General features: G+C 45.5%; 1 protein-coding gene across 1 annotated transcript; it reads right to left on the reverse strand.

Moving 5' to 3' along the window:
* Positions 1–10,561: 10,561 nt before the first annotated feature.
* On the reverse strand, positions 10,562–118,113 carry LOC145342364 (phosphatidylinositol 3,4,5-trisphosphate 5-phosphatase 2-like). Its single transcript, XM_080187885.1, has 28 exons — positions 117,940–118,113; positions 91,119–91,182; positions 70,660–70,804; positions 67,723–67,846; positions 64,586–64,717; positions 63,166–63,250; positions 61,133–61,225; positions 59,436–59,555; positions 58,081–58,195; positions 56,810–56,916; positions 53,855–53,957; positions 52,371–52,567; positions 50,796–50,913; positions 48,495–48,591; positions 47,259–47,397; positions 43,719–43,818; positions 40,656–40,744; positions 37,644–37,725; positions 36,146–36,235; positions 31,084–31,197; positions 28,281–28,369; positions 26,053–26,140; positions 23,255–23,410; positions 22,059–22,140; positions 19,241–19,387; positions 15,508–16,255; positions 14,422–14,537; positions 10,562–11,140 (listed from the first exon to the last, which is right to left on the reverse strand). Exons 1-28 carry the CDS (start codon positions 118,080–118,082, stop codon positions 11,047–11,049), a joined length of 3,777 nt encoding a protein of 1,258 aa, XP_080044011.1. The 5' UTR covers positions 118,083–118,113; the 3' UTR covers positions 10,562–11,046.
* Positions 118,114–144,179: the final 26,066 nt, after the last annotated feature.

The following is a 144,179-nucleotide window of genomic DNA, read 5'->3' on the forward strand; positions in this document are numbered from 1 at the left end:
CGTTTTCCTGATCTCATCATTACATGGTGCTGGGAGTAATCCTGAGATTATTACCTTTGAGGCCCTGCTTTTTAATTTATTTCCTTGGTCTCTATACTCTGCTTGCAGGTCCTCATTCCTTTTTCTTTCACTTATTTCATTGATGCCGATATGGATCATGACCTCTGGCTGTTCACCCTCCCCATTCTGCATGTCCTGTGATGTCAGAATGTCAGTGATATCCTTGATCACAGCACTGGGAAGGGAACATACCATCCTGGTGTCATGTCTGCACTGTAGAAATGTCTGTTCTCCTCACAATAGAATCACCCATCATTATGTTCTTCCATTCTTACTTCTCACTACCCCCCACCCCCAAAATACCTCCAGGCAGCTGATGGTGCCACTCATGGTGCCACAGATCTGGCTCTTGCTGCAGTCCCTTGAGAAACTATCTCCCTCAAAAGTATCCAAAATGGAAAATCTGTCAGAGAAGGGAGATGCACCCAGGGGACTCCTGCACTACATGCTAGTGCTTTTGCTCTGTCTGGTACTCACCTATTCCCTTTGCTCCTGTGCATATTACCCGCGGTGTAATTACCTCACTGTACATGTTGACCATAAGACATAGGAGCAGATCTAGGCAACTCGGCCCATCGAGTCTGCTCTGCCATTCAATCATGGCTGATATTTTTCTCATCCCCATTCTCCTGCCTTTTCCCCATAACCCCTGATCCCCTTATTAATCAAGAACCTATCTATGTGCTGTAGTGTTCTATGTTCTATCTCTGTCTTAAAGATACTCAGTGACCTCCCTCCACAGCCTTCTGTGGCAAAGAATTCCACAGATTCTGGCTGAAGAAATTCCTGCTCATCTTTGTCTTGGAGGATTGTCCTTTTAGCCTAAGGTTGTTCCCTCTGATGTTAGTTTTGCCTACTAGTGGAAACATCTTCTCCACGGTTTACTTTGTCTGGGCCTCGCAGCATACTGTAAGTTTCAACAAAATCCCCCACTCATCTTTTTAAACCCCAACGAGTACAGACCCAGAGTCTTCAATTGTTCCTCATACGACAAGCTCTTCACTCCAGGGATCATTCTTGTGAACCCCCACACTCTCCACCACCCTCTGAAACGACCTAGCAAGCCACTCAGTTCAAGGTAAATCAGGGATAGGCAAAAATTGGTAGCCTTGCCAGCAATGTTCATACCCTAAAACTAGATGAGAATCCACAGTCGAACAATTGTGAGAATCTTATTTTGCATCAGAGGGCCCTCTTGTGGTCCAACAATATTATTTCCTGTTTTTTATCATTGTCAGAACTTGTACTGACAGTGAACTGGATTGCCCTTGTTGGATTAACTTCAATTGAAATTTGCACGGCAAATTTTGAGTGAGGAATGGTATTTATTTTACAATTAGCTGGTCAGAAATGTTGCCTCATATACAATGTGAAATGGAGGCCTGACACTCTTCGAGGCAATTACTGTTTTAAATTTCCATTCTGTAGCTGATGGTGATGCTTGGTCCAAGATGTAAGTGTAGGCCTCAGCCCTGGTTCAGACAAGTGGAGCACACAGGAACATCTGCTGTTTATAATATATAAATGATTTGGAAGAAAACGTAGCTGGTCTAATTAACAAGTTTGCGGATGATACTGTGATTGGCGGAATTACGGATAGTGATGAAAATTGTCAAAGAATACAGCAGGATGTAGATAGACTGGAAAATTGGGTGGAGAAATTGCAGATGGAATTTAATCTGGACAAATGCAAGGTGATGCATTTTGTTAGATCCAATTCGGATGGGAACTATAAACAGAGTTGAGGAGGAACTTCTTCACTCAAAGAGTTGTGAATCTCTGGAATTCTCTGCCCGTTGAAGTGGTGGAGGCTACCTCGCTAAATATATTTAAGTCACGGGTAGATAGGTTTTTGGTAGGCAAGGGGATTAAGGGTTATGGGGAGAAAGCGGGAAAGTGGAACTGATCCACTTCAGATCAGCCATGATCTTGTTGAATGGCGGGGCAGGCTCGAAGGGCTAGATGGCCTACTCCTGCTCCTATTTCTTATGTTCTTATGTTCTTATAAATCAAATGGCAGAACCATCAGGAGCGTAGACACACACAGGGAGCTCTGGGAGTACAGGTCCACAGATCCTTAAAAGTGGCAGCACAGATGGAAAAGAGTACGTGGCATGCTTGCCTTCATCGGATGGGGCATTGAGTAAAAAAGTTGGCAAATTATGTTACACTTGTACAAAACATCGGTTAGGCCACATTTGGAACTGTGTCCAATTCTGCTCACCACCCTACCAGAAGGATGTGGAGGCTTTGGAGAGAGTGCAGAAAAAGTTTACCAGGATGTTGCCTGGTATGGCGGGTATTAGCTGAGAGGAGAGATTGAATAAACTGGGATTGTTCTCCCTGGAAAGCCAGAGGCTGAGGGAGCAAGCTGATAGAAGTTTATAAAATTATGGAGGCATTGAAAGGGTGAACAATTGGAAGCTTTCTCCCAGGGCAGAAATGACAATTATAAGAGGACACAAGTTCAAGATAAGGGGGAAAAGGTTCAGCGGAGATGTGCGAGGGTTGTTTTTTAACACAGTTGGTGGTGGGGGCCTGGAATGCACTACCAAGTGAGATGGCTGAGGCAGATATGTTAACTACATTTAAGATTTATCTTGATAGGCATGTGAGCAAACGGGGAATAGAGGAATATAAGCAGTTGGTTAGATAGTTAAACATGATCGGAGCATGTTTGGAGGGCCGAAGGGCCTGTCCCTGTGCTATACTGTTCTTTGTTTTTTTGTTCTTTGTACAGGAACATAGGAATTAGGATCAGAAGTAGGTAAATTCAGCCCATAGATTCAATCAGATCATGGCTGATTTCTCCCTGGTCTCAAATCCACCTCCCTACCTGTTCCCCATGTCTCCTTAACCCATTCTTATTAGAAATATATCTAACTCCATCTTGAAACCATTCAATGATTCAGACTCCACCGCCTTATGGGGCAGCGAGTTCCACAAATTCACCCCCCTCTGTGAGAAGTAGTTCCTCCTCATCTCAGTTTTAAATCTACCGCCTCGCAACCTCTACCTGTGACCTCTTGTTCTAGATTGCCCCACAAGGGGAAACATTTGGGCCCTGGTTTTACCGGCGTGCCCTCCCCGGAATTGGGGCAAGCGAGGCACGCAGAACGGCACTCTCTGTTGGCCTCGGGCACGATCTTACGAGCCTCAGGCGGACATGCGGTAAAATTTCAGCCTATGTTTACTTCATCAATCTCTTTTAGTATTTGATATAAGTCGATCTGATCCCCTCTCATCCTTCTAAACTCCGGCAAGTACAAGCCCAAACTGTTTAATCTCTCTTCATGCGTCAGCCCCTTCATCCCTGGAATCAACCTGGTGAACCTCCTCTGAACTGCCTCCAAATCCTTCCTCAAATAAGAAGCACAACTTAAAACTCTTTACGTTGGGTTCTATGTATTCGGTTGCTGACCAGATTCATTATGCAGTAGTTCTGAGTGGAGTTTATCACCCTGACTGTGGAAAATAGGCAGTGAAGAATAAAGATGAAAGTTGCTGAGTTGCAGTTTATTAGTGTGAGCCAATTCTCCGTGAGGTTCTCTGCAATGTGATGGCCATTTAACCACTGCAGGACCCAAATGTCCTCGGGATCCAGGACACATGGTCGTCATATTTGGGATGAGCTGAGAAAACTGAAGGTAAAATTCCCTGTGGGGAAAGGGATCAGCGATAGCTGCATTGACCTTGTAGCTTGATCTAGCTGAAGGGAGTGCCGTCAATGAAATTGAGTCATCAACTGGATTTGCCACTTATTTCACCTTGTGTACCCAATGTTGAGAAATTTGCAGCCTCACAGTACATTAGTATGGAGGATGCAGGATCCAAGAGGATGCTCTTGACCGAGTTCATGACCTGTCATGCATTAAAACTGAACTGTTGACTCCAGTGAAATTTACTTTCTGAGAAAGAGACCAATTTCAAATCTTTGGGGCTTTTGTGCGTGGCCTCACACTTAATATTGTGCTTATGTGCCCTCCCCTTGACCATCCACCCGTTCTGCTCAGATCCAGGCCAGTATTGATACCAAAGGACACATAAATTGCCCAAAATCAGCTTGCAAAGTCATGATAGGTTGGGACTGTCCAGTCCATTGTTATAGCAGGACAGCCAGGATTATCAGAGGCACTGTTTTGACTGAACTAGCATTTGGGGTCTAATTTTCCATTGCTGATACTGGGATATTGATATCAAAAACTTCCATCTCAGTTTCATATCCTCTTAACCCAGTTTAATTTTCCATCTGTAAAAGGTTGGACTTCCATAAATTGCCAACAACAGGGACTTCCAACTAAAGTAGTGTGTTCCTGAGCTCAACAGTTACATGCAACACTTATATTCTGCCTGTGCTCCCAGGGATAGCTCCTGCATACCCGCCACATGGCCTCAATTGTAGCCGCTTTTTTAAAATTCAATTGTGGGGCATGGGCATCGCTGCCTGGACAGCATTTATTGCCCATCCCTAGTTGCCCTTGAGAAGGTGGCTTCTTGAATCGCTGCAGTCCACGTGCTGTGGGTTGACCCACAGTGCCATTGGGAGGGAATTCCAAGATTTTGACCTCGTAACTGTGAAAGAATGGTGATATATTTCCAAATCAGGATGGTGAGTGGCTTGGAGGGGAACTTGCAGGTGGTGGTATTCCCATGTATCTGTCTTTCTAGATAGGAATAGTCATAGGTTTAGTCAAGGTGCTGTCTAAGATTCTTTGTTGGATTGCTGCAGTGCACCTTGTAGATAGTATACACTCCTACTACTGAGCATCGGTGGCAGAGGGAGTGGATGTTTGTAGGTGTGGTGACAATCGAGCGAGCTGTTTTGTCCTGGATGTGTCAAGCTTCTTGAAACTGCACCCATCCAGGCACATGGGGAGTATTCCATCACACTTCTGCCTTGTGTGTTGCAGATGGTGGACAGGCTTTGGAGAGTCAAGAGGTGAGTTACTCGCCACAGTATCCTCTGACCTACTCTTGTAGCTATTGTGTTTATGTGGCGACTCCAGTTGCACTTCTGGTCAATGGTAACTCCAAGGATGTTCACGCTTGACCACTCGGTCTACACTATCTAAGTACTCGCAATTCCTCATAATGACCTCAGCTGAACAGGAGCACCAGCTAAGAGGATTTGTAACAAGTAGAAATGAGGATTTACTTTCAAAATAGCCACACTTACCCTCTGACTGATGAATGATGTGACCATTTCTAATGCATCAACTGTAGGTGATGGGAGAATTCCTTACAGGAAAGCCCTTCAAATGCATTGTCATCAGCCAGCGAGAGATGGGGAAAATCTCAGAACAAGACCTCACCGCCAAGATTCTCATTCCTGTGGTCTCGCAACATTTTCCACTAGAGTCTCCATTTTCAACTGAAGGTCGGCAGAGGTAACACTTTCACGAATAACAATATACGTCAAATCTAACAGACAGCTTTCCACAAACATTGGTACACAGGTAAGGTATGGCCCAAGAAAGAATTGATTAGTTCTTGGCCAAAATATGGCAGTGCCGGTGGGGGTGGGGGAGATGTGGAGAGGCAGGGAGCACTCCAGTGTACTGCCCATGCATGACCCTTTCTTCTCCCTGGGGGCTGTGCTTAGCTGTGTGCCCGGTGGGTTCTGTTTGCCGGGCACATGTCATGGGGAACCTGTCATGATTAACGTTGGTGTGGTCTTGTGCAAATGAACAAGCCAAAGTCGGGGGGGAGAATCAGGCTTAAACACCTGATCGGCATTATAACTTAGATGTAAATGGAGATCGCAACTTTAAAATCTGGGATTTGCATTACCTCATTGATGGGAGCGGGGATATTCAGGGGATATTCATATGGGGAAATCTGCCCCCCCACCCCCCACCACCACCACCCCCGCACTCCCCCCCACCCCACCACTCCATTATCAAAACTTTTTTGGGTCGCTCCCTGCCTCCTGTTGTGATATGTGGTAATTGTTCCTTTAAGGACAACACAGCACTGTAAGGGTCTCCTGGTTTGGAAGACCACTTGGGACTCAGAGTGGGTAATTACCCTATGAGGCAGCTGTTATCTGGTTAATAAATCCTTTTTGTGTTCACAGATTAAATTTAAAGTTTATTTATTAGTCACAAGTAGGCTTACATTAACATTGCAACAAAGCTACTGTGAAAATACCCCAGTTGCTACACTCTGGCACCTGTCTGGGTACACAGAGGGAGAATTTAACATGGACAATGCATCTCACCAGTATGTCTTTTGGACTGTGGGAGAAAACTGGAGCACCCGGAGGAAACCCACGCAGGCACAGGGAGAACATGCAAACTCCACACAGACTGTAAACAAGGCCAGGAATTGAACCCAGATATCGGGTGCTGTGAGGCAACAGTGCTAACCCCCGTGCCAACTTATCTGTGAAAGTGCATCACTACATCCCTGAAAACAGTGTCTAAAAGCTCCTCACAGTCAGACAAATTCCAATTGTGTCATTAAGAGGATGCTTGTGGTGAAAGAGTATCAGTTTAGTTCCAATGGATTTCAAATTTGATTTTATTGCTGTATTCAACCAGACAAACATAAGAAACATTTTCTCAAAAAATATTTTTTTTTAATTCTGAATATATTTATGTGCACTTCAGAACTCCAAGCAACACATTAATCAAAAAGCTTTAGAAATTACAAGGTTGAACTTAACAGTGGACTGCTTTTAATAACAATTCTTTAGAAAGCTTTCGATATTTATAATACATATATATCAAAATCAACATTCAACCAAACCCATGCAATATGCAACAATCTGCAATAGGCTTCTTTTACATTGGACTATTACCCTGATTTAAAAGGAATCAACATTGAAGTACATTATGTGCACAATGGCATTGTATTAAATACCAAAGAAAATTCACAATTTGTACCATGGAGTTGCCATCTCTAAAGGTTCGTGCCAAGTGCCCATTCCTCCATCTGATTCATTGCCTTCTGATTCATTGTTCAGTGTAGGTCTTACAGGACAAAGGGGGTTTGGGACAAAGGGAGCCTGACTACCATCATGTATTTTGATTTCCCTAATGCATAGAACCTGGGTGTAACTTCTGTTCATTCTCAGATCAGAATGTGTGTTCATGGCAACAATGTCAATCATTGGGATTCCTATCGCAGATGCCGGTACAATTGTGCAAATGCCTCACAGGCCCATCTTCTCAGAAATTCAATAATCAACGTTGTTTTGCTCAAATGAAGTATCAGTAGAGACTAAGTTCAAGATTTTAAGTGTGTCAGGGCAGCAATGTCATTCTGTTCTGGAACATAGCAGAATTTTACTCTATTGATTTCAGGGCAGGATCTATAGGGGAGTGTGAAACTCACTCTCCCAGGCTACGGCACAGGTGAGAAAGATGAAATCTATCACAACTGTTCATGATCCTGACAGTGTTTTTGAGGAATTGGCCAGCTTTAAACCAACCATGTCCATGTTCAGAGAGGACAGATCACTGGACAGGATCACTTGGTAGTCCTGGCAGAGACCTCGGAGCAGTCTGTTTGCCTGATCTATTAATCACAGAAATGTTGGGAAAGCTAGAGGATAGTCAGGAAAAACAAAATGAATCCTGAGAATTAAAAAAATGGGTGTGTATTAAATTGAGCATGGACAGATAGGGCTAAGGCCGAGATTTATGCCAATCTCACGTTGAGTAGTAGATTCCTGTAAATCACAATTAGGGTAAAACATAAAAACAGGTGTTACACGAGAAACGGGAGCAGGTTTAGGCCATACAGTCTCTAGAACCTAATCTACCATTCAGTAGATAATGGCTGATCATCTCCCACCCCTCTCCCTTAATGTCCCGAAGTCTATCAATCTCAGCCTTGAATATACTTAAGTACTAAGAATCCAGAGTGCTTTGCGGTAGAAAGTTCCAAACTCTCACGACCAACTAAGTGGAGAAATTTCACCTCATCTCAGTCCTAATAGGTGAAGTCCTTAGCCAAAGTCATGGGCCAGAACTCTCTGGCCATTCACGCCAACAGGATTCTCTGATACCACTGGCAGTGCACTTCTACCCATGGGGTGACGGCAATGGGAATTCCCCTTGATAGCAGCGGGACCTGAGAATCCCTGGTGTTCCTAGGTGTCTACTACCCTTGTCCTTCAAGATGGTCGTGGGTTTGAGAGCTGCTGCCTAAAGAGCCTTGATGAATTCCTGCAGTGCCTCTTGTGGAGGGTACACACTGCTGCTACTGGTTGTCGGTGATGGAGAGAATGAACCTTTGTGGAAGGTGCTTTGTGCTTTGTCCTGGATGGTGTTGAGCTTCTACAGTGTCGTTGGAGCTGCACACATCCAGGCAAGTGGAGAGTATTCCATCTGACTCCTGACTTGTGCCTTGCAGATGATGGATACGCTTTGGGGAGTCAGGAGATGAGTTATTTGATGCAAGATTTGTTGGGTGGAATTTTCCTGTCCCGCCCACTATGATTCCTGTGGGATGCAAAAGCCTGTTGATCTCGAGCAGGATTTCCCAGTTTTGGGGTGACCATGGCCTGAAAATTCTGCTTTCAGCCTCTGAGCTGCCCAATGTAGCCACAATAATCATATGACTAACCAAGCCTATATGTTTCATTGAAAGCAATTAACTCTTTCAGAGAATGTAGGCCTATTCTATTCAATTATTCCTCACCGGACAACCCTCTCATCTCAGGAAGTCATCTCATGAACCTTGTTCCACCTTCTCTCAGTCAAGAATATCCTTCCTTCAGTAAGATGATGAAAACTTTACAATTTCTTTGAGTGTAGTCTGACTTAAACACTCAAGGGGATGCCATATTCCTTCAGATGGTCCTTTGTATGGATAAAACTTAATATTTGAAGCTACTAAAATAATCTTTGATGCACATTCAAGACAACACGTTCAGGAAAATGCAATCACAGAAGCTTTCCAAGTGTTCTACAACTCAAATACCTCAATCTGATGCTATCAAAATACTTTCAAAGATAAACATGCAGGTCTTTATGAGGAGAATTTTTTTCTTAAATCTTTATAAAATGCCAGAAATTTGCTTCCTGCTGTGCCTAAATTTTCAGGCATAAAGACAGGATGTGGAATACAGGAAAATCACCTGAGCTTCTCTTTTACATGTGGGGTTGTGAAAAGTTCATAAGTAACAGAGTACGTTGGTGGAGTTGTTGTGAAATTGGCACAGAAGATCAAGAACATTTGGACATATCACAATGAAATGATTTTCCGATGCTATAGTTAGGAAAGCCCATCAATGTCTCTACTTCTTAAGGAGGCTAAGGAAATTTGGCATGTCCACAAAGACTCCCACCAACTTTTACTGATGCACCATAGAAAGCATCCTTTCCAGATGTATCACAGCTTGGTACGGCTTCTACTCTGACCAAGACCGCAAGAAACTATGAAGGGCTGTGAACGAAGCCCAGTCCATCGCGCAAACCGACCCCCCATCCATTACTCCATCTACACTTCCTACTGCCTTGAGAAAGCAGCCAGCACAATCATGGACCCTACGCAATCAGAACACACTCTCTTTCACCTTCTTCTGTCAGGCAAAAGATACAAAAGTCTGAGGTCATGTACCAACTGACAAGGGGTAACAGTGGTTAGCACTGCTGCTTCTCAGCGCCAGGGACCTGGGTTCGATTCCCAGCTTGGGTCACTGTCTATGTGGAATTTGCACATTCTCCTCGTGGGTTTCCTCCAGATGCTCAGGTTTCCTCCCACAGTCTAAAGGTATGCGGGTTAGGTTGATTGGCTGTGCTAAAATTGCCCCTTAGTGTCCTGAGATGTGTAGGTTAGACGGATTAGTGGGTAAATATGTAGGGATATGGGGTAGGACCTGGGTGAGATTGTGGTCAGTGCAGACAAATGGCACTGTACTGTAGGGTTTCTATGGTTCTATGACTCAAGAGCAGCTTCTTTCCGACTGCCACCAAACTTTTGAATGACTCTATTAAGTTGATCTTTCTCTCCACCCTAGCTATGACAATAACGTTACATTCTGCACTCTCTTCTTTCCTCTGCAAGTGCTATATAAACAGTATGTTTTTGTCTGTATAGCACAAGAAATAATACTTCTCACTGTATCCCAAAACATCTGACGATAATAAATCAAATCGAAAATGTGTGATTTTTCTCACTCCTGCACATCCTGGTTTGACATTCAGAGAGTGCATTTTAAAACCTTCTCTCTTGGAAAGCAGTCCACAGATGTTTCTTTTCAGTCCTGCTGGTCCGGCTGTGTGGAAAAACTGATTTTCTGGAACCCGGGCAGGTACAAAACAGAAAAATGTTGGGAATTTTCAGCAGGTCTGAGGGCACCTGTGGAGAGAGAGTAGAGCCAACGTTTCGCGTCTACATGACCCTTCGTCAGAGCTGTGTTCAGGGTAACCCACCTTTCCACAGGAAGACTCAATAGGTAGTAAACTTCTCATTTTCTTACACAAGAGGCCTGTTTCAGATCTGGGCCCTTGGCTCCCATTTTCATACGCCTTTGCCAATATGAGTGCCAACCCTTGATGCCAAAGCATCTATCTTGAGCTGGAGAAATGCGTGCAGATCCAGGCCATGAAGTCCGCCACCATGACCAAACTGGGTCCCCTTCCAGGCTCAGGATCATTGACTCCCGGCTTAGGGAACTCCTGTCCCTGGGTCTGGCCCCCTAGCTATCATTTCTCTTGTAAAGAGTGAACAGATCTGATGGAAAGGATAGCTTTGGACACATAGGAGTCCAACGGCGGGGCCTCTGCTCTTTTCCCCAAGACTGGTCTTGTCCCAGGGCTATGCTGGATCCTCCATCGAATTTTATCCCCACAGTTTCTTCCAAACGTGTCAGAGGACTGTCAAGGTATGTTCTGATTAGACGCTTCACACAATGCTCTATTGTTTAGTCCAGAATTGTTTTCAAAATGAAATTAGAAAAAAGGCTGGTGTTACGTTAGCCTGTGGTCCTTTTGCCATTGACGGGAGGGGTGGAGGGGAGGGCAGGGTGGTTCGTCAAGGTTTACTTGAAGTCCTTATTTCCAGAAGCAACTTCCTGTGAGTGGGATCGTTGACACCAGCTTCCTTCAAGTCCTCTTCTGTGATGTCACTGAAACAGAGGGGGAGAAAGAGACATTGTCAGAATCTACTGGAAGCTACTTCCTGCACAATTGCTATCATTCTATCAACCATGGGTGGAATTCTCTAGCCGCGTGATCTAAAATCCGGAAATTCCTGCCCGACCATCAATGGCGCTTCACATTCTCCGTAACCCGCTCGCTAAATTCTACTGCCGGGTGGGATGGGAGAATTCCGGCCCGTTATTGTGACCTAGTGGCCCTGTTAGCCTCGGGTGTAGACCCTGTAACGGCCACTAAATCACCTGGGCAGCCAAAAACAGGTTGGCAAGATTGAAATCTTTCCCGCAGCCCCCACTCACTGCCAGTGACACGATCAGGTTCATGTCCTTTCTGATTTCGGGGGGAGGCAATGGTCTTGTGGTATTATCGCAAGGCTATTAATCCAGAAAGCTCAGCCCATGTTTCGGGGTCCCGGGTTCAAATCCCATCATGGCACGGTGAATTTGAATTCAATAAAAATATCTGGAATTAAGGATCTAATGATGACCATGAAACCATTGTCGATTGTCGGAAAAACCTATCTGGTTCACTAATGTCCTTTAGGGAAGGAAATCTGCCGTCCCTTACTTGGTCTGACCTACATGTGACTCCAGAGCCACAGCAATGTGGTTGACTCTTCACTGTTGTCCAAGGGCAACTAGGGATGGGCAATAAATGCTGGGCAGCCAGCGATGCCCAGCTCTCACAAATGAATAAACAACTTTCCAGACATGACAATGCATTGACATATCATTAAGGGTTGGGTGCCATGAAATATCCTACCCCCCACCCCACTATCAGAGAAAACAACTCATGATGGCCATGCCAGGGTGCAGAGATGCCATCAGGCTCCCAGGCTTTGAGGGACATGGCTGGGAATTGCAGGAAGCACACGCAGGGGGAGTTACTCTCCACCAAGGCGGGGCAGGGGGAGGATTTACGTTTTTCCAGGTAGGGCTGGGGTGTTCCCCTTGTCTGCCAGAGGTCTCGATCTCCATGGGAAGGGGGAGTCCCAACTATCTCTGCAATGGATGAATCCTAATCTCCGTGGAGGGTCCCAATTTCCAAGGGCTTGGGGGAGGGAGTCTCGATGCCCGTTATAGGAGGGGATGGGGACTTAAACTAAACTCTGAGGTCGAGGGGCTGGCTGTGTGACCCTCGGCAGCACTCTGACATTGCACAGAGCACTGTTAAATCAGGTGAGAGACGGCCGCAGTGAAGCAAGCGAGTTTCACACAGCTTTTCCTCACTTGCTTCAACAAACAATCTGCGCAAGTTTGGGAAAATTGAGCCCCATGTTCCTTAGCCAAATGAATCAAATCAACCTGTGCAAAAGCCATGACTTATCACACAGCATTTTGCAGACCTCGTGCTGATTGTGTCTGCATTATCAACCTTTGACAAGCCCAAGCGAGGCACAGCTTTACTGTGTAAAAGCATTATACTTGACTAGATGACTGGTCTGCATATAGATGTAAAATAATGATTTAATGTGCCTGACTCAGTGCAGTTTATAATTTTGTGGAGGAACGGTGGAAGTTTAAAAAAGGTATGACCACAGAGGCAGGAACGCTGGACTTGTTTAAGGTTTACTTAGATAGAGCGAAATAGGGATGGAGGGTTATAGGAGACGGTTTTAAATAAGGGTCAGAGCCTCGGGACGTTCCTGGAAATCTAATGTTACGTGTTGATGTTTTTCTCTTTTACTCCGCAAGTGCATCAGTCCACCTTGTTGTCTAACGAGGGGTATACACGTGGTGGGTCGTGCGTGGGTTGCTCTCGGATGTTTCGAGAGTAGCCTAGTACTTTGCGTCGTTTGTGTACGCTTAAACTGGACCAGCAGATGGGCACCACAACAGCTCAGTGACTATCACTGTTAGCTGTGCAGATACATGGATTCGGGCCACTGTCTGTGGGAGTTTGCACATTCTCCCTGTGGCTGTGTGGGTTTCCTCCGGGTGCCCCGGTTTCCTCCCACACCCCAAAGATGTGCTGTTAGGCTGATTGGTGTAGCAAATTGTCCCTAAATTACTCTCCCCTTAATCTGGTTTCCAATGGGGGTACCATAAGCATAGACATGGGTCAAGGGTGGAGGAGGGAAAACACATTGTTAAGATGGCAGCGCTGGCTCGTTGGGCCGAAGGGCCTGTTTCCCATGCTGTGTTGTTCTTTGTTCTTTGACCCACTGCCATGTTGATCACTTAGAGCAGAATTCCCTACTCCGATGAGCTGTGAGTGGAGGACAGCGTGGGATGCTACTGGGTTTGTCAGAGGGAAAAGAGAGGGATATGATCCCTGGAAGGATAGGGGCAGCATGGTTGGTGCAGGATTGGAGGGCCGAAAGGCCTGTTCCTGTGCTGTAATATCCTTTGCTCTTTAGAGAACTCTGGCCTGATTGGGTTGAACATGACCTGCCAGAAACTTCTGATCAACAGTAGGAAGATATTTGCCCAGACGCCCCTTAAAAAAAGAACAAAGAACATATTTGGCCTTTTCGAAGATCTACACCTTTAGGTCTATGTTGGGCCCAAACTGAGATCCTTTGCTCTCAGTGGGTGTGGAAGCTGTTGGGAATATAGGAGCTGTATTATGGTAGCTTGGGAATGCCCAGGAACTGTGGCAGTCATTGGGGTAAGCACACACAGGACAGGGGACCCAGAGGGAGGGTTGGAGACAAGTCGATAAGGTGCCTGCATTTCTGGTGGGAGAGCTAAGGCTGGAGTGGATTTGAACTCATTGGTGAAAGGAAAGTAAGTTAACCATTTTTCTAATTCAGCGCTAACTTCTGTTACATTATCTGCAGCTTGGATGCCCACTGAGCTAGTTCCAATGGCTTCACGTCACAGATCAAAGAGAGTTTTAGACCACCAATCTCTATTGGTATGTTACATAGCTTACATAGAAACATAGAAGGTTGTAGTAGGAGGAGGCCATTCGGCCCTTTGGTTGCTGAATTACAGGGCAGCAACAGTCTGAATAAGACACAAGCTAAGCTTCATCCACCATCTCCCGCACTCCATCACACACCCTCCCTTCTTCAGCTTGACAACGCTCACCAAGATAATAAACAATTGGCTTCGTGTGTGTAAATACTGATAAAGAAATAGCCGGAATTCTCCCACCCTGCCCGCCACTGCAATTGTAGCGGGCAGGTTGTGGACAACATGAAGACCCTTTGATAGTCGGGTGGGAACTGCTGGTTTTTGGACCAGCGCTGCCGGAGAATTCCGTCCAGCTGTCAGCATCAATTGAGCGCTTTCGCTGCCGTTACCTCCAATATTCCAAGTTATCCCATCCGTTCTCGATCAAACCCGCTTCGTACTTATCCAGGCCAAAGTGCTTCAGAAACTCGGAGAGAATGCCAGTGCTGCTGCGATTGTCAAAGGTCTGAGGAGACAGAGAAGAACATTTTAATCATTCGGAGACGAAGGAGAATTTCCATTTTCACTTGCATGTATTGCTTTGCTTTTTTGTTTTGTATTTATGAATAACTGGGACAGCTTTTGGTGTATACTCACAGCAGTTAGGCTGAGGCTGTCTAATGCAGTGCCAGTTTTTGGTTGGTGCATTTCACATAAATTCTGAAGGGGAGAAGGCAACACGAACGTTGTCCAATCCACGGTGAGTGAGTTTTAGTGGGAGGTCAGGGAAGCTTACTATTTTTATTCAGGAGCGAACATTCACCATCATCTATAGAATCATTGGGTGGGATTCTCCTCCCCACCCACCCCCCCCCAACAGCATGTGCTGCGGTGGTGGAGATGGCCTGCCATCGGTTGGCAGTGGGATCTTCCAGTCCCTCCGGAGTTTCCCATTGTTAGCACCCTCTGCTGCCGGGGAATCCGCGGTGGGGGTGATGCCATTGGCGGTACCGAGAGGTCCCACAGGCAGGATTGGCCAGAAAACCTCACTCACAGAAAACGACTTACATTTTTAAAGTATCTTTTATGAGATTAACAAACGAAAAAGATGCGCAGATTAGGTTAACTGGCCATGCTAAAGTTGTCCCTTAGTATCCTGAGATGTGTAAGTTAGAGGGATTAGCGCATTAAATATGTAGGGATAAGAGGGTAGGGCCTGGGTGGGATTGTGGTCAGTGCCAACTGGATGGGCCAAATGGCCTCTTTCTGCACTGCAGGGTTTCTATGATTAACTAACTCATCATAAATTAGGAATTTAGATTATTTCGTCTGTTTATCTCAATACCAGACTGTCCAACACATTTGTCCAATAAGGTGTTTGGGAAGCTGGTTTATGTTGGCATTATAGAAATAAATTCTTAACACCGAGTGAAAATAAGAATTGCTTATTCCCTGGATTACATCAAAATGATCTGTTTTATTTTTTATTTCCATACCCCAGCCTCGATGGTCCTGCTCTTGACTGGTAATGGTGGAGGTACATCCATCCGTGTTGGTCGTGGCTGAACGTCTGGGCCTTTGTTTCTAGCTGGCAACCGGGGACTCACCGTTGGCCGTTCTCGAACAGGAAGGGGGAGCTCAGACCGGTTGGACTGGCGGTCCTTACCGCTCAAAGACTTTGCCATGTGGGGATCATCTGGCTTTCTTTCGGAGATTTTGTCTTTGACCTCGTTGATCAGTGAAGCCTGGGGCCCACCTTTGCCCGCCACCTGGGGCCTGGGGAAGCGACTGGGCGCTGCAACGGGGGCTTTGAATTCTTGGGAGTCTCTGGGTGACGTGGCACTCTTGTGCCGCTCTTGGTTGCCTTTGGCTGCTGCGGCCTGGTGACCTTTGCCCCATACGTCTGCGGAACTGGCATAAAGCGGGTTGTTCTGCATTTCAACTTCCATCACTTTGGAGAAGTTGTGCTGGGACTGATCATAAGAACTGCGTGGACTTTCGTGCTCTGAAGAACCGCCTTCACTGTTTAAGTGGCGGAAGGATGGGTCCCTTGGTTTCTCCATCAACGTCGGAGGCAGAGGTTGTGGCCTGTTCCTGGGGATAGTTTTTGACGCTGGAATTCCTGCATTTTCCTGACCGCCTGCCCCAGACTGGGGGTATGGGAGTCCTTCCAATACAAAGTAGGCTGGGTTGTTGTAACTGTTCAAATGGCTGTCATCTTCTGCTGCATTGCTTTGTTTCATCCTGAAAACAAAATAATAAAGGTCAGATTGAGATTGAACGTGCCGTCAACTACCCTCAGTTCGAGACAGTTTAAAGTGAAAGAGGATGTATGTCTACTAAAGTTCTCTGAAAAGGGATTCTTGCCAACAAAACCCGTTTCCAATACACGGAAATGTTCAATTCATAGCAATCCAAAAATACCAGCCCTGAGTAACCCTTCCTGTGCCCCATAACCAGTGTGTCATTGTGCCACCCCAGGAAATTCAAGACAACAGCATTCACTTCATGCCTCTGTAGATTCTGAACGCCTTCTCAATCTATCTTACATCCATAGCCACTTTTGGAGCTAGTGCCACATTCTGGGCATAGTTTCACAGCATTTTCAGGCAATCTGGATAACACATGGAAAAACAGCTCTTGCTCATGTAACGAGGCTACATGCTGAGGGCACACGTACTTACAGTGCGAATGGCCTAGTGGTATTATCACTAGATCTTTAATCCAGAAAATCAGCTAATGTTCTGGGGACCTGGGTTCGAATCCATGGTGGAATTTGAATTCAATTAAAAAAACATTCTGTAATTAACAATCTATTGATGATCATGAAACCATTGTCAAAAAAACCCATTCGGTCCACTAATGTCCTTTAGCGAAGGAAATCTGCCTTTCTTACCTGGTCTGGCCTACATGTGATTCCAGAGCCACTGCAATGTGGTTGACTCTCAACTGCCCTTCAGAGGCAATTAGTGATGGGCAATAAATGCTGGCCAACCAGGGATGCCCATGTCCACAAATGAATGCACAATATGGATAAAGATTTGCAGTTGTACCTATTGCCACATCTCAACTTCTCCCCAAAAGACCAAGGATGGTGCGGGCACTGCCCCAAGCCTTGGAGGCAAGTGCAGTGTGCATTTATTCATCATGAAACCAGTTCTGGACACGGTGAAATCTCTTTGCTCATGGAGAAAATAAAGCTTTTTTTGTTGCTGGCACAATTGTCAAATTGCTCTGTTTGATTTGGCGGCACAGTGGTTAGCACAGCTGCCCCACAACGCCAGGAACCTGGGTTCAATTCCCGGCTTGGGTCACTGGCTGTGTGGCGCCTACATGTTCTCTCTGTGTCTGTGTGGCTTTCCTCCAAGTACTCTGATTTCCTCCCAGAGTCTGAAAGACATGCTGATTAGGGTGAATTGACCATGTTAAATTCTCCCTCAGTGTCCCCAGACAGGCACCGGGGTGTGGCGACTAGGGGATTTTCACAGTAACTTCATTGCAGTATTAATATAAGCCTACTTATGACACTGATAAATAAACAATACATTTGAGGAACTTTTCACAGCCTGACCTTAGTCTCTGTTGGGTTAACCCAACATGGCCAGTTACCTGTCACCTTTCTTGATGACTGTGTTCACCCTGGGCTCGGAGGGGGAAATAACATCGGCCGGACTTTCCATCTTTGATTGACAGGCAGCTGGTGTGAATGCCATGAGCGTGTGACATGGTCGGACAGCCTGCTAACTGGGCTAGGCTGCTTCATGAGGAATGGGTGCTGAATGGCACCAACGTACATCAAAGCTGCACGTGTGCACAACCATGAAGGTACCGTTCAGGGCTTTCACGAGCTGAACCCTCTGGACACTGCGGCTACACAAGGTAAATCAGACAGGTGCTATGCATCGAACTAAATTACAAAGAAAAGTTAAAGGGATAATTAAATGGCACTATGTCCAGTATGACTCAGTGCCTTGAGAGAAGAAGGAAGAAAAATGAACGGATTAATAGAAGTCATTTGTAAAGCTTTGTTAAAATAAGTGATTTATGGATCTGGAACGGGCTTGGTGTACTGGCCCCAGAACGGATGAATATTTCTAATCGCTGTGTATAGCAAAAGGATATGCCAATGCAGCAAAGCCTCCTGTGGTTTTGTTTTAATGAAACTGTAATTACTTTCAGAGGCCTGTTTGTCTAGGTCACGGGTGTTCCATGTAATGATCTTTCAGCCACTACTGGTTCTGTGGTTCAATAATCAGTACAATAAAAGATGAGGACACTGAGCTCTCCTGGCTACAGTCTGAGCAGTTTATTACACAGGACAAGCCGAAAACAGAAACAGCTCCAGGATTGTTAGACGTTTGCAGAATGCCTTTGCCACATCCCTCCCACCCCGCAACTATTCTCCCCGTTACATCCATTCTGCTCCCTCCATCAATCAGCACAGGGCTCATTGGAAGAATGCTAAAACCAATACCTAAGCAGTCATTTTAGATCATTGTGCCACCTTTTAACCTTTTTTTTAAATTACAGTTTTATTCTCACTGAATTGTACGGTGGTGGTATTGGATAATGAAAGGCTTCTCACTTCAAACACCAAGCAAGCACTCTCAAATCAGACAGAGCAAAGTAGAGGTCACTTCCAACTGTGTACCTTAATCCTGATCTCATAAACATAATCATATTTCCAGTTCCCCATCGCTAGTCAGGAGAATGAAAGTACATAGAACATAGAACATTACAGCGCAGAACAGGCCCTTCAGCCCTCGATGTTGCACCGACCAATTAAGAAAAAAGCCAAGACCCTCTAACCTAAAACAATCCCTTTCCATCCGTAAACCTATCCACGGACCTCTTAAACACCCCCAAACTTGGCGCATCTACACCTGCAGCAGGCAGGGCATTCCATTCCCTCACCACCCTCTGGGTAAAGAACCTACATCTGACATCCGTCCTATAATACGGTTAATTTTATTGCCAAATATTCTCCAGCATGTCCCTATGAATTCAAGATGGCGAGGAACTGAGCTGGGACAGCCCAAAAACATTCGCAAAGAGTGCCACAGAGAAGGTAATGATTCCTTATTTGATGTTGGATTTGGTCTCGGCCGACAAACAAGGCGTGAATCCCCCGCACCATCCATTCCACCAGGGCCCCAGCTGACAATGTGCAAGGAAAGAGGTGAGGGCTCCCTTTCAACCCAATCTCCAATCTGATGGTGATCGACGTACCTTGACGGAATGGCCTCTTCGCTTGCCTTCCCTTTCATTCCCGTGGCGGCACTCCCAGGATAAGTGCCATCATCAGGCCAATTGGAAAACATCGAGCTGAGGACTTCGGACAAAGTAGAACTCTGGCCAAATTTTTTTCCGCTGCCTCTGTGAAATAACAGACCAATGTTCAAACGCCACGAAAATACCTCAACAGTTTCAGACATGGTCAGATTGTCAGCCACTCCCTGGCTGTCCCTCACGTGGGCTCAAATCACAAGTGCCATCCCAGTTTCCTACTGACTTGTCTGTAATTCTTTACAGTCAAAAAACAAAATTACTTTCCAGAGCATTCTTTTTCCCATGCAAACTATTTTAACTTTGAGCCAAAACCTTCTCACAAGATCTCCCAGGATTCTCTCATACGCTCTTATATTCTTCAGTGTGACAAAATAAGAGAGCTCAATTTAATTCCTGGCTTCTACAAAGCCGTTTGATGTTGGCAGAGCAGGATAAACCCTACTGCAAATAGCCTGGATGCCTCTGTGGTGGGGAAGGGACTGAGACATGACGGTTGGGGTTCCTACGCCTAACCCCTACTGGAGAGCGCCCACGTGGGAATATTGTAGTATTTTCAACCCTCCAGGATTTGCCAGGAGTCTGCAGGAATTGAAGAGCAATGTGTGTGCAACCCTCAATAAAAACCATTAAAAATAATCCTTTTGTCATTTTCTTCGAATCATATATATTGAAAATTTTGGAGCGGGGGGGGCGGGGTGGTGGAAAAGTCCTTTTGGCCCAATCCATCATGCAAACCAGCTTCCCATCCATTGACTCTGTCTACACTTCCCCTGCCTCAGCAAAGCAGGTAGCATAATTAAGGACCGCACGCACCCTGGACATTCTTTCTTCTTCCTTCGGAAAAAAGATACAAAAGTCTGAGGTCATGTACTAACCGACTCAAGAACCACTTCTTCCCTGCTGCTGTCAGGATTTTGAGTGGACTTACCTTGCATTAAGTTGATCTTTCTCTACACCCTCGCTATGACCGTTACACTACATTCTGCACTCTCTTGTTTCCCTCTGTCTGAACAGTATGCTTTGTCTGCATTGCGGTCAAGTAACAATACTTTTGCTGTATGTTAATACATGTGACAAGAATAAATCAAATCAAATCAAAATCAAGTCAACCATCACCCAGTTGGCTCATGGGTCCTTTTACTTTCCTATTGATGTAGGAGGGCAGCATGTCACAAGGATGGATGTGTTAGCAGGAACCTGAGAGTGACTCATGGGATGAAACAGGGTGGTACAGTGGCGCAGTGGTTAGCGCTGCTGCCTCACAGCACCAGGGACCCGGGTTCGATTCCTGGCTTGGGTCACTGTCTATGTGAAGTTTGCACATTCTCCCCATGTCTGCATGGGTTTCCTCCAGGTGCTCTGGTTTCCTCCCACAGTTCAAAGATGTGTGAGTTAGGTTGATTGGCTGTGCTAAATTGACCCTTTGTGACAGGGGACCTAGCTAGGGTAAATACAGGGGGTTGTGGGGATAGGGCCTGGGTGGGATTGTGGTTGGTGCAGAATGGCTTCCTTCTGCACTGTGGGGATTCTATGAAACTTCCAGGAATACATTTAATCACAGTTGGCAACTTTAGAATACTGGGTAAGGACAGAATTGGGCTTTGCTGATGTTGGCGCTGTCACCAAGTAGCCTGCAGATGCTCAGCACCTGGGCGTTACATAAGCAATAGCTGTTTTCCCATGTGTTGTCCAGATGGCACAAAAATGGTCTGAAACTATGCCCAGAATGAGGCACCAGCTGCAAAACTGGCTATGGATATATAAGATAGACTGAGAAGGCTTTCAGCATCTAGAGGGGCATGAAGAAGATGAAGTGGATGCTCACGTCTTGAATTTCCCGGGACGGCATGGTGGCACAGTGGTTAGCACTGCTGCCCACAACGTCAGGGCCTTGGGTTCGATTCCTGCCTTGGATCACTGTCTGTGTGAAATTTGCACGTTCTCCCTGTGTCTGCATGGGTTTTTCCTCTGGTCGCTCTGGTTTCCTCCCACATTCTGAAAGATGTGCTGTTCAGGTGCATTAACCCGAATGGGCGCCGGGCTGTGGTGACTAGGGGCATTTCACAGTAACTTCATTGCAGTGTTAATGTAAGCCTTACTTTTGACTAATAAATCAACTTTAATTTTTAATTTACTCCCCATGCCTGTGTGGGTTTCCTCCGCATGCTCCGGTTTCCTCTCACAATCCAAAGATATGCGGGTTAGGTGGGTTAGGTAGGGTAAGTGCATGGGGTTATGGGAATAGGGCCTGGCTGGGATTATGGTCAGTACAGACTCGATGAGCCAAATGGCCTCCTTCTGCATGGCAGGATTCTATGATTCTTGGTCACCACCCTGAAGCCAGAGAATACAATTTGAGGGGTAGGGGAGGGTGGGGGTGCTACTTCACATCAAGATTGGCTGATCGGGAGATTCTCCCACTCTTACTGACCATCGTGGGTACATTGGAAGGATTTATAGCTTGATAGTCAACCTACATGGCCACATTATGAACATACCTTCCTTGGCCATCAGGACCTGCAGTGATGTCCAAACCTGATACTCTGGTTGAGGCAGGGTCATGACCCAATGTGCCACATGAACTCCATTAAAAGAAGAGAAAAAAATCATATTTTCCTTCAAAATTTGCAGTATTTCGCAAATCGCGTGGCCCTTATCCATACCAGGCCCCTGCCACGTTTAGTTTTGAACTGAAAAGAACATGCAAGTCACTATAAATTTCTCTTCCAAGACTGACCCCGCAAAGCAAGCAGCTTACCCAGCATTCTCCTGCATTGGTTTGGAAGATACGGATTTATCCTTTTGGAATCGGTTTCCATCTCTTTCTGAACTGATCCATTCTATTACAAATTATGAGAAAAAGTATCAATAGGTTGTGAAGACAGTACTAAGTCTTCTGTCAAGCAGTGGAAAAACTGTTGGAATAACCTATCCCTGTTCTCAATCTATGAAAATTTACAGAAACAAACCTTTGCCGATGTTTTGTGGCTGGATGTTATGTGGGCAGCATGGTGGTACAGTGGTTAGCATTGCTGCCTCTCAGTGCCAGGGACCTGGTTTAATTCCAGCCGTGATGTAGAAATGTCGGTGTTGGACTGTAAGAAGTCTCACAACACCAGGTTTAAGTCCAACCAGTTTATTTGATAGTAAACCCACAAGCTTTCTGAAACGGTGTCTCTTCGTCAGGTGTGTGGAAGGTTCAACCTTCCAACGGGACACCATCTCCGAAAGCTTGTGGGATTGCTATCAAATAAACTGGTTGGACTCTAACCTGGTGTTGTGAGACTTCTTACTGTACCTACTTTAATTCCAGCCTCAGGTGACTGTGTGGAGTTTTGCACGTTCTCTCGTTGTCTGTGTGGGTTTTCTCTGGGTGCTCCGGTTTCCTCCCACTTTCCAATGATGTATGGATTAGGTGGATTGGCCATTATAAATTGCTCCTTAGTGTCAGGGGATTTAGTAGGGTAAAGGCATGGGATTACGAGGAAAGGGCCTGGGTGAGATTGTTGTTGGTGCAGGCTTGATGGGCTGAATGGCCTCCTTCTGCACTGTAGGGATTCTTTGATTATCTGTCTGCTCAAATCCAAATTGGGAACAAGAGGATCCAAGATGACTATGTTGGAAGGAAGGATTTGAGGATGACATTACTGGGATAACGACTAGCAGCATTACTGTGTTCACACTTGTAATTGTCCACCATGGGCTGATAGGCCATTCTTAGCATGAATATAAGGGGGCAGAGATAATTCGGAACATCACCTCCAGGGCAAATTGGTGGATCTTTTTTTAAAACAAAATTGCAAACAGGTCAGCTATCTAATTATTGTTCACTGTGTAGATGATTCATTGGATTTTGAGACATTAACAGAAAGAAATGAATGTATGGATGACAATTGCTATCATTTCACTGAAATAGTCCAAAATCTCAGTGATGGAATATACTGAGGAACTCACCGTAAAGACGTTCCCGAGTTCGCTTACGTTCAGCAGGAACAACAACCCTCATCGTTACACGGATAGATCCAGACTCATCACCCAGGTGGGACAGACCCGTCTCAAATCTTTGTGGTGTGTTACCAATCAGGGGCTTCAGAGCAACACAGCACTCTCCTGCAAATAAGGAACAGGAATGCACAGAGGTCAGATTGTAAGCCTCCTGAAAAGTATGAGCTGTTGGATTCTCCCGAGGAGGTTCACAAGAATGATCCCTGGAATGAAGAGTATGTCGTACAAGGAACGGTTGAGGACTTTGGGTATATACTCATTGGAGTTTAGAAGGATGAGGGGGGATCTTATTGAAATTTACAGGATCCTGCGAGGTCTGGGTAGAGTGGATGTGGAGAGGGTGTTTCCACTAGTAGGAAAAACTAGAACCAGAGGGCACAACCTCAGGCTAAAGGGACAATCCTTTAAAACAGAGATGAGATATTTCTTCAGCCAGAGAGTGGTGAATCTGTGTAACTCTTTGTCTCAGAAAGCTGTGGATGCTAGGTCATTAAGTGTCTTTAAGACAGAGATAGATAGGTTCTTGATTAATAAGGGGATCAGGGGTTATGGGGAAAAGCTGAAGGATGGGGATGAGAAAAATATCAGCCATGATTGAATGGCAGAGCAGACTCAATGGTCCGAGTGGCCAAATTCTGCTCCTTTGTCTTATGGAATAATACATGCTCTTACGTAGCATTATAAGAGATTTATGTACAGTTATCAGATCTTTCGTTGAGTCAATGTTTTGATTGAGACCTACTGGTTAGAGGTATCTCTGCAGCAGGTACTTTGGCCTGGATTTTAAAGTGGAGGCATAGATTTCATAAGATGTATCTGAAATGGTCAATGTGCAGAATGTGGACCCTAATTCCCGCTTGTACAGCTCGGGCCAACTGAATTTCCCACGCGACTCCAAGGACAGAGTCTAGGCTCCTTATCAGTCTTTACAAGGAGCCCAATGCTTGTTTTAGATGCCTGAAGAATGCCACAATTCAATATTGAGTCAGATGTCTTTCAAGCTGCTGTGATATGCATAACTTCGGTCCTTGGGATGCACCTCTGTTTTATCCATCTTACCCCCACAAGAGGGAGCAACAGAGCTCAGTTTCTACTCCGAGGACCTTTGTTGAGCAGAGCTCCCCGTGAGCAATGCAGATTTGTAAAATTGCTCTGAAGAACCAAGACATATACAGAGACCAAGAGGTAGAGAGCGGCTGGGTCACAGGACTGGAAGCTCTTCTTGCAGGATAGAATGTCACAGCGAGAGTGGGGCTGGAGGTGACAGTGTGGAATATCTTTTCTCTAGGACAGCATGAGGGCACAGTGGTGATAGAAACAGAACGTTCACAGAGCACGTAGAAACCACAGTGCTCCAATTTCCTCCCACAGTCTAAAGATGTGCAGGTTAGGTTGACTGGCCATGCTAAATTGACTCTAACGTCAGGGGGATTAACAGGGTGAAAGTGTGGGGTTACGAGAATAGGGCCTGGGTGAGGTTGTGGTCAGTATAGGCTCAATGGACCAAATGGCCTTCTGCACTGTAGGCATTCTATTCATCACCGACAAAATATCAGTTGAATCTCAAGTGTAACTTCAATATAGTAGAGCATGGGACATAATGTTGGTGTTGTTGTTGCTGCTTTCACTTTAAGGAGAAAGGACACTAGTGGATGAATAATGTAGCAACAAGCTCCCAATTTCTATTGATTATTGTGCCTGAACCCAGTTAGATATATGGCCCCTAATGCAAACAGATGAGAAATTCATGACAATTAGAGTCCAATGGGTCAATTAAGAATTTAGTTTAAGGTTTCTGGATGAGTATATGGGATCTAATGGGATTGGGAGTTACAGATAGTTCGATGGCTTGATAGGTATAGATGTGATCGGCGCAACTTGTGGGCCAAAGGGCCTGTTTGTGCTGTAGTGTTCTATGTTCTATGTTATTTATTTATTAGCACCACAAGAAGGCTTACATTAACACTTCAGTGAAGTCATTGTGAAAATCCCCTAGCCACCACACTCTAGAGCCTGTCCGTGTATGCTGAGGGAGAATTTATCATGGCCCAATGAACCTAACTGGCACATCTTCCAGACTTTCTGGTCAAGGGCACTTTCCACCTCATTTTACCTGAAAGTTACTGCCTGTCCATGATTGGCCCCTTGTTGTGTTGCCTGACCTGCCACTGTCTCCTGCCCCACCTTCTCCACCACCACAACCACTAGAGCTGTTGCTGACCACAAATTGAAAACCTTGCAATGGGTGAGCGAGGTACAATAGCAGTTCAGTCAGTTATTACAATAGTGCCTAAGGCCTCATTTCAGGCAAGCCTCGGGCCTACCAGTTCCACTGTTTGTGCGCCTTACTGCCCCTGCAAACAGACCGTAAACAATTTCATCCTGTGAAAACTCACATGATCTGCATGGGGAATCATTAATTGACCTCCCAGTTGACCTTACTGAATATGAATTCCCTGGGGATTGGTAATGAGTCAATCAAATGGAGCTTGTATTCTAAACCCTAAATAAAGCAAGACTCTGAGAGGGCCCATTAACCTTTTAGTCCCAGCTGGGACCTGTTGAGTTGAATGCAGGCTCCTGGTTATTCATTTGTGCAATAAAAACATGGTTCCTTCACAGCCAACTCTTGGAGTTATTAAACACACTTTTATGATTTGCTACCTTTCCATTTTTTGTGTTTTCCCAAATATCTTTGTGATATTTAACTTTTCTGCTTTTGGAAAGATAACTTGTCTTTAACTTACCATAGGATTCATATCCATCTGTGGATTTGATGGTTAGCAGGAGGTGTTGGTCTTGCAAGTATTCAATATCAGACAGAATTGGAGAGAGCTATTAAAAATATCAACACTGAACAGTAAGACATGGCAAAGAGTTCAATAAGGTTAAAATAGTCATGACAGATTATCTGGGAATTAGACTGGCTTTGCTTTGAGTCAGTGTCTAAATCCCTGTCTCTATCAGCCTTTCATTATAAGTCGAAAAGTGGAATCAGAATTTAAATAACATCCGTGGTTTTGCATTCTATAATTTCTAAAGGGCTCTGATGAATTGGAAAGATTTTGAATTCTATTGATGTTAAGTTAACAGAAATAGACTTGTCCCAATAAAGGGAATTCTATTCTGTATCTAACCCACATCTCATCCATATGTATCTGACAGAACAATTTTACTCTGCATCAAGTATGTGCTATACTTAATTTGAGTTGTCCTCAATGAAATACCTTACCATATACTCCAGCACAAATTTATCTTACGTTTAATCAAACCTGTCCATCCCCTAATCCCTGAGTCTTTGACTGACCGCTGCTGTAGACATTTTGGTCGCATTAGCCAGAAAATTATCATTCAGCAAGACCTCCTGGCCAAAAAAAATAGCTTCGGTAGCTGGTTTCAAAAAGACTAATAACAATGGAATTTTCCCACGCCCTGCTTTAACCCACCCCCCTCCTCCTCTGGCCATGCACCCCCAACCCCTCCCAAACCCCCCACCCCCACAATTCCATGTCTGTCCACCAAATAGTGGGACTTAGCTAAATTGCCAGGTAATTTAAGGCAATTGGAGCCATAATGCGTTTCAAACACAATGAAAGGCTTCCTTGAATCTCCTGTGCACCAGCAGGATCAAGTGCAAAGTGTGCGCTGGTCATTCTATGTGCCTGACATTTCATTGCCCCATCTCGTCGGCTGCGCATTGTCAGCCCCCATGTTGTAAGAAATGACCACCAGTCGATGACTAAATCCATTAAGCCGCAAAGTGCAGCAACTGTGATACAACGTGACAATTCTAGGTTCACTCCAATCAAGCCAATATTCTGCTTACCTCAGGTTCTGACACGCCTCCCAGGTCACAATTAAATGGAGTGAACTATTCTTAAAAAGGTTAATGCACGGCTGGGCAAAGTTAAATCCGAGATCAGTTTGTGCTGGAGTATATGAATGCAAAGTATGTTCGCTTTTGCACGAGCCCAGCTTATTATTAAACATAGCAGTCTCCCCAGTCTCGCTTTTGCAAATTAAAATTCCCAGGTGACCAGCCCGAAACTGGGCTAAGTCGGGTCAGAAAATGGAAGAGTGGTTTTCCTATCTTAATTCTTCTGGTCGAAGCCGCTGTTGATGAATCAGGAGAAACAGTCAGGTTGATTTTCTCCAGATTACAACAGAAAGCCATGTGTGGTTCCTCTAGCAAGCTCTGGCTCTGGTCAGTAAACTCCACACAGACCAAGGAATTGAAACTTGTCCAAGTGACTCAGCGGCAATCTATTGCATTCACCGCACCACATTCACAGCTTCCACGTGTGGTCTCCCCTGTGCTGAAGAGAGCTACATGCAGACTGGGTGACTGCTTTGCTGGACACCTTCACTCCGTCCACAAACATGACCCCCGACCTTCCTGTTGCTTGCCATTCCAACTCAGCACCTCGCTCCCATGCCCATGTGTCCGTCCTTGGCCTGCTGTAATGCTCCAGTGAAGCCCAACGCAAACTGGAGAAGTAGCACCTCATCTTCCGATTAGCATTTTACAGCCCTCAGCATTCATACTGAGTTCAGCAACTTTAGACCGTGACCTTTCTTCTCCACCTAATCTTGTTTTTATATATCCCAAACGTTTTTGTTGTAACCCTCCCCCACTGGGCCATCTGTCACTTGTCCTTAAGTTTTGCTCCCTCTTTATCACTAGTTCCCATTAATCATTGACCTTCTACTCTGTTTCAGCTAACCCCCAATACTCCCCTAACCCCACCTCTTACACAGCATATTATCCACAATATTTTTCCCACACTTCAGCTCTAAACACGAGTCACGCAGACTCGAAACATTAACTCTGTTTTCTCTCTCTATAGGTGCTGCCAGCCCTGCAGAGTTTTTCGAACATTCTCTGCTCTCAAACCCTGTCGAGTTTACCATAACTGACTGTTTTGTTGCATTTCCGGTTCATTATAATTTCAGTGAGACAAATGCCATCACCTACCATTGGCAACTGATGCGCAGCCCATTCAACTCGCAGGAATCCATGTTTAATGCAGTACTGGGTACCATTATCCAAACTTTTCTTAAATTCTGCAGAGACAAAGTCACATTTTGGAAAAGTGCACATTACTAAAAGACTTTGCATGTTCTTTCTGTTAGGCTAATTGGCTGTGTAAGAGCTTTGTCATGAAGCTGCAAAAAGGGATTTTGCACATGCACATAATACGCTAATTACTCATGTGTGCATCTCTTTGCTGCATTCACTTCAGGTGCATTTAAACGGCAGAGTCAGGTTTTTAAAGATCTTGGGACAAGATTTTGCCCAATGAGAACTGTCACTGTTACAAAGGAATAAACGCACTGAGACAAACAGACACAGTGCAGAAGAGGCCCTTCGGCCCATCGAGCCTGCACCGACGAATGAAATGCCCTGATCTGCCCACCTAATCCCATTTGCCAGCACTTGACCCTTGACCTTGAACGCTATGATGTGCCAAGTACTCATCCAGGCACTTCTTAAAGGATGTGAGGCATCCCGCCTCCTCCCAGGCAGCGCATTCCAGACTGTCAACACTCTCTGAATAAAAAAACTTTGCCACTATAATGATTCTAAACCTGATACAGAACAAATTCCTCTTTCATATGACTGTATGGATTCTTTTCTGGTTGCCTCAATTTGTGTTAAATCCAGAACTCAATGATGCTGTTACAACACCCAAAGATGTGTGGGTTAGGTTGATTGGCCACGCTAAAAAATTGCCCCTTAGTGTCCTGAGATACATAGGTTAGAGGGATTAATGGATAGATATGTAGGGATAAAGGGGTAGGGCCTGGGTGGGATTGTGGTCGGTGCAGACTCGATGGGCCAAATGGCCTCTTTCTGCACTGTAGGGATTCTATTTCTATGATTCTAACAACACAAGAGATGGACAGAAACGTGCTAACACCTACTGTATGGAAAGGGTTAACCAAACTACCCCCTGATCTTACACTGCCATTGATTTTTTTATATAAGTCAATTTAGATGCAGTTGTCCACTGAACAGTTGAATTGAGACTGACTTTAAAGCAAGAATCAATTTAGACAAGAGGCTTAATTAAAAGACATTCTAATTTGTTATGCAGGGAACTTTAATTAATTGGTAACGAGTCGTGCACAACATGCAGCAGCACTCATTACATGTTCCTTGTGGTCTACACTAATCTTTCCTGCGGCCTACTCACTAACCCCTCCTGCCACACCTCCCCTATGCCCGCTTCTTCTCCCCCCCTCACCCCCACCCACCTCTTCCCCCTTCACTTTCTCTCTTGCTCACCAAGGGCAGCATTTAATTGAGACCTTGGAGTTCTGGAAAACTAGCAAGCAGCCTACAGGGTCTCTTTCCGGGAAGGCACTTAACTGGACAGCAGTTGGCCTTCCCCAGATGAATGACCCTGGGAGTTGGGTGAGGGGAGGGGGGTACATATCCCACCCAATGAGCGCTACTAGCCAGAGGACTATATCTTTATTGAGTGTCACCAGCGAGGCTGTAGCTTCTGCAGTTTGACGCCCATCCAAAGCCTATCATCATTGCTGGATTCCCTGTCAAAGGTAAGTGATGGCAGGTGGGAATGGAGTCTCATGGTAGTTGTTGTGGAGAAGGGATGAGGGGGTGCCATTTGTAAGGGGAGGGGATGGCTCTGAGCAGCTTCCCAGTCCCTCGATCAGGCACTGGATGTCTTTCAGTGAGAAACCCATCCATGACTCTTCTTCAAACCCTGCTCCCTGGCACCCTCTCCTTTGCAAAGAGCAAAGAAAATTACAGCAAAGGAACAGGCCCTTCAACCACCACCCCCCCCAACTCAATCCCTTTCCTCTCCGCAAAGCCTGCACTGTAAAACCCCCTAACATTCCAGGGACCATATCCTTCTATTCCCATCCTATTCATGTAACTATCAAGATGCTCCTTAAAACTCACTATTATATCTGCTTCCACTACCTCCCCCGGCAGAGAGTTCCAGGCACCCACCACTCTCTGTGTAAAAAACTTGCCTCGTACATTTCCTTTAATCCTTACCCCTCGCACCTTATACCTGTGCCCCCGGCGATTGATTCTTCCACCCTAGGGAAAAGCTTCTGACTATCCACTCTTTCCCACCTTTCACTTTGTTACACCTTTCACCAACACACTTCATTGGGTAGCAAACAGTGGTGAAAAGTGATCAACTGGGGAAAAAAAACTGATAGAAAATTTTCCCTCTGCCCAGAGGCATTGAGGCCAATTGTAGTGACTCTGGACGCAGATAGTTTACCATAAACGAAGCATGAATCATATGTCTTTGAGGACAGCGCAGTGTCACGGTGAGGACAGCATGATGACACAGTGGTTAAAACTGCTGCTTCACAGCACCAGGGACCCAGGTTTGATTCCCGGCTTGGGTCACTGTCTGTGTGGAGTTTGCATGTTCTCCCTGTGTCTGCATGGGTTTCCTCCAGGCGCTCCAGTTTTCTCCCACAGTCCAAAGACGTGCAGGTTAGATGGATTGGCCATGTTAAATTGACCCTTAGTGTCAGGGGGCTAGCTAAGGTAAATGCATGGGGTTATGGAGATAGGGGACAGGGGATGGGATGGGATTGTGGTCAGTGCAGACTCGATGGGCTGAACGGCCTCCTTCTGCACTATAGGCATTCTATGATCTATGATTCTGTGCGTGGGGGGTTCTGTATCAGAGTGGTTGCTGAAGTCACTGAGCCACTAGGGACGCTTAAATGGATAACATTGTCCTGTAAATTGGCTGAAATGTAAGTATTAAATGCATGCAAACCTTCCAAACAGCTGGAATGAAATTCAATGAAAAACTTGGTTTTGCATGTTGTCTTCACGATGGCTTCGATCATTTCAAACTCAATGCATGCCTGTCCATAGCTGTTACAGGGGCCTGCACACAAAAAGAATATATAAAATTCACTAAACATGAAAAAATCTCAGTAGCAGCAATTACTTGCTCTAACTCATCAGTACACAAGCTTATACCATTTCATATACATACTAGCCTTAAAAAATAGGCATCATGGAGTGTGTGTGTGTGTGTGTGTGTGTGTGTGTGTGTGTGTGTGTGTGTGTGTGTGTGTGTGTGTGTGTGTGTGTGTGTGTGTAATATGCCCACCAAGTCGATGCATGTCATTACTGGAAAATGCTGGAAAATGAAACAATGGGTGGGATTTTCTGCACAGTCCTGCAGTGTGTCTTACAGGGGGCAGAGGTGATCCGCTGTTTGCCAGTGGTGGAATCTTCCAGTCCCGCCGCTGTCAATGGGTTTTCCCAGTGATCACACCCTATGCAGCTGGGATCAGTGGGATTGGAAATACCAGCCAGTGGAAAAATCTTGGCCAATACCAGCATTATGTAATTCTGGACCAAGATTACGATGGTCAGATATAGAATTAAAAAGTAAGTGAGAGGTTTCAGCAACATTAACTTTTCTCATGGATCGTTAATGGCCGTATACTCTTCATATTACTCATTTCTCTGTTTCTGCAGAACCAAATCTAATAGTCACTTCATCATTTTTGTCTTGAGTAATTCTCAGTAATTCGAGACCTCTCTGATTTCCATTATAATTTCCTAATTTTAACTAGTGCTTCTTTAAAATCATTCCTATCTTCGTAAATTCCATTGCAATCTTGAAAGTAATCAATTATGGGGCCAAGGAAGACAAACCTAATATCCTTTAATACTTTCTCATTACTTGATGTCTAATACCTGCAACCACCCTTGTTGCTCACCTCTGTATTGTTGGGGATCAGGTCAGAAACTCCCAAGCTATACTATGAAATTAGCCTAATGTTTTCTTAATTTTGGCATTATGATGAACATGCAATACTTCACTCCAGGTATGATTTGATTGACCCACTTGGAAGCTTTTATCGAAACAAACATTATTTAAGAACACAGTTGAATAGAACAAAAAGAATTAACATTTCTTAGCAATTAAAATATTTAAACATGACAAAATATAATTCTTAACAGCTATCCAACTATTCTAATGTAAACAGTACTCTCATAGACATACATTCCTCTTGAGAATCAGCACAAAACAGATATAAGAACATAAGAACATAAGAAATAGGAGCAGGAGTAGGCCATCTAGCCCTTCGAGCCTGCCCCGCCATTCAATAAGATCATGGCTGATCTGTCGTGGCTCAGTTCCAGAATGCTGCCAGGATAGTTTCCTGGAACAGTGTGTGTTGGAGCCGACGAGGGAGCGAGCTATCTTGGATCTGGTGCTATGTAATGAGGCGGGTAGAATTAGGAACCTTGCGGCGAAGGAACCTCTTGGGGAGAGTGATCATTGTATGGTGGAGTTTCTGGTGCAGATGGAGGAGGAGAAAGTGGGTTCCCGGACGCGCATCCTTTGTTTGAACAGAGGGGAGTACGGTAGGATGAGAGAAGAATTGGCGAATGTGGACTGGGGGAGCGCGTTGGAAGGTAGGTCTGCTGAGGAGCAGTGGAGGATCTTTAAGGAGATCTTTCTTGGTGCTCAGCAGAAATTTATTCCGATGGTCAAAAAGGACCGTAGGAGGAGAGGTAATAAGCCGTGGATAACGAAGGAGGTGAAGGAAAGTGTTAAATTAAAAGCGGAGGCATTTAGAGTAGCTAAGAGTAGTGGGCGAGAAGAGGATTGGGAGAGGTTTAAATGTCAACAAAGATTGACAAAGAAGATGATAAAGAAGGGTAGGAGAAACTATGAAGCTGGGCTAGCGCTTAATATAAAAAAGGATAGCAAGAGTTTTTATAAATATATAAAAAGGAAGAGGCTGGCTAGGGTGAACATTGGTCCCTTAGAGGATGAGAAGGGGGACTTAGTGGTAGGGGATGGGGATATGGCTGAGGTCCTGAATAACTTTTTTGTTTCTGTCTTCACGGAGGAGGACGTGAATAATTTGCCGGGTGTTAGAGATGGAAAGGTGGTAGGACTGGAGGGTCTTAATGACATTACTGTTACTAGAGAGGAGGTGCTCGACAGACTGGAGGGATTGATTGTGGACAAGTCGCCAGGACCGGATGGAATGCATCCGAGGGTTCTGAAAGAAATGGCGGAGGTAATAGTGGATGCCTTGGTGGTTATTTTCCAGACGTCGCTGGATTCCGGGGAAGTGCCGGAAGATTGGAAAGCAGTTAATGTTACGCCGTTGTTTAAGAAGGGTGCCAGGCAAAAGGCAGGGAATTATAGGCCGGTTAGTTTAACGTCTGTTGTAGGTAAAATGTTAGAATCCATCATCAAGGAGGAAATAGCGAGGCATCTTGAGAGGAATTGCTTGATAGAGCAGACGCAGCAGTAGTTATCTCTGGGCTACTGCCTGAACCGAGTGCAGACGGGCGTAGGGTAGATAGGATTAAGGAAGTGAATGGGTGGCTCAGGGATTGGTGTGGGAGGAATGGGTTTGAATTTATGGGGCATTGGCATCAGTATTGGGGTAGGTGGGACCTGTTCGGGCGGGATGGGGTGGGCCTGAACCGTGCTGGGACCAGAGTGCTGGCGAATAAAGAGGACTGTAGACAGGGCTTTAAACTAATTGGGGGGGGAGGGTGCGAGGGTAGGTGACATTACGGGGTCTAAAGTTGAGGAGAGGGTACAGGTAAGGGAAGAGGCCGAGGATGTCCCAATAATAGAGGGAGTAGGGGGCATGAGTATGGTTGGTGGCGTTACGGCAAATAGGGTCCAGGTGAAGGCTGGGAAGAAGGCACTTTACCTGAATGCACGAAGCATTCGGAATAAAGTGGATGAGCTGGTGGCGCAGATCAGCACAAATGGATATGATCTGGTGGCCATTACAGAGACATGGCTGCAAGGTGACAGGGACTGGGAGCTGAATGTCCAGGGGTATCAAGTGTTTAGGAAGGATAGGCGGGAGGGAAAAGGGGGGGGGTGTAGCTCTGCTGATTAAGGATAGCATCAGGGTGGTAGCAAGGGATGATATTGGAGCCAAGGAGCAGAAAGCGGAATCGTTGTGGGTAGAGATTAGGAACAGCAAAGGGAGGAAGACGCTGGTGGGTGTCGTCTATAGGCCCCCGCATAATGATCTGGAGGTGGGGCGGGCTGTTAACGTGCAAATAAGTGCAGCGTGCAGGAATGGGACAGCCGTAGTTATGGGGGATTTCAATCTACATATAGATTGGTCGACCCATATGCTCACATAGGCGCTACATTTCCAGATTTTTAACCCCTCTGGACAAATACAGAGAGACACCTGTTTTCTGACTCTCATACAGCAGTCTCCTGAGAAAGAACCACCCCCAAACAGCAGAATTTCAAAAGAGACTCATTTCCTGGTAGATCCCAGTCTCAAAATCCAAAGCAAGATAAAAGTCAGTGGTCAGTAGCCCACCATCTCACTTGCCATGGAATCGGCATGGGCAGAGGCCCAATAGCGGAAATCTCCTTTGACCTAGGGCAAGAATTTCTGGTCTTGCCTCAGCGAGCCTATAAAATCCCGCCCAATGACTCTCGAAAGATCCTAAGAAGCAAACTGAGTTTGATTTCTCTGCGTAAGCTAGCTTCTCCAGTCACATGATTTTACAGTCACTCAATCTAATCAAGTTCCAGTCTGCAAAACCCCAGGAGAAAACACTAATATAAAAGAGTAGCATTTGTCTCGATTAAAACAAACACTCGAGCAATTAAGGCCAATTACACTGCTGCAGTAACAACAGAGGCTGTGGGTTACAGACTAAAAGGCAACGATGTGAGAACAAACTGTTAAAAAAATCCTGCACAGAAACATGACTCAAATACATTTCATAAAGGCACTGTATCATCACAGTATTGTCCAAGCATGATAATACCTTCCCTCAATTTCATACTAACTGCACAGAGTATTCAGTAATATAATCTCTCCTGACCTGTGCTCAATGGGAGGCCATGGAGGAGGATCCTGTTAAAAAATGATGAAAGGACAGGATGGAGTGTGAGCCACCTTCCTGTCATCATTTTACCAGCAGTATGGAAGGTGGAGAACAGCCCTTCCCCCTCCCCACTGCCCACCACTCCCCGCACCCCACCATTGCACCGCAATAAAACTGAATCATTTATGTGATAAGCTAAGGGCTGCTTCCCACTGCCAAGCATATTTTACCAGAGTCACTGAGCCATCAGTCACACTCCAGTTTGGGAGGGGCAGAAAGGGCCTAACAATGAGAATGGCTGCTCTTGTGGCAACAACCCCACTTGGCACTTCACGACAACACCCCCCCCCCTCCTCCCAGGGTCTGGCTGACTGGCTGCAGTGATCCCATACCCCACTTAATACTAATCGGACAAGGGTGATATATATAGTGGTTTTATAATGAATGAAGGCACCAAATCATCCGAAGGGATTAGGTAAACGTGTGTGTTCATTTAAATGAAAGCAAAATACTGTGGATGCTGGAAACCTGAAATACACACATAAAATACTGGAAAATCTCAGTACGTCTGGCAGCATCTGTGGAGATAATTGTCTCCAGCAGTTTCTGCTTTTGTTTCGGGGGAGATTCATCAGCCCCATTTGCCACTGGAGGGAATCACGATCACCCGCTGAATGGGACATCGGGCAGTTGAGGCTACCTCAACTGGCTACCTTGTTTTTAAGGCAAGGATAGATAGATGAACGGGCAGATAAGTGGAGCTGAGTTCATGGACTTGTGCTAAGCTACCTCAGGCTGAAGAATCTTTCATCCCATTACTCTGATTTCAATTTGTATCCAGATGAAAGACCAAAGTATAACCCACAACAATGTGACCCAGACGCCCCCCCCACAACTAATTCTGTCATACTCCACTTGTAGAGGTATTCAGGAAGCCCCCACTGGTGAACATGTTCTCTGTATCACTTGGCACTTTTTACCTTTTTTAGACACAAACTGGGAAGTTACCCCAATTTCAAATGTGGAAAAGATGGGTGAGTGGTCACTTGTCATGATATCATCCGTGCAACCTGCAGAAAAGTAAAAGAGAATCAAGATGTGGAAATGAATTATTAAGTCATTTGGTAGTACAGAAACTTGAGTAATCCTGAAAAAAAAATTCTGTCAAAGTTTTGCATCTTGCACTCATCAGGACATTTGCAAGAATACAAAGTAAGGGAAATCAATAAGTTTACACTGTATGAAAAGGGAATGTTGTTTGGTTGGCAAGTGGACTCTGATTGGGGAGGCATTGCCATGAAGAATGCACTAGTTGACTGACAGTTAGCTGCCAAGCATTGTTGGAATTTAAACCAAGCAGCTTGACTCTGATTGGTCAAGGAATTGCTCTGAGGAATGAACCAGTGAATAGCTGTCCCTTATTTTGTTTCACTGAAACAGGTGCAATGTGTATACTTGTTCTTTCTGTCTGCAAAGAACAGGGCCCTATGTATTATTGTATGTAGTTTCCAATAAATGCAAATGCACCAAATTGCAAATGCGATTGACAATATTAAATTGGTTATCAGCATAATTTTTAACGCATTAAGGATTATTTAGAAAACATTATCCAATTTTGGAGTCACATCAAATGTCAGATACAGGGCGGTAATGTGATGCAACAGTTATGACCAGGAAATCGGTCATCCTTACATGGTCTGGTCCACGTGTGATTCCAGACCCACAGCAATGTGGTTGACTTTTAACTGCCTTCAGGGATAAGCAATAAATGTTTAAAGTTTATTCATTAGTGTCACAAGTAGGCTTACATTAACACTGCAATGATGTTACTGTGAAAATCCCCTGTGAAAACACTGGCCCAGCCAGTGAAGCCTACCTCCTGTGAATGAATAAAAAACAAAATTTTAACAGTGTTCACTTCTCAGTCGGCCCTAGTTCCCACTCAAAGCTGGATGGAAATCCACAATTATTTAAACAACTCACCTCATAATTGACCTCAGCGCCCACTGTAAAAGTTCTGACAAGCTGCAACCACATTCAATGAGTAGGTTTATTTGTAATAAAAAATGGATGGAGGGAAGCTTGTGGACTATTTTCTCAGTGTCAGCTGATTTGGGAGAGAGAAGCAGCACTATTCAAATTTGGAACACCAACGTAATACATTTTCCAAATGAGATGAATTTTCTGCCTTATCCCGCCTGCGAGGTCTTCCAGTTCCATCTGAGGTGACCCCCCTGCAGGTTGGCAAAGCAAGTAAAACGCTGTGGACAGTGGCAGGGCTGGAAGGTCCCACCACCTCTGCTGTCAGAAAACACAGTGACGGTGGGAATGGATGCTGGAAAATCCTCCCCAACAGATGACGCAACTTTGTTCACCAATACCTGACCAGGATAGGAATTACCTTCTAGCTTTGCTTTGTTGCCCTAAGCTGCAAAGGCACCATTTGTATCATTGATAAAAAAAAATGGATATACCCACCATATGAAGTACACCGATTATAGGTTGCCGGGTAAGATTTCCACAGGACCCTATCACACCAAGAAGGAACATTTATTCTTACCTATAATAAACGACAAAGAACAAAGGTATGAATAATAATAAACCTGATGATCTCGTCAACTGATGTTAAACTGATGGGTCGTTAGTTATTTGGCTCTCCCACCCTCCCTTCTTCATTTACAAAGTGATGCTTGCAAGCTTCTAATTAAAAAGCACAATTCCTGAATATAGTGAGATTTGTAATAATTAAGATTGCAGCTGTGTTTCTCTTAACCTATTCTAAAATTCTGGATGCAAACCATCAGGTGCTCAAGTTTTTCTCGTCTTAAGTCCCATTATTTTCTCCATTGTCGCCTGTTTTACTCATATTATTGTGTGCAGTTCTGGTCACCTCACTATAAGAAGGATGTGGAAGCATTGGAGAGGGTGCAGAGGAGATTTACCAGAATGCTGCCTGGTTTGGAGGGTAGGTCTTATGAGAAAAGGTTGAGGGAGCTAGGGCTTTTCTCTTTAGAGTGGAGGAGGATGACAGGTGACTTAATAGAGGTTTATAAGATGATGAGGGGGATAGATAGAGCGGACATGCAGAGATTATTTCCTCGGGTGGATGTAGCTGTTACTAGGGGGCATAAGTACAAAGTTCATGGTGGGAGATATAGAAGGGATATCCGAGGTAGATTTTTTACTCAGAGTGTGGTTGGGGTGTGGAATACACTGCCTGCTGTGATAGTGGAGTCAGAAACTTTAGGAACTTTCAAGCTGTTATTGGATAGGCACGTGGAACACACCAGAATGTTAGGGAGTGGGATAGCTTGATCTTGGCTTTGGACATAGCTCGGCACCACATTGAGGGCCAAAGGGCCTGTACTGTGCTGTACTATTCTATGTTCTATGTTAATTATACATCACCCCTCCCTTTGAATTTTCTTTTGGTTCCCTTCTATTTCTGGTGGTTTTCCCAATTCTAGCACTGTGAGAGCAAAACCCAGACATTCCTGTTAACAGGTCTGACATTTCCTATTCCTTTTAAATAACATTGCTGTCAGCTTTGATATCCTACGCAAGATGATTTTCACCCATCATTTCAATTCTTAGGTAATTTTTTTTCTCTGTAAGTATCACAGTTTGCTGGATATGTTTTTTCTTGAGTTTGTATAAACCTTTTATCTTTATACTCTTCCAGTTTTTGTTTATTGACCGTAGTAGCTCAACCACACAAGTGGAGCCTTTGACCAGGATTTTCCAGCCTCATCACAGACAGACCCATTATGGGAGATTTGGCAGCCCAACCAACAGCCCATTAACATTTGGCAGGACTGGATGATCCTCGTGGCAGGCGGGACTGGAAAATCCCATGTTTTGCCTTTTAGGGGTACATACTGCTTGTCTGCAGGTTTGTCCACTGTCAACCTACTGTGGATAAATCATTCCTTATTCTGCCAAATTTTGCCTTCCTTCATATTTAAAACCTGTTTGTGACTTTCTACCTTCCCTTTGAAACTAGTACAAATTTTAATTATATTATGGGCACTAAATGCAAGATGTTTCCCTCCTAACAGACTGTAACTAATTCTGATTTATTGCTTATCATTGAATCTAATAACATTTCTTCTGTTTTCAGTTCAGAAACAATATTGATTCGAATGCAAAGTAAAATCAGATTGGGTGGAAGTGTCAATTGTGAACCTGTGCCCGTCAGGTTCCTAACAGTTTGGCAGGAGGGGGAGCGAGGGGCATGAGGAAACTGCCCCAAATGCATGTTCAGGAATCCATTGCCCTCGCTAATTGAGTGATCGTAACACAACGGTCAAGGTGAAAGCTACAATCCCATTAGCTGCACATGATGACCTTCACATGCTTATCAGATCTCCACCAGTACACATTCCCCACTGCATCATTACAGTCAAGAGGTGTGTGGACAACCACTAGAGCTCTTCACCTTCGCAGTTCCTTCACTCTAACCAATTGTGATCACCACTGCATGAATCACTTCCTATTACTGCTGTCATTAAGCGCTTTATCAATACTGCTACTTCCCATTCTCATGTCCCTTCTAATCTCTCTGCGCTTTCCAAGGATTTGATAGCCCATAATGTTTAGCATTCACCACATAAACACAGTGGCTATGAGAGCAGGTCAGAGGCTCAGAATACTGTGGCAAGTAACCTACCTCCTGACTTCCCAAATCCTGTCCACCATCTACAAGGTACATGTCAGGAGTGTGATGCAATACTCTTCACTCCTCTGGATGTGTGCAGCTCCCAACAACATTCAACAAACTCAACACTGTTCAGGGCACAGCACCCCACTTAATTGCCACCACATCCACAAACATTCACTCCCTCCACCACCGACCCTCAGTAGCAGCACTGTGTACTATCTGCAAGATACACTTCAGAAATTCACCAAAGGTCCTTAGACAACACATTCAAAACCCATGTCCGCTTCCATCTAGAAGGACATAGGCAGCAGATACACAGGGATGCAATCACCTGCAAGTTCCCCTCCAAGCCACGCATTGTCCTGACTTGGAAATATATCACCGTTCCTTCACAGTCGGTGGGTCAAAATCCTGGAATTCCCTCCCCAACAGCAGAATGGGCCAACCCACAGCCCATGGACTGCAGTGTTCAAGAAAGCAGCTCATCACCACCTTCTCAAGGGCAACAAAGGATGGGCAATAAATGCTGGCCAGCCAGCGATGCCCATGTCCCACAAATGAATAAATAAATAAATAAATGAACCATACTGAATTTGCAGCCAATTCTCCGCAATGCCAACGACATCCTGCCCCTGAGGCTAAATTTGTTCCTCAAATTTAAGTGCTTACTTTCTTACACTATGTGATATTCCTCGTTGTGTGGCTGTCCTCTGGCTGCTTCTATCTTTGTCTGTCTTTTCCTCACAGTTTTAGATTACCACGTGAATGAATGGCAGGAAGAAGAAAATGAGGGAGGAAATTAGGAAAATAATCGACCTGATATGACTTACCCCAGTGGTTTTGTGCTTCTGCCACGAGTAAATGTCTCTGGTGTTTCGCTCATATCGATAGGTTGGAGGGAATGTGATTTCTTCCTCATCTGTCAGACGTGGGAAAGAAGATTGGGAACACAGTGTCACAGGTGCCTTTGTCCAGTACGTGGGCATGAGAGGGTTAATGTTTCAGTTCCAAGACCCTTCATCACAGGCTAGCTTTTCCCTACCATAATTCGGAAGAAAGATCGCTGACCTTCAACATTAAGCCTACTCACTTCAAAAATGCTGCTTATCCTGAGAGTGTTTCTAATCCTTTCTTTATTTCAGATTTCCAGCATCTGTGGTAATTATGTTTCAGTCATTATCATGTCCAGTATTTAGATCATCAGTGCCCAAAGCATACAATGCAAGGTAAGATATACCGCAAGGTTAAGTAACATACATCATAAGAACATAATAAGAACATAAGAAATAGGAGCAGGAGTAGGCCATCTAGCCCTTCGAGCCTGCCCCGCCATTCAATAAGATCATGGCTGATCTGAAGTGGATCAGTTCCACTTTCCCACCAATCTTCCCACTTATATAATGATCAATATAAGATCATAGAATCCCCACAGTACAGGAGGAGGCCATTCAGCCCTTCAAACCTGCACAGGCAACAATCCCACTCAGGCCCTATCCCCCATAACCCTATGTATTTACCACGCTTGTCCCCTTGACACAAAGGGGCAGTTTAGCATGGCCAGTCAAACTAACCTGCACATCTTTGGAGTGTGGGAGGAAACCAGTGCACCCAGAGTAGACCCACATAGATACAGGGAAAAATTTACTAACTCCACAAAGGCAGTGTCCCAAGGCTGGAATTGAACCCGGGTCCCTGGTGCTGTGAGGCAGCAGTGCTAACTACTGTGCCAATATAATGCATGCCCTAAGTTAACATAAAAGTCCCATGTTATACAATATTGCATCCAGATCTGATCACCACATTACAGGGAGAATGTGATCAAATTAGACAGGATACAGAGGAGATTTAAAAGGATTTTGCCAGAATTATAGCTGTGGAGAAAGATCGGATAAGCTGGGATTGTTTCTTTCAGAACAGGGGAGACTTAATTAAGGTATAAAAAATTATGAGGAGCCAAAAGATTGCATGGGGAGCACCTCTTTCCCTATACAAAGAGATCAGTGACCAAGTGACATATAGACAAATATTTAAAGTAATTGATAGCAGGATTAGAGTTAGCAGTAATGTTTGCACCAGAGGGTTGGGGAGTGGGGTAGGGTGGAGTGGGGGTGTGGAGAGGGGCGGGGGGGTGGGGGGAGGCAGGAGCTGTCTGCAACTCACTGCTTGAAAGGCAAAAACCCTTATTGCATTTAAAAGGAGTACTTGGAAGTACAACATTTGGAAGTGTTGTAAGCCACGAGGCTACCCACTAAGAGCTTGGAACTGGGATAAGGCTGGGTACTCTCCTTTGGTCAGTGCAGATGCATCGGGCTGAATGGCCTCCTTGTAAAGTTTTCTATGGAGTGAATTTTACCGGGGGCAAGTGGTGGTGTGATTTTTCCTCACCCGCATCACCTCCAACCCCCCACCCCCCATCTCCCCCACCTCCCCCCACCTCCCCCCGCCCCCCGCCCCCCCATTCCTCCAGTTGAAAAGTTGGTCAGTTTATGGCTGAGTTTAAACCAGGTCGCCTCAAGGTAATAATACACTGGGAGCAGTCTCCAGGAACAGGAGATGCCAATCAGATTGACCAGCAGCTGAGTTATTCCAGCAGCACCAGAACACAGTAGTGACCACTGCTGGAACAACAAGGAGTCCCCAGAAGGAGGACATTGGAAACCAAACAGGGAGGAACCCTGGACCCCAATGAGGGGAGGGGGTGGTGGGGCGAGGTTGGGATTCAGAGATCAGGTAGAGAGGCACAAAGGGAAGATAGATCCCACCTATTGAGGGAGGGGGGGATCTGCCCTCGATGGCCACAGAAAGGGATAATCCATTTCCTTTAGCTCCCACCTCAAAGCTGTTCTGTTTTCCCCACTATAAAACTTCAATCAGGCCACTGCGGTTGGCCTCCACAGGACAATGGAAACCAGACAGGGAGTATGTGCTCCCTGATTAAGGATCCAATTGATGGGCCAAGCAGGGAGTCTTTGCCTTGTATTTAACCGGGATAACCGGCTCCTTTGACACAGCCGGAGTTAGACTGCTAGCACTCTGTGTATTGTTGTTAGAGTTTGTAAATAAAGGGATTTTGGTGAGGGACTTCTGCCTCCGAAGACTTACTGCATCCACCCAATGTATTATAAGGTGGAATGATGTTCTCTAGTGGTCTGTAATTGGCAAATTAAGTGCTACAAGAGGCTGAAGGGTGGGTGGCTGCCTGATGCCTCACTCACACATGCTCTCCCACTCACCCCCCCAACCCCAGTAATATGGGGAGGGCAGCTTGGGGTAGAGGTGGGAAGGTGGTGCGCTTGCCACCCATTTCATAGTACATGCGTCTCACCTTCAAATATGCTGCTGTGTGAGAGGCAGAGGTGTTGGGGTTGGGTGGGAGTCCAGGGGAACATGTTCCTATTGCACAAGAGGTTGAATGAAAATTGCACGGGTAAAATTTGCCCTTTTGTCGCAGTTGAAACCACTAAAGTCAATTAAAGTCGCCATAATCCCAGATGACCATAGGCTGCTCTCACCTTTGAGGGGAGAGAGCTGATTGGTGGTGATGTAACCCAAGGATCGCCACACATCAGGCAAGAGGCAAGGTTGAGAAAGCAGGTCCTTGTGAATAATCTGAGCTAGTATGGGGATTGAACCAGTGCTGTTGGCATTGCTCTGCATCACGAACCAGCCATCCAGCCAACTGAGCTAACTGACCCCAGAACCAATAAACATATGAGACAATTTAACATGGGGGGGTGGGAGGTTCATTGGGGAGGTTGGCATTGGAGACTTCTAATGTGACATTGGTGGGAGATCGGCAGAAAGCCCAAAGAAACAGCATAAATGCCACTTAAAATATAACCTTAAACAGTACGTGGCAATGAACACTTTTAAGTTATCAGGAATGTACTTACAGAATTTCAGGAAAACCTTTCTTTTCTCTTGCTCCAGGTTGAGTTGGTCAACACTCAGTAATGGCTCAAACTCCTTCTTGCTGATATGGCTTAGAATATCCTGAATGATAAAGTATTGGATTTAGGAGTTTCTCTTCATCTGCAACCCCCCACCCCACCACCCCCCACCCCCCCAACCCCACACCCCCCCTCAAAAAATGAAGTTATCTGCTATTGCTATCCCAATCTTTATCATCATTTTATCTCCTATCAAAATCATCCAGCCAATACTATTTTTCACCAACAGTGACAGACAAGTCCTAAATATGTTGGGGTCTGTGGGTTTTAACAGAAAAAGAACATGCTTGCAAGCATGGGTTCGAAAGTGTAAGCGACACCCAAACAATTGTCAAATCATGTGATCAGCCCTTAAAGCAACCTGCACTCTCCTGAAAACATTTAACACAAATGGGGCCAAGTTTTCTTTCAGCTGGAGTCAGTATCAGAGGCTGGAGAGCTGGCAATTTCCCATGACCAGTTGGCGTGTGGGTCTCAGGGTATATTCCTGCCTCCAGGCCATTATGGCACAGCTGCTTCAGGGTTGTTGGCAACTGCCCACCTACAAGTCAATTTCATTGGTCATTTAAGCCAATTAGAGGGCCTATTGAAGCCATCTTCACACGTCAACTAAATTTTTTCCAGTCCCCTCCACCCAACTGAAGACCTAACCCGACAGGTGCTTGAAGGCATCTTCCAAGCAACAGACCAAAGAGGGTCAATGCTCAATCATTAAGGATAAACTCACCTCTTTGTCACAATAACCATAAGGTCTCAGCTGCATCCTGTGGAGGGGATTTCCCTCCACACTGACAGTTTGGCAATCGTGATTCCTTTTTAATTTAATGTGCGCAGAGAGACTAGGAAATGTGCAAAGCCCCTCGGACAGTTGTTTAGTTCTAACTGTATGTAACTTCATTGAAGCACTGCAGAGTGTAACATGACCGATGTATACAGTTTGAAAAGATTTCTACTCTCCGTAAAGAAAATATTGAGATGCTTGTAATGTTCTCATTACTGAACTGAAGTATCTCAGATTGCATCTTAATCCCTGAAGAAAATGTAAATGGCATTGCCGTCGACTGTATAACAATTGGAATTTTTTGTAATGTGTCTTTCAGATTACATATGAATAAAGTATAATTCTGAAAAAAAAAATTCTGAAGATGTTTTTCGAGGGTGCCTCATTCTCCAGGTATCCTTTTTTCTTCCTACTACATTGATAGGACATATTTCTGACCTCCAATCTTTCAGTGCTGGGGTCTTCCTCTTGGCCTTCCCATGTTGGAAGCCCACCTACCATCCTACATTAGGGGGTTTTCACAGTTACTTCATTGCAGTGTTAATGTAAGCAACATTACCTTAACAGTGTTAATGTGACACTAATAAATAAACTTATCAGCTGATGAATGCACTGTCTAGTCACTAATTTGCCATCTTATTGAAATTGTGATGGGTGTCAGGTGCCAACACAATGCAAGGTTAGGTGCTGGAAATGCTCCCAACATCACATTCAAAAATGGAATGCAAAATTTCCATCAGACCCCAAGAGAAGTCTAGGAGACGTCCAGCTTGGGTGATTAAAAAAAAGTGGGCGGCACAGTAGCACAGTGGTTAGCACTGTTGCCTCACAAGCCAGAGACCTGGGTTCGATTCCGGCCTCAGGTGACTGTCTATGCAGAGTTTGCACATTCTCCCTGTGTCCGCGTGGGTTTTCTTTGGTGCTCCAGTTTCCTCTCACACCCTAAAAGATGCGCACGTTAGGGGGATCAGCCATGCGAACTTGCCACTTTGTGTCAGGGAGACGAGGAAGGTAAATATGTGGGGTTACAGGGCTGGGGCTTGGGTGTGATTGTTGTCGGTGAAGGCTCAATGGACTGAATGGCCTCCCTTCTGCATGGTAGAGATTCTACGATAAACCAATTTCACCAGGTTTTTGTCCCCTAATTTACATTCCGCCATGTTCTGGACGTCATGGATGGATCTTCTGTTTTGCTGTCAAAGGGGACGGGGAAGGAATTCCACCCTTCCGATACACAGTGACCTCAGCAGAATTCACACCAGCTGCCAACTGGCATGACTTTCATCCAAGTCTGCAAGAAGGCCTCAAGCCTGTGCAGCAATGAGGAAGTGGCAAGCTTAAAAAAGGGCAGTTCTGAGAATATTGCAGAAATGCTAAAATTAGTCGCTTTAAAAGAAATGGTGAGCCTGCGTTTTCCTAGCAATGAGGTTTTTCTTCGTCTGCATGAAAATCAAGGAACTCTGCAGCCCTCACAGGAGGCAGCAGAGGCACAGCGCACTCAATTGCCTATGGTTGTCCAGGACAGTGTCACAGATCTCCTTCAGGCACGAGCCTTCACAGGCCTGACAAGTTCTTTCTTTGTGCTCATTAAATAAACACTGGCTGGAATTCTCCCACCCCATCTGCCACTGGAATTCTAGCGGGCGGGGTGGGGGGTGGGCATGTAAGGGTCCATTGAAGTAGGGTGGGAATCTCCAGTTTTCAGACGAGGAATCCACCCAATTATGTTCTTACAAGAAATAAGCAATAAGGCGATCTCAGCCGGGGGCAAGAGACCTTGGAGGTCTGTAGTTGGACAATTGAACCAGAAGATTGAATCATTGATTGGCATGAGACAGCTCCCCTGAGGAAGATCAGGATTAATTTGGCAGGTAAAGACATTTGGGGAATAGGCATAAGAGAAAAGTAAAGACATTATCTGGAGGAAAAGAAAATTGAGGGATATAGTGAGGAATCAGGAAGTTCCCCTTAAAAGTAATTAGATTTGATATGATTTATTATTGTCACATGTATTGGAATACAGGGAGAAGTATTGCCTCTTGCGCGCTATACTGGCATAGGGAAGGAAGGAGAATGTAGTGTGAGAGCCATAGCTAGGGTGTAGAGAAAGATCAACTTAGTGTGAGGGCGGTCCATTCAAAAGTCTGATGGGAGCAGGGAAGAAGCTGCTTTTGAGTCGGTTGGTACATGACCTCAGACTTCTGTATCTTTTCCCGACGGAAGAAGGTGGAAGAAAGAGTGTCCGGGGTGCGTGTCCTTAATTATGCTAGCTGTCTTTCTGAGACAGCAGGAATTATAGAGACAGTCAATGGATGGGACGCTGATTTGCGTGACGGATTGGGCTACATTCACAACCTTTTGTGGTTTTTTGCTGTCTTGGGCAGAGCAGGAGCCATACCAAACTGTGAAACAACCAGAAAGAATGCTTTCTGCGGTGCATCTGTAAAAGTTGGTGAAAGTTGTAGTTGACATGCCAAATTTCCTTAGTCTTCTGAGAAAGTAGAGGCATTGGTGGGCTTTCTTAACTATAATGTCGGCGTGGGGGGGACCAGGACAGGTTCTTGGTGATCTGGACACCTAAAAACTTGAAGCTGTCCATCATAAAAAGAAAAGGGAAGAATTAGTCTTTTCTAGTTGCCCCTACAAAATCCTATTTTCCTAGATCAAGGATTCCAATAAAGCAGGAAGAAAATGATACTTACCTGGATATCCATATCTAACCGATAGTTAAGGTCTCCAAACCAAAAAATATGGGTAAAGCGCAGAGCAATGTCAAAAGAACTGAGCTGTTTGTCTCCCAGTGATAACAAACGGAGTATATCTAAGTAATTCTGGTTTCGCCTAAAACAAAATCAGAAATGGAAAGTTACAGCTAATGAAAAGCAAAGCAGTTGCATTTAAAGTTACAGGTTCCATCTGTTGTAGCAGCTCAGGATGAAGCTTCGGAATCATAGGACAGAATCTTACCTTCCCCCTCAAGCAAGTTCAAAGGCAGATAGGAGAGTGTGATTGCATGGACATGATTCCCTACATGTTCCTGCCATGACCTAGTAACGATCTTACCCAGGGGTGGCCAGGGCCTTGGGAGAAAGCCCACCCTTCTCCCACTTAAGGCTCTTAAGTGACCACTTAATGGCCACTTAGGAAACTTTTTTCTTTTTTTGGGCTGATGGGCAGTACACATCTCAGGGGGGAGAAAGGTAGAAAGATGGTGAATTCAATCTTCGGCAAGAAGTGGTGGAGGGCACCTCCATCAGAAGTCCCCTTTTGACTGGAGGGGCCATCCCCTTAAGGCTTGGTGGCCTCCAGACTTCACTCCCTCCACCTTGTCCTATCACCGAGACCCCAATCACCAACGCACCCCCCCACCCCCCGCCCCCACCCCCAGCCCCCAACTTCATGACGCTCCCAGTTGTTCCCCGCCCTCCCTCTGGGCTCTGGGGCTTAGTGCCAGGTAGCCCTGTGCCGTGCCCTTTCCAGCTACTGCAGCACCTTGCCTGGAGAGACTGGAGAGCCAGCGGCCGATCAGGTCTGGCAGTGGGGGACAGGAATATTCCTGATCCAGCCTGCCTGCCTCCGGAGAAAGTGTCCACAATGGCCGGCCCTTCATTGCAGGGGGGACAAGTGGTGCAAGCTGGAGTGGGGCCAACTGAGCTGGGAAATAGTTCAGGAGAGCCACAATTCCTGAGGTAGGCTAATATTGAGGCCCACCTAGGTGCAATGGGACTGTATGCCAGTTAAAATAATAACATGAAATCCTTCTAGCCGTCATCCCACCTCACAACCAACATATTCTCCGTGTCCTATCCATCCAGTTTCCCTCCACCCAACCCTCTGAGCCCCCTTGTGGCTCTTTTGCCTCCTATGTCCTTCCATTCAACCCCTGTGTCTTTAGTCTGACTTTGTTTAGTTGCTTAAAAAAAAATGAATACACGTACCTGAGGACTTTTTCGCTACCAGATGTTAGGTGGCAGTTGACAAAACCCAGGGAGGTCCCATTAAATAGGAATGAAACACCAACTGCCCCTTTATTACCTGCAAAGAAAATGTGCACCAGGTAAGCTAAGCAATGAATCAGATTTTGACTAGACAGACATAAAGCTTTAAGTCTACAGGGATGAAGTTGTTCTGCATTGAAAGTGCAAAACAGCTGTATTAGCAAATTGGCATCCTATTGTTACATTTCAATTAATTTCCTTTTTCAAGATAAAATCCATTACAGTGTAATACAGTTCACTTCCAAGGACCTAAGGCCCAGGCTGTCTGTTGGGCCTGACAGCTCACCAAGAATATTTTTGTGGTCCAAGGCCCAATTTTGGGCTGGACTTGGGGCTCCTGATTTAGACATGTGCTGCTCTCACAGAGCAACTCAGGACCCAGATTACTTGCTATCTCAGTGAGTTTTATCTTGATTCTTTGAAAACAGTTTGAGAATTTTGAAGCACACAAGTTAAGAATTAGTACTTGTTAAGGGTGATGCGGTGGCACAGTGGTTAACACTGCTGACTCACAGCACCAGAGACCCGGGTTCAATTCCGACCTTGAGTGACTGTCTGTGGGGAGTTTGCACGTTCTCCCTGTGCCTGCGTGCGTTTCCTCCAGGTGCTCTGGTTCTCTTCCACAGTCCAAAGCCGCATGGGTTAGGTGGATTGACCAGAGTCAAATTGCCTCTGAGTGTCAGGGGGTTTAGCAGGGTAAATATGTGGGGTTACGGTGGACCTGGGTGGGTTTGTTGTCAGTGCAGGCTTGATGGGCTGAATGGCCTCCTTCTATGCTGTAGGGATTCTATGATTCTTCAATGAAGAAAGATAGTTGATGGTTTTGACTTGCTTCAATTATTTTGTTGTTTCCTGTCTCCCGTACACCCCATTGCTCTGTATCATGCACCCTCCATTGCCTGAAATCTCTCCTATCACCCTGACAACCATAGAACCCTACAGTGCAGAAAGAGGCTCTTCGGCCCATCGAATCTGTACTGACCACAATCTCAACCAGGCCCTACCTCCATACCCCTACATATTATTACCTGCTAATCCCTCTAACCTTAGCATTTTAGGACACTAAGGAGCAATTTTAGCATGGCCAATCAACGTAACCTGCACATCTTTGGACTGTGGGAGGAAACCCACGCAGACACGAGGAGAACGTGCAAACTCCATACAGACAGTCACCCGAGCCGGGAATCGAACCCAGGTCCCTGGAGCTGTGAAGCCATGGTGCTAACCACTGTGCTACCGTGCCACCCTGCTTTGCCTTTAATGGAGAACTGGCAGCAACACCAGTGAAATGATGTCACAGGCAGTTTTCTTTGTGTTTTTGCTATGAAACTTCCATTTAGTTACAGTGGGAACCGAGAGGAACAGTCGCAGAAAATCCAGGCCTGGTTATCTAACGTTAGATTGATATACATTTTGATTTTTTTTAAATTTGGTTGAATATATGTACCCAACAAGGTGTAGATCATCAGCCCTGGGCCATTTCACATTTCAACCTTCTTCACTTCTAATTCTAGTCCCTGATAGGTTCCTAATTCCCACATCCCATTTCAGCTCTGGGCATCTCCTACATCATGGTGGCGATAGGGCAATGGCATTGTCACTGGACTAGCAAACTTGAGACCAAGGCTGGGATTTTGCAACCTCGTTCAGGCGAGGCTTATAAAATCCTGCCTGAGGCCAATGGGGAATTCCATTCTGTGAGTCTCGCTTGCCTCGTTTCCAGGACAGGCGTGCCAGTAAAATTCCAGCCCAAAAGAGAAAATGCTGGAAAATCTCGAATGGTCTGGTAGCATCTGTAAGGAGAGGAAAGACCTGATGTTTCGACCCTTTGGGTCATCCGGACTCAGCTGTCTTCTCTCCTTACAGATTCTGCCAGACCTGCTGAGATTTTCCAGCATTCGCAGTAATCTGCTTTTATCCAGTAGCAAACATGAGACCCAGGGTAACGCTCTCAGTACTGGTGTTCAAATCTCACCATTGCAGATGGTGAAATTTGAATTCAATAAAAATATGGAACTAAAACGTCTAATAATGATCATGAATTGTTGGAAGAACTCATCTGGTTCATTCATGTCCTTTAGGGAAGGAAATCTGCCGTCCTTACCTGGTCTGGCCTACATGTGACACCAGAGCCACAGCAATGTGGTTGAGTCTAAAATGGCCATAATCAGCCTTTTAGTTCAATGGGCAATAAATGCAGCCCAGACACCTATGAAAGAATATTCTTTAAAAATCACTTACCGAATGTGTTTGCTATTCCAGTTTTTACACTGGACACGTTGACATGACTGACGCGGTTCTCATGTTCTGGTTTAATCAACACTGCAATTTTAATACTCCACAGTGAGTGTGTGGCAACCTAAAATACAGGCACATGAATGAGTGAGGCCGAAATATGCTAGAAAATCCAAAGTACACAAAGACAACTGGATAACCCATTTCAACTTCTCACATCAGGAAAATTCCTGCCTCCTTTCAAGGACTGTTTTTCAAGTTGATTGTGTGACAGTAAAATATCAACAATATTCCAGCTGTTCAAACATCAGAAATACAATCTTTGCCATAAGAATGCAACTAAAGTGTGGGCAATCTCAGAAAATGTTCTTGAGGGTGTTTCTAATCAGCAGGACCACTTCACACTAATGAGTGTCTTTTTTGATTCTGGCAGACAGGTTCACCAGGGTAACTACGAGAAGCCAGTCATTTACAGAGCGGTGAAAATTCACAGGCCTATGAAAGCAGTCACCTCTTACTAAATATAATCAAAATAAATTGGTACAATTTTTTGCTGATTTGAATTTCAGATTACAAGCGGGATTCTCTGGCCTCCCCGTGGCATGTTTCTCGCACTGGGAAGGTGGCATCCCAGTAGCCACCGGCGAGGTCTTCTGGTCCCGCTGCTGTCAATGGGATTCCTCATTGACTCCACTCCACCCATGTTGGGGGTGTGCCATCAGCAGCACCAGAGGTTCCAGCTGGCATGAACAGCTGGAAACTTCCAGCCAGCATTGTTGTTGACTTTTGGCCTCGCCAAGATGGGCAAAATGTCAGAAGTGGCGGGCAGAACATTTTCCAGTTTTGGATTCATCTCGCCTTTTGCAGACTAGGTATCGCATTGTCAGCCTATCAGCAATGCATCTCAATCTCAATGTGCCACTGTTGTTAACACAGCACAAATACCTCTGCTTCTGCCGTCCACTGGCATCTCTGGATGAGGATCATAGAATCCCTACGGTGCAGAAGGAGGCCATTCAGTCCATTGAGTCTATATCAATTCCATCCAGGCCCTATCCCCGTAACTCCAAATATTTACCCTGCTAGTCCCTCTGAATCTAAGGGGCAATTCAACATGGTCAATCAACCTAACCTCCAAATCCTTGGAGTGTGGGAGGAAACTGGAGAACCACAATCCCACGCAAACACGGGGAGAACATGCAATCTCCTCACAGACAGTGACCCAAGGCTGGGATTGAACTCGGGTCCCTGGCACTGTGAGGCAGCAGTGCTAACTATTGTGCCACCGTGCCAGCCTTTGATTGGTACTTCAATTCTATCTCACTGCGTTTATTGTAAATTTGCTTTTGTTTTTAGTACTAAAATAGCCAAGGAAACACACTAATCTAATTTTACAATCTCATACTCTGTTAGCCATTACTTGTTTGCATTTCACAGCCTGTTATCCTTTTTCCATCTCGATTCCCAATCCAAACAGGCGAGAGTACAGAATGTTTTATTACTCATAGCTCCTCATTAGATAAACAGCACATTTCTGTTCTGCTATCAAAGCGATAGTTTCCCTGGAGCTTAGATTCCTACCACTTTGAAATCCAGTTCTGTTATATCTTTTATCCCAGCTCGCAGGAAATCCACCCACTCCTTGTCACCCAAGGAATTCTCCTGTGTCCCAACCACATAGATATCATGAGGTATGTTGGCTGTCGTCTCATCTCTTGTACGCCCAAGGCCCTTTGACATAAGCCAGGAAGCGATGCTTTTTGGAGGATTAGCAGCACCTGTTAAAAGTTTCAAAAGTTCCTCCATTAGTTAATTCATTGCTCATCAGTTTCCTCGCCTTAATTTGCCAGCCCACTCCCATGAATTTTGAACATTTCTGGTTGATTTATGCCAGCACCACGACTCTTAATTTTTACCTGTAATTTCTTAATCGCTTTTGCCTTGGGAAAACTTAACAATGGATTGAAATGGTGTGTCAGGATTCTTTTATTAGCAAATTGCAACACTCCTCTTTAATTAGAAGCATAGAACCCCTATAGTGCAGGAAGAGGCCATCCAGCTCCATCAAGTCTACAACGGCTTCCCAAAATAACAACCCATCAGGACTTTCCTCTGCTCTATCCGCATAATCCCATACATTTACCATGGCCAATCCACCTAACCTGCCACATCTTTGGACACTAAGGGACAATTTACCATGGCCAAACCACCTAACCTGCACACCTTTGGACACAAAGGGGAAATTTAGCATGGCCAATCCACCCAACCTGCATATCTTTGGATGCCCTGGAGAAATTTACCATGGCCAATCCAATTTATTTGCACATTTTTTGGACACTAAGGGGCAATTTACCATGGCCAATCTACATAAACTGCATATCTTTGGACGCTAAGGAGTAATTTTACATGGCCAATCCACCTAACCTGGGAAATTTACCATGGCCAATCCACCTAAGCTGCATATCTTTGGTCTGTGGGAGGAAACCAGGACACCTGGAGGAAACACAAACAGAAACAGGGAGAAGGTGCAAAACTCCACACAGACAGTGACCCGAGGTTGGAATCATACCCAGGTCTTTGGCGCAGTGAGGCAGCAGAGCTAACCACTGGCCAGTCCGAATTGTTTCCATTTCTTTAAAAATTGCTTGCAATTTTCCAGCTTCTTTGATAGTGTTTTCCTAAAACCCATCCAAGCATGGATCAATGAGTAATTATACAAATGTGTCACTATTGAAATTTGAGCTCTGCTAGCAGGTTGCCATTTTCTTTGCATTTAGAGCTGACTCAAACCAACAGCTGAAAATCATTACGAGAGGCGTAGCTTTTGCTCCTGATTTCCTGCCCCACTAGCTCCTTTTCCCTCCAGCGCACAATGGTGATCTCACTGGCAAGAGATATTCACCTTCGTACCTCAACAGCTTTGCTCTTGGTCACAGATTAGGACTCGCCTGGGAGGCATTCCAGAAAGAACACAATCCCAAGGATATCTGCCATTCACTACATATGCAGCATCATTTTCCGGGACCAGGTTTTTCTAGTTGGACACAAATCCTTCAGTAACTTACCCATGTTCCAGCTTCCAATGAAGATGGATATCATGTCTGGTTCATCCTGCTGAGAGTGTATGTTCTTCATAAGCTGGAGAAGTTGGCAGAAAGCTTCTCGCTTCTGTCGGGATAAAGATCAGGAGCTGTCAATATGAGTCCTAACGTAGAGAATAATTTGGATATAATCCCAATAGGGAAAAAAAAGTTCGGAGCAGTATTCTTAATTCCCCATTTTTAGTGTTCTTTTCCTTCTGGGATGTAAAACTTCAACAACAAAGGTTACCATTGTCATGTAATGCAGAAGATACTTGGGTAGAATTTTCCCATCCCGGCCGCTACGATTCCCATGGTGAGTGGAGTCAGATCATGCAAAGGTCCATAGACCTCAGGCAGGATTTTCTGGTCTTGGGGCAAGGGGAGATGGAAAATCCAGCCCTTACTGTGGAAAATAATAAAGGCTGCAACATATTCAAGAGATCCAGAAGATCGAATAAACAGTCATGCACAGATGGTTTGCGCAGGGGCGAGCTTCCCAGAAATTGGCAGAGTGTTGGTTCTAGCATGTGTTTCTCTTCAGAGCCTGACTGCACTGAGGTGAGGCGCCATGTTTAAAGGCTATCCCAATCAGAACATCAATGATCCTCCCCCACAGCCCACCACGGAAGTCTCAGGGACTACCCCCAGTCCCCATTCTGAGCAAATTTAGCATTCCCCAACACTGCCCCACCTCGCCCACCCCAACCCCTGTGATCAGAGTCAGCACCTCTTTCCACCCTCCCCCCCCACTCTGATCGAGGTCAGCTTTCTCCTTCCCCCAGCCCCTGATTAGGGTGGGTTCTCTATCTCCTACTCCTCCCAAATCAGAGTAATCAATCATCATCACCTACCCCACCCCCACCCCGATCAGAGTCAGCACTTCCTCACACACCCTCCCCCCTCAACAGTCAGCGTCTGCATCTCCCCCATCCCCCAAACATCAGTCCCTCCCCGCCCCCCCCCCCCCCCCCCCCCGACTATCGACTCTCACAGTCAGTGCCCGCACCCTCCCATTCCCCTGAACATTGGACCCTTCCAACCAGACAATCCACTCGCAAGATATGTTCTGATTAGGCACTTCACACAATGTTCTATTGTTTAATCTCGAATTGTTTTCAAAATGAAATTAGAAAAAAGGCCTGTATTGCGTTGGCCTGTGGTCCTTTTGCCATTGACAGGAGAGGTGGGGGATTGGGGCTTGCAGGAAGCTGGTGTCAGTGACCCTATTCATAGGAAGATGCTTCTGGAAAGAAGGACTCCAAGTAAACTTTGACGAATATTGGACCCTTCCCCCCCCCCCAAGACTATCCACCCACACAGTCAGTGCCTGCACCTTCCCATTCCCCCGAACATCGGACCCTCCCCCCCCAGACAATCCATTTGCACTGCCAGTGTTGGCAATTTCCACCCCCAAACATTAGACCCCCTCCACCACCGCCCCCACCCCCCCCCACCCCCCTTCCCTCCCCTCCTGTCATTGCCTTACCCCCATTCAGGATCTGCCCCCCCCCCCCAATCAGGACCCAAACCATTGGCATAGCCCCTGGCACCATTAAGAGGCCCATTGAGCAGCGCCAAGGTGCCCAACAGGCAGTGCCAGGATGCCTGATAGGCACTGCCCCATGGGCAGCGCTAGGCCTTGGCCTGGATCAATGGCTTCCAATTCACCCCTCCCCCCGGGAGGCCATCACATCTGGTCTCCACCGATGGAGACCAGCTGTGAATCTCGCTCGAGCGAGCGAGCGCTAAGTTGAATGACCCTGGACGATATGGCATGTTAATATTGTCATTACAGTGTAATAAGCTTCATGCCCAGAAAGGAAGTCACTTTCGCCAGCAAAACAGGACCAGCAGAATCGAGTGAGGCGAGAAACTGGGAGTGTTCCTCATTTTTCACTTCCCACCCGATCTTACCATCTCGCCAAAAGATGGGTAAACAAGATTGTAAGATCATGCCCTGGATGCCTCAAAATGTTTTACAGCCAGCGAGAAATACTTTTGAAATGCAGTCACTGCCATAACGCAGGACACACAGCAAATTCCTTGCAAAAAGCAACTTGATCTCTTTTAGTGATCTTGGCTGAGAGATAAGTATTAACCAGCAGGTGGTGGTATGCTGGTATTGTCAGCAATTGTCCGCATTATGAGGTGGCGCAGTGGTTAGCACTGCTGCCTCACAGCACCGGGGACCCAGGTTCAATTCCAGCCTCGGGTCGCTGTCTGTGTGGAGTTTGCATCTTCCCCTTGTCTCGACATGAGTTTCCTCCAGGTTTCTTCCCACAATCCAAGGATGTGCAGGTTTGGTTGATTGACCATGCTAAACTGCCCCTTAGTGTCAGGGGGATTAGCAGGGTAAATATGTGGCGTTAGGGGTAGGATTGTGGTCGGTGAAGACCTGGTGGGCTGAATGGCCTCCTTCTGTACTGTAGGGATTCTATTATTAGACTAATATTCTAGACATCCAGCGTAGTGTTCTAGGGGAGGGGAGGGGAGGGGAGGGGGGGCGGTGCTGGGGGATTCCAATCCCATCACAACAGATGGTGAAATCTGGATTTCCTAAAAACCTGGAATTAAAATCTAATGATGACCATGAAACCATTATTCATTATCACAAAAAGTCATTTGGTATCTGCTCAACCCATATGTGACTCCAGACCCACAGAAATGTGGTTGACTCTGAAAGAACCTAGCCAGCCACTCATTTCAAAGGCAATTAAGGATGGAGAATAAATGAATACAAAAGGGATACTTGGGGATAACACCCTTGCTTTCAAAGTAAGTGCTGTGGCAGGCACTTCACCCGAACAGGCAAATAAGGCATTTCACGTCTCATCGCCCTGCCAACTGTGCAGTGCTCCCTCAGTACTGCACTGGAATATCAGCATTGATTTTTACACTCAATCCCTGGATTGACTTGAATCTGGAATCTCAGCTTACCCGTGCATTTTCAAAAATGAAGTCCCTCTGCTGATTTTTCTGATTCTCTTTGTCAGTCACAATCTGTAGTGTGTTTGGTGTGCTCTGATATTTAACCAATTGCAAAACTGTAAAGCAAGGGGATAAAACAAGTCAGTAATCTATAATTATCAGCATCTTGCAAGTCTGAATTTCAGGTAAAGTCTAAATGAGTTCCCTCTCTTCAGAGGGGAGGTCTTATAAAGGCAAATGAGTTCAAAGTTTATTGATTAGTGTCACAAGTAGACTTACATGAAGTTACTGTGAGAATCCCCTAGTCACCACACTCCGGCGCCTGTTTGGATACACTGAGAGAGAATTCAGTGTGGCCAATGCATCTAACCAACACTTCTTTAGGACTGTGGGAGGAAACCAGAGTGCCCAGAGGAAACCCATACCGACATGGAGAGAATGTGCAAACTCCACACAAGATAGTGACCCAGCTAGGAGTTGAACCTGGATCCCTGGCGCTTTGAGGCAGCAGTGCTAACCACTGTGCTACTATGCTGCCCAGAGTTAAAGATTTGTTACTGTGGCCAAATGGGCCACCTAAAATGGTGACTTATAAAGCACTCTGGGACAATTGGGCAAGAACTAAAACAGCAGGAAGACCAGAGCCAGACTATGGAGAGAACTACAGGGACCAGCGGACAGATAAAGGCCAATGTCTGCCTGGGTACCTGCCTGTCACGCAAAGTTAAGTCAAGTATTGGACTTGAACTTTAGTATTTCTGTAGGATTGTTGTTTGGGTACATAATTATAGGCTGTGTTTTTAAATAAATATTATTGTACTGACAAGTCTACTGATTCTTTGTTCACCATATAAGGGTTAAAAGAAACTGTGCAGCAGGCACAACATTAAGGAGTTAAAGAAAGTCCACTCATGAATATTACTTCAAAGTAAATTGTGGGAGCAGAATAAGAAATCATAGTTTCAAATCAGTAAAAGATCATTTCAAAACTGATATTGGGAAACATTGCTTCCCAGAGAGAGATCACTGTGTGGATATTTCTGGGTGCTGGAATGAATCACTTCAGAAAAATGTAACTCAACACAGGGGGAATATCTGAATTAATACGTTTAGAAAATTTCTTTATTAATAATCATCTTGCAAACTTGTTCCTTTTTCTTTTCTCTTCAGATTTTTTAATATGATGAAATCCTAAATGAGAAGTGTAAGGAATGCTGTCAACAATGTACCCAGAGCAGAAGGGTGGGTGCTGGTCTGGACTAACCACCAATTCTCCTTACTTTTATCATATGAGATGGATTCTTCTGGTGAGCCACTGGTTTTCTTGGAGATTTGAAGCTTTCCCCCCTCCACATCAACAATCAATGTATATTTCTGAGTCTTTCCAAGCTTTACCTAAAGGTAAGAAAAATTAGAAATCTTTACCTGAGTAAGATTGTTTCATATAATAGCATACACACACAAACAGACATAAATGCACATACACACCAATGTAAACAGTATGTGCTGTATCTGCCTTCATAATATCTGCCATGTTACAATAAGGATCTATCAAGGAACTATTGTGCCTCTTCCCAAGGATAACATCAGGAAGCATCTTTGCAGATAACAGTTTGGAAGATTAATATTTGGTTTGATTTAATTTATTATTGTTACATGTATTGGTGCACAGTGAAAAATATTGCTTCTTGCACACTCTACAGACACAGCATACTGTTCATAGAGGAGAAAAAAAAAGAGATTTTACTTATTGGTGTCACAAATAGGCTTGCATTAACATTGCAATGAAGTTACTGCGAAAATCCCCTAGTTGCTACCCTCTGGCGCCAGTTTGCGCACACTGAGGGAGAATTCAGCATGGCCAATAATGCATCAGCACATCTTTTAGTCTATGGGAGGAAACCCACGCAGACATGGGGAGAATATGCAGACTCCACACAGACAGTGACCTAAGCCAGGAATCAAACCCAGGTCCCTGGCACTGTGAGGCAGCAATGCTAACCAGAGTGCCACCATGCCACCGTAGAGCATGCATAGTGTCGTGTTACAGTCATAGCGAGGTGATAGAGAAAGATCAACTCGTGATAAGGCAGGAAAGAGGCTGTTCTTGAGTCAGTCAGTACATTTTCTCAGGCTTGTGTATCGTTTTCATTAAGGAATGTGAGACATGGCTTGTCTACACTATCGCCTCTTAGCCAAAGACAATGGTCAAAATTTTCCATCCGTTCATGTCAACAAGATTTTCCAGTCCTGCTGACAGCAAATCCCTGTCGCAGGTATTCCAGCAGCAGAGGTTAAAAACTACAGAAAAACCTGTTGCCAGTGGTCAGACTGGAAGAACCTGCCACCAAGCTAATGGCAGGTCACCTCTGCTACCGCAAAGCACACCACAGAGAGCATGGAGAATCCCATCCAATGAATAAAATGAGCGGCGAGGTTAGAGAATAATAAGCAATAACTTCCAAGCTACTTTTACATTAAGAAACTCTTTTCCAAATAGCATTACTGCACATTTAATTGCAAAGCTTGGTGTTACTGGACATGAATGTTCCATACTCAACGCCGTCAATGCCTGTCCATGAAGAAAGCTTATTCGCCAATTTTTTTTTTAAGTAAGAAAAGCTTTCTCTTTTACCTCAAAGGTCTGAATTGGGATGGATTTGGATGAATTCCTTGTGCTGTTCTCAGGCGATGCTAAATGAATAGGTAATTCCACCCCATGTGTGGCTGCCACATGTTGTAATCCCCTCAGAACCTGTCAACAAATCACAATGGATAATATTAGTTCATTCCCAGAATACAAGCATTCAATCCCATCCTTTTATTTTTGATTTTAGCATTGATGGCATAAGCTGTGGCCTTGTGCTAACATTAGAAAGGAAGGAAAGTCTTTGTGGAGGACATTTTGAAGGGTCCTAGATTAGCAAGGGTTCCAGTTCCCATGTATTTGCTGCTCCTATCCTTTTGATTTCCATCTAGAAGACCAGGGCAGCAGATATATGGGAACGACCACCTGCAAATTCTCCTCCAAACAACTCACCGTCCTGACTTGGAAATATACCTCCGTTCCTTTGCAGTCGCTGAGTCAAAATCTCGGAATTCCCTCCCTAAAACATTGTGGGTCAACCCACAGACTGCAGAGATTCAAGAGGGTAGCTCACCACCACCTTCTCAGGGGCAACTAGGGATGGGCAATAAATGCTGGCCAGCCAGCGACGCCCATGTCCCACAAATTAATTTTTTAAAAAACTGAAATTTGTAAATGGCGCAGGTAATGAGCGCGGCTTCAAAAACACCTCCAGAATCAATCCATTGGGTCCATACAAATCTGTTCCACTCTTGACTCTTTCCTATTCGTTCTTTACATACTCTCCCTTAGTGGCGAGGTGCAAAACTGAATGATTATGGCACTGCAGTAGTAACTCGTAGATTGCAAGTTCAAATTCCACTCTGGCTCACATATGTCCTTGGGGAAGGGAATATGCCAGTCCTTAGCCTGTCTGGTCAGAAACCCAGAACCTGCATATTCTCCCCGGATCTGCGTGGGTTTCCTCCGGGTGCTCCGGTTTTCTGCCACAGTCCAAATATGTGCAGGTTAGGTTGATTGGCCATGATAAATTGTCCATTAATGTCCGCGGGATTAGCATGGTAAATATGTGGGGCTACGGGGCTAGGACAGGACCTGGGTGGGTTTGTTGTTGGTGCAGGCTCGTTGAACCAAATGGCCTCGCTCTGCACTGTAAATTCCATCATACATGTGACCCAAGTCCTCTAATGCCCTCAGGGTAAACCATAATTAGTGCCTGAGCAGTATTGCCCAAGAGCAGATAAAAATTTCACCATATTTTTCTTCATGAATGTATTCTCCCGCAAGCTGGGTTAAACCCAACTTAAATAAAACGTAACTGTTTGCATATCTCACACTGAGGCTGGAGGTTTGCCGGCATAACAGGGGCTCAGGTGACAGGCCAAAGGTGTGCAGGTTAGGTTGATTGGCCATGCTAAAAAATTTCCCCTAGTGTTCTGAGGTGCGTAGGTTAGAAGGATTAGTGGGTAAAATATGTAGGGATATGGGGGTGGGGCCTGGTTGGGATTGTGGTCAGTGCAGACTCGATGGGCCGAAGGGCCTCTTTCTGCACTGTAGGCTCCTATGATTCTATCTAGGCTGAAAGCTGACGGCAACCCTGCCCCAGCCGTTTTAGAAACCCCAGTCACATTTCTCAGCCGCCAGTAGCTAATTAATTGTCATTGTGCTATGGTGGGACATCAGCCCAATAAATTATTCATCAGCTCTAACATAAGCCAATTCAAAAACAGGCAGAGAAACTCTACCCTCTCCTCCATATTTGGCAGCATATTGCCCAGATTTTTAATTTTGTTGATGAGGACTTCAAGTTCTCGAGAGCCACTTGGGCTGAGAGGCTCCTGTGAAAATAAAACAACAATAATCAAACATTAGACATGAGAAAAATAAACATTGGTTCCCAAGATTTCCTTTCTAATTCAATAAACCACATGGCATGGCTTCATAATGGATAATAAAACAGAGGTTGTTGTGAAAAACTACCACTTCTTTATTACTTTTCAGGATAAAGTCAAGAACATTGGAATATGAACAGACCATGGCTGGAATTTTACCTCCTCAGATGCCCCAGAATCAGGGCAGGTGAGCCTTGCAGAACGGCATTCTGTGCTGGCCTCAGGTGGGATCTTATGAGCCTTGGGAAGCAGGGGGGTAAAGTTCCGGCACATGAATCTGTTCCGCCATACACTTAGATTATGGTGGCTCGCATCGCAACCCGTATACCTCACCATTAATCCATATCTTTCAAGACTATTAAATCTATCAATCTCAGTCGTGACAATATCAGTTGATCTAGCACCCACAGGCTTTTGGAGGTGAGGTTTCCAGGTTCCCACCAAGCTTTGTATGAAAAAGTGTTTCTTAATTTTATTCCTCAATGGCTTAGCTGCAATTTTAAAATCATAACCCTTGGATGGCACAGTGGTTAGCACTACTGCCTCACAATACCAGGGATTCAGGTTCAATTCCAGCCTTGGGTCACTGTCTGTACGGAGTTTGCACTGTCTCCCCGTGTCCACGTGCGTTTCCTCTGGGTGCTCTGGTTTCCTCCCACAGTCCAAAGATGTGTGGCTTAGGTGGATTGGCCATGCTAAATTAACCCTAGTGTCAGAGAGATTAGCAGGGTAAATATGAGGGGTTAGGGGTATAGGGCCTGGGTGGGATTGTGGTCAGTGCAAACTCAATGGGCTGAATGGCCTCTTTCTGCGGTATAGTGATTCTATGAGAGACCTCTCAGAAGAAGAGCAGCACGATGATACAGTGGTTAGCACTGCAGCCTCACCACGCCAGGGACCCAAGTTCGATTCCCAGCTTGGGTCATTGTCTGTGTGGAGTTTACACATTGTCCCTGTGTCTACATGGGTTTCCTCCAGGTGCTCCAGTTTCCTCCCACAGTCCGAAGGACGCGCTGATTAGGTGCATTGGCTGTGATAAATTGTCCCGCAGTGTATCCGAACAGGCGCCGGAACATGGCAACACTAGGGGATTTTCACAGTAACTTTGTTGTAGCCTTAACGTAAGCCTACTTGTGACACTAATAAATAACCTTACACCCCTTCTTTGAATCTACCCCATGTAAGATAAAGAAAATAGGTTTCTAGATCAGTACACCAATGAACCAACTAGGGGATAGGCTATTATAGATCTAGTATTGTACAATGAGAAATGGTTAATTAATAACCTTGTAATAAACAGGCCTCAAGAACAGAGTGATCATAATATGATAGAATTTCATGTCCAGTTTGAACATGATTTAATTAAACCCAAAACTAGAGTCATAGGGCCAAATATTTGCTCCTGAGTCAGGAACATGGAGTTGGGAAAATTCCCAACTTCAACTTGGGAGATAGTACCAAGATATTCTATTTTTGTTCTGGGATTGGGGGGTTGGGGGTGGGGAAGGTATTAACTGCAGTTGTGCCTGCTGCCCCAAGCGAAAATGATGAACACAGTAAGAAGTCTCATAACACCAAGAACTCTCCACTCACCTGACGAAGGAACAGCGTTTCCGAAAGCTTGTGGTGTTTACTATCAAATAAACCTGTTGGACTTTAACCTGGTGTTGTGAGACTTCTTACTGTGTTTGCCCCGGGTGAAAATATAGAGGTGACCACAGGGTCTGCCAAGTGTGGAGCCGGGCTGTGCAAAAGACCATAACCCAGCTGTGAAAACAGACATTAAACACAATAAAGCCCATTATACCCCTCATCCCCCTCCCATGCCCTTCCCATGCCCCTCACTGCTGGCTCACTTTGGCCCTGAAATGTAATTCATTTCTCACCTCTCTTTTGAGTGCGTTGCAGTGGGCATTCCCACCAAATACTTGTGTTATTGCCTCAAGGTTGGTGACCACCAGGTCTATCTCCCTGTATAAAGCAGAAAGTGAATTGAAGCAGAGAGGTAAAAGGAATAGACCATAAGACCATAAGACATAGGAACAGAATTAGGCCACTCGGCCCATCAAGTCTGCTCTGCCATTCGATCACGGTTGATACTTTTCTCATTCCCATTCTCCTGCCTTTTCCCCATAACCCCTCATCCCCTTATTAATCAGGAACCTATCTATCTCTGTCTTAAAGACACTCAATGACCTGATCTCCACAGCCTTCTGCTATTTTATATTAGTTCACAATGAATGCGGGCTAATATATAATAGCTTCATTCTAAAAGGTTAATCCTGAATTTGAGTCCCTGAACCTTTTAATGAGCCAGTGCCTTTCTAACCAGAAAATTGCAAAGATGTTGCTTCATCACTCTCTGACTAATTTAAATGTGCAAAATGCAGAATAAATCAACATATGAAGATAGGGACACAGCAATTAGGAGCAGGGGTAGACTACCTATTCCCTCGGATTTGCTCCGCCATTCAATAAGATCATGGCTGATCTGATTGTAACATCAATCCCACATTCCTGCTGACCCTGCAGTAACCTTTCACCCCCTTGCTTATTCCAAGTAAAGAACTCACAGGTCAGAAAGCATAGGAAATGCACAGCAAGCTGGATAGGCCAAATGGCCTCTTTTGTGCCACTATGACTCTCTGACCTTGTGGCTATTAGAATCTGAACTAAACTAAACGGCTGGCTATTGTTTCATTAAGGACTGAATTCTGATCAAAGGCAGAAACCAAAATCTATATTCCCTACTTTCTAGGCGCTGATGCGCAGTGTATTTCTAGCTTTATTTTAAGATATCGGTATTTCCTGCTTTTCAGATTCATCCATTGAACAATTAAACATTTTTTTCACATTTAGATCCGTCTCATTAACCCAAGCCCATTCTGTTTTACTGCTTATTACTCCAGTAATAAACTCCAGTAGCACAGCACGGTGGCACAATGGTTAGCACTGTGCCTCATAATTCCGGGGAACTGGGTTCAATTCCAGCCTTGGGTCACTGTCTGTGTGGAGTCTGCATGTTCTCCCTGTGTCTGTGCGGGTTTCCTCCAGGTGCTCTGGTTTCTTCCCACATTCCAAAGATGTGCAAGTAGGTTGAGTAGCCATGCAAAGTTGTCCCTTAGTGTCCCAAAATGTGTAAATTAGTTGGATTAGACATGGTAAATGTGTGGGGTTACAGGGATAGGAAGCTGGAGAGGGCCTGGGTGCACTTTCGATGGGCTGAGTGGCCTCTTCTGCACTGTCGGCATTCGTTCATTCAAACATTAAAGGATATAAGTGCCTGGTCTTGTTGCTATACTTTACCTGTCTAGGTCTTTGCACAACCTCACAATGGCCTTGTTGAAATGTAAGAGACTTGTAGTTCCCATACTCATGGCATCAAGGTCCTTTTGAAGGCTCATCTTCAAGTAGTCATTCACCAATGTAGCATACTCACTGAATAGGTTGTAAAGAAGGAGGTGCTATTACTGTACATGTACTCAGAAGGTTGAATTGGTTAATAATTATTTTAAATATCGTCACTTTCCATCTGTTATTCAAGCAATTATAATCAGTAGGTGTTCAAATACATTCCTGTCCACGAGCTGTTCCATGTGTGAGTCATTTCAAAACACTTTGATGACATAACTGCAGAAATATGTTCGTTTCAGCTTACTAAGATTTTTCACTCACAACCGTGAGGTATTCAGGGCACTTACACATCAGAAGGATCAAAGCCCATGTTTCTTCCTCACACCATAAACTCCACTTCCTTGCTATTAGCTCGAAACCACAGTCTAATTTCTTGTTCAAATTGAGTCAGACCATGACATATTGACCCTCCTCAGATCTGCCGTTACCTCCAACTGGGCAAGAATATAGATCCATAGAACTGTAGGAAAGCTGTGGTGCAGAAAGTGGCCATTCAGCCCATTGTATCTGAACCGGACAAGAAGAGAAAAAGAAACTCGCCACTCATTTCAATCCCACTTTCCAGCATCTGGCCCCTGGCCTTGCAGGTTCCAGCACTTCAGGAGTCTTTCAAATGAGTTGGGCGTTTCAGCCTCCATCGCCAACTTGGGCAGTGAATTCCAAACACCCAACAACCTCTGGGCGGAAAGGCTTTTCCCCATGTCTCCTGTAACCCTTTTACCAATCACCATGCAGCTCTGTTCACTGGTCACTGACCTCACAGCTAGGTGAAACAAGTCTTTTCTGTCTAACCTACCTAGGCCCCACATAATTTTGTAAACCTCAATTAGGTCACCCTGTTCTAAAGAAAACAACATGTTCTATCCAATTTCTCCACATGGCTGCAATTTGCAAGCCAGGCAACATTCTTGTAAATCTTCTCTGGACTTTCTCAGATCAGTTATGCCCTTCATGTAATGCAGTGACCAGAACTGTACAGAAAGTTCCAGCTGTGGGCCTAAACCAGCATTTTATACAGCTCCATCATTACACCCCTGCTACTGTATTCAATATGTGCCCAATAAACAAAAGCATTTCATATGCTTTCTTAACTATCTTTTCCACTGTCCTGACTTCAAGGACAGGCAAACGAATGAATTAGGAGCAGGAGCAGGCCACTCAGCCCCTTGAGTCTACTTCCCCAGTCAATAAGATCATAGTTGATCTGATTGTAACCTCAACCTCACATTCCTGTCTATTCCCCGATAAGCTTCACTCCCTTGTTAAGTAAAAATCTATCCAGCTATGGTTTCAATATATTCAAAGCCCCTGGGTGGGATTTTACAGGCTTGTTCGACCCGTGACCACAAGATCCCGCCTGAGGTCAATGGACAGCAGGGTGGCACAGTGAGGCAGCAGAGTGGTTAGCACTGCTGCCTCACTGCACCAGGTACCCGGGTTCAATTCCAGCCTCGGGTCACTTTCTGCGTGGAGTTTGCACATTCTCCCCATGTCTGCGTGGGTTTCCTCCGGGTGCTCCAGTTTCCTCCCACAGTCCAAAGACGTGTGGGTTAGGTTGATTGGGGCCATGCTAAATTGACCCTAGGGTCAGGGGGATTAGCTGGGTAAACGTGTGGGGTTACGGGAATAGGGCCTGGGTGGGGTTGTGGTCAGTACAGACTCGATGGGCCAGATGGCCTCCTTCCGTACTGTAGGGATTCGATGGACCTTCCCATTTTCCGCATGTTAACCTTTCCCCCTGTCCAGCGGCAATAACCTCCCCAGAGCAATGGCTCCCCCACCTGCCACCCCATTTCTCTCACTGCGTAGGGCCTGTCTGACTGGTCCCGGCAGCTATTTATCCGACTCACCTTGCCATAAGGGTGGCTTCCTTTACTGCATCCTCTCAGCTGGAGCCCAACAGCGGCTCCAACAGTCAAGGCAGCGTTGCCCCAGCATTCATGCCTGCCGTCGGGGCTCCCAACACTCTAACTAAATTCAGCTCCTGGAATACCCTCCATAAATATGAGGTCATCCAAATCTCTGCTGCCCCCATCCTAGTTCTCACCAAACCCAATTTACCCATCACCCTTGTGCTCGCTAACCTATATTGGCTCCCAGATAAGCGATGCCTCAAATATAAAGTGATCACCCTTGTTTACAAGTCCTTCCAGGACCTCACCCCCTATAACTCCTTGAGTTCAACAACCCTTTGAGATGTCTACACTCCAATTCTGGGATCTTGATTTGAACAATTCCACCATTCGTGGCTATTCTGTCAGCTGCCAAGACCTCATGCTCTGGAATTCCCTTTCTAAACCACCCTGATTCTCCACATCCTTTCGTCCTTTAAGATTCTTTTTAAAGCCTAAGACTTTGACCAAATATTTGGTCATTTGCCTCAATGTGTTCTGATGGGGCTCGGTGTTTGATAATGCTCCTCTGAGCTCCTTGGAGTGTTTCACTGCCTTAAAGATTTTATGTGAATAGAACTGCTGTACTTGCCATTGGTTTTTTTTCATTGCTATTTATCATATAGAAAACTTTAATGAATTTCTGAGCATTATATTTGTGATTCATGTGCACAATATAACTCAATACCTGATCTATTTTGTTACAATGCCAGAGACATGGGTTCAATTCCCATCTTGGGTGACTGCGCAGAGTCTGCGCGTTCTCCCCATGTCTGCGTGGGTTTCCTCAGGTGCTCCAGTTTCCTCCCACAGTCCGAAACCCGTGCTGGTTTAGTGATATTGGCTGTGCTAAATTTTCTCTCAGTGTACCCAAAGTGTGGCGACTAGGGGAGTTTCACAGTACCTTCATTGCAGTGTTAACGTGAGCTTACTTGTGACACTAATAAGTAAACTTAACTTAAAAATTTACTCAAGATTGAATTTAGCAATTGGTCTGCCATTCTAGACGTACAAACCCCAAGGAGCTCATCACACATTTTAGATATTCCATCGCCTTTTCTTCATTCACTCTATCTCTGTCCCAATCAGCGAGCGGAAATTTAATAGTACTTCAAACAATACACTTTGCAGTGCTACCTTTTCAGAGATCCCTCCTGCAAACGTTCCTGCAGCTGTTGTATTAAGGTATTCTTTGCTTCTGAAGTAATGGTGGAGATACTAGATGGTCGAGGAGGCAAAGCTGGTTTCTCATCTTCTCCATCTAAGAACAAGAAGAAAACTGTAAAACCTCTGGGAATCCTGATCTACATGAACAGAAGAATTCTTAGAAACGGACACAAGTTACTAAGCCTCCAAGAGCCTGAACGTACATGACTCTTTCTCACAATTATGTATTCTGATCAAAAACTGACTTGCCTTTTTAATACCCTTGTGGTCTTTACCTCATTTCAAGTTGAAAGATTAAGGGAAATTATTTCACAAAAAAAGATGAACAGTCAAATAAGTAACAGTTCCTCCTTGTCATTATATATTTCGAATCAAAGAGACCAGTCCGATATTGTCACTGTACATTTACCCTCCACCAAAGTCACAGTTCTCAGAAGTACGCTAATTCTTTAAAAATAGTTTTCAAATTCATCTTGACTTTCTTCTTTCTTTCAGCAATTTCAAAGCACCGGTCCATTTCAAGCTTTCTGGTTGTAGCCTCTACGAGATTTCAGAACTGTTTTTTAAAGTTTATAGTTTATTTGTTAGTGTCATAAGTTGGCTAATGTTAACACTGCAATGAAGTTACTGTGAAAATTCCCAAGTTGCCACACTCTGGCGCCTGTTCGGGTACACTGAGGAAGAATATAGCATGGCCAATGAACCCTAACCAGCACGCCTTTCGGAAACCGGAGCACCCGGAGGAAACCCATGCAGACACGGGGAGAATGTGCAGACTCTGCACAGGCAGTGACCCAAAAGCCGGAATTGAATCCGAGTCCGTGGCGCTGTGAGACAACAGTGCTAACCACTGTGCTACTGTACCTCTCTCGATTGAGATTTGCCCTGGGTCTGGACAACTTCAAAATTAAAATGACGGCAGGGCAGCAAAGTCTCACAAAGTGTTCAATACAGAGACTGCTCGGTATCTTGTGGATATAGCACTTGAATTAATGCTCTCTCCAAACAGCGATCAGAGGATTGGGAGTAACCTCACATTAACTCCAAGCACTTCCTTTCATCTTCACTTTCTGCTGTGAAGAGGACCTCAAAAATACATTTGGAATACCTTATCAAGACGTAGCCAATACTCCAGCAATACCTAATTTGGAAATTCTCTCAAGAGATTAGGTACTGTGCTACACCACCTTGTTGGGTACATTTAAGGAGTTATTGTGGTTATGGACATCATGCTCAGGGTCCCATGTGGTCTGTACAGACAGCGGGAAATCAGCTCAAGACTGAGTATCCACTTGCACCATAGATGTGGAGGGCTCTGGCTGACACACTGCAGCAGGTAACAGGGACTGGGAGAGAGGGCTCACAGGTTCTTAAACTGAACACATAGAGAATGGGAAATCAACTCAAGGCAGAATGATGCCAGCGGCTGGAGGAAGCATGGGGCAGGAAGCAGAGGAGAGTCTCCTTGCAGGTGTAGGACATCCCTCCAGGTCTGGACCACCTCCACGGTGGACTCCGTGTGCCCAGTTTAAGAACTAGTGAGCCCTCCCTCCCAGTCCCTGAACCATCCTGTTTCTTGCTGCAATGGGTCAGCCTCCACATCAATGGTGCAAGTAGGTATATCAAGCCTATGTACACCATTCTATGAAAATTACAGAATCCCACAGCACCCCTATAGAAGCTCCATCTCCCTACAGGAGGATCATCTTACCCAGGCCTTATTCCTGTAACTCCATATATTTGCACCACTAATCCTCCTAACCTGCACATCTTGGGACACTAAGGGGCAATTTACCATGGCCAACCCAACTAACCTGCACATCTTTGGACTGCAGGAGGAAACCAGAGGACCCAGAGGAAACTCACGCAGACACAGGGAGAATGTGCAAACTCTGCACAGACTGTCACCCAAGGCTGGAATCGAACCCGGGTCCCTGGCACTGTGAGGCAGCAGTACTAACAACGGTGCTACAGTACTACCCATCTGCCAGCAAGTAGCACTTGCTGGACATGCATGTCTGGTTTAACACTGTGAGGCCAGTTCAAATTATGGTAAAGAGCAACTCTGACCTAAATAGCTAGACTTTCAAACAGATGTATTTTCTAAGCATCTGTTTTCACTCTTTGGTTAAAACGATCCCTCATGTACCTGGTAGTTTTATCCTGTAACAAATCCATGCCAAGAATTACTGGGCAGCATGGTGACACAATGGTCAGTGGTGCTGCCTCACAGCACCTGGGACCCGGATTCAATTCCAACCTCAGGCTACTGTGTGGAGTTTGCATGTTCTCCCCGTATCTGCATGGGTTTCCTCCAGGTGTTTTGGTTTCCTCCCACAGTCCAAAGATGTGCAACTTAAGCCGTTTGGCCATGCTAAATTGCCCCTTAGCATCAGGGGAATTAGCTAGGGTAGATACATGGGGTTACGAGGATAGAGCTTGGGTGAGATTGCTGTCAGTGCAGGCTCGATGGGAACCTGAGGAGCTACTTTCTTACACAGAGGGTGGTACATATTTGGAATGAGCTGTCAGAGGAAATGGTTGAGACAGGGACATTGACAATATTTAAAAGGTATTTGGACAGCTACAGGGATTGGAAAAGTTTGGAGGGATATGAGCCACATGGAGGAAAAGTGGGTTAGCTTTGATGGGCATTTTATTCAGCATGGACCAATTTGGGCTGAAGGGCCTGACTCTATGCATAGATTCTATCATTCTATGAATGGTCTCATTCGGGACTATAGGAAGTCTATGATACTATGATGGCCGCTTTATTAAGATATATATGGAAGGTATTTGGTACTGAACTCACTGCAAAATAAGTGAAACAACATTACATTTGCCTGTACTATCAGTCCTCACGCGAGCAGATCAAACCAAAGCCATTCATCAATGATATTTAATCACCTGACAGATCATCCAAGATCTCCTTCTCATTTTCTCTCTCCACGGGATACTGTAGCGGTGTTACCAGCCCCTGGTATGGCTGCTGATAATTAACCATCAGGTCATTGAGACATGAGAATCGCTTCACTGGGACACCTTTTTCAGTCTGTAACACATCACAAACACAACGTTTCATTAAGGATGTTTAAGTTCACTGATTTATTAATAAAAGAGAATCGCTGAGCAGCTTTGCAAAAACAAAAGTTATATTATTTCCCGTGGGATTTTTTCAAAAGTTAAAGTTTATTTATTAGTCACAAGTAGGCTTACATTCACATTGTAATGAAGTGACTGTGAAAATATAATCGTCGTATTTTTTTCCCAGGGGATTTTTAAAAAAAATTCTTTCATGGGATGTGAGAGTTACTGGCAAGATCAGCACTTGCTGCCCATCCCTTGAGAAGGTGATGGAGAGCTTCCTTTTTGAATCGTTTGAGTCTGTGCAGTGTAGGTACACCCACTGCCATGTTAGGGAAGGAATTTCCAGGATTTTGACTCAACCACAGTGAAGGGACAAAGGTATAGTTCCAAATCAGGAGAGTGTGCAGCTGGAGAGGAGTTTGCGGTTGGTGATGTCCCCATGCAGCCTTGTTCTTCTAGATGTAAAGGTTGTAGGTTGAAAGGCGCTACCAAAGGAAGCTTGGTTAGATGCTGCCGTGCATCTTGCTGGACTTTGCTTCCACTGTCGGCGATGGGAGAAAGTGACATTTCCAGACAGTGGCTGGAGTGCCAATGAAGTAGGCTGCTCTGTCTGAGATTGTGTCCTCATCCTGAGTGCTCTTGGAATTGTATCATCCAAGTGGAGAGTATTCCATCACATTCCTTGACTTGTAGTCTTTGGGAACTTAAGAGGTGAACGATTCACTACAGAATGCCCAGCCCCTGACCTGCTCTCGAATTATAGCATCCCCACAGTGCACAAAGAGACCATTCAGCCCTTTGAGACTGCGCTGACAATGCCCCCACTGAGGCCCTATCCCTGTAACCCTATATATTTACCCCGCTAATCCCCCTGATACTAATTTAGAATGGCTAATCCACCTAACCCGCACATCTTTGGACTCTGGGAGGAAACCAGAACACCCGGAGGAAACCCGTGTAGACAAAGCGAGAACGTGCAAACTCTATACTGACAGTCACCCAAGCTGCGAATCGACCTCAGGTCTCTGGTGCTGTGAGGCAGCAGTGCTAACCACTGTGCGGTCCTCTAACGTTAAAGTTTATTTATTAGTCACAAGTAAGGCATACGTTAACACTACAATGAAGTTACTGTGGAATTCCCCTACTTGTCACAGTCCAGCGCCTGTTCAGGTCAATGCACTGTTTGGGTCAATGCATCTAAGCAGCATGTCTTTCAGAATGCGGGAGGAAACCAGGGCAAACCCACACAGACATGGGGAGAATGTACAAACTGCACACAGACAGTGATCCAAGCTGGGAATTGAACCCAGTTCCCTGGTGCTGTGAGGCAGCAGTGCTAACTATTGTGCTATCATCTTGTAGCAGTATTTATATTGCTGGTTTCTCATCAATAGTAACGCCTAGCATGCTGATCATGTGGGATTCAGGAATGGTAGTGCCGTTGATTGGTTAGACTATTTTCTTGGAGATGTTTATTTGCCACTTATCAGCCCAAGCTTGAATATGGTCCAGATCTTGCTTCATATGGACATGGACTGCTCCAATAACTGAGGAGTTTTGAATGGCAAGCTTTGGGTGGGATTGGAGTCCTACAGCACTGAGGATTGCAGAGCAGCACTCGCCCATTCACACCAACATCCAGTCCATGGTGGATTTTCTGGCGAGCTACAAAAACCGGTGAGCCCAGCCTCGGCACAAACCAGATGGGCAGTGTGTAGGGCTCTGGTGCTAGTTCCACTGTGGGGAACTCTCCTCCCTTTGGTCAGTGGGTCTGAATGTTCCTCCTGATTCCAAAGAAACATCCAACACTCAGTAGGGGTGGCACGGTGGCACAGCGGTTAGCACTGCTGCCTCACAGCATTAGGGACCCGGGTTCGATTCCCGGTTTGGGTCACTGTCTGTGTGGAATCTGCATGTTCTCCCCACGTCTGCGTGGATTTCCTCCGGGTGCTTTGGTTTCCTCCCACCGTCCAAAGACATGCTGGTCAGGTGCATTGGCTACGCTAAATTCTCCTTCAGTGTACCCGAGAAGGCGCCAGGGCGTGGCGACTGGGGGGGTTTTTACAGTAACTTCATTGCAGTGTTAATGTAAGCTGGCTTGTGACTTTAATTCTTACTCCCAGCTTTGGTCTGTCCAGGGTTGCCTCTCCCACTTCCACATTGTACTCTCAGTTCATTCCCACACTTGGAACCATTGGGTTTCTTGTACATCTCCCATTGTTGGCGACTCCCAGCTAACTCTCAACATTAACTACCACCATTACTGGAATTATTTGAACGCGACTCGACTGGTCAGGCCTCTCACTGATTCCATTAGGCAGCCAACGGACTCTCACCCTCCCCCCTCACCACCACTGCTTGCATATGACAAAAGGGTGGTTAGAGGGAAAATCGGTCCTCTTGGGGACAGAGGAGGGGAACTGTGCATCGAGTCTGAGGGAATGGGGGAGATCCTGAATGAATACTTTGCGTCGGTATTCACAAAGGAGAGGGGCTTGGTGTCTTGTAATGTATTGGAGGGAGCTGCAGACCAGTTGAAGGAAATATCCATTACGAGGGAGGAAGTGTTGGGGTTTTTAGGCAGCATAAAAACGGATAAAGCTCCGGGGCCTGATGGCATTTATCCCAGGCTGCTGAGGGAGGTGAGAGATGAAATTGCTGGGCCTCTGACGCAAATCTTTGTCTCTTCTTTGGACACAGGTGAGATCCCAGAGGACTGGAGGATAGCTAATGTGGTACCACTGTTTAAAAAGGGCAGTAGGGATAACCCTGGTAATTATAGGCCGGTGAGTTTGATGTCAGTGGTAGGAAAGTTGTTGGAAAAAATTCTTAGGGATAGGATGCACAAGCATTTGGAGCGTTGCGACCTGATTAGGGATACACAGCACGGCTTTGTTCAGGGGAGGTCTTGCCTTACGAATCTGGTAGAACTTTTTGAGGAGGTAACAAAAACGGTTGACGATGGACGAGCCGTTGATGTCATCTATATGGATTTCAGTAAGGCGTTTGACAAAGTCCCTCACGGTAGGCTGGTAGAAAAGGTTAAGGCGCATGGGATGCAGGGACAGGTATCTAGATGGATCGAAAACTGGCTAGGCAACAGGAGACAGAGAGTAGTAGTGGAAGGGTCCCTTTACAGCTGGAGGTCTGTCACCAGTGGTGTGCCGCAGGGCTCAGTACTGGGACCTCTTCTCTTCGTAATATATATAAATGACTTGGAAGAGGGCGTACGTGGTGTGATCAGCAAGTTTGCAGAAGACACCAGGATGGCAGGATTGGCGGATAGTGAGGAAGATTGTCAGGTGACACAGCAGGATATAGATAAGTTGGTATGCTGGGCAGATAGATGGCAGATGGAATTTAATCCTGACAAATGCGAGGTGATGCATTTTGAAAGGAATAATGCAGGGAGGAGTTACGTGATAAAAGGTAGACCAATTAAGAGTATAGAAATGCAAAGGGACCTGGGAGTGCAAGTGCACAAGTCTCTGAAGGTGGCAACCCAGGTGGAGAAGGTTGCGAAGAAAGCTTATGGAATGCTAGCCTTTATGGGAAGGGATATAGAGTATAAGAGCTGGCGTCTAATGCTTCAGTTATACAGAACGTTGGTTAGTCCGCATTTGGAGTACTGCATCCAGTTCTGGTCACCTTACTACCGGAAGGATGTGGAGACCCTGGAGAGAGTGCAGAGGAGGTTTACCAGTATGCTGCCTGGTATGGAAGGACTGGGTTATGAGGAAAGATTGGGTAATTTGGGGCTCTTTTCCTTAGAAAGAAGGAGATTAAGGGGCGATCTTATAGAGGTGTATAAAATACTGAAGGATATAGATAGAGTAAACAGTGGCAGGCTTTTTCCTAGATTGGAGATAAATATCATGAGAGGCCACGAGCATAGGGTAAGGGGGAGAAGTATAAATTGGATACTAGAGGGAGGTTTTTCACACAGAGGGTCGTGGGGGTATGGAATGCACCACCAAGTAAGGCGGTGGAGGCAGGCGCGCTGGACTTGTTTAAGGTTTACTTAGATAGACACATGAACGAAACAGGGATGGAGGGTTATGGGAAACAGTTTTAAATAAGGGTCAGAGCCTTGGGACGTTCCTGGAAATCTAATGCTACATGTGTTGATGTTTTGTCTCGTTTACTCCACAGGCATGTCAGACCACCTTGTTGTCTAGCGAGGGGCATGCACACGGTGGGTCGTGCGTGGGTTACTCTTGAAAGTTCGAGAGTAGCCTAGTAGTTTGCATCGTTTGTGTGTGCTTAAAACTGGACCAGCAGATGGGCACCACAACAGCTCAGTGACTATCACTGTTACCTGTGCAGATACATGGATTTGGGCCAGTGTCTGTGGGAGTCTGTGCATTCTCCCCGTGCTTGCGTGGGTTTCCTCCGGGTGCTCCGGTTTCCTCCCACACCCCAAAGATGTGCTGTTAGGCTGATTGGTGTAACAAATTGTCCCTAAATTATTCTCCCCTGAATCTGGTTTCCAATGGGGGCACCATAAGCATAGACACGGGTCAAGGGAGGAGTAGGAAAAATACATTGTCAAGATGGTGGCATGGGCTCGTTGGGCTGAAGGGCCTGTTTCCCATGCTGTGTTGTTCTTTGTTCTTTGTACGACAGAACTAGTTGCAACAGAATCTCCCCACAGTTCCTAAACTCACGTCTTTAGCCCATTTCAGTCTATTTAATTTCTACTTGAGGTCTCCCTACGCAACAAGATCACCAGGATGTGGTAACCATTGACAGGTGAGCTTTACTCTGAAATCTTTCGAGCTGGCGAGAGTGTGTGTGGTCTTTGTAATATCACACAGGCAGTTACTATAAAAAGCAACCCTGGAACTCACATGAAACAACTGACAAGTGAATCACAGACGTGTGGAGCAGAAAGAAATTTCACTTCAAGTGAGATGATAAATGTAAATGCTATTAAGTGATGCTAAATTTCGTAGAATCCCTACAGTGCTGAAGGAGGCCATTCAGCCCATCGTGTCTACACCGACCAGAATCCTACCCAGGCCCTATCCCCATGACGCCAAACATTTACCTTAGCTAGTCCCCCTGACACTAGGGGACAATTTAGCATCCACCTGATCCGCACATCTTTGGACTGTGGGGGGAAACTGGAGCACCCGGAGGAAACCCACTCAGACACGGGGGGAATGTGCAGACTCCACACAGACAGTGACTCGAGCCCGGAATCAAACCCGGGTCCCTGACGTTGTGAGGCAGCAGTGCTAACCACTGTGCCACTCTCGGCAAAAGTTTCCACTAAGTAGTGCAAGGATATCATCCAAATTCATTTCCCGCTGCTGAATCTTTACCTTAGCAGCACATTTAAATTCACCACGTCTCATTGTGGTAAAAAACCGTCCATCATAATGACTCCTGGTTTGACAAGGTCTGTGTTGTCCAGGATTACAGAGGGAATGGGGCAAAAAACAGAGAGACTCACAGGCCAAGATTTTACTGTCTTGCTCAGGTGAGACCACAAAATCCCGCCTGAGATCAACAGGGATTTCCGTTGTCGGACCCTGGCCTGCTCCGATTCTACCAAGATGGTAGAGTTTGGCGAGATTCTCTTCCACCCATCTTCTCCATGCTTTTTACACACTAGTTCAACATGTCAAGCTATACATGAGAGAATTTTTATTCATTCATGGGATCTGAGCATCACCGGCTGGGCCAGCATCTATTGCCCATCCCTAATTGCCCTTGAAATGAATGGTTTGTTTGGCCAGTTACCAGTCAACCGCACTGCTGTGGATCAGGAGTCACATGTAGGCCAGACCAGGTGGGGACGGCAGATTTCCTTCCCCAGTGGACATGAGTGAACCAGATGGCTTTTTATGACGGTTGACAATGGTTTCATGGTCATCATTTGACTTTTTAATTCCGGATATTTTCAAATTCAATTTTCACTACCCGCCATGGTGAGATTCGAACCTGGGTCCCCAGAGCATTACCCTGGCTCACTGGATATCAGCCCGGTGACAACATAACTGCGTAAGTGCCTCTCCAAAGTTAAGGGTGGTGGGAGGCAGACAGCAAAAAGGAAGCACGGTAGAAGTGGTTAGCACTGCTGCTTCACAGCACCAGGAACCTGGGTTCGATTCCTGGTTTGGGGTCACCGTCTTTGTGGAGTTTACACATTCTCCCCGAGCCTGTGTGGGTTTACTCTGGGTGCTGTGGTTTCCCCCCACATTGTGAAAGACGTGCTGGTTAGGTGCGTTGACCTGAACAAGTGCCAGACTCGGGCAACTCCACTTACAAAGTGGAGTTGCAGCCAAATCAGCCAAGGTCTTATGGAATGACTGAGCAGACTCGTTAGTGTGAATGGCCTGCTCCTGCTCCTAAGTCTTATGCTCCTATGTTCTTACTTAATTGGGACCGGCTCCAGAATACTCCAGGAGAGTTGGATAATCATGTCTGATCTCAGCCCATTCTCTAGCTGTGAACTAATTGGCCCCTTGTAGTTCTCACCAGCTACAGGCAAGTCCTTGATTGTAAGGTTCAGACTGGGAACCTCAGGTCTAACTGTCACCATAAGGCCAACTTCTCCTGATTCCTATTGACAATGGGCTTGTGCCGGAAGATTGGAAAACGGCTAATGTTACGCCATTGTTTAAGAAGGGTGCCAGGCAAAAGGCAGGGAATTATAGGCCCGGTTAGTTTAACGTCTGTTGTAGGTAAAATGCTAGAATCCGTAATCAAGGAGAAAATAGCAAGGCATCTTGAGGAGAATTGCTTGATAGAGCAGACGCAGCACGGTTTCGTTAAGGGGAAGTCGTGTCTGACGAATTTATTGGAGTTCTATGAGGGTGTGTCTAGGGCAGTGGATAGAGGAGAGCCGGTGGATGTGGTCTTTCTTGATTTTCAGAAGGCGTTTGATAAGGTGCCTCACAACAGGTTATTACAGAAGGTCAGAGGGCATGGAGTTGGGGGTAGGGTGTTAGCATGGATAGGGGATTGGCTGTCAAATAGGAGGCAGAGAGTGGGGGTCAATGGGTGCTATTCGGATTGGCGGTTGTGACTAGTGGAGTGCCCCAGGGGTCGGTGCTGGGGCCTCAGCCATTTACCATTTATATAGATGATCTGGCGGAGAGAACCGAGTGTATGGTGTCAAAATTTGCTGATGACACCAAGATTGGTGGAACGGCAAATTGTGCGGAGGGTGTGGAGAGTCTGCAGAAGGATCTAGATAGGCTGGGCGAATGGGCCAGGAAATGGCAAATGGAATTTAATGTTGGCAAATGTGAAGTTGTCCACTTTGGTAGGAATAATGGTAGGAAGGACTATTACTTACGTGGCGAGAAACTGCAGCATGCGACGGTGCAGAGGGACCTCGGGGTCCTTGTGCATGAGTCGCAAAAACCCAGCCTGCAGGTGCAGCAGGTGGTCAGGAAGGCGAATGGGATGCTGGCCTTCATAGCGAGGGGGATTGAATATAAAAGTAGGGAGATCTTGCTGCGGCTGTATAGGGCACCGGTGAGGCTGCAGCTGGAGTACTGTGTGCAGTTTTGGTCGCCGCACTTACGCAAGGATATTTTGGCCTTGGAGGGAGTGCAGAGGAGGTTTACTAGGCTGGTACCGGAGTTGAGGGGGCTGAATTATGAGGAGAGGCTGAATAAACTAGGCTTGCTTAGAATGAGGGGAGATCTCATTGAGACATATAAGATGATGAATGGGATGGATAGGATAGAGGTGGAGAGGCTCTTCCTGCTCAGAAAGGACAGTAGGACTAGAGGGCACAGCCTCAAGATAAAGGGGGGCGGTTTAGAATGGAGTTGAGGAGGAACTTCTTCACTCAAAGGGTGGTGAATCTCTGGAATTCTCTACCCATTGAAGTGGTGGAGGCTGCCTCGCTAAATATATTTAAGACGTGGGTTCATAGGTTTTTGATAGGCAAGGGGATTAAGGGTTATGGGAAGAAAGCGGGAACGTGGAACTGAGACACGACAGATCAGCCATGATCTTATTGAATGGCGGGGCAGGCTCGAGGGGCTAGATGGCCTACTCCTGCTCCTATTTCTTATGTTCTTGTGCCTTGAACATGTAGAAAATTATGCCCAGGAGCAGGCAAGTTCTCAACTGACAGGAAGCCACCACTTAAAGGGAAGCCTCTATTATGCAAAAAAAGTATGAGCTGAAAGCATGATTGTTATCAGGTAATTGCTCAACTGTTTCAACACTGCAAGAAACGTGTTTGCGATAATAATAATGTTAGAATCCAGACTGGAGTCTTCTTTTTTCTGTGAGGAAGAGAATAAAATGAGTGGCGCAGTGGTTAGCACTGCTGCCTCCCAGCTCCAGGGACCTGGGTTCAATTCCCAGCTAGGGTCACTATCTGTGTCGAGTTTGCACATTGTCCCTGTATCTGCACAGGTTTCGTCCCCCACTCCAAAGATATGCAGGTTTGGTTGATTGGCCATGCGAAATTGCCCCTTAGTGTCCCTGGACGTGTAGGTTAGCCGGGTTAGCGGGATAAATGTGTGGGGCTGTGGGGATAGGGCCTGGGCTGGGATTGTTGTCGGTGCAGACTCGATGGGCTGAACGGCCTCTTTCTGCACTGTGGGAATTCTATGATGAAAAGAGAGGATCTAAGGAAGGTCCATTAGTTTGAGAAGAGGGCTACTCTTAAAATTTAAAACAGGAAAATAGGGCAAAATTTATGTAGAATATGAATGGACTTAAACCATAATAGATTCAGCTGAAAATAGAAGACAGCAAGCCAAAGGTGGAGAGTTTAAAGGGTGACAAAAACTTAGCAAAATAAGATTAAGAATTGCCTTGGAGAAGGAGAGCACGGTGGAGATTTTTTTTATTCATTCATGAAACATGGCTGTTGCTGGCTGGCCAGCATTTATTGCCCATTTCTCGTTGTCCCTGGAGGGCGTTGAGAGTCAACCACATTGCTGGGGATCTGGAATCATATGTAGGCCAGAGCAGGTAAGGATGGTCTTACCTAAAGGACATCAGTGAACCAGCTGGGTCTTTGCGACAACGGTTTCATGCTCATCAATAGATTCTTCATTCCAGATCTTTTTAAACTGGATTCGCATTCCACCATCCGCCCTGGTGGGATTTGAACCCGGGCCCCCCAGAACATTAGCTGAGCTTTTGGATTAATAGTCTAATATCACTAGACCATTGCCTTCCATAAAGGGTGAGAATTGCAGAAAATGATGCCAAGCGAGCTAAAGGTACAGGCTCCATATGGTAGGATAAAAGATACAAGATGAGAGGATCAGGAATCAAGGTTATTGATATGAGGGACGTTTTAAGGCTGGAACAATTGACAGAGACAAGGTTGGAAGGGCCATTGAATCAGATCATAAATATTTACACTTCTACAGAAATTATACAGAAGAGACCTTGAGCGTAACTGAGAGATAAGGGCAGAATTTTCCAGCCAACTCAACCCGGAACCAGAAGATCCAGCTTGAGGTCAACAGAGGCGGACGGCAGGGTGGCACAGTGGTTAGAGCCGCTGGGTTTGATTTCCAGCTTCAGTCACTGCTTGTGTGGAGTTGCACATTCTCCCTGTATCGGCGTGGGTTTCTTCCAGATACTCCTGTTTCATCCCACAGTCCAAAGATGTGCAAGTTAGGTGAACTGGCCATGCTAAATTCTCCCTCAGTGTACCCGAACAGGCACCAGAGTGCAGCGACTAGGGGATTTTCACAATAACTTCATTGCAGTGTTAATGTAAGCCTACTTGTGACTAATAAATAAACTTTAACTTTAACGGACATGTTAAGGTTGCATGATCCGTCCCCGCCTGCTATGATTCCCATGGAGGACGGGACTGGCAAACTCCCTCTAAAAGAGGGGACAAAGGATTTGGTCAGTAAGTTGTGTTTTCAAGGAAGGCTTGGAGAGAGGTGGAGTGAGTGGGGAAACTTGGACACTAAAGGGCTGCCAATGCAGGAGGATGAACAAGAGGCCTAACTTTGAGATGAATGTTGGCAACATTAACGTCCTAAAATCATGCATGAGGAATGAACAGGTGAAATACCAATGGTATTTGTAGCTTATAGCAAGCAGGCGACAACATTTTGAGAGGAGAAAATTAGAGGAAGAAACAGATTTTAAAAATATAATGACATAGTTCATAAAGCAATAAAGTTTTAATCCTTCACCTTCCGGTCAGTCTCAGATTTAATGCAAAAATCTTGGCAAAATTAGACAGTCCTTCAATAAAAAGATGCAAAGGATTGACTAGAAAACTATAGGCTGAATCAGTCTGACTTCAGAGGTGGGCAAATTATTGGAAGCAATTCTGAGGAGCAGGATAAACAGGGAATTTCAATGAGAGCAGGGCAGTGGATGTTGTCCACTTGGATTTCAGTGAAGCGGTTGAAAAGGTCTTGCTTGGCAGGCTGGACAGTAAGGTGAGATGTCATGGGATACCAGGGGAAAGTGGCAGGTTGGATCCAAAATTGGCTCAGTGACAGGAAACAAAGGGTAATGGGCGATGGATAAGAACATAAGGACATAAGAAATAGGAGCAGGAGTAGGCCATCTAGCCCTTCGAGCCTACCCCGCCATTCAATAAGATCATGGCTGATCTGAAGTGGCTCAGTTCCACTCTCCCGCTTTCTCCCCATAACCCTTAATTCCCTTGTCTACCAAAAACCTATCTACCCGTGTCTTAAATATATTTAGCAAGGTAGCCTCCACCACTTCAACTGGCAGAGAATTCCAAGGATTCACCACCCTTTGAGAGAAGAAGTTCCTCCTCAACTCTGTTCTAAACTGCCTCCCCTTATCTTGAGGCTGTGCCCTCTAGTCCTACTGTCCTTTCTGAGTGGGAAGAATCTACCCTACCTCTACCCTATCCATTCCCTTCATTATCTTATACATCTCTATAAGATCCCCCCTCACCTTTCTAAACTCCAACGAGTACAGACACAGTCTATTCAGCCTCTCTTCATAGTCCAACCCCCTCATCTCCGGTATCAGCCTAGTGAACCTCCTCTGCACTCCCTCCAAGGCCAAAATATCCTTGCGCAAGTACGGCGACCAAAACTGCACACAGTACTCCAACTGCGACCTCACCAGTGCCCTGTACAGTTGAAGCAAGACCTCCCTGCTTTTATATTCTATCTCCCTCGCTATAAAGGCCAGCATCCCATTCGTCTTCTTGATCACCTGCTGCACCTGCAGACTGGGTTTTTGCGACTCATGCACAAGGACCCCCAGGTCCCTCTGCACTGTAGCATGCTGCAGCTTTTTGCCCTTTAAATAGTAATCCCTCCTACTATTATTCTTGCCAAAGTGGATAACCTCACACTTGCTAACATTGTACTCCATCTGCCAGGTCCTCGCCCACTCGTTCAGCCTATCTAGATCCCTCTACTGATTTTCCACTTATCTTCATGTTATCAGCAAATTTCAACACCCTACACTCAGCCCCCTCCTCCAGATCATCTATATAAATGGTAAATAGCTGAGGCCCCAGCACCGATCCCTGCAGCACTCCACTAGTCACCAACCGCCAATCCGAATAGCACCTATTGATACCAACTCTCTGCCTCCTATTAGACAACCAATCCTCTATCCACGCTAACACCTTACCCCCAACTCAATGCCCCCTAACCTTCTGGAGCAACATTTTGTGCGGAACTTTATCAAACGCCTTCTGAAAATCAAGAAACACCACATCCACCGGTTCCCCTCTGTCTACCGCACTAGTCACATCCTCATAGAATTCCAATAAATTTGTCAGACACAACTTCCCCTTAACGAATCTGTGCTGTGTCTGCCCTATCAAACAATTCTTCTCAAGGTGCCTCGCTATTTCTTCTTTGATGCCAGATTCAAGCATTTTTCCAACAACAGACATTAAACTAACCGGCCTATTGCCTGCTACCTTTTTTAAACAGCGGCGTAACATTAGCCGTTTTCCAATCTTCTGGCACTTCCCCGGAATCCAGCAAATTTTGGTAAATACTCACTAAGGCATCCACTATCACCTCTGCCATTTCCTTCAGAACCCTGGGATGCATTCCATCTGGTCCTGGGGACTTGTCCACCATCAGTCCCACTAGTCGATCAAGCACTACCTCACTAGTGACGGTAAAGTCACAAAAAATGGCCGTATAGTTGATAGTGAAGAGGATAGTTGTCAACTCCAGAATGATATCAGTGGTTGGGTTGAGTGGACTAAGAAGTGGCAAATGGAATTCAATCAGGTAAAGTGTGAGGTGATGCATTTGGGGAGGGCAAACTAAGCTAGGGAGTACCCATTATATGGGAAGATATTGTGCGGGGTTGACGAAGTGAGGGGCCTTGGAGTGCATGACTACAGACCCTTGAAGATGGCAGGACAGGTGGGTAAGATGGTCAGGAAAACAAGTGGAATGCTTTCCATTATATATTGAATACAAAAGCAGGGATGTAATGATGGGACTGTAAAAAAGGTTGGTTAGGCCCATGGCTGGAATTTTCTGCACAGTTCTGGTCATCACATTACAGGAATGCATAAGTGTTCCTGAGAGAGTGCAGAGGAGATTTACAGGAATGTTGCCGGGGCGTGAAAATTGCAGCTATGAAGAGAGATTGGATAGGCTAGGATTGGTGTTCTTAGAACAGAGGAGGTTAAGAGATGACCAAATTGAGGTGTACACAATTACGAGGGTAAACAGGAAAGACTTTGTTTCCTCCTAGTTCAGGGGTTAATTACCCAGGGACATAGATTTAAGGTGATTGGTAGAAGGGCTAAAAGGGACATGAGGAAAAACCTTTTTCACTCAGAAGGAGTTGGGCATCTGGAGTTGGTGGCTGAGACTGAAACATTCAAATCCTTTCAGAAGTACCTGGATCTGCATCTGAAGTGCTGGAACCTGCAAGACTATGGACCACGTGCTGAAAAGTGAGATTAAAAGGAGTGGCTGGTCTCTTAGTTTCTTTTTTTGACTGGCTCAGATACTATGGGCCAAATGGCCTCTTCCTGCACTAGACCCTAGAATCATACAATCCTACAGCGCAGAAGAAGGCCATTCAGCCCATCGAGTCTGCATCGGCCACCATCTCACCCAGGCCTCTTCCCCAAAACCCCATGCTAGTGCCCCTGATAGTAATGGGCAATTGTAGCATGGCCAATCCACCTAACCCGCACATCTTTGGAGTGTGGGAGGAAACCAGAACAGCCAGAGGGAACCCACACAGACACAGGGAGAACATGCAAAGCCCACACTGACAAGCCGGGAATTGAACCCGGGTCCCTGGAGCAGTGAGGCAGCCGTGCTAACTATTGTGTCACCTTGCCACCTGTCTATGGTTATGCAAATTGGCTTCATCGCAGAGGCCCTGTTCACTTTAAACAAGACCCACGTTGGTTTTATTCCTGACTAATTGCTCTTTGTGCTCTCAATTTCTGGTAGAAAACAGACACAGCTCACTGACAAACTTCTAAACCCAATGTGCAGCAACTTTAGTGAAATGCAAATGTGCACAACTGAAATATCACTTCAACAAAATGCTGCAACCCAACCCAAAAATAGAATGAAGGTCTTGACCATGTTTCAGTAAGATAGCTAGGAGAAGGTTCACATTGTACAACCACAGTCAGTTAGCTTTGATGCTGCATTGTGGTGGAAAATGACTTGAGCTCGTTACATGCTTTTGCAACGCTCAGAAACAATTGAGTGCAGCCATGCTGCAGACTAAAACTATACTGGAGAGAATCCCTACAGTGCAGCAGATAGCTGTTTGTCCCATCCAATCTGCACCAACTCTCTGAAAGTGTACCTTACCCAGGTCTACCCCAGTCCCCGCCCTATCCCCTTAACCCCACACATTTACCATAGCTAATCTCCCTAATCTACACATCTTGGGACAGTAAGGAGCAATTTACCCTGGCCAATCCACCTAACCCGCACATCTTTGGACTGTGGGAGAAAACTGGAGCACCCGGTGGAAACCCATGCAGACACAGGGAGGATTTGGAAACTCCACTTAAACAATGACCCAAGGCTGGAATCGAACCTGGGTCCCTGGTGTTGTGTCACTTACTGTACTGTCTGGAGACAATACACATCTCTGTAACCTGTGATCAGTGCTCCTTCCACTCACATTGTCAGCCACTTCAGGTCTTGAACAGCAGGTTAGGTGTAAGGATTCGCATTCTAATCAGTAATCTCTAAACTGTCTGTGCTTTATATGCTCTGTCTGAGGCCAGAACTCTCCATTCACCTGACAAAGAGGGAAACCTCGAAAGCTTGTGGGTATTATCAAATAAATCGATTGGACTAAAACCTGGTGTTGTCAGACTTTTTACTGTGTTGTGAGGCAGCAGTGAGATGCTGTGAAGCCAGGGGAACAAAATAAATCACAACATTCCTCTGTTTGTCATTTGCTTTCCTTTTTGTTTCCTGTCCAAAGGTGGGGTTTTCAGCCCCTTCTGATTTGTGATGGTGGAGGCAGCCCACCGTTGGCTGGCAGTGGGATCTTCCTGTACCAACACCAGTAGCTGTGTTTCCCTGCTGTTCACACCCTCTGCAGCCGGGGAGACGGGGTGCAGGGGGGAGAGTGGGTGCCGGGGGGTCCGTCGCCAGAGGATACCACAGCAGGGAAAACCGGAAAGCCCCACCTCCTAGTGTGTGGACATCACTGGCATTTATTGCTCATCAGCCTTGAGTAGGTGGTAGTGAGCTACTCTCTTGACAAGTTTGTTGGTCCATTTCAGAGGACACTGCTGCAATTTACATAAAAAGCTGACGTGAGCAAGATGGCAAACCTCCTTTCCTGAAGGACAGGATGGGGCTTTAAGGGAGTCCAGTAACACCATGGTGACCGTGGACGAAGCTACCATCCACTGAGATTATTCAATTCTTTGCAGACTCTGTACAGTAAGTGATCCAAGCCGGGAATCAAACTGGATCCCCGGCGCTACGAGGCAGCACTGCTAACAATTTTTCAAAGAACCTGGCATTTCTTAACTTGTCGCCATCGCAATTAATCAGCCCTTCCTAGATAAGATTTCCCCAAGAAATCTGAATGGCAGTTTCATTGGGTTAGGATATTTGAAATTCTTCTTGAAACAGTGACAAATATTTATGCAATTACACCTGTCTTTTCCAGCGGAATGCTGGGTGACATTGCTTCAGGAGTACTCATTCCCCTCAGCTATGAATCTTAGTTAAAGCCAACAAACAACACAGCTACCCTGTCTGATCTTAGAGGAAATAGATCTGAGACTGTGGGCTTCGTTCAGTCTCTTCAGTTTTGCTCATCAGCACTTGCTTGTGCAAAAACAACTCTTGATATTTGGTGAGGAAATGCGTCACTCAAGTGGCTGCAATGTTATCACCAAAAAGAAAGAATGACTGCTCCAGAAAGCCTGCAACAAAGGCGGACAATGGAGATTAAGTGCTTTGAAAAAAAAAATGATTGCATGCATATTTCTAACGAACAAGAGGAGTTAGAGTTTCATTCTTTCATACTTCCGGGAGCAGGGTTGAATAAGAGCGACAGTGATGAGGTGAATCTGTCTCCTCCGCACTGTCTGTAAAAGTTCTAATCAGTAGTAGCCATGGGTAGAGGCAGTAAGCAGCCCACACTTTGGTCTTAAATTGGCAGTATCTTTCAGATAAGCAACAAGTGTAACCGAGGCAGACAGGGGTAGGAGTGGGGGACAGATAGAAACCTGAGCCTGAATCAGTGGAGAATGTTTTACTGAACGTTGGAGTCAAGATGCATTTACGTAGAATCCCTACAGTGCAGAAGGAGGCCATTCAGCCCATCGAATTTGCACCGACCCTCCGACAGATCATCTTGCCCAGGTCCTGCCCCTCCTCTTCCCCCCTAACCCTGTGCGTCTACCCCACTAACTCCTTTACATTAAGGGGCAACTTAGCATGGCCAATCCACCCAACCTGCACATCTTGGGAAACCCACGCAGACATGGGGAGAATATGTAAACTCCACATAGACAGTCACCCAAGGCTGGAATTGAACCTGGGTCACTGGCGCTGCGAGGCGTCAGTGCTAACCATTGTGCCACTGTGCCACCTTATTGAAGGAGCAGAATACAGGGAGATTTACTATAATTTAAGTTATATTATACCAGGGAGTGCTTGGCAGAAGGAGATGTAGAGAGAGAATTACTCTGCTTACGGGCAACACGATAGCACAGTGATCAGATCCAGCCTCAGATCACAGTCTGTGTGGAGTTTGCATGTTCTCCTCATGTCTGTATGGGTTTCCTCCAGGTGCTCCAGTTCCCCCCCATAGTCCAAAGACGAGCGGGTTAGGTTGATTGGCCATGTTAAAATTGACCCTAGTGTCAGAGGATTAACAGGGTAATTATGTGGGGTTACAAGAATAGGGCCTGAGTGGGATTGTGGTCGGTGCAGACTCAATAGGCCGAATGGTCTCCTTCTGCACTATAGGGATTCTGTGATTCTACGCTTCTAAATAATGCTACATTTGAGATGAAATTGCTTGATGCATGATACAGAAAATTTAGTCATTATGCAGCCTTTATTACACTTGATGTCAGGTGCTTCAAGCTAATATTAAGTGCAATAGTTAAAGCATGGAGGCACAGAAGTTAGCACAGCACCAGGGACCCAGGTACAATTCCCGGATTGAGTCACTGTCTGTGTGGTGTTTGCACATTTTCTGTGTGTCTGCGTGAGTTTCCGCCAGTTGCTCCAGTTTCCTCCCACAGTCCAAAAAACGCGCTGGTTAGCTGCATTGGCCATGCTAAATTCTCCCTCAGCGTACCCGAACAGGTGCTGGAGTGTGGTGACTAGGGGATTTTCACAGTAACTTCACTGCAGTGTTAATGTAAGCCTACTTGTGATACTAACAAATCAACTTTAGACTTTAGATAAATAATAGTATAATACACACCAAATTTGAGCAAAATCGAGAATTAAGAAGCAAAAGAAAGGTTCCTTGTCTAAATAAACGCAACACATGGTCATAAGTTTTCTGGAGACAGAGACGACGATAATTAAAGTCAAATGAGTCTTACAGGATAAGTGCAGTGTGGTTAATTTGCTCACTGCATGGTTCCACTCAGCTGTAACATAAGGTTTGAACTCAGCACAGCTGTGTTCCAGATGCCACCTGGCATCTATCCCAAAGGTGAAGCACAGTGCAGATAGAAAGTACCACAATGGTTTGGGTGGAAGTGGATTGCAGCTGTGATGATTAAGTATGTTTTTAGTTTAAAAATTTTGAACTAAAACAAAGCTACAAATTCCAAATGGGTTGGAGGGGGAGGGGGGGATGCAGAGTGTGCCATGTTCGCAAGTTGCAGATGTTGTGCCAAGCTGAAAAAAGAATTTGAGAAGGATGTGTGCAGTGGAGAGGATTTGCCAATTTGGCTCTCAAACAGAAGGAAACAATTAACAATTAAGGGTCATCCAGATTTGAAACGTTGGCTCTATTCTCTCTCCACAGATACTGTCAGACCTGCTGAAATTTTGCAGCATTTTCCGTTTTTGGAACAATTAACTAATTCTCTTCTCCATGTAAACGGCACAGTGACACAATGGTTAACATTGCTGCCTCACGGCGCCAGAGAACCGGGTTCAATTATAGCTTTGGGTAACTGTGTGAAGTTTGCACATTCTCCCTGAGTCTGTGTGGGTTTCCACCGGATGCTCCAGTTTCCTCCCACACTCCAAAGATGAGTGAGTTAGCTGGATTGGCCAAGCTAAATTGTACCTTAGTGTCCGGGGGATTAGCAGGATAACTATATGGGGGCTTATGGGGATAGGACCTAGGTGGGATTGTTGTTGGTAGAGGCTCAATGGACTGAATGGCCTCCTTCTGCACTGTAGGATTCCATGATTCTAGTCCCTCTGACTCTAAGGGGCAATTTGTACTCTAAGGGACAATTTTTAGCATGGCCAATCCACCTAATATGCACATTTTTGGACTGTGGGGGGAAACCAGAGCACCCAGAGGAAACCCGCACAGACACAGCAAGAATGTACAGACTCCACACAGATAGTGACCCAAGTCAGGAATTGAACCCAGGTCCCTAGCACTGTGAGGCATCAGTGCTAACCACTGTGCCACCATGCCACCCTAAAGCATACATCAAATTCAAAATCGTTATCCAAGATGATGTCCTAGAACATCGAGGTGAAAAACTTCCGCCCTTGTTTGCGGCTGGGATTGTCCAGTGCCATTGAAAGTGAATGGAGTATTGACTGGAACTCGAAATTCTCCATTCTCACGTGCAGCAGGGCGGGCGTGGACAAGATCAGAGAATCTTGTCCCTAGTATCAACTTACAGTCTCCGTTTGTTCAAATATTTGACATTGATTTTGTTTGAACATTGCAACTCTCGGCAAAACTTTTGCAAGAGTTAATTTGAGGCATTTTAATCAACATGACTTGTATTAACGGGTATTGGTGGGAAGATTGCCAATTTCCTTGCTTGGCCATGATAGACTGGACAATGGGACCAAAAGCATACACACTGGTGATTTGTTCTATCTCAACTTTATCAAGTAAACAGCACCTCAGTAAGTTTAGCTACTGCAACAAGGACAACAGAGACACTGGCACCAGAATCCCACTGCCCCACCCACCAAGGGAATCGAAGCGAGCGAGGGGCCGGAGAATGGGAAGATCAGCTGATCTCGGGCAGGATTTTCCGGTCTCGGGTCGAGTGAGGCCGTAAATTCCCACCCAGGATGTATTTTAAGGTGAGCAAAATGTCTCGATTCATTTTGCAAATGAGCAGACAGCTTTCAAAATGGAAGTGGGTATAAATCTTAAAAAGAAACTTTTGCAAGGCTGTGGATAGAGAGCAGTGGAGTGGGATGAATTGAAAGAGTCAGCTCCCTTTCAAAGAGCCAACACTGGTATGATGGGCTGAATGGCCTCATTCTCTGTCGAGTTCTTCTATATCTTGGATTAAATGTAATGCTGATTAACACAATACCCTGAGTTTTACACTCTGGTGAAACCTCAGCGTGTGGTTGGTGGGGAAGACTTGTAAAGGTTCTACGTAAATGCAAATATTTATTAACCTGAATGTGAATTAGAGGCTGGAAGCAAATCATTATGTCCATTCTGTTTTTATTTCTAATTTATTAATCACAAGTAGGCTTACATTAACACTGCAATGAAGTAACCGTGAAAATCCCCCAGCTGCCACACTCCGGCATCTGCTCAGGTAAACTGAGGGAGAATTTAGCACAGCCAATGCATCCTAACCAGCACATCTTTCAGACTGTGGGAGGAAACCAGAACACCCGGAGGAAACCCACACAGACACGGGGAGGATGTGTAGACTCCACTTAGACAGTGACCAAAGCCAAGGATTGAACTCAGGTCACTGGCACTGTGAGGCAGCAGTGCCAACCACTGTGCCACAGGAATGTTCAAACAATGCACATCCCGTATTTGCAGGATACAAGTCTGTTGGCATCCAGGTATATCCAGTGCTGTCGGGCTATGTAATGGGAAAAGATGTGCTCTGAATTTCCCCTCCCTCTACAGAAATTAATACACTTCATATACATTCACATTTTTATATGTATGTGTACAAATGGAGAGATGGTGGCATAACGTCACTGCATTTGTAACCTAGAGGCCAATATGAATGACCTGGGAACATAGGTTCAAATCCCACCATAGCAGCTGATGGAATTTAAATTCAATGAATAAATGTGGAGCCTCATTACTGGTGAAAATTAAACCATCATCAATTCTTGTAAAAATCCTTCTGGTTCACTGACATCCTTGAGAGAAGGAAATCTGCCATTCTTACCAACTCCAACCAACATGACTGAAGATCCATAGTGATGTGGTTATCTTTTAACTGCTTTCTGAAATAGGCTGTAAGGCCACCCAGCTCAAAGGGCAGTTAGAAATGGGCAACAAATGCTGCCCTTGCCAATGGTACCCACATCCCATTAAATGAAAAAATGCCCACTCGCAGCAAGACCTACACTATTTCTGCTTGGGTGATAAGTGGTAAGTAACAATCATGTTGCACAAGTCCCAGGTAATAACCATCTCCACTAAGAGAGGGTCCAATCACCTCATTTCAACTTTCAACAGGGAATCATCCATTGACCAGAAACTTCCCTCCCAAACAGCACTGAGAAGTACACTTACACCACAGTTCAGGAGGATGGCTCACCACCATCTTCTCATGGTCAATACATACTGGTCTTGTGAATGAGGCCCACGTTCCATGATTATACAAGAAGTTACAAACAAGAATGTACTGAAGACTAAATACAGAACAATAAAAAACACAAGTTATTTTGAATGTGCAATGAAATCTTGCTTACCTGGACAGCCAGAAACCCTTCCTCATCTTGCAGGATTCTGTATGTATAAACTTGTTTGAAATACCTGCATGGAAATGAGAGACATTACAGTCTTCAGTTGATTAGTCTTGATTAGAGAAGACTACAATCTACTGATGAAGATCAGCTTGCCAATGAGACAGAAGATGCAATGTACTATCCCTTCATCTCTGGTATACAAAATTGATTCCAACTGTGATGAATCAAGTACATTGTCACTGACTCTCTTCTCAATCTTCCTTGCTGCAATACTCCATCTCACCCTCAGCAATCTCCTTGCTGGAGTAGAGCTAAACTACAGAACATCTGAAATCTATTTACCTTCCGCCATTTGCAGGAGAAGCCCAAGGTTGTCCCACCCATTGTGCAAGCTCCGAGTCATCGTTAACCCCTTCACCCAGGAATGCAAGAGCATTGACCTTACACTAAATATCCATGAGATAAAGATCCTCTACCAACCTGCCCCCACCACACAGTTCTGCCCCACTGTTATCAAAATCCATGATGAGGCCTTGGACAACATGGACCACTTTCCATATGGAAGCTAATCATTGAATTCCTACAGTGCAGAAGGAGGTCATTTGGCCGATCGAGTCTGTAGCAACCACAATCCCACCCAGGCCCGATTCCCACAACCCCACACATTTACCCTGCCAGTCCCCCTGAAATTAGGGTCAATTTTCACATGGCCAAGCAACCAAACCAGGACATCTTTGGACTGTGAGAGGAAACCAGAGCACCCAGAGAAAACCCACTCAGGCACAGGGAGAAAGTGCAAACTTCACACAGACAGTGGCCAATTCCGGAATCGAACTTGGGTCCGTGGCACTGTGAGGCAGCAGTGCTAACCATTGTGCCACTGTGCCCCTAAGCCTGAGAGCCTACTGTCAATAAGGGCAGACATTGATACTGTTCAACACCACCTTCACTGTACATTCAGCACCCAAGTCACCTGTAGAAGAGGGCGTTTGAAGACTAGGAGCTCAGAGCTGGCACCAAAGTCATACTCTGCATAATATCCACCCTGCTATATGTTTCAGAGACATGGATTATGTACAATAGGCACCTAAAACTCTGAAGTATAACCAGTCTCTGCAAGACCCTGCAAACTCCTGCAAACACACTACCATCAGTGTTCTTGCTCAGGCCGACATCTCCAGAATCAAAGCATTGAACACGTCCGATCAACATTTCCTCCTTTGCCCACTGTGTCTCTGGTTGCTGCAGAGGTGGGGTGGACTTTCCAGCAATTAGATTGACCAGCAGCTCTCTATGCTGGGTCTTCCTCAAGAATGAGGGGCAGAAGCCCTGCCTGCAGACAACTGATGCTCAATCAAGTGGGAAATAGCTGCGGGACAGTGAGAGTTGGTGGGGATGTATTCCCACTGACTCTTTGGATGGCAGGACCAGAAAACCCCACCATCAAAACATTCAAGCCAGGATTTGAATGGTGTCCTCATGCGTTTTCCGTAACTCTGATTATATAAATGCCTCCATCATTAAACGTAAGACTTAAGGTTAACCAATAACCCACCTAGTTTCAGAGCAGCCTCAGACTCCAAAAGCGCAATGGCTGGGATTCTCCAGCTCTACAATTACCGTGTAGTATTGGCAGTTCCAGGGTGGTACAGACAAGGGGCAGAACCTGACGGGGGTGTCTGAAGGAGGTTCCTGAAGGGGGCAAAGCCTTAGGTGACCCCATAGTAGAGTTTCAATCACTGGTTGGGTAGGGTATGGGGTTTGAGTGGACAATGCCATCGAAGCTGAATGCAGGGGCGGGCAGGTCACCCTCATGCCTGTGTGGTGTGATGGGGGTGGTGAAGAGACACATTTAGTTATGGGAGGGAAGGATGTCCCTCTGGGCTCGAGGATTAGGAGTGTTCCCCATGATTGCGGGGGCGTCACAATGTCCAGAGGGGTGGGGGTTGGGTGACATCGGGCGACCTTCAATCTAACTTTGAGATTGGGGTGCCCTTGCTGGTCTTGCCTGCATCTTAAAGTCCCCACTCCAAAACAATTCTAAGTGTGGACGGAGGGCAAACTGAACCACGCTGATCCGCCCAGTGGGAATCTCATCAGTTTTTCCACTAGGGGGCAACACTTAGAAATTTTTTTGAAGAATTGCACGCATACTTTTGTCTCAAGGAAGTTAATCACACGAGGAAGCCAATGGTTGCCTTTGAATTTTAGCTCCTTGACCAGAATCAAGCTTCCAAAACTTTGATGCAACTGTAAACTTTGTTATTTTTATTATTTCTTATTTATTAAAATATTTTATGAACCTCATTTTAATTACATTGACAAGGAAGCCTTTGAGCTAGGGGCATACTCACCCACCCTCACTCAAGAGCTGTCTAGACAGCCACAAAAAGTTCAAAGAATTTTGCAATGTGGTTCACAGCATTTCAAAATGTCATGACATAAAGAATTTGCATCATTTTCTCACTAAAATGTGTCATTCCTACATTTTATAAGACTGATTTCCAATCTTTCTGAAGCAAAACGGAAAATCAACCTGAGACATTACTAACTCAGTTTCATCCTTCACAGATGCTGTCAAACCTCCTGAGTATTTACAGCACTTCCTGTCAAACCTCCTGAGCATTTACAGCACTTCCTGTTTTCATTTCAGATTTTCAGCATCTAATCTTAATCGCTCTGAACTCAGGAAGTGACCAGGATGGCAACTAATCATGATGTACAACACTACTATTGTTGGAACCATTAATGAACCCATTTAATTAAGTTAAAAGGCATTTAATGCACTTGTTAAATAGTCATCCAGCTCTTCATTGTCCACCAGCTCTATGTTAGCTGTAACTCTTCTGCTTTGAGGTCTACTGGGAAATCCCAATTGCAGTCAACATTCCCTGTTAATGAATGTATTTATTAGTCATTTGGAATTATAGAATCCCTACAGTGCAGAAAGAAGCTCTTCGAGCCTGCACTGACAGCAATCCCACCTAGCCCTATCTGCGTAACTCCACATATTTACCCTAGTTCTCCTGACGCTAAGGGGCAATTTAACATGGCCAATCCCATCTAACCTGCACATCTTTTGAGTGTGGGAAGAAACCGGAGCACCCGGAGGAAACCCACGCAGACACGTGGAGAATGTGTAAACTCCACACAGACTGTCACCCAAACCTGGAACCCCTGGTCCCTGACGCTGCGAGGCAGCAGTGCTAACCACTAAGCTACCATGCTGCCCTGACATTGTTTCCTGTTTCTCATTGAAAACTGTAACTCTCTTCTGAAATGAAACCGCCGTTATCTTGGAGAACTTTCAGTAGTAAAGACCCCAAGTCCCAACCACATGAAAAAAACAATGTCAAGCTCTCAGACCATCAGAGCAAAAGCATCAATATGTAAACAAAATACTGCAGATGCTGGAATCTGGAACAAAAACAGCAGATGCTAGAAAATCTCTGAGGGCATATGTGGTGAGTGAATAGAGTTAATGTTTTGAGCCTGAATGGGCCTTCATCAAAGCTGAAGTCAAAGAAAATAGGACGGGAGCAAGAGAACTTTTTGGTTAAAAAAACGTTACAGTTAATGTAACTGAAAGACTTCCATTCCATTTTGTTTTATTTTTTATTGATGATAGGGTATCCTACTTTTTAAAATTTACTTTTAGTCTTTTTTTCCAAAGATATATTGTATATTGATATATTGTATACTGTACATTGTCTCTCCACAATATACAGGCTCCTATTTTACCATTTTGATTCCAAGTGCTGGGTGGACATGAAACTGGGAGGGTTTGAGATCCGGCTTTTAGACCCCATTCTGAGGCACCCCCACATGCACTCTGTCTGCAAAAATATCAGCGATTCCAGATCGCACCGCACAAGCCTGTGGGTGGGGCTTAATGTGCCCGAAATCCAGCAGCTCCAATCAGAGCCTCCAAACTGCACAAGCGCAGAAAAAAGAAATACAATGTCACTCTCCTGCCTCATCCCTCCCAGGCCAGATAATACCTCCACCCTTAGCCCCCACAGACATTACCCCACCCCCCACAACATTACTGGCCTTCTTATTGCCCCACACCCCTCCACCCAGGCTGATCACGGCCTCCTTTCCCGCACTGATCTCAGGCAGAGTGACAGCAGACACCCCCTTTACTCCCCACTGATCTCAGGCAGAGTGACAGCAGACACCCCCTTTATTCCTCACTGATCTCAGGCAGAGTGGCAGCAGACACCCCCTTTACTCCCCACTGATCTCAGGCAGAGTGACAGCAGATCCCCCCCACTTTACTCCCCACTGATCTCAGGCAGAGTGACAGCAGATCCCCCCCACTTTACTCCTCACTGATCTCAGGCAGAGTGACAGCAGACACCCCCTTTACTCCCCACTGACCTCAGGCAGAGTGACAGCAGACACCCCCTTACTCCCCATTGATCTCAGGCAGAGTGACAGCAGATCCCCCCCACTTTACTCCCCACTGATCTCAGGCAGAGTGACAGCAGATCCCCCCCACTTTACTCCCCACTGATCTCAGGCAGAGTGACAGCAGATCCCCCCCACTTTACTCCTCACTGATCTCAGGCAGAGTGGCAGCAGACACCCCCTTTACTCCCCACTGACCTCAGGCAGAGTGACAGCAGACACCCCCTTACTCCCCATTGATCTCAGGCAGAGTGGCAGCAGACACCCCCTTACTCCCCATTGATCTCAGGCAGAGTGGCAGCAGACACCCCCTTTACTCCCCACTGATCTCTGGTAGAGTGGCAGCAGACCACCCCTTTACTCCTCACTGATCTCAGGCAGAGTGGCAGCAGACTGCCCTTCCCCTCAACTGATCTCAGGCAGAGAGCCATTGGGTGATTAGCACTTACCTCCTCACTAACTGGAGCGCCCGAAACGGATTTATATAGAGTATGTCTGTTCTGGATGGGTGAATGCGGTGGTAAATGGGGAACTGCCTGTAAGTTTGGGCGTGCAGCCCATTAAGTCAACTTAAATATACGCAAATACATTTAAATGGCCATTGCACCCATTTCGGGTGTGGTCCCGATTGCAGCCATTTTCGGGCCTTGGTAAAGGGGGAACTGGCTCGGAGGTGGGCACAGATCACATTACTCGCCTCATGTCCAGCTTTACCAAGTTTTCACACCTGTTTAATCCAGCCCATAATATTTGACTGAGCCACTGTGCAATTTAGCTCTGAATTCCGAGCTAGGTTTGAGAAACAAAGGCAGATTTGCATTTGTATAGCTTCTTTTGAATCTCATGAAACATTTTTGTAGTAAAGATACCATTGATACTGCAAAGGCAGAACAGCATTTGTTGGAAACCAAACATGGGTCCATAACGCCTGGTTCCCCAGCATCGGATTTGTGGAGTGCCCCAGTGATGCACTGGGAAATCGTTCCAGGAAGTTCTCACAACAGTGTGTGCCTGCCAATTGTCCGGAAGAGCTAACTTCCCTTGGACAATTGCGCTGGGCTGGGAACCGTCCGACAGAAGCCATTTCAATCATTAACTTCGGATGGCATACAAGATGATCAGAGGGTTAGATAGGGTGGACAGTGAGAGCCTTTTTCCTCAGATGGTGATGGCTAACACGAGGGGACATAGCTTTAAATTAAGGGGTGATAATTATAGGACGGATGTCAGAGGTAGGTTCTTTACTCAGAGGGCAGTAAGGGCGTGGAATGCCCTGCCTGTAGCAGTTCTGGACTCGCCAACTTTAAGGGTGTTCAAATGGTCAGTGGATAGGAATATGGAAAACGTGGGAATAGTTTAAGTTAGAGGGTCATTAGATTGGTTCCACTCATCGGCGCAACATCGAGGGCCGAAGGGCCTGTACTGCGATGCATGTTCTATGTTCTATGTTTTTTTCCTGATGGTTGCTCCGAAAGAGCTGGAAGGAAATAAATACTCATCGCTTCAGAGAAACTAATTAAACACCCAAACTACCCTCACATGGCAACCCGATCCCCCCGGGGGTTGACTTATCTCGCTGCACATCAGTTGCTCCACACTGATGCTAAGGGAGCATGCTTCGCTGCTCATGTTTCACCCAGTCCGAGTGAGGAGGACTAAGCAAAACAGGGACTGTGCAATTACAGTGAGGGTAAATTCACTCTGAGCGGCAATCCAATGAGGTTTGCCGCTCTGGGCCATGATTTCATATGCAAAATAAATTGGGAGGCGGTGCGACCATTTGCCATCAATAAAGTTTGTATATTTTATTTATTAGTGTCATAAATAGGCTGACATTAATGCTTCAATGAAAATTCCCTAGTTGCCACACTAAGGCGCCTGTTTGCACTGAGGGAGGATTTAGCATGGCCAATGCACCTAACCAGCATGTCTTTCCGACTGTGTGGCGGGTGTGGGGGGAAACCAAAGCACCCAGAGGGAAACCCACGGAGACACGGGGAGAATGTGCAAACACTGCATAGACAGTGATCCAAGCCGGGAATCGAACCTGGGTCGCTGGTGTCGTGAGGCAGTAGCACTAACCACTGTGCCACCATGCCTCTCCAGTGCCACCCAGGTGTACCAGGGTGGCACGGTGGCACAGTGGTTAGCATTGCTGCCTCACAATGCCAGGGACCCAGGTTCCATTCTAGCCTCGGGTGATTGACCGCGTGGAGGTTAAACTTTCTCCCCATTTCTGAGTGGATTTCCTTCGGGTGCCTCTTTGACCCTCCCACAGGCCAATGATATGCAGGCCGAGTTGATTGGCCCTGCTAAATTGCCCCTAGTGTTAGGGGGGTAGGAGTGTAAATATGTGGAGTTATGGGGATAGAGCCTGGGTGGGATTGCTGTCAGTACAGACTTGATGGGCCGAATGGCCTCCTTCTGCACTGTAGGGACTCGAAGATTCTAATATGTACACTAAAATAATATATTTACTAAAGTACGGCCTTGATACATTAAATGTAGAAGGTCAATTCTGTACTTGCAGAAGGTTTATTGCAGGAATTTGCAGTCACACAGTCAATTAAAATTAATGGGTGGTTAAAAGTGCACCGTGCTTCCCATACGCACTGCTCCTTACTAATCCCTAACACTTCGAATTAGGTTTCTGAACTAATACAAAATAATATTAAAAAACCAACTGAATGGATTCCATCAGTAACTACAAAAGGATATTTGCATTTTCCAACAGCAATTTGCACTTAATTCACAATTATAAACATCCTGAAACTTTGTTGATTCTCATAACTTGATCAACAAAGCCGCATTTGAAACTGAATTTTCATGAAACCTTTCAACAACCACAAATAGAATTTCATGAAAAACATCACAGGTACGTGATTCCGAAAAACACACTTGTTACTTTGAAGTCCAAACTGGGACGAAGGGTGACAAGAGGGTGTGTCTCAGGATCTGACATAACCGTGTTTCTGAGACACACAATCTCCCCCCTGTGGTTCCGAGCTCAGGGAGAATCACTCCTTTACCAAAATGCGATTGTCTCCTTTGCCCATCAGCGCAATATATGAACGGGGAACTGTGTATTCCCGACTGGCAGCCACAATCAGTGTTTATTCTGCTCCAAGACCAATGTGCCAGCTAGTTGGTTCAACAGCACAAGAGATAAGGATGGGATGGAGTCCAGAGTGGAAAATGCTGGCAGCATGGGTCTGCTCCCTTTATCTGATTTGCAATAATGCAAAATCATTTATGTATTATTACTGAACTTGCCATCCTCAAAGCTTTTGACAAGATTTTAAAAGGACTTTGGAGATTAGTGCATGAAATCGCAAGCATTTGCAGGAATTCTGGGTTTCGTATGGAAGCCAAGAATATTCTGCTGGTGAATAAGCTCAATTCTTCATCCTGGAATTACCATTTCCATCACTACATTTCCTTAAAGAGACTGCCAGGTCATTTTTTTTTGGCAAAGCAGTAGTTTGCTGTGTGGCCACTTAACGTCACAGTTAGCCATGTTTCTCTCTGTCTGATATGGTGTGTAGTGTGCACACTCATATCTCTTTGGCATAATGATGACTTTACCCAGCCTTGACATGGAATCAGATTGTCCAATCTCCTAACTTTACACAGACACCCCACTGGAGTGTAAGCAGCAAGAATTGCACCAATACCAGTAAGAGCACCCCATCCATGAAACCAATTAGGGAGTTCCAACCTCAATGACAAATCTGCCCTTCCAAATTTCATTGCCAAACCATCCTGTCAATCATCAGCAGTGCTCTGGGCTATTGCAGAGTTTCCTGATCAGTTAGCGGACTCCTGACTGTGATACAGAGGCTCATTTAGTTCCTCCTACGACACTGTCCAAGACTCAAACACCATCAAAATTTACATCAACTCCCTGCAGTCTGGTATACTGTCTTTGCTGCGTGTATAGTGCAGTCTCCATTACCTTGACAGACCAAATGTAAATGGGGTGACTCCTTTGCCAAGCACTTTTGTTTCGCGTGTGAGTGTGATCCCAGACTCCATATCACATTTCATTGTGGGTGGCACGGTGGTTAGCACTGCTGCCTCACAGTGTCAGGGTTCAATTCCCGGCTTGGGTCATTGTGTAGAGTTTGCATGTTCTCCCCATGGTTTAAAGTTTATTTATTAGTGTCATAAGTAGGTTTACATTAACACTGCTGTGGAAATCCCCTAGTCGCCACACTCTGGGTACACTGAGGAGAACTTAGCGCAGCCAATGCACCTAACCAGCACGTCTTTCTGACTGTGGGAAGAAACCGGAGCTCCTGGTGGAAACCCATTCAGACACGTGGAGAATGTGCAGACACCGTGTAGACAGTGACCCGAGTCAGGAATCGAACCCAGGTCCCTGGCGCTGTGAGGCAGCAGTGCTAACCACTGTGTCATTGTGCCGCTCAAGTGGGTTTCCTCCAGATGCTCCAGTTTCATCCCAAATCCTGGTCAGGTGAATTGACCAGGCCAAATTCTCACTCAGTGTACCCGAACAGGTACCAGAGTGTGGCAGCTGAGGAATTTTCACTGTAATTTCATTTCAGTGTCAAGGTAAGCCTATTTGTGATACTAACAAATAAATAAACTTCAATTCCTTGTCCCATTTTAACCCACTGCCACAGAATTATGGCCAGGACAAACAAGAAACGTTCAGGGATAGTTTACTACTTTACTAATCTCACCTACTGGGGTGAGATTCCACAGTCCTTGTGCCCTTTCTGGGTCTCCAAGTGTTGTGGTAGGATCACGAACCATATCATTAATAGCTGCCTTGTGGAATAAGTTAACAGTTCTGAAGTAACTCCTCAGAAGTCGGTGTCCCTTCGCCAGATTCTCTTTAATTACAAACTTGTCTAAGAGTGCTTCAGATACAAAGTCAGAATCCGCAGTGTCAGTAGCCCTGACACTCCTGAATATATGTACAGGCGAAGCTCCCAGATTGGCAGTCATTGCTTCAGTCAGGGAGTTCATTCTCCAAGAGGCCAACCTCATGGGCTTTGTTTTGTTGAGAGTAACAGGAAGTGGCACAAATCATCCAACAACTCATCAAGAATCAGAACTCTATTCATAGAATCATAGATCCCCACAGTGCAGGAAGAGGCCATTTGGCCCATTGAGCCTGCACTGACAACCATCCCAACCTACTCCTGTAACCCCACATGTTTAGCCTCTAATCCTCCCAACACAAGGGTCAATTTAGCATGGCCAATCCACTTAACCTGTGTATGTCTGGACTGTGGGAGGAAAGCGGACCATCTGGAGGAAACCCATGTAGACACAGGGAGAACGTGCAAATGCCACACAGACAGTGACCCAGGACTAGAATTGAACCTGGATCCTTGGTGCTGTGAGGCAGCAGTGCTGACCACGGTGCCGCCAGAGCCGCTCGAGGTATATCTGTTCCTTATTACAAATGTCTGGATTTGCTGTGAACTCCTAACGGTGAGTGCCATCAATCCATCATTATTTTCCCAATGTTTCTGTCTCTTTGTCTGTAAAAACTTAAGGCCTGTGCCCGCTGTCAGAAATATTGCGCAAGTGTGTGGTGATGTTGGGATAAGTGCCAGATATTATTACGTGCCATTTTACACATTTTCAAGCGCGTGCCCGCCCAGGATACATCAAATTCAGCCCCGTGCCCGGGGGACAAGTGGTTTGCCCAAAATTCTTATAAGCACAACTAAAGCCTTCTCCACGGCTAGCAACGACTTCCGCGAACTTCACCAGCCTAACTTCTCAAGTCACCAAGTGTTTTCACCAACCTTGCTGGAGGCTGAGGGGAGACCCGATAGAGATCTACAAAATTATCAGAGTCATAGACAGGGTGGATAGTCAGAGGCTTTTTCCCAGAGTGGAAGTCTCAATTAGAAGGGGGCGCAGGTTCAAGGTGAGAGGGGGCAAGTTTAAGGGAATTGTGCGAGGGAAGCTTTTCACACAGACAGTGGTGGGTGCCTGGAACGTGCTACCAGAGGAGGTGGTGGAAGCAGGCAGATTGGCAACATTTAAGAGGAATCTGGATGGGTGCGTGAATAGGGGAGGAAGAGAGGGATACGGACCGAGGTAGGGCAAAAGGTTTTTTTCAGTTGAGTTAGGGCCTCGTGATTGACACAGGCTTGGAGGGCCGAAGGGCCTGTTCCTGTGCTGTACTTTTCTTTGTTCTTTTAGCCTCAATTAGCCTATCATTACCATTAATCCAATTTTAGAACCCTTAGACCTTATCTACAGTTCCTACTTTCACCTTCGCTAGAACTATTGTCAGAAAAGCCACATTTCAGGTGGGAAAGTGATGTTTGCATTTGAACAGTGCAGGGCAACTCACACTCTTGGTGTCAACTTTTTCGTCTTCTCACAGGCTAATCGGCCACTTTGCAGTTATTGTGCTTATATTTCAAACGGCCTCACCTCCCTCACACATTCTTTTCATCACTCAGTATCATTATGAACTTTGATTCCTCTCATTTAGCCTCTATTTGCTTCATGTTTACATCAGTTCAGCTATTTACTCTTCCCCTTTTCCCCGCTTAAGGACTACGTAGTTTCTTTCTGAGTCTTTGCATATTTCTCTCTCCTTTGCCCCTTTTGTTCTGTTGAAATGCTCTGATGTCTTTCAGTTCTGTTGAAGGAGCTGCGCCTTACATAGTAACGTGTCTGCTCTTTGGGTGGTGGCACAGTGGTAGGGTGGCATGGTGGCAGAGTGGTTAGCACTGCTGCTCCACAGCGCCAAGGACCCAGGTTCAATTCCAACCTCGGGTCACTATCTGTGTGGACTTTGCACATTCTCCTTGTGTCAGCATGGGTTTCCTCCGGGTGTTCCGGTTGCCTCCCACAGTCCAAAGATGTGCCAGCTAGGTTGATTGCCAATGCTAAATTGACCCTAGTGTCAGGGGGATTAGAGCATAAATATGTGGGCTTGTGGGAAAAGGCCTGACTGGGTTTGTGTTTGGTGCAGACTCAATGGGCCATATGGCCTCCTTCTACATGTAGGAATTCGATAATGATTCAATATTGAGTGCTTCCAGTACCTTCTATATTGGAATCATAGAGTCATACAGTGCAGAAGAGACCCTTCAGCCCTTCAAGTCTGCACTAACATGCAAGAGGCACCTGACCTGAATCCCACCCAGAGTTAATGGTTCCTTCTTTGGAACTGAAGTGAGGTAGAAATATATTGCGGTTTATGAGCATCTGGGGTCGGATAGAAGGTGGGAGGGATTGAATAACAAAATTATAATAGAACAAAAGGCAAAGGAAGTGGTAGTGGCTGTAGTAAAGAGACATAACACTGATGCAGAATAAGTGTTAATGACAGAATATTGAACAGTTCTCTCTGAAAGCTAACACATGAAAAACAAAGATATTGACTATCTTTTGGGGAAGGGGAAAATCAAAATGGAGGACAGAGTTCATGGTCTGAAATTTGCTGAATTCAACATTGAGACCAAAGGACTATGAAGTGACTAAACAGAAGTTGAGGTGTTGTTCCCCCAGTTTGTGTTGGGCATCACTGGGGGAACAACACAAGTGACACCCAATTTGTCACTTGTTCGGTGTCACTTGTGTTGTTCCCCCAGTGAGGCCCATTGCAACAGGCCGAGGACTGAACTGTGAGCACGAGAGCAAGATGGTGGATTAGAAAGGCAAGTTCGTATTCACCTTGAAATGGTAAATCTGTTTCTCTGTCCCCGGATGGTTGAGCTTATCCAGCACTTTCTGTTCCCATGTCTTCTCCCTTTGGGCGATCAAGGGCATACGTGTTTCAAGTAGAATACTCCTTGAAACATGGTTCCGAGGTCAGTCCATGGGGAACTCAGTGCCCTTTTGGGAGCTGAGTTGAAATCCTGCCCAAATTTGTAAGCGGTGAAAACTTGGTGGGGGGCAGGGAGGAGGAGGGTTGGCGGGGTGGGGGGAGGTGAAGTTTTCCAGCCATTCGCGGCAATAGGATCCTCCAATCCCACTGGATTAGAGGTTGTGTTTTGTGAGAGCATTGTGTGACATCAATGGGGAAATCCCATTGACAGCGACAGGATCAGAAATCCTCGTCGCTGGAGAAGAGCGTATCACCTCCCACCACTAAGGAACACACGGCTGGGAGGCAGGGGAATTACCTCTCAATCTCTCATGGACTGAGACAACCTGAAAACACTTTCTGTTGAACATAGGCCAATGATACATAATACCCTTACTTCAGATCAGCAGACGTTACGATTGGCAGCCTTACTCAGGATGCAGTAAGAAATAAAACATTCAACATTGAGGTCTGGGGTTTGTTACATTGTTGAAAAAGGATAGATGGGATTTTCCTCTCTGCATTTCCTTGGTTTTGGATTTCACCCAAATTGCTAAATTGGATTCTTTTCCCATTTAAATCTGTGTCTTTAGTTAGTGATCCGCTTGCCAGTGGGTTCTCTCCCTCAGTGCTACCATAATCTATCGTATTTTTCACCAAAGCCAGTAAATTGTCTCCAAAAACATCTTTGTTCCAATCTGTCCCCCCAGCTGAAATCCATGAGACACAGGAGCAAAAGTAGGCCATTCAGCCCATCAAGTCTGCTCTTTTACAAACAGGGCGGCGCAGTGGCACATTGGTTAGCACCTCACAACGCCAGGGACCCGGGTCTAATTCCAGCCTTGGGTCACTGCCTGTGTGGAGTTTGCACATTCTCCTCATGTCTGCATGGGTTTCCTCCAGGTGCTCTGGTTTCCTCCCACAGCCCAAATATGTGGGGGTTAGGGTGCATTGGCTGTGTAAAATTGACTCTAGTTTCAGGGGGATTAGCTAGGGTAAAAATGTGGTGTTACGGGAATAGGGCCAGGATGGGATTGTGGTCGGTACAGACTCGATAGGCCAAATGGCCTCTTTCTGTACTGTAGGGATTCTATGATTCTATGAATGAGTTTGTGACTGATCTGATATAATGATCCTCAACTCCACTTTCTTATCTTATCCCCATGACCCTTGACTCCCTTACTGATTAAAAATCTGTCCATCTGAGCCTCGGAAGTCCCTCCACCCTGGTAAATCTCCTCTATCCATTCTTACAATGTCCCTCCCAAACAAACTAGAAGACTATGTGGAGTTTGCACATTCTCCCCATGTCTGCATGGGTTTCCTCCGGATGCTCTGGTTTCCTCCCACAGTCTAAAGATGTGCGTGTTAGGTGGATTGGCCATGCTAAATTGCCACTTAGTGTTGGGGTGGGGGCTGGCTATGGAAGTGCAAGGGGCTATGGGGATACGGCCTAGGTGGGATTGTGGTTGGTGCAGACTCGATGGGCTTAATGGCCTCCTTCTGCACTGTAGGATTCTTTGATATGACTCTAAGCAGAGGCCAAAGTACAGCTTACTCAATGACCACATTCCTGTCACAGTCTCAGTTGATTGAGCAGTTCTTGCAGTAGTGTCTCCTTAGGAACTGTACAGTGTGGAATGTTCTTCCACAACAGATCGAGTAATGATAAAAATCACGTTGATTCAACTATGCCGTTTAGCCTAGTCCTTGAGGCTAGCTGAAGTCCATCTTATCCAAGATCGGCTATGTGTCTGGGCTAATTCGGTGCCCTTTTAACATTACTAACTGGGCAATCATTTTCAGAATGCATCTAAAGAATATTGAGCAAGTGCCAAAAATTTCAAATGTGAAGATGCCAGTTATAACTTGTTTATCTTTCACTGTCCCCCCTCTGAAACCAAAAATTATTTAATAGTTGCTAACAAATGGGTGGCATGGTGGCACACTGCTTAGCACTGCTGCATCCCTGTACCAGACACCCAGGTTCAATTCCTGGCCTTGGGTGACTGTGTGGAGTTTGCACGTTCTCCATGAGTTTCCTTCGGGTGCTCCGGTTTCCTCCCACAATCCAAAGATGTGTAGGTTAGGTGGGTTGGTCATGCTTAATTGCCCTTCAGTGTCTGGGGGAATTAGCAAGGTAAATACGTGGGATTACAGGGATAGGGCCGGGTGGGATTGTTGTTGGTGCAGGCTCAAAGGGCCAAATGACCTCCTTCTTCACTGTAAGGATTCTATTCTATTTTTTCTATTCTATTCAAAGTAAGAAGTCTCACAACACCAGGTTAAAATCCAACAGGATTATTTGGTAGCACAAGCTTTTGGAGCATTGCCCCCTTCATCAGGTGACCTGGTGTTATGAGACTTCTTACTGTCCAATGCCGGCACCTCCACATCATTCTATTCAAACACAGGCTCATATTCATTGTTGTTTGGTCAGGAAACTTTACAGATAGGAAGGTGCTTGCAAGTTTCAGGCTGTGGACCACAAAATGATTATCTTTTCAAATACAGTTTTTGAAATGTAACACAAAAATAAATTTGCCCTCAACACCCCACCTCCCCAAAAAAGTCCCCATATCTCTGCTTCTGGCAATTCGGATAAGATTCTGTTCCACATGAGGAAATGGGGATTTAGTGGTAATGCCAGTGGATTAGGAATCCAGAGTCCCAGTATGGTGACATGGGTTCAAATCCCACCACAGTAACTAGAGGAATTTAAATTCAATGAATAACATTGGGAATTGGATAATGGTGGCCATTGCAACCATTATTGAATGTGGTTGAAAACTAACTAGTTCACTGATGTCCTGTAGGGAAGGAAATCTGCCGTCCTTACTTAGTCTGGCCTACATGTGACTCCAGAGCCACAGCAATGTGGTTGACTCTCAACTGCCCTCTTAAATGACTTAGCAAGGCACTCACTTCAAGACCAACTGGGGATGGCAACAATTTCTGGCCTTGTATACGATGCCCATATCCCATGAGAGAATAAAGGAACAAAACCATATCTTCCCATTCCAATTCACAGCATCATATGCCTAAATATTTTTAAAAAGGCACTTGAACCAAAGGATTGATTTTCCACAACCATGATAATGGGATATTCCAAATTTGTTACAATTTTCAATAAAGTGATATAAAAGTTCACCACGTGAAGCCATTTTAACTCAGCCAAATCTTTTTTTATTCATTCGTGGGACATGGGCATCGCTGGCTGGCCAGCATTTACTGCCCATCCCGAGTTACCCGAGGGCAGTTAAGAGCCAACCGCATTGTGGAGTCACATTAGGCCAGACCAGGTAAGGATGGCAGATTTCCTTCCCCAAAGGACATTAGCGAATCAGATAAGTTTTTACGTGAATCAACAATGGTTTTGTGGTCATCAGTAGATTCTTAATTCCCGGTATTTTTGCGATTGAATTCAAATTTCACCGTCTGTGACTTGAACCCTAGTCCCCAGAACATTAGCTGAGTTTCTGGATTAATAGTCTAGTGGTAATACCACTAGGCCATCGCCTCTCTGCAAATAACACCCTGGTCACTTAGCTCCCTTTCATCCACAGACTCTTTAATTTACCTTATTGGGGACTGTCCCCTAAGTATTGAAACTGCTGCAACCCAGCCAGGGGGATAAGGCATCAAAGTATCTATCTCGCCCAAATTATTTATTATCTGATGTCAGCTGATTGATATTTTCCACAGAAACCACTCTATTCCATGGCTTTCTCTATCCTCCGCCGATGAGAGGTCACACAACAGCAGGTTATAGTCCAGCAGGATTACTTGAAATCACAAGCTTTCGGAGCACTGTGAAGGAATGGAGTGGAGAGAGGGAGTGGGTAAGACAGTCTGTCAGAGAGTTGGTGCAGACTCAGTGGGCTTCTTCTGCAGCAGAGGGATTCTATGATTTAATACCTGAAGACGGGGAGTGAGGGAAAGCACAGGGAGCCACAACACCGGACCAAAAGGGCACCTGTTAAGGTTGATGGTTACTGTGCCAAGGTGCAGCATGGCTGTGAAAAGATTTGTAAGCATACAGCTTGGAATGGGGAGAAGTGGACGGTGGAAAACTGAAGCATAGAGGTAACGGACACTACTAATCCCCCTGACATCGCTCTAACACAAAGGAGCAATCCAGCAAGGCCATTCAACCTCACCCACATATTTTTGGACTGTAGGAGGGAAACAAAGCACTCGGAAGAAACTCACGCAGACACAGGGAGAATGTACAAACTCCACAGGCAGCTGAGAATCAAACCCGGGTCCATGGCACTGTGAGGCAGCAGTGCTAACCACTGTGCCATCGTACCACTCACTTGAGGCCAAGTCTGTCCCAGACTTTGCACCTTGTCAGGTTTTGGTAAGGTTCTTTGGGCAGTGAGCAGTTTGGGGCAATCTGGGTTGGGTGCAGTCAAAGGTTGCCCGGAGCCCAGGAATAGACCACATGCAAGCAGCCAAGTAGATAACAAGTTAGTGCTCTGCAGTACCACGGAACATTGTGCGGGTAGGTTAATTACAAATTGCACTGCAGCCACTCACCAATGTGCCTTCACATACCACCAAGAAGGACAAATTCAGCAAAAGCATGGAAATAGTACCACCTGCAAGTTCTGTTCTCAGCTACACACCATTCTGATTTGGGACTGTTCCTTCGCTGTCGCTGGGTTAAATTCTTAAAACTCTCACCCTAACAGCACTGTGGCTGTGCATGCACCCTATAAACTGCAGTAATTAAAGAAGACCACCATCTTCTCAGGGGCACTTTGGGACAAGTAACAAAATTGCCGGCCTAAACAGTGACACTCACTGTGAAGGGATTAAAAAAACATAATAAGCCACAAAACTGCTTTGCTAAACCTCTCAGTTCATTGCCTTTCATTTAAGGTACTCCATAAAATCTACTTCTTCCCCTTAATTGGCTTAATTACAAAGATCGTTTGATAATACTCCAATTATGTGCTTTGTTACACATAGTTGTTTGGAATCACAGAATTTGAGTATTGCAGGAAAGAAAAGGCATTATTGTCAGTTTTTCATCTTGCACTCATCAAAACATTCGCAAGAATTCAATAAATGGAAAATCAACAACTTCATACTCTATTTAAAGAAATTGCTGATTGTCGGAAAATGGTCTCTGATTAATAGGTGCAGTGTCATGGAGAATGCATCAGGCATTAGATGTGATTCTTCAATTGAACAACATTTGCAAAAATATTCCTCATTGAATTATGCTGATAACTAATTTATTATTATTGTCAGTCGGGCTCACAGTGTGGCACATTTAGGCGTACTGGAAGCTAAATATATCAATTCACAGGAACATGTTCTTTGCAAACAGAAAGAGCAGATATACACATTGCCCCTATTTCAGCCAAACAAAGTAGATGACAACCATTCGCTGGTTCATTCCTCAGCACAATGTCTTGACGAATTAGAATCAAGCTGCCTGGTTTACGTTTGAAGCAATGTTTGGCTGTTCACTTTCAGTCACCATCAACTAGTGGTATTTCCACAGCAACACCTCTACCAATCAGAATTCACTTGCCAACATATCACCTCGTACAGTATAAAATTGTTGACTTCCCTTGCATTGTATTTTGTGAGTGTTCTGTTGAATGCTGGATGAAAAGGTTTGACAAAATAGTCTTGTTTTCAGCGATACACATTTAGTTACATGAAAGACAATATATAACTGTAAATTGCTGTTTAATAAACCCCAAATTGAGTGGGGAAAAGAAAAATGTAAGCCTTAAAGGATCATTATCCTGCTTGGGAAGATAGAGCAGTTCAACTGCCATGTCATCAGATTTATGGCCAGTACACTTGATTTGATTTGATTTATTATTGTCATAGTATACAGTGAAAAGTATTGTTTCTTTCACACTATACAGAGAAAGCATAACGTATATTGAGAAGGAAAGGGGAGGATGCAGAATTTAGTGTTGCAGTCATAGCTAGGGTGTTGAGAAAAAATAAATTTAATATAAGAGGGGTCCATTCAAAAGTCTGATGGCGGTGGGGAAGAACATAAGAAATAGGAGCAGGAGTAGGCCACCTAACCCTTCGAGCCTGCCCTGCCATTCAATAAGATCATCGCTGATCTGAAGTGGATCAGTTCCACTTTCCCGCTTTCTCCCCATAACCCTTAATTCCCCTGTCTTAATTCCTCTTCTTGAGTCGGTTGGTACTTGCCCTTAGACTTCTGTATCTTTACCCTATAGAAGAAAGTGGAAGAGGGTATGTCTGGGTGCGTGGAGTCCTTGATTATGCTGGCTGCTCTTCCGAGGCAGCGGGAAGTGTAGACAGAGTCAATAGATGGGAGGCTGATTTGAGTAATGGACTTCATTCATGATGCTTTGTAGTTTCCTGTGATGTTAGACAGAGCAGGAGCCTTATCAAACCTTGATCCAACCAGAAAGAATGCTTTCTATCGTACATCTGCAAAAGTTGATGAGAGTCGTAGTGGACATGCCAAATGTCCTTTGCCTCCTGAGAAAGTAGAGGCATTGATGGGCTTTCTTAATTATAGTGTCGGCATGGAGGGACCAGGGCAGGTTGTTGGTGATCTGGACACCTAAAAGCTTGAAGCTCTTGACCATTCCTACTTCATCCCTGTTGATGTAGACAGGGGCATGTCCTACACTATGCTTCCTGAAATCGATGACTATCTTCTTCATTTTGTTGACATTGAGAGAGAGATTATTGTCATCACACCAGTTCACCAGGTTCTCTATCTCTTTCTTATACTTGTCTCATTGTTTGAGATCCGACCCACACAGTGGTGTCATCAGCAAACTTGAAAGTCAAGTTAGTGGGGAATTTGGCCACTTAGCCATAGTCTATAAGGAGGATAGTAAGGGGCTGAGAACACAGGCTTGTGGAGCACCGGTGTTGTGGATGATTGTGGAGGAGGTGCTGTGAATGATTGTGGAGGAGGTGTTGTTGACCATCCTTACTGATTGAGGTCTGTAGGTTTGGAAGTCTCGGATCCAGTCACACAGGGTGGAGCAAGCCCCAGGCCACTGAGTTTGGAGGTAAATTTTGTCAGAATAAAGATGTTGAAGGCTGAGCTTTAGTCAATAAACAGGAGTCTGACATAGATGTCCTTGTTATCCAAGTGTCCCAGGGTTGGGTGCAGGGCCAGGGAGATGGCACCTGCTGTGGACCTGTTGCAGCGATTGGTGAACTGTAGCGGTTCAGGCTGGAATTGATTCGTGCCAAGATAAACCTTTCAAAGCACTTCATAATGATATTTGTTGAACTGTTGCAGCCACCATTGCCACAGAGGAACAAGAGTTTTTAATTATTCTTATTTATATATTTACTGATCAGTGGCAACAATCAGGTGGCACAGTGGTTAGCACTGCTGCCTCACAGCTTCAGGGACCTGGGTTCAATTCCAGCATCGGGTGACTGTGTGGAGTTTGCACATTCTCCCATTGTCTGCGTGGGTTTTTCTGGATTTCCGGGTCTCCTTCCACAGTCCAAAGATATGTTGGTTTGGTGAATTGGCCTTGGTAAATTGCCCCTTAGTGTCCCAGATGTGTAGGTTAGATAGGTTAGCCAAGGAAATGTGGGGGTTACAGGGGTAGAGCGGAGAAGACAGTTTTGGTAAGATATTCTGTCAGTAAGTCAGTGCAGTCTCGATGGGTTGAATGTTCTCTTCTGCACTGTAAGGAATCAATGTTTAAATATCTTTTGTTGCTAATCACACCCGCCACTGATAAAACCCAGTCTGGCCCACTGCCTGTCAGTTGTGGCTTTGCAATATTTTGTGGATCGCACACAGCCACCCTCTGATTCTGCTCAGAGCTCCAATCAGTAAGGTTAACCTACAAGGGGGTTAGCTGAGGCCTATACCATGCGTGCAAGAGACTAATTTCATCAGATGCTTCTGATCCAATTACCAGCCAGTTTGGTACAAGTTACTGTTCGTTTTCTTCCAACAGAATATGATTGTGGTTTTAGTAAGTGAGTTCAACTGTAATTTAAACCAAATGCACTCTGCAAAAAGCATGCAAAGAGAGAGGTGAGATATGTCTGTAAAACACAATGTGGAAGTCACTTTAGCTAATGCACTTCACTCTTATTTGGCATTGCTCTCATCAGTTAAGAAATAAAACATCACGTGTATGTTGAAAAGCTAGAATATTTACTAGAATGCAATTTAGATACTACTCCGTGAATATTTAATTATGAAAAGGAGTGGTTTTGTTTCTCTTGCTCGCTTTTCATTAAGTTCACATCCAAAATGATTGCAAAGTAAAAGATTTTATGACTCTGTTAACCAATAGCTTGAGTCATGGAAACTTTTAGCCAAAATATCACAACTTGGATAGCCAGCGTGGAAACAGTTAAGTGGAAGCAACATTCAACACATTTTAAAATGACCACATCCTTTCCATTCAAGAGTGAGTGAAACATTTGCAGTCACTTGATTTGCTTTTCACTTCAGAGTACCCGTACAGTGCAGAGAAGAGCTATTTCACCTCTAGAGACTGTAGATGTATAGGAATATGGGCCAGAATTCTCCGGCCGTTCAGTCCCTGCTGCCACTGCCAGCGAGAATGGAGAATTTGGCAGACCTCCGCTCATTGCAGCGGGGCTGGAGAATCTCAGCCAAGGAGAATTCCGGCCGTGGGATATTGAAAATTGTTAGAGGTGCTGGCTGGAATTTTACTGTGCCGCACGCCATGAAAATTGGAGCAGACAAGGGGTAGCAGAAAGATCCATTGACCTCGGGGCTTGTACCCGTTAGAGTTTAGAAGAATGAGGGGAGATCTCATTGAGACGTATAAGATGATGAATGGGATGGATAGGATAGAGGTGGAGAGACTCTTCCCGCTCAAAAAAGACAGTAGGACTAGGGGGCACAGCCTCAAGATAAAAGGGGGGCGGTTTAGAACGGAGTTGAGGAGGAACTTCTTCACTCAAAGGGTGGTGAATCTCTGGAATTCTCTGCCCGTTGAATTGGTGGAGGCTGCCTCGCTAAATATTTTTAAGACGCGGGTTGATGGGTTTTTGATAAGAGAGGGGATTAAGGGTTATGGGGAGAGGGCGGGAATGTGGAACTGAGCAGCAACAGATCAGCCATGATCTTATTGAATGGCGGGGCAGGCTCGAAGGGCTAGATGGCCTACTCCTGCTCCTATTTCTTATGTTCTTATGTTCTTATGAGACAGTTTTGGTAAGATATTCTGTCAGAAAGTCAGTGCAGTCTCGATGGGTTGAATGGCCTCTTCTGCACTGTAAGGATTCTAAGTTTAAATATCTTTTGTTGCTGATCACACCCGCCACTGATAAAACCAGGCCTGGCCCACTGCCTGTCAGTTGTGGCTCTGCTCTGTTCTGTGGATCGTACACACTACCCTCTGATTCTGCTCAGAGCTCCAGTCAGTAAGGTTAACCTACAAGAGGGTTAGCTGAGGCCTGGTTTTCAGGTGTAAAAGATCCAAAGACAGCATTCCAGAAGAGTGAAGAGTTCTCTCAGCAGATCAGTTAATATTTCTACCTCACCTCAGTTCCATCTATTCGCTCACTCTCTACTGAATTTCCCTGAGGAGAAATTGGCTGCTTTGTTTGCCCACGCAACAAGGTGGATTGCAAATCCAAAGTCAGACACTAGCTATAAAGCAAGTTGGGCTGTGACGAGGCTAAATTGCTTATTTATTTTGCAGAGAGTAAAGAAAATGGGCCTACTTATGGACTATTCAAAATGGGAACGAGAAAACAATCAACAAATGGGGAGTTGCTTCTCATGATTGTTTGAGGAAATGCAAAGTGTTATCAGCGCTGGCAATCTTTGTTTTATGTACAGGAAGTATTGGGTTCAAAAAAGAATTGATGGTAAATGTCATATATAACTAGGTCACAAAAGTATCTCCCTTGTAGAGCAATCATGACAATACTCTGCTTAGACAGTGGAAGTTTCAGTTTACAATTCTCCAGAGAAAATATTTCAGTGGTGCAGTGAGATTGAAATGAGGAGCTTGTCATATGAAGAACAGTTGAGGACTATGGATCTATACTCATTGGAATTTAGAAGGATGACTGGGGATCTTATTGAAACTTACAAGTAAAACTGGCAGAACCACCCAGAGTTACCAATTTAAGTTGCTTCTGTCAGATGGTTCCCAGCCCAGCGCAATTATCCAGAGGAAATTAGAACGTCTGGACAATTGCCAAGTACACAAGATACCTCAGCGCACCATTGGGTTACCTCCAAAATGTGTCGCTTACATCTCACAAATGAGATGGAGGGAAAAGTTCATGTCTGGAGCCGTTAGATGTTTTCAAAGAGAGTTTGCACAGGAACCTCATTGAGTCACTAGTGAGGTTGGGGTGGAGGAGGTGGAAGGGTGAGATGCCACCAGCGAGATACTCTTTCCCCTGGTCTTGCGGGAGTTTCCACCAGTATTACCATTTCGCCCGTGGTGAAACACCAGCTGAAAATCCGCCCCCCTCCCCCTAGAGAACATTGACTGGGGATCTGATAGAAGGTTTTCAAACTGATGAAGGGTTTTGAAGATGTGAGTCATGCTCATTTAACTTTATCAGCAAGATGGGGAGCAGGAGAAATCAAAATTAAAACCATCATAAAAAGACTTTTAAAGGGGATTAAATTAAATTTCTTGACACAGTGGATGGTTAGAAGTTGAAATTTATGCTGCAAATGTAGCACAGTGGTTAACATTGTTGCCTCACAATATCAGGGACCTGGGTTCGATTCCAGCCTTGGGTGCAGTCTATGTGGAGTTTGCACATTTTCCCCGTGTCTGCATGGGTTTCCTCTGGGTGTACCGGTTTCCTCCCACAGTCCAAAGATATATGAATTAGGTTAATTGGCCATGTTAAATTGACCCTAGTTTCGGGGGGATTAACAGGGTAAATATGTGGGGCTACGGGGATAGGGCCTGGGTGGGATTGTGGTCGGCGCAAGCTCGATGGGCTGAATGGCCTCCTTCTGCACTGTAGAGATTCTTTGAAATTGTTTTAAAAACAGAGCGCTTATCTTAAAAGGGAACTAGAAACTTGCTGGAGGAAAGGAATATCAAAAGATGGACAATGAGAGGCAGAGTTAGACAAAGTGAATTGGGTACTCCTCCAGTGTCCTTCCACACAACATTTCCTTTGTTGGCACAGTGGAATTCTGCCCTTGTAGGAACATTAAACCAAGTGAATGATCTGGGATTAGGGCATTGTGCCACAAATCCTGTCTTCTGTGGGAATGAATCCACGCTTGCAGGAAAATCCTGGAGACAGAGTCTCAAGCCTTTCTTACCAATTGTAATTCTTGAATTCTGTTAATATCCCAGTGAATCAAATTTAAACTTTTCCATTATTTCATTATTCCCAAAATTTAATGACAATTTGCTCACAGTATTCCAAAATTTGGGGCGGCATGGTGGCGCGTTGGTTAGCACTGCTGCTTCACAGCTCCAGGGACTCAGGTTCGATTCCCGGCTCGGGTTGCCGTCTATGTGCAGTTTGCACATTCTCCCCGTGTCTGCATGGGTTTCCTCCGGGTGGTCTGGTTTCCTCCCACAGTCCAAAGATGTGCGGGTTAGGTTGATTGGCCATGCTAAGTTGCCCTTTAGTGTCCTGAGATGCGTAGGTTAGAGGGATTAGCAGGTAAAATATAGAGGGCCATGGGGATAGGGCCTGAGTCGGATTGTGGTCAGTGCAGACTCGATGGGCCGAAGGGCCTCTTTCTGCACTGTAGGGTTCTATGAATCTATGAATCAAAGCCTTCTGTAAATACAGCAATATAATTTTGTTTTCCTACCCTATGCTTCTGGATATAAAACCAAACTTTTCTTTGTCTTTTTTTGTGGACCTGAACTTTCAACTTTGGCAGGAGACATTAAGCAGGCCCTAGAGAATTTTCTGCCTCTTATATACTCGCTCCACCTCTTGAGTTTCCTTTCCAATGAACTTCACAGCTTAACATTGATAGAGGCCTAAAATTTGCCCTCAGCTGAGAAAGGTTAGGCGAGCATATAAGAAGATATCAAATAGTAACTGGAGTAGGCCACTTATAGCAAACCAAAAAAAAGGTTGCTACAACTCACATGACCACAGAATTGCACTTTGTTCTGAAGCGACAAACAGCAGTTACAGACTGCAAAATCTCACACATTATTGTACAAATTCCATATAATCACAAAATCAAGGGAGTTGCAGATCGAAACTTGTTAAACCCATAGGGCTGCTAACAGACACATCTTATACCTGACACTCTCCAGATAAATTTCAAAAGGCTTGGATTGAGTGGACGTGGAGAAGATGCTTCCATTAGTAGGTGAGACTGAGATCTGAGGGCACAGCCTCTGAGTAAAGAACTGAGATGTGGAGGAATTTCTTTCGCCAGAGAGTGGTGAATCGATGGGACTCATTTCCACAGAAGGATGTGGAGGCCAGATCATAGAGTATATTTAAGACAGGGATAGATAGGTTCATGATTGGTAAGGGAAGCAAAGATTTTGGGGAAAAGGTAGGAGAATGGAGTTGAGAAACTTTTCAGCTATGATTGAATGGTGGAGCAGAGTCGATGGACCAAATGGTCTAGTTCTTCTCCTATACGTTATGGTCTTAAAAATGGACCATTAAGGGGATAAAGCAACATCTTTTACATATGCTAAGCTTAACCTTCTAGCAGGGAGAGTCTGCCAAGACAATGGCTTCCCAAGACCAAACCCTCAATACGAATGGTAACTCTTACAACAGCTAGTGATGAGGACATTATCAGTGCCGAAATCAAAGCCAGTTCCAGACACTGAGTAAACATCCCTCTTGAAATCACCACAAAGAAAGCAGGTCATGTGACTTGAGTGACCATTTTGAAATCCTTCTCCACCAATGGGAACGGGGAAATGCTCGGTCTGGGAGAGTCTGCAGCAACTTGGCTCCGTAAGCAGCAGGTTAGCATCCCTGAACTCCTTCAATGCTGCTTGATTTTCAAAGCCTCTGATCAACACCTGCTGAAAAGCCTAAGCACAGAAAGCCCATTGTGCTACATTCATTTCAGCAAGTTTTGTGTTCCCATCTCCTGTCCCAATACATTTTCCCGATATGGATTCTTGATTTGGTTTGATTGATTATTGTCACATATATTGCGTTCTTGCGAGCTACATGGACAAAACATACTGTTCATAGAGTGCATAGGGCAGAACGAGAGAAGATGGTGCAGAATTTAATGGAAATCATGGGAACTAATGTTCATTCCTGTGGGTCTTGTACTATTAGAACATAGAACATAGAACACTACAGCACAAACAGGCCCTTGGGCCCACTAGTTGCGCCGATCACTTCTATACCTACTAAGCCACAGACCTATCTATAACCCCCAATCCCATTAGATCCCACGTACTCATCCAGAAGTCTTTTAAAAGACCACAGCGAGTTCGCCTCCACCACCACCGACAGCAGCTGATTCCATTCACTCACCACCCTCTGAGTGAAAAACTTAACCTTAACATCTCCTCTGTACTTGCTTCCCAGCACTTTAAATCTGTGTCCTCTCGTAGTGAGCATTTCAGCCCTGGGAAATAGCCTCCGAGAATCCACCCTATCTATTCCTCTCAACATCTTATAAACCTCTATCAGGTCGCCTCTCAACCTTCGTCTCTCCAGGGAGAAGAGTCCCAGCTCCCTCAACCTATCTTCATAAGGCATGCCTCCCAGTCCAGGCAACATCCTTGTAAATCTCCTCTGCACCCTTTCAATAGCTTCCACTTCCTTCCTATAGTGAGGCGACCAGAACTGCGCACGATACTCCAAGTGGGGTCTGACAAGGGTCTTATAAAGTTGCAGCATTACCTCCCGACTCCTATTGTGAAATTCTTATTTCTATCAGAGTTGAGGAGGAACTTCTTCACTCAAAGGGTGGTGAATCTCTGAAACTCTCTGCCCGTTGAAGTGGTGGAGTCTACCTCGCTAAATATATTTAAGTCATGGGTAGATAGGTTTTTGATAAACAGGGGAATTAAGGGTTATGGGGAGAAAGTGGGGAAGTGGAAACTGATCCACTTCAGATCAGCCATGATCTTATTGAATGGCGGGGCAGGCTCGAAGGGCTAGATGGCCTACTCCTGCTCCTAGTTCTTATGTTCTTATCCCCTCCTTTGTGTGTGTGTGTGTGTGTGTGTGTGTGTGTGTGTGTGTGTGTGTGTGTGTGTGTGTGTGTGTGTGTGTGTGTGTGTGTGTGTGTGTGTGTGTGTGTGTGTGAATATATGTGCGTGCACGTGTGTGTGCGTACAAGAACTCAAATTGGCTATAGATTATTGGTAATCTGAATCTCACAAATCAAATGTTTGAGAAAATGCAGCATGCTTCAAAACTAATTGAAACCATCTTCTGCTCACAGACGGTTGGTGAGGGGAAAGAAGTATGGTTTGCCAAGCTCTCTCCCGTCCGTAACAGAACAAAATAACATTCATCAAAACTGATAAGGCCCACTCTCACTACAATTCTGAATGTCTTCTCTTTCCGCTAACAGCAACCAGAAACCCCAAACTGGAGGCCAAGATATCAGAATATTTGCTTTGAAAGTTTCCGCTCCCACCCTTGATCCTCCCACCAGCGTTACCGGGTACTTACAGCAGACAAAGTGCGTATGCTCCTGCCACCGACTCACTGCCCCTGACCAGGAAACTCCCATCCATTCCAGCTTTGGCGAGCAGCTCCTCAGCTTGCGCTCGGCTGATGTCCAGATGGTACCAGGGCGGACTTGCCGCAGACATTTTGACCACGCCCAACGCAAACTGATCAGTGAAGCCCTGGAAAAGGAAAAGGAAGAGAGCCATCAGCAAGAGGAAGAAAATGGTGAGGGCGTGAGTGCTGCCATTGTGCCAGCCGTCACTCGGTTGGAAATACTTCCGCCTCGGAGTCAGAAAGTTGTGAGTTTAAGCTGCATCCACAGCACAAAACCTGGTTTGCTGAAAGAGTGTGGCATGTCGCAGGTGCTGTCTTTTGGGTGATTTCTTCTCTGTTAGGTAAACATAAAAAACCATGTGTCCAGTCAATATCTATTCATCAACCAACAACATCACCATGATAGATTATCTGGTCATTTTTTTTAAATTAATCTTAAAGTTACAAAGACAATGCTCAGAATGGACTGGGCAAACCCAAATACATTCCTTGCTTCAAAAAGTTCAAATCCCAATTGAATCCAATTCATGGTCATCACAAGGGAGACAAACAAGATCCAAACTCTCAGTGTAGGACATTGCATCCCATCTTACGCTTGACCTTAGCTAAAAGGTCACTATCATATTGCTATTTATGCTCAAATTGGCTGCTGATTTTCTTAATTGGACAATAGTGACTACCTCAGCACTAAAACAGCTACCCCACATGGATTGTAGCAGTTTGAGAAGGCAGCTCTCCACCACCTTCTCAAGGGTAACTCAGAGTGGACAACAAGTGCCTAGTCAGCAATGCCCACATCCCATGAAAGATTTTTTTGATATATTTCATTGTTCTGCAAAATATTTTGGATCATTCAAGATCATAGAATCATAGAATCCCTAGGGTACAGAAGGAGGCCATTTGGCCCATCAAGCCTGTGCCAACAGCAATCCCACTCAGGCCCTATTCCCATAACATAAGAACATAAGAAAATAAGAACATAAGAAATAGAAGCAGGAGTAGGCCATCTAAGCCCTTCGAGCCTGCCCCGCCATTCAATAAGATCATGGCTGCCCTACATATTTACCCTGCTAATCCCCCTTGACACAAAGGACAATTTAGCATGGCCAATCCACTAACCCACACATCTTTGGGCACGAACATATGGACATTCAAACATACGGATTAGGAGCAGGAAGTAGGCCAATCTGCCCATTCGCAGCCTCCTTCATCATTTGATAAGATCACAGCTGATCTGAATGTGACTTCAACTCCAGTTTCCTACCCACTTCCCCTTCATCTCCTTCGATGGTCAAGAAAAGGGCACGAAATAAGTGCAAACCTTTCTCACTTAAATCAGCTTTCCTCTGAATTGCATTTGTTTTGCCACTTGCCAGCTGATAATAAAGTTTGTGTTGTAGCCAAACAGGCCATCTAAAATGTTTTGTAAAGCACTCTGGGGCAACTGGGCAAGAAACTAAACTGACAGGTTGCAGTTTAAAGACAGATAAACAGGCTGCAACCTTGATGGGTGAATACACAGGATATGGGCCATCTCCAGGATGAAAGAGACTTTCTGATCACACTGGGTTGTGTGCCAGATGTAAAGGCACCGTGAATCCTTATTTAGGAGGAAGGTATGTGACCTATGTGCCTACAACACCTACGGGCATGGCCGCTGGGGGCACACCCAGAGATCGGTGTGGTAGCACCTGATTGGACTCTTATCGATCAGGGTGATCAAGTCCTGATCAATTGATTGGCAACGGCCAAAAAGGGGGGCGTGAAACCAAACGGGGTATAAAGGATACTGCACAACCAGGAATCTCTCTCCCTGACCCCACGAGCGAGCTACAATGACGGAGAGCCACCACACCTGAGAAGGAAGGAAAGAAAGGAGATCAGAGCCAGAGTGCCACACCAGACCAAAGGACCAGACTACGCAGACAACTACCAAGACCAGATAAAGGCTAGTATCTGTTTGGGGACTTGTCAGTCATGCAAAGTTAAGTCGAAGTCTTGTATTGTACTTGAACTCTAGTATTTTCTGTAAGATAACTTATTGTTGGTCGGGTGGGTGATTATTGATTGTGTGGGTTTAAATAAATATTGTTTGTACTAGTAAGACGTCTACTCAAAGTTATTTGTCCACCGTATAAGGGTTAAAACAGACTGATTTTTACAATAGTGTATTTGACAAGGGGCAACCTCATGAAGTCTTTGGCGTACAATTTTTAATTTGCTACAAACACTTGGTTGCTTAAGGACCTCATTCTGCCCCCGCTGATATTTTGCCTATTGTGGGGAGATGCCCACACCATAGTGGAAGATCAGCAGCTACAGCTGTGTGGGTTGGTTTCAGGAAAGAGAGGAGATCTTCCTTTGCTGGTCCCTGCATGGCCCATTAGGGGCAACCGCCACCTCTCGAGGTCATTGCCACCGGCAACTCTTGAACCTTAACCCGCGCCCCCCCCCCCCCCCCCCCCCCCCCCCCCGCCCCCCCAACCCCCCCACCCTCCCCCCACCCAGAGCCAGTGAGCGATATCATGGGCCCAGGGATGGTTTTCCTGTTACAGGGTCCTTTATTAGCCCTTTCTGCTAACCTCTTCCCTCTTTCGGTCTGTCTCCTGAGCCCTTAGAAGTGAACCCTCCAGAGAGGGGAGAATATTGGATATAGGCTTGGGAAAGGGCCACCATCAGTGAGTAGGAGGAAGTCACCAGGGAATGGCCAACTTAGAGGGAGGAGGTTGGGAAGGACCACACCATTGGATGAGGAGATCAGAGAGTTTGGCCGAAGGGCGTGAAATATGGACATTTGTGATACAGTGCCAGTTGTGGCAAATTGCAGTATCCAAAACAGCTAATGTGGTGTGTAGACCATCTCGACTGCGGGGCTACTTGACAAATGATTGTTGTTCTGTCAGTAAGTCACAGGCCCCACGACCGCTTAAGCCCCTTGCAACTTGTACACATTTCTCTCCCTGACCCCAACTCTGCCATCACTGCCAACCGATTGAGACCACCACCTCCCCCCCCCACCCACCCCCAAACCCAACCCCCACCCCACCACCAGCCCCAGACTTACCCAGGCTTCTCGGCCTGGTATGATTGTCTGTAGTCCTAGCAGTGGCTGCCCCGTGCTGGCACTACCATGCTGCCAGCATGTAATTATCTCGCAGATCTCTGAGGCTGGATTTCTTCCCTATTCGGGGGCAGAAGCCTCAACTCAAAGCATTTAACAGTGTTTCCAGATTGCTATGAGGCATCCATCAGGATTGTAAATGTGTTTCCCCCCCCCATTAGACATTTTAGCTGTGGTGCAGGAATCACATTCACTCAGGCTACTCAATATTTTGAAAATACATACTGCTGAAATAGGCTGGTGGCCATCGATGAAATTTAGCACAGTGAAGTGTGCTTCTGGAAATGAAGAGCGAGGGGATAAAATGAACTAATTTGTAGAAGTTTGTTAAAACAGGGCTATATAAATAGCTTGACAGCATCCAGGACGAAGCAGCCCCGCTTGATTGTCACCACATCTACAAACATTCAATCCCTCCACCACCAACACTCAGTAGCAGCAGTGTGCGTTAGCTACAAGATACACTGCGGCAATTCATCAAAATCCTTAGACAGCACCTTCCAAATCCATGACCACTGCCATTGAGAAGGACAAGGGCATCGGATACATGGGAACACCTCCACTTGCAAGTTCCCCTCCAAGCCACTCACCGTCCTGACTTGGAAATATATCGCTGTGCCCTCACAATCACTGGATCAAAATCCTGGAATTCCCTCCCTATCAGCATTGTGGGTCAACCCACAGAACAGGGACTGCAGCGATTCAAGATGGCAGCTCACCACCACCTTCTCAAGGGCAACTAGGGATGGGCAATAAATGCTGGCCAGCCAGCGATGCCCCACGAATAAATTAAAAAAATACAGAGAGAGAGAGAGAACAAAAACAAGGAAGTTACGCAAAAATTTTATAAAACACTGATTACTAATTCTTTACTCAGAGGGTAGTAAGGGCGTGGAATGCCCTGTCTGCAGCAGTTGTGGACTCACCAACATTAAGGGCATTCAAATAGTCAGTGGATAGGCATATGGATAACATTGGAGTAGTTTAGGTTAGGGGGTCATTAGATTCGTTCCACTGGTCGGCGCAACATCGAGGGCTGAAGGGCCTGTACTGAGCTGTAATGTTCTATGTTCTATGATTAGGCCTCAGCTGGGATTGTGCGTTCATTTCTGGGCATCACATTTTAGGAAGGATGTCAAGGCCTTGGAGACGGTGTTCAAGAGATTTGCCAGACTAATGCAGGGATGAGGGCCTTCAGTATTAGGAGTTGGAGAAACCAGGGGTTACTCCCCTAAGCGTGATGAGGGCTAACAGAGGATTTAATGGAGGGGTTGAGAATTAGGGCAAAGTTTGAAAATGTAAAGGAGGAGCAATTGTTTCCACTGACAAAAAAAATTGTGGCTAGCCACAGGACATCAGTCTGAGATAACTGGCAAAAGAACAAAAGAGCAATTTTCGAAGCACAATTTGTTTCACGATGAGTTCTGACCTCAAAGGCCAATGGAACAGATTAAACAGTGACTTCCAAAAGAGAATTAGATGTAATCGGAAACATTTCCAAGGCTCTGGAATGGGACCAAGTAATTGTTCTTTCAAAGAACCAACAAAGACATAAAGGGGTAAATTTTCTCATTCCACTCACCACGGGAATCGGAGCAGAAAAGGGGGGGTCGCTATGGAAAAGTCCATTGACCTTGGGCAAGATTTTCCTGTTTCAGGGCAAACACGGCTGGAAAATCGATATCTTCCATGCTGAATCGTTCCACAATTCTGTGACTATTGTGTCCCTTGTTTTTGTAATATGCTATTGACAATGTGTTATACATATTTTGATACTTAAAAACTAATTCAGCCTGGAGTTTGTCACATGTACATTACCCGGTCAACTGATCCCAGGGTCTGATTCTGTGCCGTAAACATTTATGGCTCTATGACTTTGGGTACATATCCCGTTTTGCTGCCAGACCAAATGGGTGGGATTTTACAGCCTCGCTCGGGCGAGACTGGAAATTCCCACCCGCGGTCAACAGAGGTTTTTCTTGTCGGACCCTTGCCCGCTCCGTATCCGTGAGGAGGTCGTAGAGTTCTGGCAAATGGGTGGGATTTTCAGGTAGTGACGGTGCTCACTATTGGATCGCCAGTGGGATCTTCCAGTCCCGCTGGTGTCTACAGCATTTTGCGTGGCTTGCCCGTCCAGCTGCCGGACAGCCCGCCATGATGGGTAATCTTCTGGAATGAACGGTCCCCCTGGGGAGACAGGAGCCCCAGGAGAAATGACTTCCTCAGAATGGGAGTACCGGAAGGATTGGGGGTGTGGGGGCGAGGGGGGCGGTGGTGAGTGCAGGGATGAAGTCCTGGGATGAGATATCTCCCACGGGGGGAAAAGGAGCCCCACCAGCAGGGTTCCTTTTAGGGGCTTAATTCTCCAGGGGCTGAAGATCGGGGTCTGCTGGGGTGCCACAAGTTTTGGTGGTGGACGTTAGCCTCCTGATGCCCTTATTAAATTCTGCCCACAGGCTCACAAAGCCTAATTGCTTCCGCTGCCATAACAAAATCCATTTTATCGTATCCCTCTGGACCTGAATTAAGCACAGGCAACATAGGATAGAATGTCTCCAGTGCAGAAGGAGGCCCATCGAGTCTGCACCTATTCCCTGACAGAACATCTTACCCAGGCCCTTTCTCCACTTTTTTGCCCCACTAATCCCCCTAACCTACACTGCTTGGGACACTAAGGGATAATTTAGTATGGCCCATCCACCAAACCTGCACATGTTTGGAACATGGGAGGAAACCAGAGCACCCAGAGGAAACACATGCAGACATGGGGAGAACACACATGGACGCAAGCCGGGAATCGAACCCGTGGTCTTGGCGTTGTGAGGCAGCAGTGCCAACCTTTGTGCCACCAACTGCATTGAGGATTCTCACAACCAGAGCAAGGAGGCTTCCTATTCATCCGATCTGGATTTGAACCCTGCTCCCTGAATTTTAAGACCAACACTGTGCAGTACATGGCAGAGAAAATTATGTCCGAAACTGTGTCGTTCTCTAGTCAGATCTGATCTTGAGTGCTATGGTCACAAACACACAAGGGAAATCTTCTAATGCTTGAAGCAGTTCATGAAAAAGCCACAAGAGATGTCTAAGTGTTGGAGAATCAAGTAATGAGAAGGAAATGTGGGTTCTTCAGTCAGTAGGTTTCTGAGGGTTAAATTTACAGAAGTACTTAACATGGCAAATGGATAACAAAGGTCAGTCTGGAAAACGACTTGAAAGTAGTGAAAAACAAACTTAGAATTTATATTAATAAGTTCCTCCTTCATACGAAGAGCGTCTGCAATGCAGAAAGGAGGCCATTCAGCCCATCAATTCTGCACTGGCAACAATCCCATTCAGGCCCTAATTTTGTATAATCCCCCTGACACTAAGGGGCAACTTTACATGGCCAATCCACCTAACCTGCACACCGTTAGACTGTGGGAGGAAACCAGAGCACCCGGAAGAAACCCACGCAGACACAAAGAGAACATGCGGACTCAATGACCCAAACCAGGGATTGAACCCGGTTTCCTGGTGCTGTGAGGCGGTAGTGCTAACCACTGTGCCACCGTGCCACCCATAGTTTGAGATAGAGAATAGAGATTAAAAGCCTGGAACAATTTAATAAGCAAAGATATGCTGCATCTTTTTCATCTTTTGGACACATAAATGTAGGTTGGCCAAATAATATTCTTCATATTTATGTTATTTTGCAACCTTACGGAACATTCATCCAGAACTGTGCAAACAACATTCTGGCAAAGAGCACACATCGGAAGGCTTCAAGCTTTGCACAGTGGAAAAATAATCAATCACACACTGTGATGTTGATCAAACCATTCCCTTTCTTTTCCATGGTCAGCGACACAACAACTGAAATTTAGTTTCTTTCTATGAGAACAAAAGCTATTCACAGTACTGATGAAAATAATGATGTAAAACTGTTGCAATAATCATTGAGATCCATGGTGCAGGAGGCTATTCGACCCATCGAGTGTGTGCCACCCTAAGTCCAGCAGACCACATACCATTCACTTTCCCCTCAAGGCAGGTCACTTCAGATGTCACCCTCCCATTCCAATGGGAAACTCAGCAAAATTTCTGATCATCCCTCTTACCTCTCAATCCTCACAGGATCCATCCTTGACAGACTGCCTTCAATGACATGACCACTCAGTCATCCCTAGAGCCCTAAAACTAAATTTTGCAGTCACTTACCATAAGAACATAAGAACATAAGAAATAGGAGCAGGAGTAGGCCATCCAGCCCTTCGAGCCTGCCCCGCCATTCAATAAGATCATGGCTGATCTGTCGCTGCTCAGTTCCACTTTCCCGCCCTCTCCCCATAACCCTTAATCCCCTCTCCTATCAAAAACCCATCAACCCGCGTCTTAAAAATATTTAGCGAGGCAGCCTCCACCACTTCAACGGGCAGAGAATTCCAGAGATTCACCACCCTTTGAGTGAAGAAGTTCCTCCTCAACTCCGTTCTAAACCGCCCCCCTTTTATCTTGAGGCTGTGCCCCCGAGTCCTACTGTCTTTTTTGAGCGGGAAGAGTCTTTCCACCTCTATCCTATCCATCCCATTCATCATCTTATACGTCTCAATGAGATCTCCCCTCATTCTTCTAAACTCTAACGAGTACAAGCCCAGTTTATTCAGCCTCTCCTCATAGCTCAACCCCCTCAACTCTGGTATCAGCCTAGTAAACCTCCTCCGCACTCCCTCCAAGGCCAAAATATTTTTGCGCAGGTGCGGCGCCCAAAAATGCACACAGTACTCCAGCTGCGGCCTCACCAATGCCCTATACAGCTGCAGCAAGACCTCCCTACTTTTATATTCAATCCCCCTCGCTATGAAGGCCAGCATCCCATTCGCCTTCCTGACCACCTGTTGCACCTGCAAGCTGGGTTTTTGCGACTCATGCACAAGGACCCCGAGGTCCCTCTGCACCGTCGCCTGCTGCAGTTACCATTCAGCCCATCAACCATGGCTGATATGACTCTCATCCCCATTGTCCTGCCTCTCTCCATAACTCCCTTAATTGATCAATAACCTATCTATCTCTGACTTAAAGACACTCAATGACCTGGCCCTCTGTGGCAATAAGTTCACCCTCTGGCTGAAGAAATTCTTCCTCATCTCTGTTTTAAAGGAGTATTCCTTCACTCTAGTCTCTCTCACTAGTGGAAACATCTGATGAGACCAATTTGTGCAGGTCATCATAACACGAAGCCCCACCCCAAAAGCACAAATTCATCCAATTCCTTTATAAATATCAAAGCGAGATGCTGCAGAGGCTGAAAATGTGAAATAAAAGTGGAAAATGCTGGAAAAGTTCAGCAAGTCCAGCAGCGTCTGTGGAAAGACAAACAGAATTAACGGGTGAGATTTTACAGCCTTGCTCGAGCGTCTTCCATTGTCCGCCCCTCGCCCACTCTGACTCTGTGGCATGTGGGGTGGCAAAATTCCTGCAAACGTTTTCCAGTCCCCATGACTCTCCTTTAGTGTGTTTTTTTTTGGATGTCCACAGTGAAGAGGAGGCAGGAAACTGGAAATTGTTGACGTGAGTGCTCAGTGGAATCGTGAGTGTAGATGGGAAGAGACTGAAGAAGGGGAGGGAGACGAGAGGATGGGAAGGAATGAATTCGGAAGAAATGAGACTCTGACGAAGGGTCATAGAATCATAGAGGTTTACAGCATGGAAATAGGCCCTCGGCCCAACTTGTCCATGCTGCTTTTTTTTAATGACTAAGTCAGTCCCAATTGCCCGTGTTTGGCCCATATCTCTCAATAACAATCTTACTCATATCACTGTCTAAATGCTTTTTAAAGGACAAAATTGTACCCACTTCAACTACTACCTCTGGCAACCTGTTCCAGGCACTCACCCCCCCTCTGTGTGAAAGAATTGCCCCTCTAGACCCTCTTGTATCGCACCCCTCACTTTAGACCGATGCCCTCCAGTTTTAGACTCCCCGACGTTTGGTCATCCAGACCCGAAACGTCAACTCTGTTTTGCTAACGTCAGACGCCGCCAGACCTGCTGAGATTTTCCAGCATTTTTTGTTTTGTCTTTGTTCCTTTATCAATGCGGTGGCCTGTTTCAAATAGGCAAGGACACACTGTAACATGGACTGCTCGTGAATACACAGAACAAGTCAATCAATGAAACAGCAACTATGTAGTATCAAAATCCAACATGTTCTCTCCTGTTTCTGCAGTTGATAGTAGCAAAGACAAGGGAAGGAACAAGTTGTATGAAAACAGGACAGGCAATATAATGCCGCACTAAAAGCATATTAGGATAATATGCTGGGAGTTTGACTGCAAAAAGGCCATCAAAGCAATTCCAAGTGAGCAGAGCAATTAAGTAAATTTATATGAAAGAACCATTTCAAAAGACATTAAAGAGAAACAGGGTGTACAAGCAGACTCGGAATGGTAAATAATTACAGTTTCAGTAATTTGATATTTGATTATTGTCAAGGTTAAGTAGATTGCCTAAGACAAGGCAGCACCAGATTTTCTGCAGTAGATTGAATTCATTTGAAACATTAATAACAATTTATGTATCATAAAACGCTGATAGAGATAGAAAAAATGGACATTGTTCTCAACCGCAGAGCCTCAAAGACTGGGGCTGAGTTTTCCTGTCCCACCCTCCACCAGAACCAGGCGGAGACGGACTATGCAAAGGTCCGTTGATCTCTGGTGGGATTTTCCAGTCTAGAGGTGAGCGCGGCTGGAAAATCCATCCTGGATATTTCTCTAGTTTCATCACCACGGCTATAAAGGGCGAAAGGCCTCAGCCCCTCGTCTCCTGTCCATTCACCCTGCCCACCCGAAACTCCATCACTGGACTCCTTAATGCATCCTTCTTCCGCTTCTAGTTTTGCATTTTGCCAGGTGTTCTTCCTCCCACTGTATCAGCAAGTAAAAATGCACCAAGGAGGGTTACGAATGGTATCATTGCTGTGACGATATTTTTGCAACACCAGGTTAAAGTCCAACCAGTTTCCTTGACAGTAATCCCACAAGCTTTCAGAAACGCTGCTCCTTCCACACACCTGATGAAGGAACAGTGTTTCCGAAAGCTTGTGGGTTTACTATCAAATAAGCTGGTTGGATTTTAACCTGGTGTTGTGAGACTTCTTACTATGTTTACCCCAGTCCAATGCCGGCATCTCCACATCACAATATTTTTACCACATTGAATATAAGAACATAAGAACTAGAAGCAGGAGTATGCCATCTGGTCCCTTGAGCCTGTTCCGCTATTCAATAAGATTGTGGTTGATCTTTTTGTGCGCTGAACTCCACTTACCCACCCACTCACCATAACCCTTAATTCCTTTACTATTCAAAAATCTACCTACCTTTGCCTTAAATACATTCAATGAGGTAGCCTCAACTGCTTCACTGGGCAGGGAATTCTACAGACTCACGACTCTTGAGTGAAGACGTTCCTCCTCAACTCAGTCCTAAATCTGCTTCCCCTTATTTTAAGGCCATGCCCCCCAGTTCTAGTTTCACCAACCAGTGGAAACAACTTCCCTGCTTCTATCTTATCTATTCCTTTCGTAATCTTGTATGTTTCTATAAGATCTCCCCTCTTTCTCCTGAATTCCAATGCGTATAGCCCCAGTCTACTCAGACTCTCCTCATAAGCCAACCTTCTCAATTCTGGAGTCAACCTAGTGAATCTCCTCAGCAGCCCACCACCCCTCCCCACACACAACACCCCTCCCTACACACTGCACCCCTCCCCCCCTCCAGTGCCAGTATATCAATTCTCAAATAAAGAGACCAAAACTATACACAGTACTCCAGGAGTGGCCTCACCAGCGCCTAATATAGCTACAACATAACCTCTCTGTTTTTAAACTCTGTCCCACTAGCAATGAAAGACAGAATTCCATCTGCCTTCTTAATACCTACTGCTGAAAACCTATGATAATAAGCTGCTGTGAGTGGATCTCAAACAGGGTTTCTTGATTTACTGTCGGCTCCCTGGGCTCCAATTCTTTCACCATGATGGGCAGAAATGCTCAACGCCAACCAGGGCAGCACTGCAGCACAGTGGTTAACACTGCTGCTTCACAGGTCCAGGGTCCTGTGTTCGATTCTCAGCTCGGTCACAGTCTGTGTGGAGTTTGCACATTCTCCTTGTGGCTATGTGGGTTTCTTCCGGGCACTCTGGTTTCCTCCCACAGTCCAAAGATGTGTGGGTTAGGTTGATTGGCCATGCTAAGAAATTGCCCCTTAGTGTCCAGGGATGTGTAAGTTAGAGGGGTTAGTGGGTATAATATGTAGGGATATGGGGGTAGGGCCTGGGTGGGATTGTGTTTGGTGCAGAATTGAAGGGCATCTTTCTGCACTGTAGAGTTCTATGGTTCCTCATGACACTAATCACATGGAATTCACAATGCAGGCTGATACTAACCATGCTGGAATTTGAGAAGCTCAACAATCTCTCTGAGACCACATCTTTTAGACTTGGACATTTTGCTGTTGTGTTTGTCAGGTACACATTTCTGATTGTTGGTACTCAACATTCAGTCGTGTTTCGTGTAGGGTATATTGGTCTGTTTTTCCTATCCATTCATGGGAAATGAGCGTCACTGGCTGGGCCAGAATTTGTTGCCCATCTCTAATTGCCCTGGAACTGAGTGGCTTGCAAAGTCACTAAAGACACATGGAGGCCAGACCTGGTAAGGAGAGCAGGTTTCTGTGGAATAAGGGCATTAATGAACCAAATTGGTTTTTAATGACAATTAGCAACGGCCAATAGAGTCATTGAGGTTTACAGCATGGAAACAGGCCCTTTGGCCCAACTTGTTAATGCTACCTTTTTTACTAACCATTAAGCTGGTCCCAATTGCCCGCATTTGGCCTACATCCCTCTATACCTATCTTGCCCATGTAACCGTCTAAATGGTTTTTAAAAGACAAAATTGTACCCGCCGCTACTACTACCTCTGGCAGTTCGTTCTAGACACTCACCACCTGCTGTGTGAAAAATTGCCCCTCTGGTGCAATCTTCCCCTCTCACCTTAAACCTATGCCCTCTAATTTTAGACTCCCCTACCTTTGGGAAAAGATGTTGACTTTACAGCTGACCTATGCCCTTATTATTTTATAGACCTGTATAGGATCACCCCTCAGCCTCCTACGTTCCAGAGAAAGAAATCCCAGTATATCCATTAGGCCATCATTAGGCTTTTCATTCCAGTTGTTTAACCTGGTCATGCATTCGAACCTGGGTCCTCAGACCATTACCCTGAATCTCTGGATTACAAGTTCAGGGACAGTACGAGTATGCCTCTGCCTCTCCATATATTAGTACTCATTAGATAAAAGGTGTTGCATTCCTGGTATGACTCTTAACAGGTGGTCCTCAATGGATTGTTACTTTATCCTTTCCTTCGCTCCATCAAGGCCCAACTTGAGCGTGTTTATTTGCTCACATATCCAAGTAACCAACACAGGTAATTGAGTTTCAGCACACCACAGAGCGCAACATAAAATCCTCCCATGCGTAAGTATCCTCAGGCTGGTCGAGGGTGGGATCACTGCATAACAAATATGGATCGTACAATGATATAGCACAGTGGGAGGCAACTCAGCACAGTAGAGTGGGCCAAATCTTGGAAGACTTGTGTTTTTACTACCTCAACAACCCTAGGCCAATTATCATACAAGTGTTACTTCTCCGATTGTGATTAGCTAACTCAGTAAGAAGTCTCACAACACCAGGTTAAAGTCCAACAGGTTTATTTGGTATCACGAGCTTTCGGAGTGCTGCTCCTTCATCAGATGATGAAGATCACCCATCACTCACCTGATGAAGGAGCAGTGCTCCGAAAACTCGTGATACCAAATCAATCTGCTGGACTATAATCTGGTGTTGTGAGACTTCTTCTTGTGCCCTCCTCAGTCCAATGCCAGCGTCTCCACATCATAACTACCACCAATTCAGCTAACTCAATATGGAGCGGGGGTGGGATCCGGGACTTTCTGGTTTGCGTATCTCAGTTCAAACTTGCAGAATCATTGATGAAACCCAATAAGACATATCTTGACTCTGTGCAATAGTGTCAATAGAATCCGACAGTGCAGAAGAAGGCCATTTGGCCCATCGAGTCTGCGCTGGCCACAATTCCACCCAGGACCTATCTCCATAACCCCATGCATTTACCCTAGCTAGTTCCCCCAGACACAAAATTTAGCATGGCCAATCCACCGAACCCACACATCTTTGGAGTATGGGAGGGAACCGGAGCACGCAAAGGAAACCCGCACAGACATGGGCAGAATGTGCAAACTCCACACGGACAGTTACCCAAGCCAGGAATCGAACCCGGGTCCTTGGTGCTGTGAGGCAGTGGTGTGAACCACTGTGCTGTCAATATCAATCCGTTTGATGGAGAATCAACAGCCTGTTCCTGCACCTCTCTCGATTTTTATTTCCGCTGAAACTAATGAAGGCTCACCACTACCCGTTTTACACACGGTGAAGATTCACCCCAGCTAATTTTCACTGGGTCATTTACCCATCGCTCTGTGGCGCAATTAGCACTAAAGCTGATGGCACCATTTTTACTACCATTACCATTTAAAAAATAACGTTCTCACCTCAATATCCATCACAAAAAAAATCTGAATTACTTCTTTAAAAATGAAATTAACGCCAATTTGATGAGTATTATAGAACCACATCATCGAATCGTAGAATCCCTGCGGTGCAGAAGGAGGCCACTCGGCCCATCAAGTCTGCACCGACAAAGGTCCCACCCTGGCCGTGTCCCTATATCTCCATTTATTTAACCTAACTAGATACTAAAGGGCAATTTACTAGCATGGAATTTGATCAACCTGAATTAAAATGCTCCTTTACCACAATTGGCACACTCGGCTGGGACACCAAAGAGTTGAACACTGACCGTCAAACCATTCTCAACTTAAAGCCGGCACTTGGTGAGAAAGATGAGAAGCGAGTGTCGAAAGCTGACACTGATCCTCCAAAAGCAAGTGTTTCACATACTTGATGCAGAGAACCCGTTGTTATTGATCAACATGGTGGGCGAGCGGGGAGGGGAGAATCATAGTGCAGTTACTTTGAGAAGGCAAAGTATCTGATATTTATCTCTGCAATGTCATCAACTTAAAACAGCGACTGCTTTTCTTTCCTCTGAGAACCCAACCAAACAGGAACGCGGGAGTGAATCTTACACCCGTCAGATGTTAAAAGTCTGAGCAAATGTTCTTCATTACACCGAGTCTGAACTTAAATAGCACTTTCCATTCTTTCATCTCCCCTTATCTGAAAGTAAGTACAAGTGCCGCGAGTTTCGCAGAAAGCCACTCTTGTCGATGAACGGAACCTACCCTTTCGACCTGCTGCCCGGCGTTGAGTGTCTGGACAACTCCACTGTTGCTGCAGCTTCTGAGAAGCTAGCCTTGCCTCTCTGCCTGCCCCGTGGCTTCACTCATGAGTCTTTCTGCATGTCTGCAGTTTGTGCAGTTTACTGGCTTGCTCCACTGACATCCGTGTGTGTCGCACAGGCCCTCTGGTGGCAGCTCTCCTCACTGACACCGATCAACGATCACCAACAGGCTGTGATGAAGCCAATAGCAGCAGGTTGGTCGATTCTCAGAGAATACGGCGCACCCCTTGCCTCTCCTATAATTAAGAATTTTGAACGTGCAATGACTGCCTTCCCGAATCATCTTTGCAAATAAGCTATATGATGAGTTAGGCATTTTTCAAATTCCTTATTGGAAAGTAGAATCATAGAATCCTACAGTGCAGAAAGAGGCCCTTTGGCCCGTCAAGTCTGCACCGAATACAATCCCACCCAGGCCCTATCCCTACATATTATACCCACTAATCTCTCTAACCTATGCACCCCTGGACACTAAGGGGCAATTTCTTAGCATGGCCAATCAACCTAACCCGCACATCTTTGGACGGTGGGAGGAAACCGGAGTACCCGGAGGAAACCCACGCAGACACGAGGAGAACATGCAAACCCCACACAGACAGTGACCCGAGCCGGGAATCGAACCCAGGACCCTGGAGCTGTGAAGCAGCAGTGCTAACCACTGTGCTACCGTGTGAGTACAAATGCCTAGAATTTAGTGCTTTTTGTGGTTGGCTGGGCTCTTGAAATGGACGGCACAGTGGCACAGTGGTTAGCACCGCTGCCTCACAGCGCCAGGGACCCGAGTTCGATACCCGCCTCGGGTCACTGTCTGTGTGGAGTTTGCACCTTATTCCTGTGCCTGCGTAAGTTTCCTTCGGATGCTCCGGTTTCCTCCCACATTCCAAAGATGCGCGGCTTAGGTTGATTGGTCATGCTAAATTGACCCGAGTGTGAGGGGGATTAGCAGGGTAAGTATGTGGGGTTATGGGAACAGGGCCTTGGGTGGCATTGTTGTTGGGTACAGGCGCGATGGGCTCAATGGCCTCCTTCTGTACTGTGAGGGTTCAATGATTAATAGCCCTAGAGAGGGATTTTGAGATTAGACAATAACAGGAGACATTGTTGAGGCACATCAAAGGATCTTGCAGGGGAGAGAATGTGCAGACTGGGGAATAGGCTGGGCTAGAGCTAACAAGAAGACAGTGGTAGCATGGCCCCTTTAAGGGGTCGTTCACTGAGGGCCAGGCGATGGGGTTGAACCCTATGGAGCGTCGAGGTGGGAAACCAGGCCAATTGGGGTCAGGGGTCCGTATCCCAGGTTGAGCAGGTCCTGCAGTTCGAGGCTGAGAGGAGTGTTCTACTGAGACATAGTTGATTTTGTCTGACCCTTTGTTTAAATGCTTATTCTGGGGCGGCATTGTGGTTAGCACTGCTGCTTCACAGCGCCAGGGAGCCGGGTTCGATTCCTAGCTTGGGACACTGTTTGTGCAGAGTCTGCACATTCTCCCCATGTCTGCATGGATTTCTTCCGGGTGCTCCGGTTTCCTCCCACAGTCGGAAAGACATGCTGGTTAGGTGCATTGGCCGTGCTAAATTCTTCCTCAGTGTCCCTGAACAGGTGGCGGGGGGGTGGCAACTCAGGGATTTTCACAGTAACTTCACTGCAGTATTAATGTAAGCCTACTTGCGACTAATAAATAATAAACTTTATCATGGTTATAAATTGGAAACATGGCTTTGGGCCAGATTTTGAAGTGGGGTGGATACATTCCTTGATCCTCCTCTCTTAATCTCCATCTCCGTCCCATGTGCCAACTCAAGCTCCAGTTTGGTTCCAGGGAATTGTGTGCAGCCATTTTTCACATAATACAGACAGTGAATGTCAGGAAGCAATTCAACCATGAGGGCATCACATTCCCAGCTTGTTCAGCCCCAAAAATCTACGCACTCACACTTCACAACACCTGGAAACCAGATTGGAGTTTGAAGAGATCCGAGAAGGTAAGATTTACTTTGCTTTTTCTTTGTGAGGTCAGGGAGAGGATTAGACTCCCTCTGACATACCCCCCACCACCACCACCCCCCCACCACCCTCTCGCCTGCTCCCACGCCAAGAGGACATATTAAAGCTTACCCCTCTGCCCATCCACCCAACCTTCCTATGGGGATTGTCCTTTTAAGAGCAACACAGTAGATTAAGGATCACCTGGCCTGGGGGACCAAATGGGACCCAAGGGTGGGTAATCATCCCAGGGGTGGAATCCTCTTCGGCAAGAAGACACGTTGGGAAGTAGCTACAACAACGCGGCTGCTGAACAATTCTTGTTAATAAATCCTTTTTGTTTTCATTAATGGAAGCTAAAATTCTCTGGCCATTCACGCCAGCTGGATTCTCCAGTCCCGCTGCAGCCGAATGGAGATTTGGCTAAGCTCCAAATTCTCCAGTCCCGCTGCAGCGAACGGAGGTTTGGCTGAGCACCAAATTCTCCAGTCCCGCTGCAGCGAGTGGAGATTTGGCTGAGCATCAAATTCTCCGTCCTCTCTGACAGCGCCTGCGGGATGTGAATGGCTGGAGATTTCCAGCCTTGGATGGGATTTTCCAGCCATGCTGGCCCCAAGGATGGAAAATCCCGCCCGAGGCCATCAGGCCTTTGCACCCCATGGCAGGCGGGGTGAGAAAATTCCACCCTTCGTCTCTGAAAATACTTCACTATATCTGGCGACAAGGATAAATGGCCATGAGAGCGCTTTTGGCCTGACATCTGTGAGTATCCTGTTTTAATGGAAGCCTGAAAGAAAAATACTTACCAGAACGCTTCTCCGTGGGCGGTCAGACACATTTGAGATATTGCCAGACCTGGAGTAATGTGGAACCTGAAAATGGCGAGTGACCGAGAGAACGTGGCAAGACCCCGGTTCGGAATCTACAAGAAGGGTGAGTGAAACTCAGAACCTCCACTCACGTTATAGACTAAGTGGTGGAACCTGGGGCTCAGTGAAATGGAACGGCTGAGGGTCAGACGCAGGGACAGAAATTTAGAAAGAAATGCATGGGGGAGAAAGAAAACAAGAGAAGATGGCCGTGTGAAGCTGCCAGCTCGGAGGCCTGTGGTTTCAAATTTAAAACAAAGGAATTTGGATAAAAGGCAAAGAATTACTGTGGTTAAAAATAAAGTTCAAAAGCTTAAGAAAAACTGGCTGGCAGTGCTACAGATTCAAGAGTAAAAAAATCAGGCAAAGATATTCCATACCTGCATTGACACATTTGTTGAAAAGGGAAGCTAACTGTATCTGGGTGTCACAGTGGCACAGTGGTTAGCACTGCTGCCTCACAGCATCAGGAACTCGGGTTCAATTCCGGCCTTGGGTTGCTGTCTGTGTGGAGTTTGTACATTCTCCCCATGTCTGCATGGGTTTCCTCGGGTCCTCTGCCACCACATTGGCAGCATGGTAGCACAGTGGTTAGCACTGCTGCCTCACAGCATCAGGAACCTGGGTTCAATTCCGGCTTACAGGTCGCTGTCTGTGTGGAGTTTGCACTTTCTCCCCACGTCTGCATGGGTTTCCTCGGGTCCTCTGCCACCACATTGGCAGCATGGTAGCACAGTGGTTAGCACTGCTGTCTCACAGCTCCAGGGAACTGGGTTCAATTCCCAGCTTGGGTCACTGTCTGTATGGAGTTTGCACATTCTCCTCGTGTCTGCATGGGTTTCCTCCAGGGGCTCCGGTTTCCTCCCCTAGTCCAAAGATGTGTGGGTTAGGTTGATTGGTCAGGCTAAATTAACCCTGGTGTCAGGGAATTAGCATGGTAAGTGGGTGGGGTTGGGGGGAATAGGGCCTGGGTGGGATTGCAGTTGGTGCAGACTTGATGGGCCAAATGGCCTCCTTCTGCACTGTAGGATTCTATGATTCTAGCAAATGCAGCCTCTGTGGGGAAAAAAAATGACTATATAGTCTATAAATAACAATACTCTGAAAGAGCTGACACATTTAAACTTGCAAAGGAAGAACGTGATGGATTCCCCTTGGAAGAAAGACAAAAATTAGATACTTCAAAAGAAACTAAGAACTACTGAACATGAAAAGGAATACATTACAACCGCAAGACAGCAAACTTAGAGAATAAAGAAATTGCAAAAAAAAATACAAAACAAAGTTAAGGGGGAATTAATGAGACAACGTAGACTAAGCAACTAGAAACTAAGAACAAGTTCGGTGAAGAACTGAATCAGGAGAATAAGGGTTTGAAGAAGGAAGCTTGGCAATGAGAAATTAGCTGAATATTGAAACTGACAGCAGAATCAACAGTTCAGACATGGAAAAAAAAACTTGAGATCGCGTGCCAGAACGGGGTTGCTGAATCAGACACACCAATAGCAAAGCTCAGCAACCAAACTAGCAAAATGATTGGTGAGAGAGATGCTGAATGCTGGGAAGAGAATAAACTTTATCACACAAGCGAAACAGAGCAGAAACAGAGTCCCGCAACCATTCCTTCACATGAGGTTAGATTGGCTGGCCTGTAATTTATCCCTTCCTCCCTTATTGAAAAATGGCACCACATTGCCTGTCCTCCAGCCCTCCAGGACCTCTCTCCTGTGGCCAGAGAAGAATTGAAAATTAATATCAGCACGCCTGCTATTTCCTCCCTTGCCTCACTCAACAGCCGGGGGGGTGCATTTCATCTGATCCTGGAGATCTATCTAATTTTAAGCCTGCCAAACCACTCAGAACCTCCTCCCTGTCTACGTTAATTCCTTTAATTGCATCACAGTTCTTCTCTCTGATTTCTCTATGCACATCATCTCTCTCACTGGTGAACAAAGGTTTCTTTAGAACCCAACCTATGTCTCCAAATACAAATGACAACTAAGGTCCGTAATAGAGCTTACTCTTGCCCTAGTTATCATTTTATTCCCAACGTACTTGTAAAACAATTTAGGATTTTTCATGTCCCCTTTTTTTGATTCATTCATGGGACGTGGCTGGGCAGTATGCCTGACCCATTACTACTTGCCCTTGAACTGAGTGACTTGCTCAGCCACTTCAGAGGGCCATTCAGAGTCAACCACGTTGCTACGGGTCTGGAGTCATATTGGGCCAGATCAAGTAAGGACAGATGTCTTACGTCCAGGTGTCAGATTAGATAGATTAAGCAAATTAGATTAAAATCTAATTATAAAAGTGAAAAACATGGACAAAATACTCCAGGCAATGTTAAAGAAATGCAAACAATTTGAATCATATTATTAATCCACTTGAAGAGTGGAGGAATGAATCAAACATGATTTATTCTGTAAGAAAGGGGGCTAATTGACTCCTTCGACCTAGAAATGTGTCATGTTAGAAACTGAGCATTAAATATGAATGTACAAAAGTCCTTTTGTCTGCTAAATTGTTTTAGTTTAATTATATTATTTGACATATGGTACTCCTGTAGTACGTATAATGGGCATCACAAAGCTGGAGGAAGGTTCATCGAACAACTCATTACCTCACCAATCTCACTGCGACTGACTCGAACAATTACAGAAGTGTCAAGCATTGAGTCAGGATACCACTGGAAAAGCTTGGGAAGATGTACTAAGAGGATTAAGAAAAATCAACGCTAATTGGAGATAGAAAAAGGACCATCTGCCTATGTTCAAGCTGCATTCGGCTAATGCTCGAGATTTGATAACACCTCGAACAAGAAGCTTAGCTAGACGAGCTGCATCAATCTGAGCAAATAGATAAAATGCTTTAGCCACCGAGCTCACATGGGGGAAAATATTTATAATCCAATCCTTGATTAAGGCTAATTTATGCCAGGATATTAAGTGTAAAAGTTATTCCTATTGGATAGCTCAAAATTGGACGGCATGGTGGCACAGTGGTTAGTACTGCTGCCTCACAGAGCCAGGGACCCAGGTTCAAGTCCCAGCTTGGGTCACTGTCTGTGTGGAGTCTGCATGTCCTCCCCGTGCCTGCGTGGGTTTCCTCTGGGTGCTGCAGTTTCCTCCCACAGTGGTTAGGTGCATTAGCCATGCTAAATTTTCCCTCAGTGTATCCAAACAGGTGCTGGAGTGTGGCAACCAACAGTTTTCACAGTAACGTCATTTCACTGCCTATGTAAGCCTACTTGTGACACAAATAAATAAATAAAAATATTCCAAAGTCTTTTTTAAAAAATCTTCCCGTTGCAATTTTCCTTCCTTTTTTACTCATCCGTGGGATGTCGGCATTGCTGGCTAAGCCAGAATTTATTGCCCATTCTTAATTGCCCTTGAACTGAGTGGTAGTTCAGAGTCAACCACATTGCTATGGATCTGGAGCCATATGTAGGCCAGAACAGGTAAGGACATCAGATTTCCCTCCCTAAAAGACATTTGTGAACCAGATGGGTTTTTTATTACAATAATTAACAATGGTTTCATGTTCATCATTTGACTTATAATTCCAAATTTCTCTTGAATTCAAAAATCACCATCTGCCATGAAGAGAATCGAACCTGAGTGTGCGCAGATATTGATCTCGGTCTCTGGATGTTACGGGCGCGAGCTTACTGGCTGTTCATGCCACAGTCCTGCTGCAGCGAAGTCGGAGAATTTGACTCCCAGTCAGATCTCTATTCACTGTAGTGGGATGGGAAAGTCCCAGCTGCATGTGAGATCAGAGAATCTGGTCTGGTCCTTCGGCCCTCCAAGCCTGTGTCGCTCATGCGCCCAGCTAGACCATTCATTTGTATTCCTCTATTCCCAGTCTGTTCATGTGGCTGTCTAAATAAGTCTTAAACGACCCCAGTGTGTCCGCCTCAACCACCTAGCTTGGCAGTGCATTCCAGGCCCCCACCACCCTCTCTGTAAAATACGTCCCCCTGACATCTGTCCAGATCACCAACAACCTGTCCTGGTCACCCTTGCTGACACTATAGTTAAGAAAGCCCACCAGCGCCTCTACTTTATCAGAAGACTGAGAAAATTTGGCATGTCTGCTACGACTCTCACCAATTTTTATAGATGCACCATAGGAAGCATTCTTCCTGGTTCTATCGCAGCTTGAAATGGTTCCTTCTCTGTCCAAGACTGCAAGAAACTATAAAGGGTTGTGAACAAAGCCCAGACCATCACTTAAACCAACCTCCCACTGCCTCAGAAAAGCAGCCAGCAGAATTAAAGACCCCACTCAGTCTCGACATACTCTCTTCCACTTTCTTCCGTCAGGAAAAAAATACAAAAGCTTGAGGACATGTACCAACCAACTCAAGAAAAGCTTGTTCCCTGCCATCAGACTTTTGAAAGGACCTCCCTTGCATAAAGGCTCTACACTCTACCTATGACTGTAATACTATGTTCAGCACTCTGTCCTTTCCTTCTCCCTGTACAATGTACTTTGTCTGTATAGCATGCAAGAAACAATACATTTCTCTGTACACTGATACATATGACAATAATAAATACATTATGAGGAAAGATTGAACAAAGTGGGGCTGTTTTCCCTTGAAAGACGTCGACTGAGGGGGGGTCTAATAGAGGTATATAAGATTATGAAGGGTATAGATAGAGTAAACAGAGGTAAGCTATTTCCTATGTTAGAGACACACAGTATGAGGGGCCATGGGCTTAAGGTGAGGGGGGAGAGGTAGAACACAGATATTAGAGGGAGGTTTTTCACACAAAGGGTAGTGGGGGTATGGAATGCTCTGCCAAGTAAGGTGGTGGAGGCAAACACGCTAGAGTTGTTTAAGAGTAACTTAGACAGGCACATGAGTGGGTTGGAGATGGGTGGATATAGGAGATTGTTTTAAATAAGGTTCATTAGCATTGGGGCGTCCCTGGTAAGGTAAATGGATATGAAATGATAATAATTTTTTTTCTCTTTTCATTCACAGGTTTTAAGTAGGTCTGCCTTGTGTCCAACGAGGGGCATACACGCGATGGGTCGTACTTGGGCTGCTCTTGATTGTTCGAGATTGGCCTAGTGCTTCATGTCATTAGTGTGTGCTTAAACTGGATCAGATGCTGGGCAACATGACAGCTCAGTGAATATCACTGTTTGCTGTACAGACGCATGGATTTGGGCCAGTGCCTGTGGGAGTTTGCGCATTCTCCCCGTGCTTGCGTGGGTTTTCTCCGGGTGCTCCGGTTTCCTCCCACACCCCAAAGATGTGCTATTAGGCTGATTGGAAGTAATAAATTGTCCCTAAATTAGTTTCCCTCAATGTGGATGGCCATAAAACAATAGATAAGGGTCATGGGTGGAGGGGGGCACTGGTAATGTTAAAATGGTGGCGCGGGCTCGTTGGGCCAAAGGGCCTGTTTCCCGGGCTGTTTTTGTTCTTTGTCCTTTGTTCAAATCAAATCAAAAATGCATGGTAGAACAAAGTGTGCAGAGGACACTGAACATCTGCAAAGAGGTATAGATAGTTTCAGTGTGTGGGCCAGGGTCTGGCAGATGGAGTACAATGTTAAATGTGAGGCCATCCATTTTGGGAGGAGAAACAGTAAAATGGACTATTTTTTAAATGGTAAAAAATTGCAACATGCTGCTCTGCAGAGCGACCTGGGTATCCTTGTGCATGAATCACAAAAAGTTACTTTGTAGGTGTAGCAGGTAATTAAGAAGGCAAATGGAATTTTATCCTTCATTGCTAGAGAGGTGGAGTTTAAAAAGAGAGCGGTTATGTTGCAGCTGTATAAGGCACTGGTGAGGCCTCACCTGGAGTACTGTGTACAGTTTTGGTCTCCTTACTTAAGAACAAATATACTGACACTGGAGGGGGGTGCAGAGGAAATTCACTAGATTGATTCCAGAGTTGAGAGGGTTGACTTATGAGGAGAGACTGAGTAGACTGAGATTAGACTCATTGGAATTTAGAAGGAGGAGGGGGGATCTTATAGAAACATATAAAATTATGAAGGGAATAGATAAGATAGAAGCAGGGAGGTTACTTCCACTGGCAGCTGAAACTAGAACTAGGGGGCATGGCCTCAAAGTAAGAGAGAGTAGCTTTAGGACTGAGTTGAGGAAGAACTTCTTCATCCAAAGGGTTGCGAATCTGCGGAATTTCCTGTCCATTAAAACAGTCGAGGCTACCCTGTTCAATGTTTTTAAGGCTAAAATAGATATATTTTTGATCAGTAATGGAATTAAGGATTATAGTGAACAGGCGGGTAAGTGGAGCTGAGTCCACGAAAAGATCAACCATGATCTTATTGAATGATGGCCTCAGTAAGGCCTTAGACAAGGTCCCGCATGGAAGGTTAGTTCGGAAGGTTCAGTCGCTAGGTATGCATGGAGAGGTGGTAAATTGGATTAGACATTGACTCAATGGAAGATGCCAGAGAGTGGTAGTGGAGGATTGCTTCTCTGAGTGGAGGCCTGTGACTAGTGGCGTGCCAGAGGGATCAGTGCTGGGTCCATTGTTGTTTGCCTTCTATATCAATATCTGGATGATAATGTGGTAAATTGGATCAGCAAATTTACTGATGATACAAAGATTGGAGGTGTAGTGGACAATGAGGAAGGTTTTCAAAGCTTGCAGAGGGATTTGGACCAGCTAGAAAAATGGGCTGAAAAATGGCAGATGGAGTTTAATGCAGACAAGTGTGAGGTATTGCACTTTGGAAGGACAAACCAAGGTGGAACATACAAGGTAAATGGTAGGACACTGAAGAGTGCAGTAGAACAGAGGGATCTGGGAATACACATACATAATTCCCTAAAAGTGGCGTCACAGGTAGATAGGGTTGTAAAGAGTTCTTTTAGTACATTGGCCTTTATAAATCAAAGTGTTGAGTACAAGAGTTGGAATGTTATGGTGAGGTTGTTTAAGACATTGGTGAGATCAAATGTGGAGTATTGTGTGCAGTTTTGGTCACCTAATTACAGGAAGGATATTAATAAGGTTGAAAGAGTGCAGAGAAGTTTTGCAAGCATATTGCTGGGACTTGAGAAACTGAGTTACAGAGAAAGGTTGAATAGGTTAGGACTTTATTCCCTGGAGCATAGAAGAATGAGGGGAGATTTTGATAGAGGTGTATAAAATTATGATGAGTATAGATAGAGTGAATGCACGCAGGCTTTTTCCACTGAGGCTAGGGGAGAAAAAACTAGAGGACATGGGTTAAGGGTGAAGGGGGAAAAGTTTAAAGGGAATATTAGGGGAGGCTTCTTCACTCAAAGAGTGGTGAGAGTGTGGAATGAGCTGCCAGATGAAGTGGTGAATGCGGGCCCACTTTTAACATTTAAGAAAAACTTGGACAGGCACATGGGTCAGAGAGGTGTGGAGGGATATGGTCCAGGTGCAGATCAGTGGGACTAGGCAGAAAAATGGTTCGGCACAGCCAAGAAGGGCCAAAAGGCCTGTTTCTGTGCTGTAATATTCTATGGTTCAATGGTTTTATGGATGGAGGAGGCTTGAGGGGCCAAATGGCCTACACCTGCTCCATGTTCTTATATATCACAGGTCAACAATAAAATCAGGTATATGGGGAGGAAGCATCACATTTAATAGCACCTATCACATCATTAAGTACAGATAGATCAACAATCACAGACCCATAAATGGTGCAGGCCAATATTTAGACCTAAACTTGCTATATATTATAAAATGTATTAATTTTCTAGTATTTTCTGTTCTTTCAGAAACCTATTATTTATGATTTAGTTAACTAGAGTCTTTGTAGCTGCAATATTTCTTCTTGATACTAGCCTATTCCTTTTCTTTGCTGTCCTAACTTTTGAGTTTTCTTGAAAAAGACATAAATTGTCCAGATTTTGTTCTTAAAACTGTAGTGTCGTTAGGAATAAAACCACATATCAAAGCCCCTAAGCACACGTTGTACTGCATGACTGAATTGGCCAATGCTAATTTAGCAATCCATCTCACAAATGTCAAAGACTGTCTAACCTCGCATGTGACAGTGGAAGGCCTGCTAGAACCTGCCTATAAATAGGTGAAACATTAGCTTGCCAAAGCCCCATTGTCACATCACTGAAGCTACCACGCACACATCACCCAAACATCCAGCCAGGGGTCTCCAGTCCTTCAGTTACGTCAGTCAAAGTGGAACCACTTTTTTGAATGTTTGAGGCGGGGATAAAAAGCAAAGTAATTTGAACCTGTCCTTAATTTACAGATGTCATCTTCAAAGAAATGTTTACAGAGATGGGAGAGTGCGCATTTCCTGCACTGGTAGTTGGTACACATGTGAATCATAAACACAAACTAGATTAAATGAGTAATATATTGGGGCGACACGGTGGCACAGTGGTTAGGATTGCTGCCTCACAGTGCCAGGGAACCGGGTTCGATTCCCGGCTTGGGTCACTGTCTGTGAGGAGTCTGCACATTCTCCCGTGTCTTCATGGGCTTCCTCTGGGTGCTCCGGTTTCCTCCCACAGTCCCTGGATGTGTGGATTGACTATGCTAGTGTGACCCTAGTGTCAGGGGGATTAGCTAGGGTAAATGCATAGGGTTGTAGGGATGGGGCCAAGGTGGGATTATGGTCAGTGCAGACTCAAACGGCCAGATGGCCTCTTTCTGCACTGTAGAGATTCTGTGAATATTCTGTTTCCCCATGTAACTTATCCATAGGTAAGAATCCCTATCTAAGGTATTTTTGTTCATCCGCATCTCTTGCGACCAGCAGTGTAGATATCTGCTCCTTG

The sequence above is a fragment of the Carcharhinus amblyrhynchos genome, chromosome 4 (genome assembly GCF_965287045.1).
Source record: "Carcharhinus amblyrhynchos chromosome 4, sCarAmb.v2.hapA, whole genome shotgun sequence".
Lineage (NCBI taxonomy): Eukaryota > Metazoa > Chordata > Chondrichthyes > Carcharhiniformes > Carcharhinidae > Carcharhinus > Carcharhinus amblyrhynchos.

What these genes read in the sequence shown, in the direction of transcription:
- LOC145342364 (XM_080187885.1), bottom strand. Translation starts at nt 118,082, where the DNA reads ATGTCTGCGGCAAGTCCGCCCTGGTACCATCTGGACATCAGCCGAGCG. An exon ending in GATCTTGGATGATCTGTCAG is followed by an intron (nt 67,847 to 70,659) that starts GTGATTAAATAT and finishes TCTTGTTCTTAG; the next exon opens with ATGGAGAAGATGAGAAACCA. An exon ending in GGTTAGATATGGATATCCAG is followed by an intron (nt 43,819 to 47,258) that starts GTAAGTATCATT and finishes TTTATCATTCAG; the next exon opens with GATATTCTAAGCCATATCAG.